General features: G+C 40.8%; 4 protein-coding genes and 2 long non-coding RNA genes across 12 annotated transcripts; 2 read left to right on the top strand and 4 right to left on the bottom strand.

Moving 5' to 3' along the window:
- The first annotated feature begins 6,047 nt into the window (after positions 1–6,047).
- On the top strand, positions 6,048–24,201 carry arntl1b (aryl hydrocarbon receptor nuclear translocator-like 1b). 5 transcript variants are annotated; one of them, XM_035419834.1, is made up of 20 exons: positions 6,048–6,180; positions 9,489–9,630; positions 12,408–12,482; positions 12,879–13,026; positions 13,323–13,343; positions 14,677–14,715; positions 15,222–15,257; positions 15,796–15,953; positions 16,448–16,527; positions 16,707–16,799; positions 16,951–17,068; positions 17,745–17,894; positions 18,587–18,833; positions 20,158–20,264; positions 20,731–20,881; positions 21,715–21,803; positions 22,271–22,379; positions 22,740–22,833; positions 23,314–23,407; positions 23,510–24,201. In XM_035419834.1, the coding sequence occupies exons 4-20, from the start codon at positions 12,887–12,889 to the stop codon at positions 23,665–23,667; spliced, it is 1,884 nt and encodes a 627-aa protein (XP_035275725.1). In that variant the 5' UTR covers positions 6,048–6,180; positions 9,489–9,630; positions 12,408–12,482; positions 12,879–12,886; the 3' UTR covers positions 23,668–24,201. The 5 variants fall into 5 exon arrangements, with proteins under 5 accessions (XP_035275725.1, XP_035275727.1, XP_035275729.1 ...); XM_035419836.1 differs by having other exon boundaries at positions 9,489–9,563; XM_035419835.1 differs by lacking the exon at positions 6,048–6,180 and adding an exon at positions 6,409–6,434.
- Positions 24,202–25,582: 1,381 nt separating this feature from the next.
- btbd10b (BTB (POZ) domain containing 10b) lies at positions 25,583–40,557 on the bottom strand. 3 transcript variants are annotated; one of them, XM_035418887.1, is made up of 9 exons: positions 40,391–40,557; positions 39,472–39,619; positions 33,073–33,269; positions 29,925–30,231; positions 29,679–29,781; positions 28,036–28,156; positions 27,417–27,614; positions 27,112–27,222; positions 25,583–26,646 (listed from the first exon to the last, which is right to left on the bottom strand). In XM_035418887.1, exons 2-9 carry the CDS (start codon positions 39,570–39,572, stop codon positions 26,321–26,323), a joined length of 1,464 nt encoding a protein of 487 aa, XP_035274778.1. In that variant the 5' UTR covers positions 39,573–39,619; positions 40,391–40,557; the 3' UTR covers positions 25,583–26,320. The 3 variants fall into 3 exon arrangements, with proteins under 3 accessions (XP_035274778.1, XP_035274776.1, XP_035274775.1); XM_035418885.1 differs by having other exon boundaries at positions 39,472–39,624; XM_035418884.1 differs by lacking the exons at positions 39,472–39,619; positions 40,391–40,557 and adding an exon at positions 37,696–39,434.
- A 1,015-nt stretch (positions 40,558–41,572) lies between these two features.
- On the bottom strand, positions 41,573–42,785 carry LOC118228419. The gene is made up of 3 exons (XR_004765484.1): positions 42,675–42,785; positions 42,309–42,409; positions 41,573–42,096 (listed from the first exon to the last, which is right to left on the bottom strand). It is a non-coding gene; the product is annotated as an uncharacterized LOC118228419 (long non-coding RNA).
- A 7,099-nt stretch (positions 42,786–49,884) lies between these two features.
- LOC118228440 lies at positions 49,885–51,018 on the top strand. Its single transcript, XR_004765490.1, has 3 exons — positions 49,885–49,963; positions 50,672–50,751; positions 50,920–51,018. It is a non-coding gene; the product is annotated as an uncharacterized LOC118228440 (long non-coding RNA).
- Positions 51,019–53,368: 2,350 nt separating this feature from the next.
- LOC118228439 (phosphatidylinositol N-acetylglucosaminyltransferase subunit Y) lies at positions 53,369–53,873 on the bottom strand. Its single transcript, XM_035419964.1, has one exon. The coding sequence runs from the start codon at positions 53,658–53,660 to the stop codon at positions 53,445–53,447; it is 216 nt and encodes a 71-aa protein (XP_035275855.1). The 5' UTR covers positions 53,661–53,873; the 3' UTR covers positions 53,369–53,444.
- Positions 53,369–54,626, bottom strand: LOC118228438 (protein preY, mitochondrial-like). Its single transcript, XM_035419962.1, has 2 exons — positions 54,278–54,626; positions 53,369–53,877 (listed from the first exon to the last, which is right to left on the bottom strand). Exons 1-2 carry the CDS (start codon positions 54,493–54,495, stop codon positions 53,733–53,735), a joined length of 363 nt encoding a protein of 120 aa, XP_035275853.1. The 5' UTR covers positions 54,496–54,626; the 3' UTR covers positions 53,369–53,732.
- Between the last annotated feature and the right edge of the window lie 56,449 nt (positions 54,627–111,075).

Raw genomic sequence — 111,075 nt, forward strand, 5'->3', positions numbered from 1 at the left:
AATAAAAAGATTATAATCAGCAACAATGAAATTTCTTTCTCAGAAGCCAGGCTGAGTCACAGAGTTGCCCAGATGGCAATCTGGCCAGCACCTAACCTGACTTCTGGCTTCATTCTCCAGGCTAACCTGGGATAGCAACAAGGTGTACCCACTGATTACAGATCACATGGGGTGGGAACAAACTCTGAGTGCCGTTCACTCATATGCTATCGATAGCCTACATAATCTTAGCTCTGCAGCACAGAGGTGATGTCAGATGGGGCGGGGTTTAGGATATGAGGCGGGGTCAAAAGTCATGTTGGACTCATTGTCCAAGAAGAGTTGTTTAATTTCTTTGGAAGAGGGCACCTTTCTTTAATTCCTGCACTGTGGAGTCACGCAGGGTGCTCGCCGGAGCAGAAGGGTCAACAGGGGTGTAATCAGTGAAAGGCAGGACGTCCTCTCATACGGCTTTATATGTGACCCCCGGGGCATGCCCCACAATGGGGGAGCATGGCACTGTTGCCGTAGCAACTTGCTGAGCCCCAAACCACAAAAACACCAGATTGGAAAGCACTTCTTTAACACAAACACAGAGCGACTTTGACACACAGGGACGGTGATGAGAAGAACTCCCCCGTGACTACCATAAACCCTCAAAAATGGCTCTGAAGCATTCAAAACTTTTTCATAAATAAACTTTAAATTACCTCATGAATAACTACAAGAGTGGTGATATAAAAAAAAATGAAAATGGTAAATGAGAATAAAAACAGATTTTTGGGCAATTCTGCATGAGAAAACTCCCTCTATTCCAGTTGGGATGGTAACAGAAATAAATAAAAATTGCCCACTTTGCATCAGACTGACATTGTTTAACTTTACTTACATTATAGTACCCATGTCTGAGGGTGGCTTACAGACAGGTGGACCATTAATCTCTACAGTACAACAGTGTAAAACAAGGGGGTAACCTGATAAGACACTGTCAAACAGTGACAGGACAGTCTGTAATGGTTCTTAGTTGGAACGATTGTGGTGGCATATGACAGACACAACCTCGTGTCAGTAACACATGAGCTGCCTCAGCAAGTGCTGAAATATTTACCACAGTTTTACCGCCACACGTCCTCCTCTGCCCTCAGTTGATCCCCTTAGGGAAGGTGGTGAGCTCATGCTTAGCTTCAATTCAAGTATAAAAAAGGATGGTGAGATTTTAATGAGCCAAAGTGGTTGGCCAGGCTCGGCACACATTGACTGGTTTAGATCCCACCACACACGTTCCAGGCTGCTCTCTTGTACTGTATGTACGTCATTACATGTTTTTGAAGGCATGTTTAATTATCCATCCATCTCCTATGATTATGTGCATGAAGTGGTTTTGTTTCAGACTTTCATGATTCAGAGGGGCTCAGACTGATCTCAGTGCTATTCACTGCACACTGATAACCATATCCATTACTCTGGCTTTTTTCTATTTGACTATGAGTTCATTAAAAAAATTTTTAAAAAAAGATTTAAAAAATGGAAAATAACAAATAAAACTACATGAATGGTACATTGGGAGATTTTTTTCATGTTCCAAAATAACAACAACAACAACAGCAACAATAAAAATAACACATTTTAAAAAACAGACATATATATACTATCATGTTTAAGTGACTCATCTGCCATGAGCCCTAGTGACAGAGGTAGGATTCCCCCAGATGCTGCTGATGATCCTTCCATGGGTCATTTTTCTTGCACCCTATAAGACCACAGTGAGTGGGAAGTCAAACACATAGACCCCACTTAGAGGCACCCCACAAAGAGAGGCCGTCACCCTGCCAGACCCCTGCCTCAATGGGGGGGATGATTGATAGAAAATGGGAGAGCAGTCTATCGGGGTGATTGGCCCACTGGTGTGTGACAGGCCTGTCTTTGGGGCCCATTGTGCTAAAGGTCTGGATCAATAATCTTTTGTTGTAAGACTGTCCTTTCACCAGCACTTCCTGCAGGACCTGTTCTCAAGATGAATGGCATTGGGAACGACCATGGAGCGAGAACGGATACCTCAGTATCTCTAGTACTCCAGCTCCAGGCCACAGGCATCCACTGTGTCCATTTTCCAATTGGAGGCACATAGGTTAGGTTATATGATTAAGTGCCATAATCCCTGGTGGAAATGAATCCTCACCACAAAGAGAGAGGCTAGCCCCACCTGACCCACTTAACCTGCTTAACCCTACCCCTCCCTCCAGTCCTAACCCCAACCCAGCTCCAACCATAACTCTATCCCCTCCCAGATCTAACCTCAGCCACTGACACCGTGTGAAAAAGAGTCTTCCTACATTTCCACTCATCCTGACTTGAGGAAGAAACAGCGTAGCACACAAGTGGTATAAGCACCAGTGTGTGCCGCTTTATTTTTTTAAGTTTCATTTATGTTCGTTTAATTTCATTGTCAGTCAACAACATTCCACCAGTTACTCTACAATGCTTTCATTTCTAACATCTTATGTTAACAAATATGGCACCCATCACTATGCGTGTATGTTCTGTACAATATTACTGCTTTGTTTCTGTAAATCAGCAAACGTTTGGTAGGGACAACTTCCGACTTCCATTGTGGTCAGGGGCACACAGAAGCGCATGTCTGCTCCTCCCTCAGTTTAGAATGTGGAGCGGGTATAGCTGTGGAGGGATGTGGGGAATGCAGGGGGGCAATGCTATGGCAGAATCTTTTATATCTTTTTTCATACCGTGTAGATGTCAGGCTATAGAGATGTAAATATTTTCTTTGTATTTATTTTATATGTTTGGTATTCACATGGAAACTTTGCTATTGATATATCAGCACATTTCCCCTCCTGTCTGAATGGGTTAGCCCAGGTATGGGTGGTGTTGCAGGTATATAAGGACACCAGTTACGTTTAGAAGATCAGATTTATGTGTTTACTTATTTATTTCTTGAGCGAGAGGATAGTCAGTTGCAAGGCCGAAGTTAGATGCAGCTGTTTTTTCCTTTTCCGTTTGATTGCTTGGTGAGCATAGTTTTTGCAAATGAAATCCACCCTTGCTTCGGAACTGCAGGTATCCTGCATGTTTTGGTTTTTTAAATTCACATTTAGATCCTGGATCATGCTAAAATCATACCTGTGGGCCGTCAGCACCTTGCGACAATTTCCTTTTTCCAAAGCGGGTAATAACATGGAACGATGATCAAGATTGAAGCAGGAAATGTGACCATATACGGGTCTGCCAAATAAATCCACCAATCATGCTTCTGTTGCACTGTGTCTATTTCAAACAATTAAATCAAAGCAGTGAAGGTGCTGATCATAATACCTATCAGGGGACATTAACATAGTGAGCATAATCCACTATAGCCTATTTTAGCCAGTGAAGCCTCATGTCAGGGCTCTGCTGAGGGCAGATAAACCATGGTAATACACAATTATGTGCTACAAACAGGGGGGTGGAGTGAGAATACAGCCTCAGACAAGGCCCCATGGGTGGACAACATGCACATTCCTAATGCACGAATCAGGCTCAGAGTGCTGTCTGGGCTAAAGTAGCAATGTCTGTCCAAAGCAGGCACTCTCCAGCTCCTGCAGGTTCTCCTTCCCAGTGCCATAGGTTCCAGTAACAAAGCCTTCACCATCAGTCAAGCCAGGCAATTATCTTTTATACATAAGAGTGCTAAGGAATAGGGAGATAATTATTTTCGAATCAAGGAACAGGTGGGTCTTCTGTATCCATGGGAAGATGGGAGATTGCGTTTCTCTCTTTTTTCAGCTGAGATGTAAGGTAGGATTGCTAAAATTGTTCTAGCCCGCTAGGCTTCTATTACAACTCATGGAAAGTCTAGGTTCAGCAACAGTGTTTGGCTAGTATGATCAGGGAGTGCCTTGAGCCACATCATTGGCTGAAATGCTAAAAGGCATTTTGCAGAACTGTTGGTTAATAAGACCTTAGTTTCTTTGAACTTCTGCACTTGTAACCAGACATATCCACTTAGACTATCCTTTGTCAAGCTGCCCATTAAAAGCAATCACTCCAATAGTTGCAATAATCAGAGGATTATTACTCATTGTATAATGTTCTGGACATGGTTCACTCTGCAGATACCGCTACCACAGGTATGAAACAATATAAGAGGTCACTATAATACAAAAAGGAATTTATCCAATTTCAGGTATCTCAGACTATGATTAAATTACGAACAGCCCAGGGTAAAGCCGAATAGAAAGAAAAAAATTAACCACTGCTGCCCTCTTGTGGTCCCTCTATACACATGTCAAAAATTGGAACGTCCAATTCAACCCTTCATCCACACATGGACAGTAGCGGAGAATAATTTCAATTACCTTTCAAACAATAATTCACTGAATTGTGGCAAATACGACCAGATAAACTTATTGTATGAGCATCACTCCTCTTCTTGAATAAATAAAGCATTTCTTCATTTAAAAAAAAACATTAATTTAAAACATTCTTCTAGTAGATACTTTCCACTGAATTGCATTTATCGGTAGCTGTTTCAGGGTTGCCTGGCATTCACAGTTCAATTTTAAAACACCTTGGAAAATCAATGGCAATTAAATGTGGCTGCAGTTTAATTAGCATAAGATGTAACAGTGGCTGCGTATGTGTCTTGATTATCAATACAGTGATTAATTCAAGAAATACTTAATACCATCAGATATAGCCAATTCTCAATTGGACTGTTCGATGAGTAGATCTAGTAGGTTAAGGCCATTGATCAGTAGGACATTTTTCTACCCCACCAATTTTTAGTTTACCAACTATAGCCTTGTCATAGACTATAACTTTATTTTAACAATACTGTAGTTTTTGATTCGATGAGTAGGCCTAGCCTAGTCGCACACTCAAGAACAAACCTCTTGTTACATCTAAGCCAGCGCTTTTTCTGTGAATAGCTTCTTATGAAGTTATAAGGCCTACCACATTGGCCTACATATAAATACAATTGAATTTGATATTGGTGTGGCTTATAAAACATTAAGAAATGGTCAATGCAATGCTATTTGCCAAAAATAAAATAAAAATGTTGATTTACCTTGGATTTCTACATTGAATCCAATTGGCAGAAAGCTCAGTAGGGACTTGTTCCAATTACTTCCTAGTCTTCTCTGCCTGGCCCCTGCTACCCTCTCCAATTCCTAGGTATACTCTGTGGTCGCTATCTTCATTGTGCCCATTGCTGTGACTGAATTTGTATTGAACTTTGACCGCATCACTGACTCAGTTGTCATGACAATATTTATATAGTCAAGAACATTCTCATCTCCTGCAATTTTGCAGTGAAGTGTATCAACTTGCCTAACCAAGGACTTGGTTGAGAATCAAGGGTGACTGTTCCTTTACAGTCAGGGCCCTGTGGCCCTGACCTTATTATTATTAAGAAGAAGAATCCTAGCAGAAAAAATACAGGTCCTATATTGGACTTTTGGTGAATTATGATTTCATTTTACTTTATTGTGTATTTCAATATTTTGTTTTGGTGTAATTTTACCATCATGTGTTATTTTGGTTTTTGCTATCCTCTTTTTTGTATTTGTTTTGGAAAGCGCTTTGAGCACTATATAAATGAAGTTATTATAATTTTTACTTCGCATACGTAGTGCTTGACCCCCTAACTATACTCAGCACAATATAAAAACCTTTGTACGTCTGATCTTTTCAGGAATGTGAGAAAGGTTTTTGTATAATCATGTTCATTCAACATTCCACTTAAGTCAGTAAAATAAGCATAACCGGGTCACGGTTTCGTAACTAAGATGTCCGTTGAGCTTGGGTGTGCACCGCAGGCTATATAAAGGACTCGTATTTAGTCATAGCGATTCGAGGAGTAGCCTACCGTTGCGCAACCACGAGGGCTTCTTCATTAGTCTTTCTATATTGCCATTGGATGGAGGCGTGTTCAACTACGGAGTCAGCAAGTACGCACACAGTGCAATTCATTGGATTTTTTGTTTTGACCGTCGCTATTTCCACTGGTTACTTGGTTCCGGTGTGTGTGTGTCTGATTGGCTATCAGATTTACGTAGGCTGTTCCAGAGACGCAATTGGCTGAAAAAGTAGGTTAGTGGTGCGATAGACAACACAGAACAGAAAAAAGTAGGTCATAACCTGCAGCTGTAAATCACATTATTTATTAGATAGGGTTTACACGTGGTTTCCCACCTTTCCCGCGTAAGTAGGCTTTTCTGAATTGTGTTTGTCAATGGTAGCCTTTAACTGTAAATTGTTTTAAGATGTTGTGTTATATTTTGTCGTGCTTTCAGTAACTCCCTAGCTACAAACCTTTACTGCCGTCTTTTGCTCGAGAGGAGGGGCAGCCCATGACTGTACTACATAACTTTTAAAGGCGTAGGGCAGGATTTAATGTCAATAAATAATCGGGTTTGGAATTTTATCCCGATCAAGACCACGCACCAGGATAGTCGGTAGGCTACTGTCTTTTTTTTTACAACGATTTGACAGTGTCACTGTAAAGTAATGTTGATGTTCGAAATGGTCTGTGTAAATCGTGTAAAGCGGCTGTTTTCAGCAAGGTTAAGTGTTGCTTAAACAAATAAGGAAGTATTATTCTAATTTCAGTGTAGTCTATATTTAGCTAGATTTCTGTTTCAGTTAATGATATTTTGCTAGTTTACAAATGTCGTAGGTATTTGACAGCTGTCAGTTTAACTGGATGAAACGGTGTATCATGGTGTATTGAAACCTTAATCGATCACAACCTCTTGCCAAGGCAATACGCTGTCCTTGGTGTTACAGCTATTATTCTTCATGGGATGATTTTTTTTTCTTCAAGTGTCTCGTGTAGGCTACAATGAGAATTTCGGAGAACCAGAAATCGCTGGCTATACTAAAATAATCTGTAAGGCAATGCGCAGAAAATTGTATTCCAGTCGTAAATTATATGCACGACACGTTCTGGTGCAGATGTGGGTATACCAGTCTGAGGAACAGAAAACACAGCTGTTATTTAAAGACGAATGTGCCAACATACACAGACTCTTAAATGAAAACAGAAGCCTGAAGTCGGTAGCTTAGTGCTGATTCGCTGCTCTGCATGAAACAAGGATAATAAGAATACAAAGTTCATGGAGATGGACGCATTTTTAAACCATCTTACTAGCGATTCTGACACATGTAACGTAATTTTGTTTTTAAAAAGAGATGCAGGAAATGAAACATCCACATATGTAGCCTACTTTTTGATACCTCTCTAACAAAAGTCAAGGTTTCAAAAATGTAATTGATAATAATCTATACAAAAATGTAAAAGTAGATCTCACTTCATATAAAGGTTAGACTGCATGTTCCAAAGTAGGCCTACAAGACACCAAACATTTTGTCACATTTTCCTGAAATACTGCAATTTTACAACATGCACACTAGACCGTGTTGTGTTTTAATTTTATTTGAAGGGTCTGTAAATGTTGGCTAGTTAACCAGTTGTGGTAAAAGGCCAATGTACACGAACAAGTAGGGTAGAGAAATTAAGAAATGCTTTCCCCTATACGTAATAGTTTCAGTTTTGGTCTGAGATGTTACATGTGTGCCTTTGGGGATTCTTATGCCTTGTACATAGCCTAATTGTCAAAATGGCTTCAGGTAGTTATTTATTTTTGTCCAGGTTAATCTCCCAGAGTAATAGCCTACCTTGTCAGGCTCAGCAGGAAATTTTAGGGCACATATAGGCTACATTTGCTGGCGTGTTAGCCAGCCGGGACCTTGTGCAGATTTCTGCTCCCTCACTGTGTGCGCATCATCATCCCCTTAGCCATTAGTCATTGGAGGAACTGAATCTCTCTCTCCTCTCTCTCTCTCTCTTTTTACATAACGTTTGAATTTTCTGCCCAGAAATGCAGCCCGACGTGCCAAGTGGTTCAAATTTCTTAGAGAAAATCTAAAATGGAGTGGATTTTTTTTGGAAAATTAATTTTGTTCATAGGCTGAAGAGCAATCCTCTCTTGTTCTCTTATGTGCTTGTGGTCAGTTTGTAAAGAAAAATCAAGACATGACATAGTAGAGTGTGTCTCAGCTAAAGCAAATGTGTTGACTAGTTTCCAGTGCACTCATCTATATTTTAATCACACTAAAAGGTGAAACTGCGGAACTCGCTGCAGAATGAGGGTGCTGGCGCCGGAAAGGTTGACCCAGTTTGAAGTTTGGTGTATTGCTGCGCAGTACAAGGCTCTGTTTCTCCCCCGGCACTCCCCTGGTTTTGAGTCCCACTCTCTTAATGAATCGGAAAAAACGAGGTTAGAAATTTTGAGGAATGATTCCAGGCTAGTGGGGAATAGTGTTTCCATACGGAAAGCTTTCATGGAATAACAAAAAGAGAAGGATTGATGTCCATGCACTCAAACCATATTTAAAGATAGAAATGAAGAACGCCACAGAGAAACCTGATCCTGTTATGCGTTTGACATGGAATACGGTGCTTATGTATTGTATGGATTAGGCTACCTGTTTTCCTTGTGACATGTATGGGTGCTGCCTCTCCTCTGTGGTGACTGCAAGTGTAAGTCAGGTTCAGTTGAAGGCCCTTTGCATGCCAACAGAGTGCACCACAAAAGAAGCGGTTTATCAACAGCTCACCGTTTCCAGAGGTTTTCACATTGTGAGCCCTGGTTATCACCAGGCAGGCTGACATTGTGACCACCAGTCCTTCCTGTTGGCCTGCCTTAAACCAACAAATCACCTGCTAATCTTAACTGCTACCCTGCTTCACATCAACATTTAAACTTTCCTGTTAGCCTACTTCAGATCCGCACGTTAACTGCCAATCTCTCGTTAGCCTACCTCAATCCGACCCATCAGCATTTCATCTTTCCTTTTTGCCTACCTTTATTCTTTATAGCTACTTTTTTTTGTTAGCCATGATAGTACAACCCCAAGCAGGCCAGTGACTCTAAATCAGTTGGCTCCAAATTTTTATTAGATTCAAGTTGGCAGTTTTGTCAAGAATGGTCTGTTAAGAACTCTACACAGCAGGATTCCTGAGTCGGGTTGCTGTGCACAAACTGCTCATTACATGTGCATGTTCAGTGAGCATGGTGGTGCAAAGGGCACCTGTAATATACTACCATGCAATGGAGAAATATGATATACAGTGTTGTGAAATTAAATAATAATTTTAAAAATGTGCTTTGTGACAAACGTGCAATAATAGAGGAAAAAAGGAAGGGGCCAATACTTTTGTTGTAGGAATGTAGTCAGATGAATCATCCTTTGCCATGTTATTGACAAAGGGACACTTAGAAATGGCACACACACCTAATGACGCCTACAGTTCTGAATGCTTTGTTGCAATAATCAAGGTGCAGCCAGGTTTGTAATGATGAGAGATATATTTTGCTGACTTGCATTGGGTGCAAGGTCAGTGTTGTTGGTTCAGTGGTGTTAGGGGTGATACTGATGGTGGACACAACAAGGCAGTACTGCTTGTCATTCGAGCTTCACGTGTCCATCACTACTTGTCTCCCCAGATCCCTGCCTGTCTTCTCATCCCAGAAGAAAACTCTGGATCAAAAACAGGAACACTGCCTTTCTGGTTTCTACAGGTGTGTGCCACAAGCCATAAGAACATTCTTCCCACACCCTGCCACTGTTCTGCTACAACTGGGAAAGGTGATGATAAACAGTCTTGTATTCCCTGTGTTTGCACTCTGGAGTGTAAGAGAAAGCCCAGTTGGCTAGTAGGTTGTTTGGTATCTAGGTGAACGTTCTAAAGATTGCACAGTCACATTGTAATTTAAAAAAATAAGTATAAAGAAGCATTTGTGCTTTTTGCTGTCTGCGTAATCTCTCAAGGTATTTGTCTCTTTAAGTAAAATTCAGTAACGGTCATGTACAGGCCTACGCAAAGTTCAAAGCTACTCTCTGTGCTAGTGACATTTACTACTTATCACACACACATTCGCTGGCACACGTTATTGAGGCAAGGGCACTGACATGTTCAAAAAGGAAATCTCAGCTGCACCCTTAAGAAGCGAGCATTTTGCATCCTGTAGGCATAGGGAGAGATTGCCAGGTCTGATCCACAAATGAACACCCTATAGAAGATGCAGTACAGATGTGGTGCAAATCTGTGGCACGAAAGTTTACCACATGAGATAACTTTGAGGCAGAAGGGATAACAGAGCGTTGCGTGTGTTGTGTCTTTGATCAAAGGTGTAGCTTCCTGTAGTCAGAAACACCCTGAGGTTTGTTTGAAGCACCGTTATCTCAAAGCATTGAAGACATTGGTTTCGTACTTCCTGAGTTTAAAGAATAAAAATGAAACGAACAGCATCCAAGCAAACTGTTTTTGGGGTGGCAGAATATTAGGTGCTGTTCAGTGGGCAAGGATTCGGCTGACCTACTTTCACCCTGACCTGAATTCTCTCTCTCTCTCGTTCTCTCTCGCTCTCTCTCTCTCTCTCTCTCTCACACACACACACACAGACACGCACACGAAGTGAGGCTCAAGTGGTGAAGACTGTGGCTGGGTGTGTGACTGTACAGAGAAAGGGAATGAGCAGTGGCATGCTTTTGTATGTGGTATGTGGGCAGAGCCAGTGTTGTGTTGTAGCTGAGTAAGTGGCCTAGTGGTAGGGAAGAGGGGTGGTAGTTGGTGAAATGGGGGTACTCTGGGTAAGTGCAGGTGCTTGCCCTCTACATTACACTGCAGGACTTATTTCCAGCCGGGGGGGGGGGAGGGGGGGGACATGGGCTTGGCATCCTGAAGACCAGAGCACCACTAATTAGCTGATCAGACCGCCCAATTGTTTTGTGTGTGTGTGTGCTTGTGTATATGTATTCTCCTGCTTCTGTGTACCCCACGATATGTATCCCATTGGGAATGTTTATATTCAAGTGGATGTGTGCACAATTAGTATAGTTATGAGAATATCAATAAAAACCAAGAGATATGTCTGCCTGGGTATCTGCATTATGGTTCAGGTTATTACAGTTAATGAACCAAACCACACGGGCACGTAGACTGTGTTTACCGCATTAAGCTTCCATGATTCACCTTTGTTCAGACATGTGATTGCACATGAATGTAGTGATGTCATATAGACCTAAGCAGGGGAGGAAAGAGCAGCATAAAAACAGACCCATGTAGAACCATGGAAGGAATTAGTTCTGGTTTGGTTGGAGAATCGGGGATGCCACCGTCATTTTTAATGGTAGTGGTGATTCTTAAGGGTATTTTTTGAGGTTCAAATAAAGGATAAGAAAGTGACTGTTTACTTTGATTCACTCATCTATTGATTCCTTTTTGAAGAGCACTTTATGGAGCCAGTGTAAATGTGGCATCCAGAAGGACCTCTCGTAATACAGAGAAATTGAGAAGGAAATTGTTTTTGGGCATTTGGTGAAAGGTTTCCGATAGAAACACGATTTTTGAGTAAAATGAGGTTCAGAGAACATGATCTGGAAGCAAGAGACCCTTTCAAAAACAAGGCAACTTGGCCTTATCACTGCAAAACCAGAGTCTTGTTTTTAGTAACAGGACTGAAAATACATGTTTAGCTAAAGCCTTTTTCCTGCTGATTCAGTTTCATTAAATGAAGTAGGTAACCCAATCCTTTGAACATATGGCTTTTCAGCAGCTTTTATCCCATTGCCTTCAGATGGGCAGAAGGCCACACTTATCCTTAGCTTTTGCCTAATAAATAGGCCTATAGCAAATAGTAAATCATTGGTATATTTTTTAAAAACGTGTATGTTCTTCTTTTTTTATCATTGCGGTGTTGTAAAGTTCTTGTGCAGCTACATATTGTAAAAGATTTATAACCCAACGACTAATAAAGTTGACTCAGTCCTCCACACAATTAAACCATAAAGCTGTGTTGGTAAATCAGAAAAACAATTTTCCCTGTTCCTTTTTCCGGTTCCCATTCTTGTGGATTTTTGGAGATGTGAGGTTTTTTTTTGCGACACCAACTTTTAAATTTTAGTTAGAATTTGGGCCCGCTTAACTTGCCAAATTGTGTAAGGTGGAGAAAATAAAAGGCATGTATTTGTATGTTGATGTTAAGTACGAATGTTGGTGGAATCCAGGCCTTCCACGTCTCCTTGATGTGTTTGCTTCCTGTAAATCTTCAGCAAACTGAGCACTGACACATCGAGCTGCAGAAATAATGCATGAGTCACAGCATGACAACCTGATCCACAGTCCTCCCTGCAGCCCCAGCTGGGAGGCCAATATCTCCCATGTAGGTAGAATTGCTTATGCAAGATCCGTTTAGGTAGCTTCTTTATGCAAGACCAGTTAATGTTACCGGTAGATGTATTCTTGGATCATATTGCAGAGTAGGAAATCGGCAGTGTTTGCTGGGTTACGACATGCTGGTTACCTAAGCAGGCCATTAAGGTTCAAGCTAAAAGCCTGACCCGTGCCCTGGCTTCCTTTCCAGACTGGAGAACCTGGGAACAGACGGACTGTTCTCAAAGAGATGCTTTGAGAAGAACCGCCTGAACGAACATTTGTGGTGAGTGTCCAAACCTGCAGGCTCTCAGTTTTGTGATATCTGAAAAGCATAGTGTAGATTTTATTAATTGCATAATTTATGATGATGATGACACTGGTGATTATGGTTATTACGATGGTTTCTGTTAGCATAAACAGTTTGTTTCTACAGTTACTGCTATAGGCAGCACTGCAGCAAATCATTTTGCATTTCAGGGAAAAATACACTAGTTATTATATATGTAAACTATCACATATGTCTACAGTATAGTTACTGTATGCTGTACATAAACTACTATGTAAAGCTACGGTATAGCTACTAGACGCTAATATATGTATGCATACCTAACGGCTTTATATTTTCAGTAACTCAGTGGACCAGGATATATACAGTATTGTCTGTTCCTTGCTGCCGTAGGTGAACTGATGGCAGACCAAAGAATGGACATTTCTTCAACGATGAATGAGTTCATGTCCCCCGGAGCCACCAGCCTGATCAGCAGCTCCATCAGCGCTTCAGGCATCGATTACACGCGCAAGAGGAAGGGCAGCTCCACAGACTATCAGTAAGCCCCCTGCCCTACCAACACAGCCTTTCAGATACCGATCTTCACAGAGGGATGCCACAATGCATGACTTCCTTTAATATGACATCCATCAGTACAGCAAATATTTTCTTACCCTGTATTCTTGAACATAATGCCATAATCAGCTTTTGATTATTGCACAATTATGACCTGAATGGAATCAGTTTGGAATATGTGTTCTATTACATGGCAATTAGGATTTACATTGCTGTTGACACATTGACCTCTACGTGCCTGCTGAAACCATTAACCAGTCAATGTCCTTGCTTTTTCAGAATTGATGGATTTCCTTTTGAGTGAGTATTAAGAAAAGTGTTTATTCATTTTAGAAATTTTTAATGTAAGCAATGTATCACTTTCCAGACTCTAGAGTATTAAAGCAAAAAACATTTCCTTATATCTTTCTTTCCTTACAATAACCAACATGGCCAAAGACTTTGAAAACTCCTTCATTTTTGTGCTTTTACATGCTATAGTACCTTTTTAGTTATGCTGCAGAGAATCTCAGAAGATATTGGAATTAAAGCATCATTCGATTATACCTGCAACTACAATTTTATAAGTCACCTATTCCTTCAATGTAAATAGAATTATGATTCCTACTGAATATTAATTAGGTTTTTGAACTTTATTTTTGACCCCGAGGTCCACAGATCCTGTTTGTTACTGTAAGATAAATTTGTAATTATATGTTTGTTCCTTGCTAATATACCAGTACAAGTGAGTCACTGTGAAAGAGAGCTTTGTCAGTGTTTGATATGAATACACCTACACTAACTGCTGGTCAGGTCCCTGGGTAGCATAGTCAAGTGCCCTAAGGAAATGTATTGTATAAGATAATCTTAAATCAGATTTTTATATTTACTGCAGTAAGCGATGGAATCCCCAGCAGGCATGAACAGGGTCCCACTAAAGTTATATGTTATTCATATATATGAAGCAGGAGGTCTCATTGATGTTATCTCTTTCGCAAGTGAGAGCTGGGGGAAAAATTGACTGAATATTCAGTCTGAAATGAGGTCAATTCCCTTCTGTACCTGTGTTGCTGCTTTGCCTTGTATCCTTTTTAGCTCCCCTGGAGTCTAACACGATATCACATTGCAGTAATTGGCGCAAACCCAGAATGAGCTAGATATCACACACATAAATGCTTTTTTATGTGGGATGCATAGAGCAGAAGCACTTACACAGAAGGGTAACTGACTTAGCTGTTTAATAAGTGCTTGGGTCAAATTAGTTGTTAGTATATTAGTAATGATGGTTTGATCAGCTTACCACCAGCTTAAGATCAGTGTCTGTCTGCTTTGTTACAACATGCTAGCTATTGACTTTCCTCAGAGCAGGTGGAATTGCTTGCCTGGTTCCATTCTTTTCAGGACACTAGCTTATCATTGTCATTGTCAGTTTTATTTGACGGCAGTTTATGGTGTGCCGATTTTTATTTCAAAATGTGCAGGATTTTACATGCTTATAGTGATAGGTAGTGATTGTGCTACTGTAACATGCTTCGTCTTGCCCTGGATATAAATGATTAACTGTAATGTGCGTTAGTTTTAAAAATTGCATGAAATCATTCTGTGTTATCTTTACATTTCTTGCAAGTAACTCGTTATTTTTCTTCTTTTGAAGGGATAGCATGGACACAGATAAGGATAAACAACTTGGAAGGTAAACTCAAAAACTGAATATGGATCAGTGCGATTGCAGTAGATCTGCACATTATAGCTGGCATTAAATACCAGAAATGAGTCTTTAATTCTGATGCCTGGTTGTGTAAGAACTTATTAAACCAACAGTGAAAAACTGATGGCTGCGATGCAATGGGTTGTATAAGGCAGAATTTTCTTTACATAAGACGCGTCCTTATCTTAAATCAGAAACCAGTTTCTGTTGGATGTTTGTGTTTCAGCATTGTTATTTTGCTTCAGGATCAGTGTTCCTGGCTGTTCTGTTCTCATGCCCTTGTTGCTCTTGTTATATCCAGTTCATGTATCTTGTAGTTGCCCTGTTAGGTTTCTTTGGATAAGAACATTCTCTGAATAAATAATATTGCAACAACAAACTACCGTATACAAACCCTGTCTTACTTGAAATATCTCTTTCCTAAAGTCTTATGCACTGTATGGGAAAGACTTTTGCCCCTGAACATCTCTCTCTCTCCCCCCTCTCCACAGGGACTGTGACCAGCCTGGCCGGATTAAGAATGCCAGGTATTGGACACTTTTCTCTCAGGGAATATCGGGTCTCTTCCTCTACTTTTTTATAATTTCTCCCCTTTTTCCCCTTCTTATTTTGGATTTTAAATCATGCTTCTGGAATCAGAGCATGTGCCACAAATCAGTGACTACTGTCCACACCCCAGCCCACACAGTCCTACAGGAGAAAGCTAGCACTGACAGGAGGAGAGACATATCTCTCGCTCATGGCTATTAGCACCTGCTGAGTAGCAGGGGTGCTCATGTAGACTCAAATTCACCATATCCCTATATCTTAAGCGAAATATTTCCATAGTTACAGAATTTGTGTATCTCCTCTACGGATGTGGTACTCTTTCACTATGGGTCACCTACTTGCAGGATTCTTTACTTTGGTCTTTATGGCTGTGAGTTCTCATTCTCAGTAATGGAAGTGTCTTGTTTACACTGGGACTGGGAAACACTTGTTCTTGTGTGCATTCTCTGCAAACGCATCAGCTGCGCATTTGGAGGGTAGGGTTCAGTCCCATTTTCGCTCTTTGTTTTGCGACAGGGAGGCCCACAGCCAGATCGAGAAGCGGAGGCGGGACAAGATGAACAGCTTCATCGATGAGCTGGCGTCGCTGGTGCCCACCTGCAATGCCATGTCCCGCAAGCTGGACAAGCTGACCGTGCTGCGCATGGCTGTACAGCACATGAAGACGCTACGAGGTGAGAGTCGGCCGTCGGTATCCTAGCAACAACCCAGGGTGCCTACGGACAGGAAAATGTATCCGGCAGAAGGCTTACACCTCACTGCGTACGCGTACGGTGGGGGTATAGTGAGTGGGCAGCACAGAGGGTGGGAAGGTAGCCTGTGAGCTATATTAGTCGCTTTCATTTTGTTCTGTAGGAAAACCCACCTACCTCAGGGGACTGGTTAAGCTTGAAGGCTCTGTGGTTTTTCAGCTCGGACTACAGCAACTGGATCTAGCTGTGCTGTGTTCTTATGGTCATCACTGCCATTTGCCATTGAATTGACCCCACTGAAACTCATGATATCTGCTGATCATGAATGTGTCATGAATGTGTCTGTGTGTAGGGTCCCTAAAAACTCATTTCTGTGTTTTTCATTTTTGTGTAGGAAATTAAACATTTTTGAAAGTAATAGGATTGCAGCTGACTTGTTTAAGCTGGAGTAAGAAATGCACAATTAATTTTCTCAGGAGCTGCAAACCCGTACACAGAGGCAAACTACAAACCAGCTTTCCTTTCAGACGATGAGCTGAAGCATTTAATATTAAGGGTAGGTTTGCTCTAATGGCTTTGTGTGCGTGCATGTGCGTGCATGTGTGTGCATGCGTGTGTGTGCGTGTGTGTGTGCATGTGTATTAAGTATATGTGTATATTTAACCCTGCTTCATGGCTTGGCAGGAAGTTAAGATAACGCATGTGTACATGACACCCTCTCTCTTCTCCCAACAGGCTGCTGACGGCTTTCTGTTTGTCGTTGGCTGCGACCGTGGGAAGATTCTCTTCGTGTCGGAGTCGGTCTATAAAATCCTCAACTACAGCCAAGTACGCCCCGTCCCAAGGCTACAAACACCCGTTTTTATGTTCTCATAATTAGTTTCTCAAATATTAGTGAAAACATATAATGTACACAAGTGTGAATTATGTCTTTTTTTTATTATGTTATTTATACTTCTCTCTCACTCTCTCTCTCCAGAATGATTTGATTGGACAGAGTCTGTTTGACTATCTGCATCCGAAAGACATTGCCAAAGTCAAGGAGCAGTTGTCCTCATCAGACACAGCACCACGAGAACGACTCATTGATGCCAAAAGTAAAGGCCCCTTAGAGTAGTAATGCCAGTAATTATGCAACTGTGGTAATAGAGTAAGAGTGTAAGAGTAGTGAGCAATAATGTAACAGTGTAAGAGAAGTAGCGGCAGTGAAGATATAAAGGGTGTAACGGTAATATGGACAATAATTTAACAGTGGTAAAACATATTTTAAAAACTTAATTGTGGATTAGCTTGGTTGAAGAATATCCATAAATGTGTGGTTGAACATTCCAACACAGCACTGTTCCCTTTTCATCAGTTTGTCATCAGTGAGGATTTTTTTCTTAGTTTTCAATGACCATTTAAGTACTGTTATTATGAAAATAAGTGAAGGTGCAGTTTTACTCCTAAATCCTAAATATGGTCAGTAAATGTTCTTTATGTATTAAATTATAACTGATTTAAAAAAACATAAAGAAACACATGTTTTTGCTTTTCGCTTTTCCCTTCTGTCCCCCAAAAAATCCAAAGCTATCAACGGCTTAGAAACGAAGGTTTACACTGAACGATGGATTTGGAGAACTATTACACCCCTAGTAACAATACAACAGTAGTAATGGTGGTAATAATATGAGTGTAGGCATGGCAGTGGCTGTGTAAAGGCGATAGTGGTGTAACAGTGATAATGGAAGCTGCAGTGCATGGTGATAACGGCGTGCTGTGCTTTGTCTGAAGCTGGTCTTCCCGTGAAGACGGACATCGCCCCCAGCCCGTCCAGGCTGTGCTCGGGGGCCCGGCGCTCCTTCTTCTGCAGGATGAAGTGCAACAAGCCCTCCGTGAAGGTGGAGGACAAGGAGTTCCCCTCCACCTGCTCCAAAAAGAAAGGTACCTACCCCTCTCCCCCCCCATGCTGTTTATGCTGCTTGACCCATATCGCAGCTTGGAGATTTTATTACAAGTGTACTACTGGAGACTTATTCCTATAGCAGTACATGCAGTACATATACATAATTCCTAATGTGTGACATGAGTGACACATCTAATATAGCTATGTACACCTGCTATTTACATCATTTATAATGTGACACAAGTGACGCATCTAATATAGCTATGTACACCTGCTATTTACATCATTTATAATGTGACACAAGTGACGCATCAAATATAGCTATGTAATGTACTTCATCCCTAATGTGTGAGACTAGTGACACATTAAATATAAGCCATCTTTTGCATTGAGAATCTGAGCTCAGCAGATCATTAAAAGCAGCAGTTTAAGTCCATTATTGTATGATTTAGCAAGTTCATATGAATTTCAATGCACATTTAAATCATGTGATGGCCTATGACCTATGAAGCTTAGTTTTACTTGAGGACTTGTGAAGTGTGTACATGTTTGTGAAAGGGTTAATAATGAATAATTTTGTTGGGAACAGAACTATTCATCATTAAATAATTTTTACTAGACTGGCAGATGTTAAGTGGTGGCGGACATTTTCTGTGATGCGCAGGCCTTTTGCTGACAGTGGGGGAACGTGTGTGTGTTTTTGTTTTTTTTTTCCCCTCCAAAATGATAGCTGACCGCAAGAGCTTCTGCACCATCCACAGCACAGGATACCTGAAGAGCTGGCCGCCCACCAAGATGGGGCTGGACGAGGACAGCGAGCCCGACAACGAGGGCTGCAACCTCAGCTGCCTGGTGGCCATCGGCCGGCTCCACCCCCACATCCTCCCCCAGCCCACCCACGGCGACATCCGCGTCAAGCCCACCGAGTACGTCTCGCGGCACGCCATCGACGGCAAGTTCGTCTTCGTCGATCAGAGGTGAGGGGACTCGTCGAACAGTGCTTCTCTCTGAATTTATGGGAAGACCCATTTTTGGTGGCTTTCTTGGCACCTTCAGAGATCTGGTGTATTGTTTTGTATATTTTATTTATGTATTGCTTCATATATGTGATTGGAAAGCAGTCTGTTGGTAAAGTATTGGGTAGCCTTATCATATATCAGTTAAGTTTGGAACATACACCCCAATGATGAGTTGCAGTGGAGCATTGGACTAAACAAATGAGGAATGAGCTTTACGCAAGCACAGTCTTAACACCAAAGTTATATATGGATTAGCAAACCGACATTTTGACTGGGGTTGACTGCCAAGGACACGTAAGTTCCAGAAATAACGATTGGGGAGATCATGAGAGCAACATAAACTTAAGCATCGCACCAGCAGGCACATACTGTCTCCCCCTGATGCTCTGTGACCTGGCCCCAGCTAAGGGTGGTTTGAGTCGTGGCCTCTCAGCGGAATTAACAGGCTTAGTTTTGAGACCCGTGGATATAGCGGTGCGAGTGGATGAGCCTGGAACCTGGAGAGAATCTAGGCTTTGGCCTGGGCACCATCCTCAGCCTCCTTAACCGTCTGGCTTTGGAATTAGAGCCGCAGCTTGTGTGTGGGAGAGATCTTCCAATTTTAGCCCTGGCCCAAGCTCCCCGTCGTGGGTCCAAGTGGAGCCCCAGCATGAGATTGAATGGGACACACAGGCTAAAAATATCGCCATCCCTGGGTTACGAAAGCACTCTGCTCCTGTAACACCCCCTCCCCCCCCCCCCCGGGCTGTTCCAGTTAATTCAGCGGGTGGATGTGACACATTTTCGATGAGTCTTTGTAATAACTGTTGATTCAAAGCTTCTAAAAATGAATTATTTTTTTTGAATTCATTCATACCTCTGTGTTTTGGCAAAGCTAAGTCACTTGAATTCCTTGCTCTTGAGTGTTAATCGATTTTTGGTATAGTGGAACTCTTTGGTTCCCCTCCCGACCATCATCTCTCTCTAGCTCAGTGCCAAAACGCCTGATTTCATGATCAGTATAAAAGGACTTGGTTGAAGACCATGATTCATTTAAGGCCTTTTCCTCTAGAGCCAAGTGAAGAATTGGTTGTCTTTTTTGAGGGCACTGAGGCTTAGAGTGCTGAGCTAAGTGTCTCTTGTCAAGGAGCTGTGTTGTGAGGTCACGGAGTACGTGGACTGCACCAGCAAAATCATGGAAAAATGTACAAAAATGGAGCTTGTTACTTTTAATTGTGTCTCATAATGGATTTCCACTCCTCTTGTTTTCTAAAACAACAAATGCTTGTGTCTCCACGTTCAGAGCAACTGCGATCCTGGCCTATTTACCCCAAGAGCTGTTGGGGACGTCGTTCTATGAATATTTCCACCAGGATGACATCGGCCACCTGGCTGAATGCCACAGACAAGGTACAGGACCGGAAGAGATCTGTTGGGCTGTTTATGGCATGTGCCGTTCGATAGGACAGTTCCCTTTCCGTTTAACAGCCTTGAGTGGAATATGTGAAATTAGACTAACACACAGGGATACAGTCGAACAAGAAGTGGTTCAAAACGAGAAGAATATTGTTGATGATATCCAAGTATTTGACACAACTAGTGAGAAAGTTACTGAACCAGAAGAGATCAAGATTGGTCGTTAATGTTTCCCTAATTTCTTAGTGGTAAAGCTGATCACTTATGACCCCGAACAGTTCACCTGAACTTCTTCATTAAGCAGTCCTCTGTAAAAAGTGGAGTTTATAAAAATGTACACTATTTAAGCAGGTGGCCTACCATGAGGGCATTCGTTGGGAAAATTTCATTTTTATTTCACTAAATAAAAGTATGTATACACACATAGATCTTGTGTGAGCTCACAGCCTGAAATTCTCAGTTCTGCAGATGAGGGAGAAGATCAGCACCAGCTGTTACAAGTTCAAGGTGAAGGATGGCTCCTTCATCACCCTCAGGAGTCGCTGGTTCAGCTTCATGAACCCCTGGACCAAAGAGGTGGAGTACATCGTCTCCACCAACACCGTCGTCTCGTAAGTGTCCTTGTTCCCGCCTCCCAGGGTGGTTCATAGACCTGCTTGCTCTTTCTGGACCAAGCTGAAAAAACTGCTGTAGGACAGGCTGTCTTTCACAGGACTATAAACTTGAGCTCCTGACTCTCTGTGGTCATTTCAGGTCCCATAGCACTTAACTTAACTTCCCAGCCTGGCTCTCTCAGTCTGTTCCACCAAATAACTGAGTCAGTAATCGTTCCTCTCCAGCTCTGATGCATGGTGAAGGGCCAGCAGAGGATTTTTACCACCTTTTTTCCTTTTTATTGCAAGTTACAGTTTCTCACAGCTGTATTGCACTGATAAGGGCTATACTTTTCTTAATACAATTTTTCTTCCTCCATAACCTTTTCTTACATTTTTATTTCTCAGTCTTGGTGAGAGTAGCTACCTGTGGCTCACTTGTAGAGCATTGTGCTATCAATTCAAGGGGGACTATATGTACTGAAAAATGTATATATCTATATACCATATGTTGCTTTGGATGAGAGCGTCTGAAGAAGCGTATATGCTGTACATGATGAGTGTCAGGAGAAATACTGCAGACCGTTCACTGTACACAAATCACTGTACCGCGTTGGTGATTATTATATTCTGGCTGCAGCGTTGTAAAATCAGTGTGTATGTGATTTATTGTAGTTCTTTTTTGTTTTGTTTTGGTTCCCCCTGCATTATGCATGGGGGGGCTCCCTGTTAACTGTGGCTACAGGGACATGGCTGAGTGGCTGTGAGCTGAATGCTTATTGAGGTGTGAACTAAAGTACACTTTCCTCTCCCCCTCCCTCCCTCCGTCTCTCTCTCTCTCTCTCCTGCAGAGGCAGTGCGCTTGACGGCACTGAGCCGAGCTATCCTCAGCTGACCGCGTCCCCGCAAAGCATGGACAGCGTGCTGACTGCAGGGGACGGTGAGCCGTCCCCCCAAAATCTGTTTAAAACGACTCTGTGCCTGATATGTGTGTGTTGTGACAGCGCATTAGTGCGCTGGTAGTCATTAATGTTTCATACAAAGATGTGAAAGATGGCTGCAACCTTTACCTCAATGGGCATCTTTCACATCTTCGTATAAAACATTAATGACTACCAGGTGCATTAACCTCAATAGGGCTGTGGGGGTTTTTTGTGCGAACTGTCCAATTAAAAAACACTTTCCCTTGAATTACCGGTCGACAGGAAGTGATGCAAAATGACCCACGGCACCAAGGCTATCAGGAGCATAGCTGATGTCATGTTCTACTAAAAACAGGCAGCTGCATATGCTTTGTTAAACAGCATTTACATAAAAAATGCATTTCATTATAACAGCCAGCTAAATGGCTTCCTAGCTACCTGCAGTTAATTTATGCTCAGGATGACGGGCGTTCTTTTGGCACAGGCACCGGGAAACGGGCTCTCCAGACTGTGCCTGGCATCCCCGGGGGCACACGGGCAGGGGCGGGCAAGATCGGCCGCATGATCGCTGAGGAAGTGATGGAGATCCAGAGGTACGAGAAGCATAGTCCATCCTGCGTCCATCTTAATTACTCTGCTGTCTGTTTATAGTATATTACCTTATTTATCTTTATTTAATCTCAAGATTACCAGTTTAATTCAATATTTAATAACATTTATTATGTTATTGTTGTAAATCTTCTTCACATTATTGTAAATAGTTTAACTTCTTCCTCAGTGATAAGCTGTGTATTCATACTTGGTCAGTAATTCTGCTAGCTAGTAAGTCAACAGTAATCCTGACCTACATTGATATAGTACATACTGATTAAGTTCAATGTAATAATCGAGCCAGGTGTATATTTGTAAAAATGTGAAGCGCAACTGTTTTCAACGGGGTCTCTACCTGGCAGGATTCGGGGTTCATCGCCCTCTAGCTGTGGCTCTAGCCCTCTCAACATCACCAGCACCCCCCCACCAGACACATCCTCCCCAGGGGGCAAGAAGGTGAGGAGCACCTGTCTGTGTGTGTGTGTGTGTGTGTGCGTGTGTAATTGCACACACACAGGGTGCATTCATTATTTGATTAACTGTTTTTGATGTCGCTTGGTTCACAGTAGCACCTCTAATGTAACTATCCATTTCTTATGTAGAAGTCTGGTTAAATCAATTAAATTGGTCAATTAATCTATCAACTCAGTCCAAAATGTGTATTTTCTTCATTGTAATATTGGTTTTATTTTGTATGAAATGTTACGTTATAGTAAGGCTGTCTGGGTGGATTATCATGTACATCACTGTTTTTGCACCAAAAAAAATATTGCTGTTTGTATTTGCAGAGCCTTATGGTTAGTCGCATGGGGGTTTTGAAATGGTTTTAATGAGTTCAGATCGCAGAACTAAATTAAGTTTTTAAATAATTAAGTGAATGACAGATTTCTGTGACGTCAGTGACATACTAACCCACTGCCCTGCTTGACCTCACAGATTCAGAATGGTGGAACTCCAGACCTTCCATCTGCAGGCATGATCCCGGGGCCTGACTCCATCGGCTACCCCTACTCCAACAACTCCCTCACCAGTAAGCCTGCCGCCCCGTTTCCTGTTTATAACACAGCTAATGTCCAGCTTTCTTCCCCGCCTGCAAGTCTGAGTTTAAATGATCGTTTTTCTCACGCTGCAGGCGAGAACTCTCACCTGAGCATCAGCATCATGGACGAGCCCGGGTCCAGCAGCCCCAGTCACGACGAGGCGGCCATGGCGGTCATCATGAGCCTGCTGGAGGCTGACGCGGGGCTGGGGGGCCCCGTGGACTTCAGCGACCTGCCCTGGCCCCTGTGAGAGCCCGCCACGCTCTGCCCTGCCAACAGAGGGCGCGCTGGAGAGACCGGACTCAATGGGCTGGGGTGGGAGTCTTGGGATAGGCCGGAGGAAGGACTGGACGCTCTTATTGTGAGAATGAGCAGGACCTGTCCCGGCCTCACAACGGCACTGCCAGCCAAACGAGGAAACTGATAAGCTCTTTAACAGGACTCGCAAAGGATTCTGGGATGGATCGTTCGGCATTTACAGCCCCCTCACAGGCCGGGAGCAGCCGAGCGTCACCGCTTCCGTTACTGACCCAGTTCTCCAGGCTCTCTGGGCAGTTAACATGCAGCAGGATCACCTGCGCGATGTCATTTTCTTTCACGCGTGCTGTTCTAGTGTTTGAGGTTTTACACACTACACGTCTCCATGTTGAACATTTCCTTCTGAGACTTTTATCATAACACGTTTATTCAATCATGTAAGAAATCTTTTCTCGAAATATATGGTTATTAGTGTATTGTATCGCCACTGAGATATTTTTAAAATAAAATGTACGTTTGTCTCTTATCTACTGTAGTATGTACTTTCAGTGGGTGATTTGGTTTGGCGAAGGGAAGAGCTCAAAAGAGGAATTTTACAGTTGAAGGAGCAGAGCATCATTTAATTAGTTCCGCTCAGTTTCCTCAGCTTGTGTGTGAATCAGGGATTTTGGTGTTCTACTGCCCTCCAGTGGCTGCTTGGTAGACATTTGGAGAGGCAAATGGTAGGCAGTTTCAGTGGCACCAAGAAAATATTTTCAAACATAAGCTAAATGCACCATACTGCCAAATTACATGAAGTATATAGCCTTTTAATGCTTTAGCACCACATATCCGATTTATGATTATTATAAATTTGTATATATATTTTTTGGGGCGGGTGGGGGTGGGGGTGGGGGCAGGAACCCAGCATGACTACAAAGTAAGTTATAAAATCTCAGGCTACATTTGCACTCTTGAACCTAAAGACATCAGTGTAGCCTGCAGCTATAGTGTCTCATTAAAACAGCCTCCAGTAGTGCATTTATATTTGAAGAACCCACAGGGCCAAGTTACTTGAACAGGGCCCTGTTTCACAAAGCAGGATTTAGCTGGATAACTGCACCGAGTAAAACCTGGGACACTCCCAAATCTGGAACAGGAACTGAAGTAAAAAAGAAAGAGCTGTGCTGGGTTTTTCTCAGCCCAGTTAACCAGCAATCTCAGTATTCCTGCTTCGTGACATAACCCCCATGGAAAAGGCTACAATGACTCAAAGACAGTTAAGAGGGGAAGAAAGCCCTCACTGAGCTATACTGGAGGCCATATCCCCTATTCTCCCCACCCCCCTCATTTCAACAAGGACTGTTTTCTAATCTGGCCAATCCCAGGGGACAGAGGTGGCTTCCTGTACAGCGGTTGCTAGGAGACAGCACAGTGGGAACACAGCGTTGTGTCATCTTCAGGGTGAAATCTCTCCACGTACGCAATCTGCCATTGCGTCAGTCCCGCTTGCAAAACAAAAACCGCCTCCACACAGGATGTCCAAACAGGAGAGGCTTGTGTCTCCTTGGTTACCCCCTGAAATCATGTGGTGAGAGGGGCAGCCACAGGTAATGGAAGCCCGGAGTGTCGTTAAAGCTGTGCCTCCATCTAATCCTAACAGCCTGTATTCATGATCAGATCAAAGGCTGCTTCCAAAGCTTTCAGACGGTCGGTCCTGTGGCTGGCATTCCCCGAGGTCATCAGCCGGGCCTGACGACAGCACGTACTCCACACAAAACCACGCCACCACTCAGACAGCCCATGGTGACTGGATCCTTTTACCGAGAAGAAAGGAAGACACAATGAGGAAAACACTGAGCTCTTCCCTGTACAAGCGCTACAACCGGAATGACAATGCGGTGTAAAAAAAAGCTGAACACGGTGGCTGTGATTTGAAAATCTTTATTAAAATAACGGTCCTCGAGCTCCGAGCGGAGCGGGTCGAGACGAGAGGAACTACAGCGGTCCGGTGTGAACGCGGCTCGGCCAGAGAAAGTGCCATCGCCGCAGGCCGGGCGGGGTCGTTTCAGAGTGAGAGCGAAAAAACAACACAGTGCGACAACCCAAACTCATCCAATGAGAAACAATACAATGATAGTAGCAATAATAACAATAACAATAATAATAAGCACGATTTCAAAAAGAAGTGACTTCCCTAAAATTCCTTTTCAAATACCTGATAAAAAATTAATTTCCTTTGGTTAAGTAAAAAAAAAAAAAAAAAAATACAATGTAAAAGGAAAAAGGGGGGGGGGGGGCGTGTCCACCCTTGCCAGTGTCCTGCATCCCCCTTCAGGCCATCAGTAGACCAGGTCCTTCAGAGGCTCACAGTAGACCAGACCATTCACAGGTGGGCACAGAAGACCAGGCTCTTCAGGTGGTGACAGTAGACCAGGTCCTTGAGGCTTTTACAGTAGGCCAGGTCTTTCAGGTGGTTACAGCAGGCCGGGTTCCCCAGGCCGGTGGGAGGAACGGGTCGTTTGAGGCCATCGGTAGACTGGGTCTGTGTGGCTCTAAGGCAAGGAGGAGGGGCCAAGGCAATGCAGTCGCGGTGCCACTCTCGCTCCTGGATGCAGCATGCTGTGTGGGGGGGAGGGGGCGGCGCGTGGGGGCGGGGCCTCGTCTCAGATGGCCGGGGAGGGGGCGTCGGGGTCGGGCTCCTGGTTGCCGCTGTAGCTGTGGCCGGGCGGGGGGTGGTTGGGCAGGATGTCCAGCTCGTCCACCTGGGGGCCCGGGTGCAGCACCACCAGCTGGTCCTGAGGAATGTCGGCGGCGGCGGCCGCCAGGTTGGTGATGGACTTGCTCTTGACGCACTGGAAGTCCACGTGCCGGCTCTTGCCCTCCTCCTTCTCCCAGGACATGCGGATGAAGGGCCGCTGCACGTAGTTATAGATCACCTCCGGCCGGCCGCCCGGACGCTTCTTCACCTTCTCTTTGTACGTGGGGTAGCCTGCAGGGGGCGACGGCGAGAGAGCAAGGTACTTCAAAACACCATTCAGCTCAATGTGTTTTACAAGGTCATTTAAACCGGCCATTCCTAATTCCTAACCCAGCTGAACCATTAGTTTATTAATATAAAATGAATTAAAACTAGACACTGCTGTACCAAATCAATTCATGAATCTGGGTGCCGTTTTTGGTTGAATATCCTGATTTTGGGTTGATAATCCAGTCTCACTTTTATGGCAATTCAACTCTTTACATTTGTAAGAAGGAAATGTTCAGCAATGGGCCAGGATTCTTTTGTTAATGTATACGATTAAAATATAAAAACATACCTTCCATTTAATATATGACTTTTTAGGAACATATATACAAATATTACGTGTCTTTTTAGAAAGGTTTAAAAGAAAATGTTTTTCATACATGCTTTATTGTAAATATGTAAAGAAAAATTTGGTCAAGAATAACTCACCTTCAATACCTAATCTGATTTTCTTCAAACCCCTGTCCTTTAAAACCGATTTGGCAACATCTCGATTTTCTATGTACTTGAAGAAACGGTATAATTTTGTGCTGTAGATAACTGCACAGAAAAGGAAGAAAATGAGTCAGACAATTAAAAAAAAAAAAACGAATAAGAAAATGCCACTTTGAGCAAACCAAAGAATTCATATTCAGTTCCAGTCTATTAAAAGCTGCCCCAGACTCAATGAAGCATGGAGAGAGAAGCTGTCGATGCGTTGGGGCAGGGAAAGGCTGGCGGGTTTTGGCGCTCACTCTGCGAGTACTCCTCTCCCATTTGGGGGGGGTACTCCTCGTCCCAGTCCACCACGTCGTCGTCCGTCAGCACCACGATGTGGCACTCCCTCTCCCCGCTCTGCGCGCTGGCCACCATCAGCGGCAGGATCATCTCCTCCAGGTAGAACTCAAACTGCTGCCGCGCCCCATCGTTGGAGAGCTCGTGCATGAGCGCGCCTGCGGGGGAGAGGGGAGGGGAGAAGGGAGGGCGGCAGAGCAGGGTCAGTGAGCTCCAACGCCACCTACTGGACATGTGTCGTCATTCCACCGGGCACTTATTCATAAGCAATGTCCTGCTCACAAGCAAACAGATTTCTTATTGAGCATTTAAGAGGGCTGCGTTTTTGACTCCACAATCCATGATCAGGAAAACAGAATCAAAGTACCCTCTTTTAAAAAATCTTAAATCATACAAATAATAATAGACAGGCTTACTGTCTATCAAGCAACAAACCTCTCAACATGCAACGTTACAGCCTGAAGATCACAAATACCCAGCAAACGGTAATATGCAGAGCACTGAACCCTGACATTCCCAGCATGCACTCAGCCGGGGCAGCTGCGCGCTGGGCTCAGAGGGAGCGAGGCCCATACTCACTGAGGTCCCTGCACTTGATGGTGCTGTAGTCAAAGGAGATGCAGAGATAGTCGCACGCCTCTCTCAGCTCCGGGATGGAGATGCCGTCAGGGCAGCGGATCATCCCAGATTTGTAGTAATCCTGTCAGTCGATTCAGAGGCACACAGGAGAGAGGGCACCGGCCATTACGGATCTGACCTCAGCCACCGTCCCTGCCTCCACAAGCAAACGGCAGCTCTGCCGAGGATCCGCTGATCCGTCAGCAAACACACGGGGACTGTAGACAGCAGGCTTTTCTTTTAGTCGCCTTTGGAACTTTAGATACAGTGGACGCTGTTTTAAATGGCCGTTCTGTTGTTAAGGCCACACTCATTTGTGACAAACCCTGTGCTTTCCATCTCTTGCACACCCTTTCACATCTGTGACTTCCAGCTGTTCGCTGTGACTCAATCACAGTGGTGCGAGAGGATGGGGCAGCCCATGCCTGTTCTGCTATGTAAAAAGTTGAGCAAGTCGCTCTGGATAAGCACATCTGCTAAATGCCTGTAATGTGATGTAATGTAATGCCTGTGCCTGGTTTCTACCTCAAGGCTACATCATCTTTTTTAACCCACGGGGGTACATTTGAGTCACGTTTTTTTAAAGTATTAATCTACACCTCATTTTCCTACACAACAGCCTACACACAGATGTGTCAATTCCAGACCAATCCTTAAAAGCACAGCCACATTCTCCACAAGAGTGACAAAAATATTTTATAAACTGCAGTGCGCCATGTTCATAAATAGCAGAAACAATATAAAGATTATTACCCAGCTATCCGTTTAGTCTCAATGGAGCGCCATGTCGCACTGGCACACACTGAGGCAGAAATGAAAGCCTGGTCTTACAGTACATTACATTATCTCCCAACAGGCCTGTTACATCGCACAGCACGGGTAATCCACAGCATATCCCCCCGTTTTCACACACAGCCGAACGCCAGCAAGACGCTTATATTGGAATCTTGTCCGCATAAACAAAAACGAAGCATGAAACTTATTAAACGGAGATTTAGAGGATTTATTCACTGGGATTCAGTATCCAACATAATAATTAATACAGGGACTATAAACAGAAGAACACTTGAATCAGGCAGACAGGTGGAGTGAGAAAACACTCATACCCGGGCACTCTCATAATGCTTCTGAGTTTGCACCCCACACATATTTAGCACAGGTGATAAATGCATATTACACAGCTTAGGTGCAAAATGTAAGTCTCCTGGCCAACATCTCAGAAAAGAAGTAGCCATGACTGAATTTTTCACATTTGCACAAGCTTCAAAAACCAACTGGAAAACTGCTAAAATATGACGCAAGTGTGCGTGATTCAATCTTACTACAAATAGCACTTCCATGACAGTTCGTGAACAAAATTTTGCTTCATTTCAAGCAGAAATAATGACAGACTGAAGCATGAAATGCAGTAGACAGACTGAAGCATGAAATGCAGTAGCTAACCCTGCGTAAAATATGTTACATAAAGCAAAGCTCAAGCCGCTATGTAGCAGAAACAAATCCATCTAAAACAGCGCCCGGAGGGCATGGTTAAAGATGCAGGGAGCTCAGTCAGCGTGTGTGGAATGGTATGTTAATGCGGGTAAAACGGATAGCAACATTACCAGGATGGCTCTGAATACTGTAGAGCTGATTCCCTCGGCAACCTCAAATTCTCCTTTCTCATTGGGCCGTGTGAAATTGTGCTCCCTTCCAGACCCAAACATTCTGCAGGAAACCAGAAAACTCTTAATGTCCCATACAAATTAAAATTAAAGTAGCAGTAAACACACACACGTGCACACTAACACGCACACACACACGCGCAGACACGCGCACACACATGCACACACACACACACGGTGCAGTACCTGCCCAGCATGGTGTTGGGCTGTGCGGTGAAGATGGACGGGTCCACTATGAAGCGCGTGTTGTCCACGATGAGCGTCACCCTCTCGGAGGTCCTGAGGCTGCGGGCGCCTTCCTTGGCCCCCTCGTAGACGAACACCATCTCCCCCACGGCCACGCCCTTGCAGGGGCCCTCGCCGCTGGACAGGCTGCTGGTGCGGCTGCTGGACACCCCGCTGCTGCTGCCGGAGCCGCCGAAGCCCATGGGCCACGCCCGCTGGGGCCGGGGGCTGCTGGGCCGGGACGACGAGCTGGGGTCCCGCTCACGGTCTGTGGGGGGGAGGGGGGAAGCGGGAGGGTCATGAGAAGGGACGCACCTGGCAACCCTACGCTATCTCTGCTCTGCTGAGCCGATCTCCCTACAGCAGCATGGCTGTGTGTCTAAGCTCTGGGACAGAGAACACTCTGCTGTGCTGCTGTTCCCTCATCCCTAGACTGAGGAACGCCCAGCCAAGGAGCGTCTGGAGTGCACCCTTAATCCCACTTTGGACACATCTTTTTAAATAGGCTCATAATGATCTGTCATAAATTCATAAATTAATCATTTTAACTTATTTAGCTTCAATTGTATGAGGTTATTGTTTTGGCGTGTATGAACATCTTTCATTTTTATGGTGTCTATATAGCTTTCACAGCAACTTTTAGTAGCGTTTATGATTATGTTTCTTTAATAATTCTGTCCCCCTTCTTCTCTGTGCACAGTGCTGTGGGTATGAGAAAAGCACTTCATAAATAAAATGTACGATTATTATTATGCTAGCTACACTATGCTGGCTATTACTCCAATTCAGAGGCACAAATCTGCCAGGCTTCAGCTCCCAGCTCAGGAAACACAAAGCAACAGCAGTCACAATGCAAATGAGCGGCTTAGCCCGGCTCATGAGCGGAAGCTAAGACGCACGGCAGTCGGCACGGCACGCATAACGGTAGGACAGTGAAGGACAAAGCCCATGCAGTCCTAGCCTAGATGAATAAAAACATGGTCTTTTTTCATTAAATGAGCCTTGTTTAAAATTATTAGTATAAGATGGCACAAAACTGCCCAGGGTTCTCTTTGTTTTAAAAGTTGTTGACAAATGTTCATACTAGCCAGTAACAGCGTGCGTGGAGTCGTGTCTTGAGACATGAGGACCCATCTCATGAGAAGACCCATCCCTAGAGTAGAGGCTCTAAGGTGTATCGTGCTGGAACATTCTGGCACCACACCTGAGCCTGTGCGGTGAATCTGGCAATGCCCTATTGGCCATTTCTAGCCTCAGCTCCTACCCTCTAGAAGCTTCTATATCTCCCCGTACCCTGCGGTCAACCTGCCTGAGCAGGAAAGACAAAACCTGAGCTTACAGCTTCTGCTCATTCTACACATCATCAATACCACTGACAGCAGCTGCTAATGTAAGGAACTGGTCTTGTAACCTAATGGTCATAGGTTCGATTTCTGGCTAGGACACTGCCATTGTACCCTTGAGCAAGGTACTTAACCTGCATTGATTCAGTATATATCCAGCTCTACAAATGGATGCAATGTAAATGCTATGTAAAAACTCTATTTTATTTTTATTTCCTTAAAATTTCTTTGAATCTGTTTGCAAATACTCGTTGTTTTCTCTAGTTCATGCCAGAAATCGAACCCATCCTGGTATTCTCAGGTAGGTGGAGATGTAAAGTGTGCTCATGGCACTGAACACTGCAAAGTGCAGGACTCTAAGATCTTATGCGGTTATTAAGCCGTTATTGACCGGTTTCTACCCATTTAATGTGGAGGTTACATTACCGCGTAATGTAAGACATCATTTACAAACCGGCCCTCGTGCGTAAAATCAAGCAAGACACCGATGAGGGGGGATCATCTGAGGTGCCCTTCAAAGAGTGATCGATACCTTCATCGCAACAAAAGCAGGTGCATTATCATCCAGAACCGGGGGTCGTGTTTCTCCTGGCAGACAGACGGCACAAGACCGACGCATGGGAGTGTCGGCCTGCGAATCCGCTCCTCGCTGGCCCAGCCAGCCGTCAGAATTTATGCATGAGGCCTACTCATTCACGCAATGACACTGCACCAACTTTAGCTACCTACTCGTATGCTGTAGCGCGCGGTATTCCCTCGCGCTCATAAATCAGATATAAATAACAGCGCCCGTTCCAAACCTGCAGTCACCGCATCAGCATGAAATGCAAATGGCTCAGCGCTTACAAAGCATCGCGTCTTATACAGATTAAGTGTGTCAATTAGCTTAATAACAAGTGCCCTTCGCGAGCCATGTTGCGGCGAACGCGAGGCACTCTAAGCCACCGGTGAATGAAGACTGGAACAGCGCCAGTGTGGAAGGAAAAGCAGAACCTGCAGGATATGGACACATCAGGAATGAAGGTCATTCGTCACGTGAAGAACATGCTTGCATCATGCGAGAACTCGCTTTCATTACGGTGGCAATGGGCTGCTCTCATTTGCTATCTTTAGCTTCAGTTAACCCATAATTAAACAAGTAATCATTAGAGCACTGATTCATAATTTTCAATAAGCAGTGACCCTCTTTGGCCTCCAATACAAAACGTTTTATTTTTGTTCCCTATCCTTCTTTAAATCAAACCTTGTTGATCCTCCCACACTGTATTTTTTTAGCATTAGTGCTAAGACCCATCCCTTTGTCTAATTTTGATATTCCAAGTTTTTTATTTATTTATTTTTATCAGTGGAAGGTCTAACTCTTAATATTATGCTCACATTTTTTACTAAGGGATAAGGAGCCAGATAAGGCATAACTGCACATGTTATTTCTGGTCTCACACCCCGTTCAGTTGCAGAGTCAGTCAATCATACTGAGGTTCTCATTTCTGAGGTTCGACAGCAGCAGTTTTCAGCCTTTTCTGATCCAGGGATCCCATCATAAATTAAAATGGGTTTTATGTAATTTTTTTTTAATTTTTTTAAAAAGGTTCTATATATTTTTTTATGTTTTCTTAGATATAGTTATTGCATATCAAGTCTGGCCAGGGAGCCCCTGCTGAAAACCCAGGTAATGCTGTACATACAGTACATGTGGAGGTGTATAAATGTAGCCACACATCGCACATGCATTCAGCACTGCAGTACGTGCGCGTGCGCTCACTCACCGCTGTGCTGCTGGCGGGTGGGGGAGGTGACGTTGCGGATGCAGGGGGTCAGCTGGCCCTCGCCCCGCTCGTGGGAGGAGTCTCGGGAGCGGTCGCTGGAGCGCCGGCGGTCCCGGGACCGGTCGGTCCCCGCGCTCGCGCCGTGCAGGCTCATGGTGACCGGGTTTGCCTCCAGACGAGAGGCGCGGGACTGGGCACTGCAAGGGGGGAAAAGATTTCAAATTAAAAGCACTTCAGATGCAGCGCCACAGCGCATCGCACGGCGAGCCCTTCCAACACATCAGCGCGCGCATCACCACAGCCGAGCTCCTGCAAGGAACTCATCTGACCCCCTCCGGAAAAGAAAAAAAAATAACTACGCAAAAAAATGTATTCAGTGCGCTGCCGAGCGCAGCTCAAAGAATGCCAATAAGAAGCAAGCACTTTCTGGCCTGTGGCTGGAAATGGGAGCAAAAAATCAATCGAGCCCCATGAAAAAGCGGAGCCTCGTGGATTTATGCGCGGTCAGAATCAATGCGTACAACCAAAAGCTGAGACCTTAAAATGGATCATCTGTGAAACAACACTGGCACAGTAAATAATACATGCAAGCAGGAAGCAGCTTTTCCCAGAATAGCACATAGCAGACCTCTATATGCACCAATTCCAGTAAACTTTCTTTCTTTAAGGACATTTGGCCTCTCAGGACTTGTAAAATGGTACACTCGGCAACTGAACTACTTTTAGAAGCGTTAAAAGGTCTTCTTTAACCATGTAAGCGAATACGTTTTTTTTTTTTAAACCAAAAACACCACGGTCAGCCTATGCCCACTGTAGCTGAACATCAGAACCAAAACCCTTTGGTTAACTAGCTCCTCAATGCGCTACCCTGATGATAGTGGGACACATTAATGGCAGTGTGAATGAGCGACAGTGTTTAGTTTTAGTCAGTGTTAACAAAGGGGGAAAACGTTAATGACAGTGAGAAGAGTCAGTGATGGACGTCTGTGTAAAACACAACTGTGTGTGTTCGTGACAGTGGCAGGTGTTAGTGACAGCAGCGAGTGTTAATGGCAGCAGTGTGTGCTAACGACAGCTCAAATGCTAATGACAGCGGTGAGTGTTAATGACAGTGGCGAGTGGTGAGTCTTAATGACAGTGGCAGGAGTTAATGACAGTGGCAAGTGTTAATGACACCGGCGAGTGTTAATGACAGCGGTGGGTGTTAATGAAAGTGGCAGGAGTTAATGACAGTGGCAGGTGTTAATGAGTGTCAGTCGTTAATAACAACACTGGGTATTAGCCTAGATACTTCTTGTTAATGGAAAGGCGGCTGCCTCCCCAGGCAGTGTGATAATGAATGCTAAGGCCAGGGAGGGGTAAGCAGCCCGGGTGTGACAGAGGAAACGAAGCTGTGAGCAAGCTCCTCGGTGGTGCTGCCCCCGGACGATGCCTGCGCTGTTCACGCCCTGCCACTGCCGTCAGCATTATCAGCGGCGTCCCACGGCAACCACTCCCTGCAGAATACATCAGTACCTGTGAGGTCAAGACCTCCGCAGCCATTTCAAACGCATTTTATTTCCAAGCCGGTCTTCTCGTTTGAACACTGCCCGCATAATTCCTTACAGCCTGTGCCTCACAGATTTTTTCGTATGTTGTTAACCATCCCGCATAATTGGCGGCCGTGCAGTGGAGATGGTTGACTGGCTTGTTGGTAATGAACGGTTACGGTGGAGGTTACCACGCACCGTTCTGCTCCGGGCCCACGCTTCATTACCGAGCTGTCCTAAAGCTGCACTCCGTTTGATTACACGCATGCACATCAATTAAGGGCATTTCATGCACCACTGCACTCGCCGGCTGAGGTAAAGGAGGCAGCAATGCTTAGAAATCGCTACCTTTATTGTCCTATAACAAGGAACCAAGAAGGGTGGGGATCTTTATATAAAGGGTAAGGAAGAGATGATGCATCTTTGGTAATCTCGGGGTGAGCCATTGGTCAGGGGTGTGTATGCGGTTCAGCTCTGAAGTTCAAATGCCATCAGTAATAATGTGGTTTGGCTCTGTGGTTCATTCACCATCCCCAAGAGCGGCCACGGTAAAGCCGGATTCTGCTAGTTTTACAGGGAAAAAATACACTGCGTTCTATAAACGCAGATATCCCAAGGTTTTTATTATTATTAAAACAGGCAATGAACCACACCTGAACCACAATAAGTGTTTGGCGTGTGTGGTTTATTGATCATAAAATTTACACAGCTGGTGGTAGCACTGCTAGATTTAAGGAGAATGCTTTAATTGTAAAGGACAGTCAACAAGGTGTCCTTATAGCTACCTTGCTCAACATGGATGAATTAAAACGGAAATTGCTCCAATGGTTTTTTTATTACTATTAGTAGCCTGTGTTGCAAAAAAATTGTTCTGATCAAAACTCCAAAACATTATTTGTAGGTTATTTCATCCTGGTAATCCCACCATTACATCCAGCTTCAGTTAGAAGTGTCACAATAAAACACAGAATAACATACATTTACGGTGTTATTATTTCAAGTCTGCAAAAAAATAGCTATTTCTATCAGAGCGCAAGTGAATTAGTGTAAAAGGCGGATTTTGAAATGTCTTGTGTTCCAAAGACGCAGCATTCCATGAGCTAGCACGGCGAATCATGTGGTCTGGCTCAGTGTTCGCATGTCATCCCCAATCATGTGATTTGGCTCTGCGGTTCATTCCCCATTCCCATTCAGTGGTTAAGCTCTGCGGTTCACACGCCAGCCGCCAGTGTCTGTGGTTCAGCTCAAACTCTTTTCCCCCGGCTGTCATTTCAGCCCGTGGGTCACAGCCTCATGTGCCGCCGAGGTGAAACTCAAGTCCTCCCCTCATCCACCGTAACCAGAGAAAAGCACTGGACCCAGCCGGGAGACCGCAGCCTGGCACAGCATTTCCATCTCAGGCTAATTAACACAGCACAGGACATGCCGATGGCCAGTAGAAACAATTGGGACAGTGGACATGATTCACTTTAAACGTAAACATTATGGTTTCATAAGCTTTTCATATATTTTTTATTCAAATACAGCCAACAGTTGCATTTAAAGCCTGCATTTGGATGAATAAAGAAGTAGCCCTGCTCATTTTCACAGTACAGGTTTGACAAACAAATGCACAAATAACCTGTGAAGGTCAAATATATTCTAGCTGCTAATGATCTGGCCCATAAAGTTAACAGCACTGACAATGGTGCTAGCGAGTGGTTAACAATCAGTGAAAAAAGCTAATAGGTTTAGTCTATTAGGGATGTTGCTGTGTGCACCGAAAGCACTTCATTATGTTAACTAACCTTCACCATGAATTAGTCAGACATTGCAGTGCAGCTGTTAAAATGCTGGCGTGTGTTGGGTTGGAAGTGAAAGTGGCTGGTCTGATTATGTTGCAGGCTGAGAGAAAGAGGGTTAACACCAGTCATCTCTATACAGTCTAACACTGTCGGTTTATATGGTGATAATGATGGAAACATACTGTCTGTTTTAATTCTGCTTTGTTATGAGTGCATAATCTTGAACACATTTTATATCCTATACTATCCAACCATTTGTACAAGGGAAATGCAGGCTTTTCCACAGGCAGCCGCTCCTCACCCCAAACTACACCTGCCGGTGAGGGGCGACGGTGTGCGGTGCACGCGGCGTTCCCGCGTGCGGCCCGGCCGTGAGCCAGGCCGTGTCCTCACACGCTCGGAGCGTGCCGTCGCCCGCGGGGCTGCCAGCCGCGTCTGAGGACGGCGCAGCGGGGAACCGGGAGCTCGCCGGAGCAGACCCGCCGTCTGTCACCCTGACTGACACGGACTCCGGCACCGCCCCCGCCCCGGGCGCACGCCGAAGGAGAGGCGAGATTCCAATTCCACAGACACAAAGGACAGGAAGAGGAACGGAGAGAGAACCGATCCCCACACCGCCACCCGCCCCCGGATTAGAAACCGAGGGACCGCGAAGAGTCGAGCGCAGTACAGGCAGAAGCTGTAAAACCGCAGCCTTTCAGAAAAGCCCATATCCTGCCACTTCTGCAAGCTGCATTTCTTCCTCCTGTTACAGCAGCCCATTCATACAGTCTACAGACAATTCCAGGGCACATGAGACAATCTGCCACCGTACATTTGTTCTAACTCCATAAATATCATGATGCCTGGTTCCATGGTCACACTGCTAAACAAGCTTTAAATATATCCCCCTTTCCCTTTAAATTTAAAACCTGCTGAAGTGCACACAGAAACCAATGACAGAACAAATGTGGCAAAAAAGAGAACACTGCTTCGAGAAAAGATTTCATTAATAATTCATAGTGCTGACACCATTGTTCTGGCATTAAACAATAAGGATAGCAATAGGCTTCAGTTTGATTTCAATTTGTTGGTTCAAATATATACTCCTGCTACAAGAATACCTTTTCCTAAAGCAACCTTTTCCCATACATTTCTCGAACGGCATGGTTACACACTTCTTTAAACTTTCGCATTGCATTAGTCGCAGAAAATAATACAATAAATGGCAATATATCATCCACATATCAACGAAATGGCAAACATCTGCAAATTACGCGGACGGAGACAAATTACTGTAGAACAGATAAGAAAGCACGAGGGGTACCTACCCGCCTGCCTCTTGCGGTAAGTGAAAGACAAAGCAGCACGGGATGAGCCGGAGAAAGAAAGCGAGGAACACTCGTGCTCCTCCGAACAATGAAGCTGTGCCCGTCCGCTTAGCATCATGGTGCATTACTTTCTAAATTCAGCATATTTCGCGGACTCCGCTAATCACATAGGCTGCGTTCACAACCCCAGGTTCCATTGCCAGAAATGTATCACCTCTAATGGAAAAGCAGCATAAGAGGGAGGCGGCGGAAGGGCCATTCAAGTTCAGACAGGGAAACCCCTAGCTGTGAATGCCGCGAACGCGTCTTTATCCACGGCCTAGAGACAGACACGCAGTGCTGCACTGCTGACGCAAGGAAGTCGTTGCTTTTCTCCTCGCGCAACACGTCCGATGATCTGTGACTGGCTCAGACACGTTCCGAGGAGCTTCTAAACCAATCAGATGTGCCCTTTGTCGGCAGTAAGGAAAACAACCGCCTCGCAACCAACACCAAACCGTGTTTGGTGAACAATTAACACTAGACAGAGTGGCTAAAACAAGAGCGTCAAACATTGCCCGAAAAATCGGGATGTGGGTGCGGGTTTTTGTTCTAGCACAGTACTAAAAAACCTTACTGAATTAATAAAGGTCTTGATTGAAAATGCTTACACGCACACTGAAGACTGGACTGAAATAATGCAATGGGGATCCACGACGTGGAAGTTTCTCTACCAGGATTCTGATTGCGCCATGGAGCGAATATTGTCTTTGAATTAAACATTAACGGAGGGCTTCTCTCTCACTAGATTTCGTAGAGTACTTGGAGGACTGAAAGAGCACAAACGCCATTTTGGTTGGCATTCGCGGAAATTAAATAGTGCATCTAGTTAGGCAACCTCACATGCCTCAATTTATTCACAGTGCATATGTTAACAGGGTTACTGTGTAATTTAATGCGCCCCGTAGCTAGGCAGTTGCATTTTTTTACATGCAGGCTAACCAGTAACGTTGTTGAGGAATGCATTCCTGGAAATTATCCGACTGAACGCCGGCCATTTTCCAATTTACCAATAAAAAATAGACCACAGTGCTGGCCACGTGAATTTTACGAATGAATGCTGCCTACACAACGTGGTCTGTAACCCGAAGTGCCGTCATTTCCCAAGACTGACAAGACCTGTCAATCACTGTCAATCAACAGCTCCAGAAATAGTTTGACTTGTTTGAAGTATTCAATAATCAAATATTGATTCCATAAAACTCTAATATTATCTGAAAGTATTCAAAACAAAATTAATGTTATTTGAAAGCAAACGGAATACAAGTTAATTGAACATTTTTTTAAATGAACCATTTTTGAGACTTGCAACTGTTATGAGAGTTGCAATTCTTACATGATGGTTGAGGACATCCAAATTAGGAGCAATAAGGTTAAAAATGAGACAGAACAGTAAACTTCCTATATATTCCGGATAAGTAGCTGTATGCTAAAATAAAAGTTTATAGTAGCCCAATCCAATGTATGACAAGTACATTATAAAATATGAATATCATTTTCAATCAAATTGTTTATTTATTTATTTTATAAATTGAATTATTTGTAGTGTCCCAGAACTGTAGCATACTCAGTTGCGTGAGCGCTTTTCTTGAAGTTTAAATCATTTAAGAATTGCCCACCCAGCTAATGTTCACAGTCTCAGTATGAAGTATCAAAACTTCTATCAAACTATCAACACTCGTTTCTTACTGCAGCAACATAATCTGCCAACACAAAAATAAACTGGCACTCACTCACCTTGAGTGTCTGCAGAGTTTGCGAGGCCGACTGCTGGTCTTCCGTTCCCAGTTCTCTGTATCACTGGAATTGCTGTCGTACGATTGTGGACGTGCTGCCATTACACGTATGCCGATTTCAACACTACTTACTTTTCAGCACCCATAACCTAAACTAGAGCAGACAAAAGAACAGTAAATATTCCGCTTGATTTTGTCCAACAAGTCATCTTCGTCCTAACTTCAATGGACTACGTAAGGTATTTAAAGGTCTACGTTTAGGGACTTGACGGAAAACCTCGTGTCCTAGGGGGTATAGCAAGAGTTTCTACCGAGTCTAAATGAAATAGCCATACACTAACTTTACTAGTGAGTTAAATTATCAGAATCACCTTCATCATCTTTTTGGTGGAGTTCCAGGACGGTTTAAAGATCATAGCTAACACCAACTATCTGAGAGTTAGCCGCGCCATATTTCCATAACATGTTTTATATAGACTAGCTAACGTTGTTAAATTAATACCTGGCTTAACTCAATTCGAGGAAATGTGGTAGCGGTATCTATCCGGGGGAGAAAACATGGCATAAAGTTAACTCAAATGTGTATTTTCATTGAGCACAGCTAGCAAGTTAACTACTTAGGGTTGCTGTCATTACAGTAGACTAGATGTGGCTAGCTCAGCTAACTTAACTGGTGCAAATGTTGATGGCCACCTAACGATAGCCGGCTAATTTTGCTAGCTAGCCAGTATCTGCCTAGCCTTAATGTAAGTAGGGCAAATACACAGCATCTAGCTAGAAAGACTGTACACAATACAAAACTATAAACAGACATAGCTTCACTGATCTAGACTAGCTAGCATTGCAGCTATCAAAATATGTGTCGCTTTTTTCCTAGCTAGACCAAATATCTGATAGCTAGAAAACATAGAAACATTTACCTCTACAACGGTTAGTACATATTCTTGGAGTGTAGTGTAAAGCCACCAAATACACCAGACAATATCTAGAGGCGAATAAAATACATAATTCGGTCCATTTCCTTTTTTACGCTGGGGGAGAAACAGTTCCCCCTCGTTACCAGTTACACTAAAAATGACAGCTTAGGCCTAACTACTCGCGAGATGTGAGAGATGGCGTCGCGAGAACACCAAAGATCATCTATATTAAACAGATTAGGCTCTGCGGCAGATTGTGTAGCTGTAACCTAATTGTTTCACAACACAGCACAAACCCGTTTGTATAATCAGTGAAAATACGCAACTTGTAAGACGCATTGTGTAACTTTAAAACAAGTGCCGCTGGTTTAAAAAGTGGGCTCCAAACTGAAATATGTTATCAGTAGTAGGATAATATAGGCCATGCGTTGCACCAAATATGTCTGGCAGGCTATTGACAAATACGTCGTTTAAATACGAAACAATATTTTAATTGTATCAGCTTTGTTCACACTTACTATTCAGTGAAAGCGTTAAGAATATTAACATTGCTGCTCGGTTACTTCAGATGCGAATTAAAACATCCTCAGGAACATATGACCTACAGAGGCCTACAAATCGGATGCGTGCTTTTTTACAAAACATTGGATTGAGTAAAAACGAAATAGAAAAAGTCGACTCAAATTGGTCTTCATAATTCGTTTATTCTGCGAACTTTGTGACACATCAAATAGAAGTGCCATGTTCATTCCAACGGTGAGTAAAATGTGCGGATTCTATGGATCAATGTTAAAGTGCGCGATGCCGTTATTTAAAAAACAAAATTGATTCAGTTGCCCATGTCCCCCGTAAAAAAGTAGAATAAAACACAATATTCAGTGTGATTTAAATATTTACTGATGTTGTTCTATGAAATATTTTGTGCAGTACTGCATAAAAACATGTAAAATCCATACAGTGGTTTATTAAAATAAAATCCGGCAATGTTGTCACAATTATACACTATTAAACACAAAACAAAAATAGTCAATTCTACTTTTGCTGTGCTTTGTTGTTTGTTTTGTAATAATAATAATAATAATAATAATAATAATAATAATAATAATAATAATAACAATAATAATGATAATAATAACAATAGTAACAACAACAACAACAACAAATGGTAATAATAAATGCATTTTGGTCCTATATTCTTAATACACGTATTTGTTTTGTATTCGGTTTAAAATAAATATTGATAAAAATAAATAATCTAAAATGGTCACATCCGTCATTCAAAATTTCAGGAATAAATAAAGTGCTTTTGCAGGTGCATAAATGGCTTAGCGTTTGTAATGCACACCTTTCTTTGAATACTAAAATATCATCTGCCAACAAAATAAACTAAAATTTAAAAAAATAAGGCCATCGTTTTAGACATTTAGTTTCCTCGTTGCCCTTAGACACACATTCAATTTTGCCGATAATTCAGAAACTTTTCCAGAGAGTTCAATATATATTCGACTTCACTGGGTGTTAACTCGTCCAGTACCGGAAAATCTTCGGGAAGGAGCCTCCTTGCTCTAACTCGTTCTCCCCTGTCAGTATTTCTCAGCGACGCTGTGTGGATGTCTTTCAACTTCATCCGAAGCCAGTGCTGTCTCCCTTGCACATGTTTGTGTTCTCCAAGGTTGTGCATGAACTGTACTTCACTTATGGATCGCTTTCTGATGAAACCAAAATGAATACATTTTAGTGTCCAATAGTCAGTCTATTGAAAAAAAAATGATTTAAATGTAAACGGCTATTTAGAAATGACCGTCTCTTGGAAATACTGAATGTATGCCGGTTTTAATACAGTCATCTTTATTTCAATATAAATACAAAACTCGGTGTATTCATTGCAATGTAAAATCGCACGAAATAAAAATAAACTTACCCCAGTGGTTTTGCTTCAGACTTCAAAGAATAACATAACATGGAAAGGAAAATTATTACAATTAATGTGTCCAAGTTCCTCGTAGAAAACATTTTGATGACCTGTCAAGTAGATGAGGAAAAGTAGTTTAGTACATGCCTCTAAACATGGTGACCGTTGTTAGTTTATTTAAAACTGTAGAAAATCTGTTTTGTCTATAACATGAGAATTCGTACTGTAGACGTCATTTTTCATTTAGTTTAATTTGTTTGTACTGTATTTCACTGTTAAACTCCTGTGTAATAATGTCCATATAAGAATAATCATGGATCACAGTATCCTGATCCATTTAATCAAACAGAACAAGTGTGTCGATAAGTTACTTACCACTTCTTGACTGTCTTGTCTTAGTGAAATTGTGATGTGTTATTTTACTGCGCAGGAGTGTGAACGGAGTTTGTGGATCAGCCTATCAGTTGAGATTAGAGTAACCGTCCAAAACTTCCTTTTATAGTTCTAGTGGTCATTGATGAGCCGCCTTCATTATTGGTGTTGATGTCACCCCCCTCCCCCACCCTCCTCATCCGTCGCCCCCCCCCCCCCCCCCCCCCCATTTCCCTCAACTTGATGGATGCTGGCGTGCGCATGACTGCGCCACTAGGGCTGCCTAATTCAGCTTTCAGCACCTTTGTGAAGCTGCCTGCTAATTGCCCTGTGTGTGAAGTGTGCCAAAATCATTTATAACATAAATTATTTCAACATTTAATTAATTAATTATTTTTATTTATTATTGTAAGCATATGTCATCTGTTCAGTTTAACAACATACATTTCTGTAGTAGGTAGCCATAAGCGTCAATCCAAGAGAGAACGCGTATTTGTTAAAACATTAAATTAAAAAAGATTAATTAAATTAAAAAAGGAGACGATTGAGGACGGTTACAAGGTAAGGCACCTGGAATTGAATACTACCATAAATATCTGTGATACTTAGGTTTTCATTAAATTAAGATACTGATGATAAACGTAGAATCCCCGAAAGTTTCATTCAAGCATTTCTAGTTATTGGTGACGATTGAAAAACTGAGGAATGTGTCTTAAATGCGTAATTGGCAGGTACAAAGAGAGGCTGACACAATGCGACCTATCTAACGAAATTTATGACTCGCTCTGGTTAATTCCGGGTTTCCCCGGAGATCTACAACAATCTTTTACAACAACACGTTCAAATTAAGCTGCGCAACTGTCAGAATAATTCAAACAAAAAAGGCTTCCCCAGACAATGACGTCAAAGCCGTATTCCAACTTCAGGCATAAATGTTGGAGGCGTACCTACATGATTTCGTCACTTTCCGACGCCCATCTTGAGGGTGATGTATTTTTAAGAGAAATTCCCAGTATTTATAACACAGCGGAGTCAACAGGAGGAGGAAATACGGCAGGAATCCATCACTTTTATTTTCACTTGGACCCATGACATTTCACACCATTAAAGGCTCTTTATTCTTGCACATTTCGGTTCCAGTAAAGAAAGTTCAAATTAATGAACGAACCCTTTTTTATATTTTATACATGCGTTTGAAATTTGGAAGTGCAAAGCCTACTTTTTAAATATAAAAGCTAAGATGGTATTAAAATAGGAGTTGCATTAATGGGTCAAAAGTGATATCATGACCATTTGAATGGACACTAATCCGTTGGAAGCCTTTTCATTTAAATAGTTGCTAAGTTTTGCATTGACAGCATGCTACCTTGCAACACCCCTAAAAGGTAAAAAAAAAAAAAAAAAAAAACTCTGCCAAGGTTTAGTTTAGAATAAACATTACTAACCCCCTCAAGTATTTCAGGAGGAGCCCCACCCTCATCCAAAATCAATAATTTATGTGCAGTGACAACCTCTGAAGCCATCTGAACAGAGCAAATACATCCATACTCAGCTGTTGAATAGCACACAGCTCATCATAATCAAACAAACCCATTGGACATGTTGGATTATGACCCAAATTCAACCTTTTTTCTAATGACAGTTGGCCAGTTCTCCAGATGGGTTATACCTGCATCCCTCATAATCCACGGGAGTCAGTCAACTCTGTTCTACTTTTATGGGCCCAAGATGACACATTAGGTAACCATGAGAGACATTTTCTAAATGTGGAAGAGGAATGGCTATGTCATGACACAGGAAAGAAGGTCTGGGAGAGGACCCAAACAGCTCCAGCCTATAGATCTTCCTCCACAGAGCGGTTAGGGTTTCTGTCAGGGCAGTGAGCATGCCCTCTGCCACTCACAGACGGCAAAAAAAAAATCATGACGGCAGGTGGCAGGCAGTCCAGGGCACCGTATGAGGAAACCAGGAACCAGAGCTTGGGGGCGGAGGGTGGAAGAGGCGGGAAGTGTGGGGGGGAGTGGTACAAAATACTGGGGAGAGGGGGAGTCAATGGCCATTTCTTTTTCCAATTGGCTGCACTTCCAGCTGAAGCCATCAACAATTCCATTTGATGCTGAATATGCTCAATGTTGATTTTATTGAAGTTATAACAGTGAGTTTAGTAAGCAGGCAGGCAAAGGCATTCACAGGTTACGTACAGGTACTTTAAAAAACACAAACAAGTGGGGAAGCAATAAAGGCTGTTTACATAGCACATTTATGGGATTTATAAACGCAGCCTGCATTAAGACTGTGCTGCTCCACCTTTCACGTGACAGGGTAACAGTTTTCAGTAGTCGTCGCCTGTTTAGATGACACCCACCAAACACATCAACCTTTGCCCTTTGCTTGAGATCCTAAACCCCATCTGTACAATTCCAAGCAGTTTATAGCAGCATGGGGGGTGGAGGACCTTTCAACCCCAAAACTGTCCTTCACATTACCTCATGGCTGGGCATTGCTAGGCATCTCACCAATGGTATGCAGCAGAGAAAGTGTGCAGAGGAATTCAACAGGGATAAAGGTGACGTGCTGTTTGCAGGCCAGTAGATGAGGTTGCCTCCATTTCACAACTGTACTAGCACAGGGAAAAATAATTGAATATCAAATTCATGCTTCCCCAAATTTATACATGTAGGCTACGAGATTAGTGTAGCCACAATGCGATGACAATATGCACCTGCATGTCATGAGCTTCAGCAATCAGGTTAACAAATGAATAGCATACCATTGTTTTCACAGGTGTAAAACAACTTTTGTTACCATACTGTTTGTACATTTGACATTTATTTTCAAATAAATGATAGAAGTGTACAGAACCCTTGCATGGCTTTCCCAATCAGCTAATGTTGTATGAATGTTTCAGGAGCATTGAGATACACTGGTTTGATTTCTATCACTTTTACTACAAGACTGCTTCTAAAATAGTCTTAGATCAGATTTATTGCTCCAGAAAGGTTCTGTCTAGTTCACAGAAAAAAATGTTACAAATTTCACACATACTTGATGCACTGCAATCATACCTACAGCAGTTCTTGTCAGGTCAATGTCACAAACAAATTTTAAAAAGCAGTGAAGCAGTCTTGAAATAAATTTGTAAATTTACTCAATAAATTTGTAATCATAAATAAAAATAAACATTACAGGGAGATGCAATGCAGGGCGTTTTTCCTTGCCACTGTTGCTATAGGCTTGCTCCTGTGGGGGTTTAGGCCAGGGTTGTCTGTGAAGCATATTGTGACAATTGTTGTGAAATGCGCTATATAAATAAATTTTGATTGATTTATTGATTGAATCATGTGTTCAAACAAACAAAATAGTAATATAAATTGGGTATCATGTTATTAATGAGCATATATCTATTATTAGCCACAGCAGGTAATTACCCCTTTTGCTGCGGTTAGAGCCAAAATTTTCTTTGGCCCCCATATGTTAATCATGCTCTTCACTATGCCTGGCAGTAAATGACCACAATGTGACCTCAGTGCTTTGCTCCAGGCATGGCGTTCTGCATGCAGAGCAGCTCCCAGGGCTCACCTACCACCCATTCATCAATGCATATGTAACAAGCCACTGTTCATGGACCTGATCAGCACTAATAAAGTGCTTCACACTGACCCCAAACATGTCTGGATCATGACCTACCTCTTTTGATTTAGAAACATTTTAATTTCCTCTAGTGGCTGGGTTTGGGAAATAATGGCGCCTGAATTTCAGACTGGTGGCTCCAAGAATAAACAAAAACATGCCATGAAAGTAAATCCTGATTGCTGTGTTACAGAATAGAAATAGAGAACAGAGTCACCTCTTCCATTTAAGATATGAGCCTGTTCCACACCTCAGCCACATCACGCAAAGACCCAAGAAAATGTTCCTTTCTGCACAGCATGAACAATTGGAGAGAAAAAAAAAATCATACGGGAACTGAAATACCGCAGACTTTCCACAATGAAGAGCACAGAAAGGAAAACAGAAGCACGCTGAGCGGATATTGAGATGACGGCGTGTTCTCCATGCTGCTCAGCGTGATTCATGCCTGGGGAGAGAAAGGGAAAATACTGCGCTTACCAGAAAGCCATACAGACCCATTTCCTTTGATTGCAGAGATTTAAGTGCAGAAACTAGAGGGACATAACCGTTCCTCTAGTCACTACATTAAATGCAACCATGCATTTAAGAGCAACCGGAACTGGACACATCTGTCTGCTTGCCAGCATTAAAAATAAGCATCCTCAAATAAGTTATGAATTCAAATTGTGATAGACTCCACTGACAACTTGTCAACTACCTAATTGGACATTATGGTAAATTACATTACATTACATTACAGGCATTTGGCAGACGCTCTTATCCAGAGCGACGTACAACAAAGTGTATAACCATAACCAGGAACAAGTATGACGAAACCCCTAGAGAGAAGTACCGGTCCAAGTACAGGGAACAACCGCATAGTTCAACTTGGACCCTGGTGGTTAAACTGATTAACACTAACAACGAGAACGGCAACAACGCAATCTATGGAAAAATAAAAATAAATAAAAATACAAGTAGTCATTAAGACTGGCGCATCAACTAAGTCACCTATTAAACAGCTGCCTAGTTACACCCCTAAGTTTAGTCATTTACAGGGGGGGAAGGGAGGGATGGGGAGAGGTGCAGCCTGAAGAGGTGGGTCTTCAGTCGTCGTTTGAAAAATAAGTTAAGCAAGAATAAAACTATGCCAATGAACATTAAACTATATTATAAAAACTGTATTAGACAAATGAAGTGATATGTTATCTCAACACAGTTCTTTTTCTAGATTAACACTGATTTTTTTCCCCTGTATGCTTTTAAGTGAACTGGAAGGAAATTATCCAGCTATCTGAAAAAATGTAATATCTGATCTTCCTTTGAGCATTACCCATACAAGAGCATTCAGTTAAAACTTGTTACCATTCTACAGTAGAGTAACTTCAGTGGAGACTTACGCATTTGGAGACTGACGTAATGAGATTTAATGAAAGCCATTTTAAAGCATGACCTTTCTCTGGGTTGATCTTTAAAAGACATGCTTGGTGACACCACCTTAGGAAAGGGGAATGGATGTAATGGAGTGTGAAAGCCTGCTACCCTGAGAACAAGGATTTGTGCTGTTACAGCAGTAACATTTGCAATAGCATTAACAGTAAAGCAGATTATCATGTCCAACCTCCTGCCAGTGTAAAACTATATACACCATAGTCTATGATCGAATCTGTTCCAGCTAATGATCACCTAATTGGTGGCATTTTATTTTCAATTTACATACACAGTGCCGGGAGAGGTATTTGCCCCCTTCCTGATTTCCTCTGTTATTGCATTTTTGTCACACTGAATGGGTTCAAATCATTAGACAAAATGTAATATTAGACAAGGGTAACTGAGTAAACACAAAACACATTTATTTAATGAAAAAAGTTATCAATCACCCATATCATGCATGTGAAAAAGTAACAGACAATCAATCAATTAATCTAATTTAATTGATAATTAGATACAGCTGACTGAACACAGCCAGGTGATGAACCACTGCTAACCAAAATAAATATCTGTGCTTGTTTCACATTTGCAAAAATTCATCTGGATGATCCCCAAGCCTTTTGGGATAATGTTTTATGGACAGATGAGTCAAAAGTATAACTTTTTGGATGACACAGGTCCCATTATGTCTGGCGTGAAGCAAATAAAGCATTTCACAGTAAGAATATCATACCAAGAGTCAAACATGGTGGGTGTTGTGTGATGGTGTGGGGATGCTTTGCTGCATCTGGACCTGGATGACTTGCCATTATTGAACCATGAAGGAAACATTTGCTCTGTACCAGAAGATTATTAAGGAGACCGTTTGGTAATCTGTCTGTGAGCTGAAGCTGAAGCATAATTGGACTATGCAGAAAGACATTTATCCAAAACACAGCAAGTCCACATCTGAATAGCTGAAAAGGAACTAAATTAAAGTTTTGGAGTAACGTAGTCAAAGTCCTGACTTCAATCCAATAGTGATGCTGTGGCAGGTCATGAAATGAGAAGTTCATGCTCAAAAACCTACAAATTTGTCTGAATTAAAGCAGTTCTGCAAAGATGAGTGGGCTGAAATAAAAAATAAAAAATAATTTGTTTTGCCAGTTTTGTCGATTTTATTGTTTTGCCAGTGCTGGAATGAATTTCAGTTACATTATACTGGAGAATGAGAAATCTAGAGATCACACCTACTCCTCCATTCCTCCTCCATCACTCATGGTGTAAGAACAGAAGTTTTTCAAATTAACAAGACAGGCTCTAGATTATTTAACATGTGCTACTCAAAAGGGGAGTTTATTTTCATAGTCCGATATTCCCAGCAAGTCTAGGTTAGCAATGTCTTTGACACATTGCTTTCACTGGCTGTCACAATCCTGCTTCTGGGATATTACAAGAATAGACGTTTTTCCCACAGTAGAAAGAGTGATAAAATGAGATTCTGTCTTTGAAGGGTGAAGAGGCATTTCCTTTGCAGTCAGTTTGACAGCGACTGCAGGAAAAAATAGTCATCACTGCAGTGCAAACTAAACAGATTATTCATAGATTGAATGGGTGCAATGAGGTTACATTCCTGGTCAGGGGCCGGCGGCCGCACAGGCCAATTTGATGGTCAGCACAAAAAAATTTAAACCTTGGAACAGACTAGTCATTTCCCGGTTACAATAAGATATTTTCATTGGTTCTGTCTAGTTGTAAAACAAGCAGATCCCCTACTTAAACCGACTGTGTTGATACTAAATGGAACACAGTAAAAAGTATTTAGACCATGTAAAAAAATGTATTACTTTAATTACAAAAGTTATCTCATTGTCCATAGTTGCGCACGATTAAATAAACACGACTACTTACTGTTAAAAACGTAGCTTATTTATGCTTCCTTTACTGACAAGGTATACCAGCACGAAATGCATGTAGGCTATTCGATATGACACACTGTATTGTGTGAACCAGGGGCTCTGTTCCTGTATGCTCGTATTTCTGATATCTTACTAAAATGGTTGCCGCCTTACTGTTGAGGAACTGTAAGAATCGTTGCAGTTCCTCATCAATGCGGACAAAGGACCACTGTACACCTCCACAACATACGGATTGGTCATCAAAATGGGCATGCGCTTGACATCGGAGGTGATAATTTTGCGCGGTCTGAAAACTGAGTTACGGGAGGCCTTCTTCAGCATAGTTCACAGACAGTGCGAGAACATTTGAAGGTATAAAAATTCATCTTTTAAAATTTGTGATGGTTATATTCGTTGAAAATTTCCACAGCTGGGCACATGCATACAGTAATGAAATTAGCAGTTTGGCCCTGTGGTGATCCACGTTTCCTAACAAACTAGCCTGCTACCTACTAGCCACTGTGTAGCCTCAGCGATAAGAGCCGTTGTATGTTATAGTGATATTTGTTTTAAATACTATTTGTGCCCCTTCCCTCGCTACGATATAATTCATGGAATAAATTCGTTCATTTTTATCTACTGTGCCGATACTTTTTATAAGTAGGCTAGGGATTCCAAGCTTGCTCAGCTAAGGCCTACTTTGTGACAGCTGATGTCAGGCTTTGATCGACTGTCATCTATAATTGAGTTGTTGCCAGTGAACAGGAAAAGACATTTTGTCGTGGCCTAGCTGTGGCGAGTAAAATAGTTACTTTGTTTAAAACAAAGGAGTGTTCTAGTCAAATTGAATACATTGTCATTCTTTAATCTGCAAACGGCTTCTTCTTTTTAGAAGAATACTCAAATTACTTGGTAATACTCAAAATACTCAAATTACTTATAAAGGTCAAATTCCATTATAATGAATTAAGTGGTGACATAGGATTGAATATGAATGAACTTATAAGTAGTGTTTTTGTTTACAGGAAAATAATATTATATTGCTTATAAAATCATTATACAATACATGTTCCTGCTTAGATCACATGGTTTCCAAGAAGATCAAGAAAAAATACTCCTCATCATCTTTGGAGGAACAGCAGGAGTGGGAAGAGTATCTGGTAGGGCTAATGTTTTTCATACCCAAATAATTATTCAGCATAGAAATATATCTAAATTACAGCCAGGAAGTATTGGATTTGTTTGTTTTCTCGTCAGAACTATGCTGTTAGTAACAGAAAATTACAGTAGAAATTATTTCTGTAAGTTTTTTTAAATTATTATTACAGAGGAGAATGTGCACATCTCAGACCATGGAGAAGGAAGTCTGCTGTGCAAGTGAGACACATTATGGGGATTCAGTGAAGGGAAATAAAAATAAATCAAAGAAACTCAAAAGCAAAGAGAGGGAAAAGCATTTGAGCAGGAAAGCAGAGATGCTCTTGTGTAACGACAATGCTTTTGAAGCAAATTTGAGAAGGAAAAAGGCAAAAAAGTTTAAAAAACACAAAGACAAGCATCAGAAACAAAAGAATAAAGACAAATCAAAATTGCAAGACTGTTGTCTCCTGCCGCTGCCTGTGAAACTGAGGAAAGACAAGAAAACTAAGAGTTTGGGTGGTTCAAACCAAAGCAACGTCAGCCTCTTACATCAGCGTGCAGAAGCCTTAGCATCTCAGGAGATCATGTTTCCTGAAAGTGGAAGACATGGATGTGGATTATTCAGGCAACCACATCCAGTTTCTGAGGGTTCTCACCTTCTGAAACAGGAGCCAGCACAAGCCCAAAGTCAGATTCACCCAAAGTCAAAGAATGGTGCCCCACGTAGAAAAAGTGTTGTTTTTGACTCTTTGCCATGTTCTTTTGAATGTGTCTGTAGCCAAGTGAAAAAACAGAAAGGAGGAACAGAACACATTCAAGTACCAGAACCTAGTCCCCCTGGGACCTGTGCTAAAGAAATGCAACCCAGGTCAATTCTTGTGTCCAGAAAGGCACACGTAACCTTTGAAGATGAGGACACAGCTCTTTACCCACTGAGGGAAAGTGACTGTAAAGAGTCTGAGGTGACAGCTGAAAACAACAGCCAGGAGCTTTTCATCACTCAGAAGACCTTCCGGCCTATGGAAAGCTCAAGTGAGGAGAGCAGTAGTGTGATTGCATCTTTCACCAAGCCCAGGGATGGGCAGTGTGGCATACTGTGCCCTCAGCTCTCACAGGACCTCTTCCTCTCCAAGTCAACCACTGAGAAGGCCACGCAAACCGACGATTTCTTTAGTTCTCCAGCACTTACGCCATCTCTCAGATTTCACAAGCTGCGTCAGAAGCATGAGTGCACAGAACGGGCGCTTGACCTGAGCGTGCCCAAGAGACCCCACAGGCAGCCCACCGGATCCACAGACTGGCAGCTCGAACGGCAGCATGAGGAGACCAACTGCTACCCTCTCTATCCCAAGCTCACGAGCACAGGTTCAAATGAGCAAAACAGAACGCATGCTGTGACCAAGGCTGGCAGTGCTCAGCTGAAGGTGGTGCAGACTCGGCTGAATGAGTCCTTTTTCTTCAGGGCGAAGGGGGCTGTCCAGTCCCCCAAGCCCCAGTCTCCCCTTTTGGATCACGGCATGACCAGATCAAAGATGGCGCAGTTGAAAATGTTAATGAAAACCAGACGCCCTTCAGATCTGAACTCCTGGTAGCCTTTCAGGTAGTTAATTAAATAACATGTACATGTTGCAATGACAATTATAAGGGAAGTATAATACACAAAACATGAAACTGCTGAATAATTTATGACAGTGGTTAGTCGTTATGACAACACTGAGGCCATCATAATATTCACAAAAAATAAAATGCATATGTATGTATTTTAAATTTCCCCCTGATGTATAATAGATTGGTATATGTTGCTGAATTTCAGTTTTGGGTTTTGACTCACCTTCTGAAGCATTTATATTCTGCATTTAATGCATTAAACACGCTAAATGTGTATCTTTTTTTCTGATCTTGGAAAATATTCACGGATTTCATAATTTCATTTTTTTTTTTTTTTTTTAATGTGGCATTTTTCTTTGCATTTACAGTAGTTAAAATGTTAGTTTGAAAATAGCAAGTTCAGCTATATTCACTGACCGTCTCAAGTACTGGTGTTATTAATATGCACGTTATATGTTTGAGCTTACTTTTACTCTGCATTGTGTATCTGGTTTAATTTTGAGATCTGTGTTCTGTATTTGTACAGTTCTAGTCAGGTGTCATAACAGCTGCATGTGCTACTCAGGCCTGTCCTCTGTGCCAGTTCCTGGTGCATTACTTGTTCTGCAACTTTTTGCTGTCATTTCCTCCTACACTCCTTTCATTACACACAGAATTCACATAAAAATATCTGGTCTCCTCTGTCACTACTGGCAGACTTAACTTGTGGCCATCATTAGAACTAATCTTTCATTACTTTGTGCCACTGAAATACCCCCTTTAATCACTTTACATTTCGCTCACACCTAGGATCCCCCTGTCACTTGCATGTTCCTCATACCCTAAGGCAACCTGACATTTCCCCCCCATTATTTTTAGTGCCATCAGCTTTATGAATTGAATTTCATTTTCAAATGTTTTCAGAAGTATTTTACATGTATTTGATGTCAATTATATTTGGTTCCTGATATTGTCGAATGTGTTCTGAGTTGCAGTAATGTACTTTTGACAACAGAAATGGAGAATTAAACAGCATACACTTCTCCATACTCACGTGTTGTCATAAACGACTGTCTTTATTTGCCATCCGCACCGTACAACTTTTAGCTTTTCATTCTTAACAGCGCTAATTGTGTCTGAATAATTTAATTCCCATCCACTTCCACAAGTGGAAGAAAACGTAGACTGGGATGGTGACAGGTAATAGCAGACTGTAGAAGCACACACTGCTTGTGCTGGTACACCCCTGCGGAAAACTCTCGTCTACACTCGCAGAATAGAACAGTCCCAAAAGTGAGACGATTGGGACCAGTACAGTCACGGTAGACAGTGAAAACACCATAGTGTTCGATTTTTAGCACGTACAGTTTCGGTCCAATGATACAATATTTTGGAAGTGTGTTCGTTTTCCGGATTATTCCTTCGTCTGGTTTTCCTTTTCTTCTGAATCTTTCCGAATCATTCTGGCGTCTTGTGGTACCATGTTGGGAATTCCACCGATTACAGGATAAGCTATGCCAAGTTCATCGTTTACCAGTTCATTCGTCGTCTCGTCGTACCTAGACAGGTAAACATCCGCATTAGCCAACAGATCGCAATAGACTCCACCAGCTTATGATGTCAGGAGGAAAGCAAGCTATGCGTGTGCAATTACGGATGGATGGCTCATGCTTAACATTCATTTTTGGGTTTCCCAAACGCGTGCAGATTTTTAGCTAATGATGCAAAAGTTCAAGATCAGCTAACAATAGTTATCGATCTCGGTCATGACAAATTGAAAGATACTTCCTTAGTAGCTAGCTAAGTTAGCTAAACATTTTTAAATTACCCTATTTATTTAATTTAGCTAAACAATATAAGTTAAGGACACAGACAATTGCAAGACCTAATGAACTCAGTTTGAAGAAAGATTAAAAACAATCTGCAATTGGCTAGCAAATTAGCAAATGAAAGTCTTACCTCAGTGCTTTTTTGGATAGCGGACAGACGAGAAATTCCAGTAAGGAGATATCAAACTGGGGTTTGTTGTCTGCGTTGATGTCCTTCACGCCGTCAGTGAAAGTCCTGGCAAAAGCTATTTGCAAAGGCCTTGTTGCATGTATCAATGATCCATAAATACTGGCTTTATGAAGATTGCAACTTACTGAACCCAACTTTCTGCAGGCACTCTGGAACATGATCCGAAATAGAGTATACTTTAGTTTGTTGTTTGACGGCTACTACGCCGCCTGACTTAAAGCAATGAGCTTCCTGGCTAAGTGTAGATTACGTCAGAAAGATTTGTACAACATCTAAAAATGTCCCCCTTCCTGGTATGTCTAATGAAGGTAGGTTCCAAGCTCTCACTTGTGATGGGCATTTACAATTATCGATTGTGTTAAGCGCCTACACATATTTTATTTGTTACTGGTTAAGTATATTTTGAAATGGAATGTTCAATAAATGTATTCATATTGTTTAAGCTATTTTCTCTTCATTTTCCAAATGTTACTTTTTTTGGTATAAATTAGCGGTTACGCTACTTGACCCGAAGATGGCACTGTAGTCCTACATCCATCAACCTTTCTTGTAACTTTTTGGTATCACCTAAATTGTTATAAAACCTTTCCAGTGTTGTTGCAAGTTTATTTGAATCATTTCATATTAATCATTTGTCATTTTTGATGGTCTAATACTTAATATTTTCAACCTTTTTTTAAACGTTAGTAATGACTGTTTGTCCTTCTAGATCTCCTTTGAGGTCTTTTGCTGAAAAACAGGACCAAGGCAGTGGCCAATTTTAGTAAACAATACAGTTGAGGCATTTATGATGTTTCCATTTTGATTGGTTTGCTTTTGTATTTCAATGAAAAGTTCATAATTACGCTGCAGGTAATTTGAAGTCAGTTAAATCAATCATCTTGTTCCTCTAAAACATTAATTCTTTTATACTGTTCTGTGAGTTGTACACTGTTTCTGTCGTTGAGCCTGAGAACTGAATGAATAATGCTCGATTATATCTGCAAAAACAAGTCTGTCACTATGGATTTAGGAAATAGAATTCAGTAGCATAGTAATCAACTAAACCAGGTTTCTTCTTTCAGAAGATTTTTAAATACTTGCTCTTTAAATAGCCATTCAGTGCAAATCATGACTGAGTCGAAGCAAAACAACCATAAATGGGTTTCCATAGAAACAAAGTTTTTTGGATTTATGTAGCAGGTTCCTTGTACCAGTTAATTACAATATTGTCCCCAAGATGGAGCAAACAATGGACACATTTATGTTCGCACAGTGGCTTTAATGAATGCACTTGTTATTCACCCACAAGTGAATGTTAAGAATGGTAAGAATGTAACCCTAATTACAAAATGCACAGAATTAGTTATTTTGGAAGAATGACCACACAAATTATTTATGTGCATATCTGCACAAGGAACCAGTGTTGAGCAATTTTTCCTGTAATAGGGTTTTATCTGTTTATTTTGTGATATATGCAATATTTAAAAACAACCAAAATAGAAAAAAGAAAAAAAAAAACAACAGTTGTGTGAGCAAAGGAAGTTTTGAATTATGCTTAATTAACTCTGGTTCTGAGATGACACACAACATGTCAGATACATAGTACAAAATGAGGTTGGGAGTTCGGTAGTAGTTTGTTCTTTATAAGTAATAACATCTATGAAATACTGTAGGCAATCACTATAATACGCATGTAGTAACTATGTAGTCATGACAATAAACAAGTTTGCATTATTTATAAAACAATATGTACACTGGACATACTACCTTGCTTTTCCTTTTGCTTATTCACCCCTATTTTCTCTCTACAAGTGGCTATTGTAAAAAATTTCTTGGAAGATTTACGCATGTAATGCCTTTTGGAAAAATGGAAACGTGATAAAGACGACTTAATCAGTGAGGCACGAGTGTGTAGGAATCTCACAAGTATCAGTACAACTTTGATGAGCTGCTTTTTCAGGTTTGGTGTGATTTGTTTTGTAGAGAAGCAATGCCACTTAATTTTGGTCATGTGTTGGATATTGATGACATTTCTTGGCCTTATTATACATTTAAACAAACTGCATTTTCATAGTACATTGTTTCACAGTAATTTGGATTAACTCCTGTGACTGATGAAACTGTTGTAGCATTTTTTGATTGTTTTGCTAGAAGTTATAATAATAATAATCATAATAATAATACATTTTATTTATCTAGCGCTTTTCATCATACAGAGATGATGATGATTATAACATTTTTGAATCTATTTTTCCAAAGTCAGCAGGGGATTCTGGGATTCAACATCAGCTGTTCTCATGGTTCCTCCATAAATGGCAGAAATGCAGCTCACAGAGCTGCTGGAGTTAGTTTATACTCCACAAAGCACTATTGTACATTTTCCCTTTTTAAGTACTCAGATCTGTAAAGGTGCAATGAATGGTTTATACTCCACAAAGCACTATTATACATTCTCCATTTTATATCATCATGAATTACATTTTTTTGTTCTGTCCTTTATTTTTAATAACACTTAGATCATACACATGTGACCAACACAGAATTCCTCTATAAACACAAAGGGGGGACAATGACATTGATTATTGACATTGATAGATGACTATTCCTGAGGGTTGTGACCAAAATGAGTTGTAATATTGTCCATAGTGCAAAGTCATCTTTGCTTTGTGGTCTGCATGGTGCATGTTGAAGTCAAGCTGTATTAACTGGTTCTTGTGTACTAAGTATGGACCTAATCCAAGATGGATATATGCTGGCCCGTGATTATAATAGACCTGGATTTCAGGATGGTAACCCTAATATATCTGCTTTACAGAGAAATACTTATCAAAGGTATACATTGAGAGATGTGTTTCAGATTAAAGAAAGTACAGTTCTCCACATAGCTGCAGTTTAGTGCATTTTATTTCTGGAGATGTGAAGGAAGTTGCTCTTTTCCAGCTGTCCAACATCCAAACCCCACTCAGAACCTGAGGGGCGAGTTGAATGTTACATGTTATAGGCTTCCTGCTGTAACCTTGAGTTCAGGCTATGTTCCCCAACTTCACCTATTGCTGTCTCCTGGGTACTCCAGGGTAAAATGAGGAGAAATGGGTTTTTTAAATGTCATTTCAAAAATGTCAGTTTCATGTAATCAGATGATTTAAAATCAATTGACAGTCAAATTAAAAAGAGAAGCAATTGAGTCATTAACATTTTAAAGCATCCTGGCCAGGAGTCTGTGGGTGTGAATCATGTCATTTAATTGATGTCATGTGTGTTTTCTACTTTATCTCCCTAGATCTTTCCCTCTGCATTAAGGCACCAACACTCACAGCAAAACATAATGGGAGGCCACTTACAATCAGGTCCTTTCAAGCTTGGAAAAGAAACGCAATCTTCACCACATGGCAGTGTACAGTTCAATTGATGCATAATTCAATTCTATCATGTCCATTCCTGCAGTATCCAACATCTTTTGATGCCTGTATGAAAAACTTTTGCTGAGTATACTAACATTCTAAGGACAGCATCACAGCTGTTGCCTGGGGGCTTGTGTTAAATCATATATATATATTAGCACTGATTCTCACTTGTGGCTTTGTAGTGGCCCATACGTCCTTGTCTCTGTACCATGAAGGTAGAGTGTACCTAGCACTTCATGACTATGAAGGCCAAAGTAGTCCCCTGTAATGGTGTCTGTCACATCACCGGCCGAAACATCAGCTTCTTTTGACCTCAGACCAACTGACTGACTGACTCTCAGAGTCTCTCTCTCTCTCTCTCTCTCTCTCTCCCTCTGCCTATCTCTCTCCCTCCCTCCCTCTCCTCTCTCACTTGTTGATGAAGCATTGAAAGCCTGCATTGCTTTGCTCCCCTTCCCAATTCAATAACATATACTATTCCAGGTGGTATAATATTAAAAATGGCTCCTCCAAATGAGTCCTGGGGAGCCCTCTTTACTTCTACTTCACTTCATTTGCTCAAGCCCAGATTTCTGCTGAAAACTGGTTCCACTGCTGGTTCCACTACTCTCATGAAATACCTATGGGTGTACTATATGGTTGATATCTTTTGTTGCCAAATGAATGATGATTCACTTAAGACAACGGTGCCATCTGTTCTAAAATGATCTTTGTGTCCGGTTAGGGAAGCTTCAGCATGAATCAGTGCTTTCCTTCTCCTGGAGATGACTCGCATTACCTGACAAAGAGAGAAAATAAGCTATCCAACTTGATTCAGTATCTTTATTTTCATTGGTGGAATCAGGGCAGTTGTATAGATAGTCTTGAAATGATATTTTGTTGGTCACATGGTGAATCCGTAGGCCATGGAGATATTCTCTTGGGTTTCGGTGTTGTGTCGGATTGTTGTTGACTGGTCGTGGTTAGCCGAGTAATTCCAGTGCCGCTCAGAGAAGTAAGTTACTGACATTGTGGATATATATGTTCATTCATCACGGGCCCCAGGCCCTGCAATCGAGCAGCAGAATTAGATTGTGTTTCCTCCTGATACTGCCGGTCCTGTGGAACCACACAAGTCTCCAGCAGCCAGGGGTAACAGGATGAGGCGGAGTCTGTTCTCAGATTAAATCTATAAAAATGTTTATGGGTGACTTGAAACTTTATTTATTCATTAACAAAGAGTTTTTGCTTTTTTTTTGTAAATGTTTAGCATTTACAGGTTTCACCCTCCTCCCCTCTGTCGATATTAGTGAGGGAAAAAAAAGACCAGAAACACCAGCTATATTTTAGATTTTAATATATTATTTCAAATGAATGTACCACATATCAAATCTTATTTCAATTAAATATGTATAAAGGGGGCTGTGTATAAAAGTGCTGTAATTTCGTCATGATGAAGCCAAAATGTATAAAAATACCCTTTCATAAAATCTGTACTTTAATCACATGTGAATCGTTCGATTACAAATCAAAAATTGTGGAGCACAGAGCATAGCAACTCTAAATAATAAGATTGTTTCCCAGATACCCAAATACATTAATAATGCAATTTCTTAAAATGTACATTTTTTTATGTTCACTAGAAGTAAAACGTTATGATGAGTGACTGACAAATATCTGTCAAGTCAAAAACACTTCATGACAGATGCAACCCCTGGGCAGCCTGAGAAACCACTTGCATGTAAATGAAGTATTTCTGACTCTACCGACGCTTTTCTCTGATATTCTCCATTATAATGACGTCTCTAAGCCATCAGTGCACTTTTCAGCTTTAAATACCATCGATCTTTAGTGCTGGGAGGCCCTGTCTCACTGCAGACAGTGCTTGCAAAGAGCAGAAGCACACTGCCTTAGAGGCTGGAGGAGACAGTAGATGGGTATGGGCCACTTTTTTAAATGTAAAGGCTGAAAAGGTCATGTCCACCCCTGTTTAATTTGCATTTGTCTATTAGTGTGCAAATGTGTTAGCACTTTAGGGATGTTGCGTATGTACTCGCTGACCCCGGAATGCTGTTAGCCAGGTCTGGCACTTTTATGAAATGGTGATGCAGTTTTTTTTTTCCCCAAGGAGGTCTCTCATCCATGTAATCAGCAAGGTCACACCTACGTGGCTTCAGCTAATTAGAAACAGTAGGGTGCACAGTGGTATAGCCCCTGGCTAACACGTAGCTTTATAAACCATGTTATCAATTAGGCCTATGTAATTTTTTTGTCTAAATACTGGCTGGCAAAAAAAAAAAAATGCATTTAACTGTTTTTCATGAATAGCCTGATGCAATGCTGTTGAGTGTGGACCTAAACCTTTCATACTGCTCTGTGTACATTCCCTGTTAACTTGACTTGCATATTAATGTGAATGCTATTTTTTTTATTTTTAACAGAATCCAGTTGGATCCAGGATTTGAACTATAAATATTGTCCATGAATTTCAGGACCTCAAAGCACTATCAAGATCATCAGGGCTGTCAATTCAGCCCTTTTACCTAAAACAGTGAAACCAATTTTCAGTGATTTGTGCAACCAATACACTTTCAGCATCCTTGTCACTATGGTACGCATACCGTAGATTGTAGATATCCACCACTTCAGCACACTAGTATCAATTATTTCATTTGCGACAGCATTTTACTAATGGGACATTGCTGACGGAGAACTAGTCTCCACTTTTTAGCAGCTCTCAACTGTGCATTCATAAAACATATACTATGGGATAATGTAGCTGAGATTATATATATATATATATATATATATATATATATATATATATATATATATATATATATATATATATATATACACATATGGTTCATTGTTTCAGAGTGAGTTACACTGGATATCTTGAAATCTCAGCTAATCTCTCTGGATGGATAGATAGTTCTCTGGGTAAGTGGAAAAATGCCATTTATTTTTTCATTTTTGGGTGAACTGGCCCTTTAATTTGCCCGAGCAAGGTCCTCCTGTCAAGGCGTTTTTATATGGTCTATTATAATATTAATTCCGTCTTCCATTTATTTTGCCGTTAGAGCACAGCAGTCAGTTTCACACAGTGCTAGCTGTGAAGTAATCCTACATTAAACACATGGGAGGGCTCTAGCTATTATGTGCTCAGCAGTTCCCATCATTTGAGTTCTACACAGCAGAGTCTGCTCAGCGCTGACTCGAGTGAAAAGTTCTGCTGCCATATATCACTGCCTGCCATCAAGTTACTTAGCAGGTACATCTAGTCGTCTTGTTAACCTGTGCATTTAGCCTTATGTCTGTTTTGCTTTACACAATACACCGGCCCCTTCTCTGCTGTGTTGCTGTGTTTTCTACTTAGAAATTATTAGTATAATGACAATGAGTATAGTATACAGTTAATGAGAAATCAAATGTAGTTAGATGTGTAATTTATTCATTTACATTTGCTTTACCTGGTAATATGGTTCATTTTTATGTCAAGGTTCCATTTTTGACCAACAGCAAGCTCAAAGTCTAAGTAAACCAAAACAGGAAGTACTTATTTGTCTGTTGTGCCAGTAAAGCTGAACTGATCATGCATTGTAATGTCAGATTGAAAAAAGAGATCGTATTAGAAGTGTAGTTACTATTATTTTGCAGTGCACAGTGCAACGTTGTGCCATGGTCCAGTAAGACATTCATCCATTTTGGTTTTTAGGCTGAAACTGTCTTCTACCTTTCTGTGCACAGAGGTGCTTTAATCCACTGAAGACAGACTTTCTTTCGGGAGGCTTCTCAAAAATTCTAATCAATGAATGACCAAAAGATGGCAGTGTTTTCTCTCCTGAAAAGGAGATCTGAAAAAATCTGTGATTTAATCTAACACCAAACGTCCACTCTATTTTCAGGAAGCTTCCTTCCTGTTATGTTTGATGGATATTTATGAAAGTTAAGATGCTTCAGAAAAGTGGAAATTCATTTTCTGTCAGAAGTCGTCTAAAGTACTTCCGATACGCCGTAAGATGGCTGCACTGACGAGAGCTCTGAGTCAACTCAGCAAACCTGTGCTGAGCTGACCTGTTTTCTCGTCCAACACATTTCATTGTACCGTCGACCCTGTGTTAACCTACATATGACTAATAAAACTGAGCTGAACTGAACTCATCCTAAGTGGCTTTTGGCTGCCTGATGTGTGCATCAACAGCAGCACACTATATGTTTCAAAGGACCGGCGCTGTCCCAATTGATCTATTAGTGTCAGCTGTTCTTTGGGTGTATTGTGTATTCTCTAGGATGAGCTACTGCTGAGCTTGCTGAGTGTTCAAAAGGAACATAAAAGATACATGAGAGGAACTTGTTGTTTTGCTTCAAGACATGCAAGGCATTATATTTTCCTCCGATATTTCGAAGAACGATATGGCCGCTAATAGGGCATAATTAGCCAGCTAATTAAGGACTCATTATCTCTCTCTCTGTCTGAACATTTAATCTTATGTGTGAAAGTGTGGTGCAAGTGGAGTAGATAATATTGTCATCTATTGTGTTTAAATCCTTTCAGTTAATGAGATTTAATCATCTTAATTATCAATAATGATAAAATAACTAAAGGCATTGTACGTACTTCGCAATGGTAATTCCATCCTGAATGCTTCTGATGATATACCCTGTCTGGGACTTGTGCTGATGTGTTCTCTTTGTAGATAAAGTGTATCCTCATAAAGGTAATAATATCAACCCAGAGTGCAGAATTCTCTGGGAGAAATTTGCTTGTAAAAAAAACAGCTGGACAGTAATGGTTAGTGCAGCATAGTCACTACAGCAATGACTGGGGGCGAAACCCTGATTTAGTGTCTTTGTGTCCCATAGGTCTGATCCATGTTGATGTCATTTCAACAATGTTCTGGAAGAAAAAGCAGAGTACATATTGTATACCGTAATTAGGCCTCAGTCACCTTTGTCAGACATCATTGCTTGAGCTGTCTCCTGTGTGTCTTCGGTTCACCTCAGGTGAGAAGGTGTCACGCCAGGTAAGAATAACATTTATCAGCATAATGACAGCAGCATCGCTCTTAATTTTTCGAGTTGACTGCTCACAGTCATATTATTTCAATCCCTGAAGTGCCATGTACAATGTCTTCAAACTAGAGTAGTTGCAATCTGTCATTTTAATTATTTTTCACGGCTGGAGTTGTTGTGCATTTAAAAAAAAAATCATATTACATTGTCATCCTAGATGTTCAGTAAAAAATAAACCTCAGCTGATTTACATAATTTTCATTCAGAAAATAGGTCCCTGTGGCACAAGCTATATTGCAGCTTTGCTATGACTCAGTGTTTCCAGATGTTAATAAGTATTAAGTGCTGCTCCCCATTTATTGCTTTTCAGTGCAGTGTCACAACTCTCTGGTGAATCAACACCTTTACCTTTGAAAGGAACCTTATGGATAATAAATGATAATTAAAATCATATCATGCAGGTAACCAGTGATTTGTTTTTGTTTTTTTGTTTGAGGACCGTTTTCGGGGACGCGGTATGTCCTGACATGCTGAATAACCCATTTCCATCAGAGGCATATAGCATGCTGTCACATGACATTCAATCCATAATCACAGAAACCTTTTCCTACTCACACCACAAAAGAATTTAGAATGCAGAACGTGGGTCATTTGATCATACAGGCCAGTCTGTGTTTTTTTGTCTGGTTTGTCCTTGTTTTTTTTCTTAATGTTTTAAACATTTCTATTTTAAATGCTTTTTAAAATATTTAATTGCTTTTTGTTTGTGAAGGACCTTGCAGTCTGGAGATATGGTAGGCATAGATACTTAGCCTCACTACTTTTTTTCAAAGAACAGTTTTTGTAGAGGGCATTCACCAAGATATACAGTAGAAGTTGTATCTGATGACATTTAATTCTCAAAAATGTTAGTGGAAGTTTTACTCCAGGTCACCCTTGGCTTTAATATCGTGTGTCCTCATATTACTGCTGTGCCAAATAATCCTGTTCATTCACAGATGTGAACAGATGCACTCTCATATAAACAGCCCTCACCTCAGTTCATTTGATTTAATGACCGTTTACAAATTAGGGCCATATCCACGGCCAGACACCTTTGTTAGGCTGATGATGGGTTTTAGATGGAAGGCTGGGAGTGTAGATTAATAGAGATTCTGTCAGGGGCCGGAGCAGTGTCCTCTAGGGGAAGTGGGCGATGCAAGGGAATGGTGCGTGGAGAATGCCAATGAGCGTTCTGTGTGACAGCACCAATTTTCAGATGGAGAGGACAGGCTCCCTGGAGCTTCCACTGAGCTTTCGTTCTGCAGTGCCCTGGGACTTGTTTCTCAATGTGATTAGCTTGGGTTGAAGTTGGCTCTACTGTTCCGTCTGACTTGCTATGAGTGAAGCCCTGAGGTTGCACTGGAGCCTAATTTCAATTGAACTTCAGTTAAACTTTAATTTTAACTTTTAACGATAAGGTTTCGACCCATATATGAACCCCATTGTGTGGTCAGGGGTTTGATTCCCTACCATGGTATTTTCTGCACTGTGAGCTCCCCTTTATCCTGCTTGAATAGAGTGAAATAACAAATACAAAGGGTAGACTGTCCGGTCTCCTTTTAAAAATTACTTCCCATCATGCTGGTTCAGCTCTTCTACTCCTCACTGGATAAAATGGCTTGTCATTATTCCTTTTCTGCCATGTACAACATAATAAAATGACAAACCAGTTAATCTTTTATAAATCCTGTGCTAGTGTAGTTCATCTTTCTGTAGATGCGCTTTTTTTAAAAACACATTGTGGTTGTGTGCGAGCATTGTCTCCCAGATCTGTGCAGTGGTCTCTGAGGTCAGCTTTTGGAAATAGTTCTTGAGCTGAAACAGTTTAAATTTATTTAAAATTGGTATTATACTGTTAAATAATGATGCCAAACACATATATGGGCAATTGACCTATCAATGGTAATTGGGAAAGCAAGCAGAACGTATTTACAGTGAAATGTTTTACATATCTTTATTTGAAAGATTTGGTCAAAATATGAACAGGCAAAACATTGATGCTCCTGTTGTCCCTATCTTTAAGAGCTCTTTCGTGATGGACCAAAAGAGCAGGTGACTAAGAGAGATCCTGCTGGGAACAGCTGGCCAGGTAAGCGTTTGAAGCTTTCTGTCCTTAATGCTGAAAGATAAATGAAAAGAAAACCGATCTCACAGAGAACGGCAAAGAAATCAAACTGCAAACTTCAACAACATATCACACCTGCACCACATATCAAAGAAAGACTATAAGTGCCAAGTCTCAATACAATACTGTTTTTGGCCAGACGTTTTGGAGGGATATCACCTGATAGCCAAACTATTCCATATCACTAGATTGAAAAAGGAATGCTAATGATTTGCTGCAGGAAGTACTATAATCAAAATAATGGCCTCAATAAAATTACATTTTTCTCTTATTATAGGTTCTGCAATCACATTTTAAATCATTAAAAAGAATCAGGGTAAAGAGGAGACAGTATAGTTTAGGATATAATAATCTCAATCACATATAGAGATAATTAGACTCTTCACTGCAATCCCTCACCTGTCTGCACACACACACACTCACACAGACACGCATGTATGCACAAGGATGCACACACACACACTCACACACACACACACACACAAGCCTTGCATGCACACACGCATGCGCACATGCGTAATCAGAACCGCGTTGTATTGTGGGTAACCGAACCTGTCCTTGTGGAACAATGATAACCGCTCCATTGTGTCTGAATGCAGCCTCTTTCTAGGCTGTTACTGAAAGGAGGGACAATCTGATTGGTCCTGCTCCACTCTTTCCCGCAAATATAAAACTCATCTCCTTGCTCATACCTATAAAAACAGCAGAATATGCATCCTATTCAAGAAAAAGCCATTAGGTCTGAACAATTAAGTGAAGCCTGAAAGGAAACAGGTCTGCTTATAGCATAACTCAGCCATTAAAAATATTGTTGATTAGTGAATTACGCATTCCATTCTGTCAGTAGTTCTACTGTTAAGTATGTGCATTATCTTTCTATCAAATGTGCCCCAATTTGAATTTAAAAGAGGAGTACTTTGCTTGCCAAGCATCTTACCCATGGCCTATGATTTCTCGGGAGACCCTTGAAGTCTTTAATCCTGTATTCTTTATGACCTTAAACTTCTGAAAACATCTCCGTCTTTTCATGCCCCATCTATGAGTGCAATCGGGTTATTCCTGAGTGTAATGTTGCTATCGCAAGTGGTTCTTGGTGCACTTTAAGCTTCAGTGTTGAGTTTTTAAAGTCTTAGTTTTGACTTCAGGAGTTCAATTTTGTCAAAAAAACTTTTCTCATGGTTTTGTACAGTTCAGAAGGCTCGACGTGGCTTGAATATTATCACTGACTTAAACACCTGAAGTTAAAATGATGAGAAGAGCTCTCAGGTCTTTCTCTGGAGGGGGTGACATCTCCTGCCACAAGCCTGTCTGGTTGAAGACATGTTACCTTTAGGTGAGCAGCTGACCTGACATAATCATGTCTGTTTTGACTATATTCTTCAGACCTAACACGAACCAGTAGACTTGACTTGTTGATACTGCAGTAAACTGCAGGTTCTGGCTGTCAGTTCAAACAGAATAACTGATTGTGAGTATGTCCTGGGATCTTCTTATTATTGGTAGGTGCTGCTGTACCGCAAACACAGAATCTGCTGAAGGCGGACGGTTTGTTGACACTTCAGTTCAAATCCAAACAGCAACTTGACAACCTCCGTGCCTCGTAACCATGGTATAACAGGCCTTATAAGGAAGCTGGTTGTCAAATGAAAAGGTTTAATGAAAATGAACCTCATCTATAATCTGTCAAGTCACTGCGACTGTGTGGTTATGATGAAATAACTGTCTCTCCATTGCTTCTCTTTTTTCCCTTTTTGATGATACTTAGTGGCCGTAAGGCATAATTGCCTTTGACCTTGCTGTCAAGTAATCACCATAGAAAATTTGGGGATGCTAAATCAACAAACAGGTTTAATGAATTCTATTGCGGACGCCTGGCTCCTCACAATTATTCGTCCTGCTCCCAGCTCACGTACAGATACCCTCTGAATACCTTATTTAACATTCTGTAAAGATTCATTTTCATTTCTAGCAGAAATAACAGGACTTGTTTAAAGAATTCATTTTCCTTCTGCAGTGGTATTCTAGACAAGCCACATTTAGCTTTCTCTTTACATCTCTGACTCTACTGGAAAATGTTTCTGCAATTATTCAAATCTCTGACACTTGAGAATTTGATAGTTCTGATTTGCATGTTATTTACATATTTGTTTCATTTGGTGTTTTGAGGATGTTGTGGACATACGCAGAGCAACATGTGGGAAAAGTGTAATTTTATAGGCAATGGAAAAATTCAAAAATGAGTAGTAGGCAATGTTTCCAGTATGGTGAGTGAAACTGCTGAAACTTAAATTAATGACTCGGCTCATAAAGACTGACGTGGACGGTTTGGATCTTTACTGTCAATACAGCCCCTTAAAATTAAAATTATTTACTGTCCTTTCACTTCTGCCTAATGGTGGAGAAGCTTGCCTGATCTAGTGCAGAAAACACGGAAAGACTGTATATATTGTCACCGATGGCAGTATAGATATTGTCCCACTAGTTCCCACTGAGGGAAATAAGTATTTAATGTTCTTCTGCATTTTCTATGTTATACAACCAAGCCACATTCACTGCAACATCCTTACTGTGCTAAGGCACCATTGCTAAATCAGAGGTCCAGGCTTAGATGCTGTGGTTATTATATTGAGGTGTCTGAGGTAAACACGCCCTCCCTCCGCTATATGGAAATTGTATTAGTGAGATAGGTTAAAGGTGGATAATACCATTTTCTATGGGCCAAGAATTAAATGCAGAGAGAATGGGTGTGTGTGTGTGTGTGTGTGAGAGAGAGATAGATAGAAAGAGAGAGAGAGAGAGAGAGAAACAGAAAGAGAGAGAGAGAGAGAGAGAGAGAGAGAGAGAGAGAGAGAGACAGAGAGAGACAGAGAGAGTATGCTTCTCTATTACTTTTGGTAGCAGCTTCTAAATTGATTTCCTATAATTGAATGAATCATGGCTAATGAATCATGGTGTGATGTGAACAGCATGTGAACAGAAATAAAGAAACACTTAACAATCAAGCCCCCACCTTTAAATTCTGGGTTTGTTACCTTCTTTCTGGTAGGGTTTTTGTTACCAGCTATTGATGGGGATGTAGGCTCGCGAGGGATATTTAAGATATCTTCACTTTCATAGAATGTCTGTGACTTCAAAGCAAATTACGGTTTCGCTGACAAGTGACTTCCTCCCAAAGACAGGAAAGAGGTAGAAATCAGCCCCTGAAGAGACAAACATGGCACTCAGTTGTGCCTATTGATATTTATTGTATATAAATAAATCACAGGAGAACAGATGAAATTTAAAAGCAGCAAAAAAAAGTGTGAAGATTGATTTTTTTTTTTTTTGACCAAGTAAAATGAATGCTTCTGGAGGAGGCTGAGCAATCACCCTTTCTGAAATAGCAATTCATAACAGCCCATCATAACAGTGCTCTTTCTTGTCTGTCTCTCCTTTGAGCGAATTCCTGCTGTGATGAGGGCTTCTTCAGGTCAAGCCTATTTGTAAAGACTGAACCCGAAATGCGTTTCCTGTGCATACTTGAGCTTAAGGTGCTCCTCGCATGCTGAGTGGAAAATAAGTGGTTGTCGGGTGGTCTGCGCTCTGAAAGAAAAGTCTTTTGTTGTCATTTTTCTGATGCTCGTTGTCATTTTTCTGAAGAAATGGGCACTTTTTTCAGCTGATTCCAGCCCTGAGCTAAAGTGACCAGGGGATGTCTTCCTCTGACTGTGTCTTTGTGAATGTAACTAATGGGTTGGGGTGTGAAAAGAAGCCAATGTGATATCACCTGTTTCGCAGAACATCTTTTTGTCTCCTTTCTCCAAACTGATACAGCTCAGTGATACAGTAATGAACACAGACACATGAATTACATTGGACACACAAAATAGACATAAAATATCTGTGGAATTAAATAAATATACATTAATATGTGTCAGGAAATGCACATATACACTACAAATTGTGGATCTCAGGTGTGATAATTCTGTTTGAAATTAAAAAATATAGCAATTAAGGATTTCATGTATTGGTTTCACAAGGTCAATTACTGCCAAAGGAATATCATGCATAGCTACACATCATACTGGCTAAGAATATTTCAAATCTTCAAAAACTTCCAAACCCTCATTGCACAATCATTAGTTAATGCTATTGTATCAACAAAGCAAATGAGTACATTGTTCACAATTTCCAGCCCAGAACCTGACAGTTGAGTTTGATTCAGTGCCTCACAGTGAGTCTCTGTGTAACCAGACTGTAAACCCGTGCCTGGATGAAGGACCTCTGCATTGTGTACCAACACACATACAAGAGATTTGTATCCAAGCAAAGCGCTGCCTTTGCAATGCGCGCCTTGGCTTTCGGGGGCTGTCTGCATTGCATCCTGAGAAAAATGTCCTTTCGCACTTCATGCAGAATTAAAGCACTAAAGAATGGCTGTGAATGTTTCTGTGTTCTCCCTAGGGGGGGAGCAGTGCTGTGATGTTCTGGGCCAATGTGGAGCCATAGTCAGGCAGTGGGTGTCCCCTCCTTCGGTGAAAATAACCCTGCTTTTTGATCAGCGATCAGCATGCACGACATGCTGCAAGAATGTGCAGAAATTGCGCCTGCATGTCTAATAATGACCACAGAGAGATGCCATTGTCTGGACGTGTCGAAGCATTACCCTTTTTACGAGGCCCAATAAATCGACAGCAATGGTTTTGGGGGAGGTGGGCAAGGAATGTAATTTTGTCCATATTTTATATTTTTAAATTGCACAGTTTCTTGATGGACAACAGTAATTCATGAATTGCTCAGACTGTAATTGCAATGAAGAATGAAGGGGTACTGCAGTTGTTGAAAAAAGACACATTTTTATGTATTTTAAAAAAAGACAGCAGTTTAAAGTCATGTCTGTGATGGCTTCACTTAGGTGCCTGTATCTTCTTTTTCTTTGAGTCTTACACCCCTAATGCTTCTTAATACTGGTAACTAGATCAAACTCCTTATAAGATGAAACTTCATTTTCTATTTTTAGGGGCTATGGTTCTGTACTCTTGTTTGTGTAGCAAAATTTGTGTTGTTATTTGTATAACTTTCATATAGTTAGTGCAGCGTTGACTAAGCTAGCTACACTTTCCCCATAATTTCCATAGGGAAGTACTGTACTTCGATCCCTGATCTTTTCACTTGTGTTTGCAATGTAAGTCACTGGATAAGACACTCTACTAATGTGTAATATAATGCACATGTGTATGATAGACCCATTGCCTGGGAAGCTGATGTTCCCTTTTGGATGGCTACCAATTACTCTGCTGGGGACCCATTAAAATATGAAAATAGGAAATGCCCTGCATATTGAATGAAGTTATCTTTGAAATAGAAAGAACATAAATACAATCGTATGTGGAGCCATTTTGAAATTATGCTGCATTAATTTTATTATTCAAACAGGAAGACTCTTTCCTGTGAGAGATTTCCATCATTTAAATTATAGCCTAATTCATACATTGCATTTATGTATATTATGCTATGTAGCATCACAGCACTGAAATTAGAGCTTTAACTGAATGCTCCACCGGTTTTCATTTTGTAAACTAGGCAAAGATTTCAAAATTGTCCCTTTCTCCATCCTTAGCACTGCTGTGCTCTGCATGCCTTATTGATTTTGCTTCCAAATGATGAACAATGATTGGCACCACGGCTAGACTCGGATGAAATTCAAATGAAGAAGTGTGGAAAGTTTGCCGGCCTGGTCCCCCTGAGAGCCCTGCCTTTCTCATTCCGCGTGCCTCTGTGCAGTCACTGTATAATTAATTTCACCCAGCCCGCTTGCCTTAGGAAACAATTTGCTGTGGCTCAGATTTTCTTTCCCCCCCAAACTATAGTAACCATCCCCGAGTTATCAAGACCATAATGGAAACTATGCTGAAGAGCTTCTGAAAAGAAGGAATGTATCCATAATATGGAATCCATTTGTTTGGGTAGAAATTGGACAAAAACAAATTACCCCACATATGAGTGGTGGGAATAAGAATGAGCTTGTCATTCACACAGTGGGGATGAAAGGGTTTTAGCGTGTGAGGGAGGTATTGGTTCAGTCTGGCGGTTTTGTTCCAATGAGCACAATTAAAAATTGGATACTGAGTGAGTTAATATGATTTCACAGTACAATGGCTCTGACTTGCGAGGACATCAGCAAGACTGGGCTCCCAAAAGGCTCAGTCAGTAAAGGCTCTTGCTAAAACCACAGGCTGGGTAGTTAGGTAGGTAAAAGCTCTCAGTGTGAGTTTTGACATTTTGTTCTGCACATTGAGTCTGAGTCTGAGTCTCACCTTTCCAGGAGTACATTGGGTTAGCTCACCAGGCTTCCTAGGATTACTATTGCATTCACAGTTCAAATGTTCAGCATTAATTTAACAGTTTTTATGAGTCCAATTACTCATGAAAACTGTTAAAAGACAAGTGGGTCCAAATATACTACTCAGAGTAGAATCTGCTTTATCAGAGTTTATTTCAGACTAAACATTGTATTATGCTTGTTCCTTCCAACAGAGGGCTAGACTCCCATAGAATACCAGATGTCATCAGTGAGAGATTCCCTGTGTGCCACTCCTTCAGTCAGCATTGGCTTTGCTGTCATGTTGTGTGAATTTCACTCCATCAAAAAGTTTTTGGCTTACATGTTTTGTGTGTGTGTGTGTGTGTGTGTGTGTGCGAATGCGTGCATGAGTGTGCGTGTGTGTGTGTGTATGTGTGTGTATGTGTGTGTGTGCGAATGCGTGCGTGAGTGTGCGTGTGTGTGTTTGTGTGTGTGCTGGGTGGCAGCAGTCACTTAATTGCTGCTTTCAAATTGAATTATTTTTCTCATGAAATGTGATCCACAGCCTCTGATACGTCCTTTTTGCAAGCAGGTGAATTACACAATCATACTGAATTTATTCATTTTTATAGGTAATGGTAAAATGTCTCTATGGTACATTGCTGGATACAAAATGATGTTTACCTCTGCAGTCAAACACAATAGACAGGAGCAGTGATTACAAAGAATTGTGTAAAATACCCTTTGCTTATTAAACCAAATTGAATGAATTCCCAAGCAGACTCTGACACCTTTACTTTCACATTCTGTTTTCAGTTGTTATGCATATCCCCTCTCCAGCCCTTTCTTTCCAGTTTTTTTTTTGTCCTTATTGTCCACAGGGGGTCCCTAACAGGGATAAAGGGGTTGAAGTTATAACAGCAAAAACATCTAAGATAAATACAGATCTAGTCCATGGTTGGATTGTTTGTGCTCCAGTACAGTGGAAAATGTCTCGGTATGTTCAGGCAGAGGTGCATCGGTGTAATCTGAAGGTAGGGGGCGCAGTGTGCCTGCAGTTTAGCCTTTTCTAGGCATATAAATCTGACAGCAGGTTGTCTCTAGGATGTGTGTGTGTGTATGCGTGTCTGTGTGTGTATAGTTATTCAAAAATGCAGTAAGTACTACCAAAGAGGGATTTATGTGATATCTAGTGCTGACAACTGAATCAACCCAAATTGAACAGTCCCATTACCAGTAGAAAAAAATCTCCTTTCATTTGGTAAGACTTGATATTCACATATTGCATCCTGAAGATGCAGAGATGTTTAATTTGGTAATGGTTTTTGTGATGGGGCTTTGATACTGAAATGAAATTGATTTTTGTCTGCGCTCTCCAGGGTTAGTTAAATAAGATTTTCATCTTGAGTGTCAATTTTTGAGGCTGCGAGACCCTGCAGCATTCAGAGATACAGAGGCAGGTGCTGAGCTGGAGGAAAGGAGCACTCACTGATTGATATATCCACAGATCGATTCAGACTCTTAACCCCAAACCTCTATAGCAGCGGAGAGACCAGGGTTCAGGAAGTCTCCATCACATTTCAGGCTCTTGTATTTCCTGTCAGGCAGAAGCAGAAGTGGCATGGATTGCAAAGTAATCCATTTATGGTAAGTCAGTCTTATCGGAAAGCTAATCAATGCTCCAAGCACAATACATGGATATGGATATGATGATGTTGACTATGATGAGGAAGACCACAATGATTACTATCATTCTTATTGTTATCTTTGTTTCTCATTAAATAATGTACGAGCAGGCCATAGAGCATGTGGAGTAAGCTCAGTGTAACATCTGCTGTTTTAAAATTCTGCACAGGGCAAGCAGGAAAGTTAAATCAAATCAGCTTTAAAAGTGGCAAAGGTGAATCCCAGAGCTCAGGCGCTAGCTTTACATAACAGAACACATTTCAGAGCAGGCTCTTCCCTGCCCCTGTCCCAGTGTGACCCAGTCTGGGGTCCTCTCCTGGAGGCTCACTGTTTACCCCTCACTGGTCTACCAAGCACTCTTTCAGCCACAGCATAATATTCCCAGGAGATGTCCCGTCCGAGCACTGTCCAAGCCCGGCTCTGCTTCGCATCAGCTGTTTGTTGTGAGAAGGCTAAAGGCCAGTATGGCTACTGACGAATAATCTGACATGGGTAATTTACATAAATTATAGCATGTTTCATTCTAACGCAATGATGATGTCAAATTTGTCCTTTTTTAAGGACAGCTTAAAATATTGAGTTGGAATATTAAACAGTGACAGTGTAGGTCAAAATGCCTTGTGAGAAATGGTTTGCTTTTATAAGATTATAATAAACAGACATACAGTAAGACACTAATGAACTTTGAAGTCTGACATTAGCTATTTGCGGTGTAGCCCATATTCATTAATTTTTTTGTCATCTGGAGTGGTTGCTTCAACCTTATTATATAGATTTTGAAAGAGCATCATACTCGACAGAAACAATGGAGATGATTATCTGTTTATTCCTAATGGAAATAAAATGCTAACATACACCTCTTTTGGGACAGATGGCCTTTTTCAGTATCTCTCTGTCTCCTGTTTTTGTCTGTAGAAAACAGGAGTGAACTATAAATGTATAGACATGGTACATAGTTAAAGATGTCAAAGGGAAGAATCATACTGTAGATGTGTCAGCTGTCAGGGACTGAGTTGCATCATGGTAATCCACCAAAGAGCCTTAACATTATGACTACTGTGCATTGTCATACAACAGCTGCTGTACTTTTATTTGCATAATTAAGTGAATGATGAAGGTCATATTTCACTGTGAGTAGTGTTTTGGCAATGCGAAAAAATAGTCTAAGCTGCTTCATATTGACTCATAAATTTAAAAAATAGTGTATATATTTGTATACAGCTACAACTGAGCACAGATAGCAATATTTCTATGGTCTGTTCTATGTATTAGATGGTAGCCCCCACTTCTGAGTTCCAAGCAAGCTGTCTAACTTGGTTTTTGACATTGGAAATTTGGTAGAAGGCTTGATGACAAAGTCAGTTAGCAGATACCAATAGTTTGTTATTCTGGGCAGCTTGCTATCAAAGACAGCTGGCTACCCTGAGAGCGAACATTAGTCACCATTCTGATTGACAGCCTCAGATCTTTTTCCCGAGGCGGAAGCAGCGATATGCCTATCGCTGGAATTGACTATTGGCTCATATGATTCAGTTTTCAGTTGTCATCAATGTCAGAGTCAGTGTCATTTTCTACATAGTTCTCCATGTTCTGCTAGCTAGCTTATTATGGCTAGTGTAAACCCATTTAGTTGGCTGTCTATCAAAACTTGTGGATAGGCTATTCATTAACCTACAGAAGGATCATCAGTCCTCTAGATCTGCTGTTCAGAAATATTTGACTTCCAAAAGATTTTTTAAAATGATTTTCTAATTTATAATTATGCATTTATACATTGTACACATTTTCTCATGGCTTAATGAACAATTTAAATACATTATTAATTACGTTAATGAAATGAAAAGTGTCTGCTTGTGGTCTTTAAGTCATTTAGGCAGATAAAAGAACAAAAAGGAGAAGAAACAGAAACGTGGCCCTAGTTTGCCCTTTCTCTCTCTCTGTCTTACCGAGGTGCTGTTGAAACAGAGCAGCGCTGTCTGCTGCAGCAGTATTGATCAGAGAAGCACAGGCAACATTTGGGTTTGATAAATCCCACAGCATTGTGAGCGGACCTGAGAATCATCTTCCTCAGCACCTGAGTGCTTCGGCTTTTTGTCACTTTTGTCAATAACCACTCCCCTCGGGTAAACACTTGAAATGCCAGACATTATTGCATGTCTGTTGGCTTTTTATTACAAAAGTTAGCCTCAGGTTTTTGATTTTCTTTTTTGACTATTTCGATTTTTGCCTCTTGATTCAATCATGTTTCATGTTAAGTCTATTAAATGTATGCATGTATCCATGCTAAGTTTAATTTAAAAATGAAATGTAATTTGAATACCTTGTTTGCTGAGATAATTATGAGTATGATAACCCAACAGTCTAGACTTAAGCTCAACAAAATGGATTACTTCTTAAAGCAATTTTTTTATAACATTTAGGCAACTTCTCTCTAAAAAGATTGCACAAATAAACTAGGGCTCAAGAACACACAGTTAAAAAAGAAAAATATTTTCAAATGTTCTCCAGCAGCACAGTGTGTCTGCATAGACCTTGCATTTCTGTGCACTTTCACTGTGTTTGAAATAGCCTTGTTTTTCTCTGCAGTTGCACAGCAGTCTGAATGGTCTCGTATTTCTCTGTCCTGCCCAGGATACCCTTTTAAAAGTAAAGCAGTATTTCTCCTGCAGTTAGGAGGTAACCAAGCAACTGGTGGACTGCAGCAGTTGGCGTCATACATTTACCTGTGCTAGTTTGTTGTATTCTTCCAAATTGATGGAGGACATTGCAGTGATGGTACAGCTACCTTTTGATCGTCCGAATTAGGGGGGAAAATAATTCAATTGAATAAAAAAGTTGTTTTTAAAAAACATAAGGCAAAAAGTTATTTATCGAAGCGGCAAAATGTAGTTTGATCCAGGCAGAAATAATGACCTGCCTGACTGCGTGATAGTGTTACTCATGCTGCATCTTGTTTGTCAGATTGTTTCAGGCGAGCTGTGAAAGTAGGGCGCTTAATGTCGTCCACTTCATTACCCATAATACTGCCTTGTGGACATTCTGCCAGGGAGTGAAATTGCTGCTTTAATTTAAACTCAGTCTCTTATCGGTGAGGCTTTTGTTTCATCAAACAAGGACCATACTTTTTTAATATCTATTCACAAAGTCAAAGATGACAGGAGGGATTCTGATCTTGCTGTTCAGATGAGATGTGCTGACTGTATGTCCTACTGTGCTCCATTTCAAGAGGTAGTCTGCATCATCATGTAATTATAAATGACTCTCATTTAGAGGCACTTGGGATCACCTCTGCCATCTGCAAAGAAGGAAGAGAGGTGGGGCATGAGGAATAAGGGAGATTGATGGTTGATGCTGATCTTCACCTGGTATGTTATTTTTACCAATCAAATATAATTATGAAACAACTTTATTTACTGTGGAGCAGCAAGTTCATGGGGACAAACTATGTAAAGAAAGAGGTTTCCCGTTCCCATGGTGTACACTAGCACACTGTTTGTTTTGCTCATGTAGCTGCAGGGCGTCTGTGTATGAATGGGCCTTGTTCAACTGCACTAACATGGTCCGACCTTCATTTTCTGTATTAGCTTATTTAGTATGTTGAGATTTGCTGAACTGTACAAGCGTGTAGAGTACTGCCAAGTAAGAGTGAGAAATGTTTGGGCTGTAGTCAACCGCCAAATGCCGTGAGGGAGAGCAAACAAATTTGGACAGAGACGTGTGTGTAGAAAATGTCTCGTGTTTGCCAAAGCTTCATGTTCCCAGCTCTCACGGAAACATCTAGAGCAAGCTGGCTCAGTGCAGGTGGAACAAGCAGTTTCCATATTAAATTGAATGTGGGGCGGGTTGGTGGGGTGGGGGGCTTCAGAGGGCCCTTCAGACCAAATGTCTGTTTTGGTGCCGTGCAGTTTTAGGAGGATCGGAGCGTGATTATGCTGAAAGAGTCATTGAGGGGTAAAGAGTGATTCTGTGTTTACATCCACAGAGTACACTGGCCACACCAAAGAAAGCTGACATTTGGGGAGAAGTGATTTTTCTGTTAATTAAATTTATGATTCCTTATGTGGTGTGTTAAAAATCCCCAAAGCAAACAACAACAAAAACTACTGAATAAATAGCTGAATTGATCCATTTTGCCAAGCTCCAATTTTTCTCATTAGGTTTTTCTGTCTGTCTCAGATCACAGCATGAGCAAATGTTTATGTGTAAATATAATTATTCTAACGAAGTGCGTCTTACTTTATGAGAAAGGTTATGAATTATTTTTCAAAAAAATTGAATCTCTCTCCAAATAATGAAAAGCTCATTCTGGAAATGAAAAGCTTAATTTGAAACATTTAATTTTCTGTTGCAGGACTATACACATAATTAAGGAAAGACCAGTGTGAGTTTAATTATGTTTAATTAACTGTTTCACTTCTTTTTGCTCTATGCAAACTTCAAGAGCAGTTGAAAACATAATTGGAACCTACCCTTCAGTATTAACCTTCAGGAATAAATAAATAAGCCATTTTTACACAAGAAAGCATATATTTTAAATAGAAACCTTCTGTTCTGTCAAGCTGTGCCAATTTAACATGAGCTCAGTGGCCCATTTGAAAAGGAGGGGAGAACGCAGGGGCGAAGTCTGATGTGAAAGCCTTTATATTTAAAAAGCAGCAGTTGGGCATCAACTTCAAGCTTTACAAAAATGTTTTGTAGCAACTGCATGTGTGCCAGTGTGGCAAGTGTCACAGACGGCCATGACATTACACAATACAATCATTGGCAGATGCTCTTATCAGTAGTGGGGGACATATCAAAGTTACTCCCAGGAATACAAAAATGTGGTATCAATCAGTCATCAGATGAAAACAGCCGTGTTTGAGCCTTTTCAGTCTGTGGTGATTACAGTTTGAACACTGGCTCCATTGGTCTGAAAGATACCAAAGAGAATGGCATGTATGAAATAACTGCAAAAACAGTTACTGAATAAATTTCATTAGGATGCCAGGGCCCGACAGTAATAAATGCAGATTTATGGTGTGCAGAATGGTAATGAGAGAATAGAGGGAGCTCAGGGGAAGCACGCAGCTCAAGGCTGACCAGTTACTGAGGCAAACAAAATGCTAAAATAATTACAATTAGAAAGAAAAAATAGGACAAGCATGATATAAGCATAAAATACAATGGGCACAGTCTGCTGTCACTGCATTTCCTGTGTTTATTGAGTCACAGCATCAAAAGATGAATAACACCTCATAGAGGTTCAATGCATTAGATTGTATTCACGGTCATATTGAATGTGTTATTTTACTGTTAGGAGGCAATTTTATTATTTTTATGCTTTAGATGGATTGGTTAATTTTGGGGAGCAGAATAAAATAAATAAGCAGTGGCATGATGGGTAAACCTGTAAGTGGCCAGGTGATTTAGCAGCTGTTTTTAAGGAACCTACCCTACAGGACACTGGCCACAAAACAAGGTGCGGGATTCATCTTCTCCATCCATGATGGTGCAGAATCATAAACATTTTTTTTGTTAAATATTTAAGCTTGCTTCTCTGTCTGCTGGTGAGAAAGAGAAGGTAACCCAATAGACCGGCCTGCTGAATATGATCTGTCATCCTCCTCAAACTGATGAACCTGCTGCATGCACTCCATTGGAATAAGAATGCATGCCGAAGAGCTGCTGGGACTTCAAATGAAAGGGCTTGTAGTATCAAGGCTTCAAGGAATTATGTTTTTGTGTCTGTGCTCATACATGCCAGGTGGATAACTGAAACCTGTTAATTCAATAGCAGTTTACATTACGTTATTTAATTATATTCAGATGTATTTCCTTTTAATGTCTTTAGTAGTAAAGTGCCTGTCTCTTGAGATTATGTGGACCTGTTGGCACAATGCAAGGCAAATTTCTGAGCAATCAGACAATGAAGTATCATCGTATCCTCGTATTGCATCGTATTGTACATGCTATTGCTTCCCTTGCTATTGCTATTGTTTCGTCCACATGTAGGGCTCCCCAGCAATTTATCACAACTTCAAAGGCTAATTGGTCTGAAACTGAGTTAAGTATTGATTCTAGAGCCTTTTTAATTCTCATAGGAGTGTGGGCATATGCAGATGTGTAAGTATGTGTGTGTGTGTGTGTGTGTTTGTGTATTAGGTGTGGTGATGTAGGTGTGTAACTGTGTGGGTATTTGAATGTGTTGGTGTTGTAGGTTCATTGTTACAGATATGTTGCTGTTTCTGAGTTTTAGTGTGTTGCCGTTGTAGGTGTATTGTTGGTGCGTAGGTGTTGTGGGTGTGTAGTAGTGTCTGTGTTTTAATGTGTTGGTGTTGTAGGTGCATTGTTGTTGTAGGTGTGTGGTTGTTTTTGTGTTCAAGTGTGTTACTGTTGTAGGTGTGTTGGTGTTGTAGGTGTGTAGATGTTGTGGGTGTGTAGTAGTGTCTGTGTTTTAATGTGTCGGTGTTGTAGGTGCATAGATGTTGTGGGTGTGTAGTAGTGTCTGTGTTTTAATGTGTCAGTGTTGTAGGTGCGTAGATGTTGTGGGTGTGTAGCTATTGATGTTGTGCTTGCTGAGTTTGTCCTAGAGATAGCAGTGAACATGCAGAACTGGTGCTGAAATGAGACAGAGGAGGAGACAGTGGTGAGTCACACATCTGCTCTGTGTCTGTCTCCTCAGAGCCGCGAGCACAGGCAGAGTGTGGTGTGTCTGCACCTGCATGAGCTCAGCTGGATGCTGTTCAATAAGTGATTTACTGAGATGGATGGAGTTCAATAACTGATTTACTGGGGAACCTTTTGAGAAATGAGTTCTGTCAGGGATTAAAACTGACCTGAGATCAGATTCCCATTTTGGGGTCCCTGTTACTGCTCACATCCAGGAGGAGTGCAGTTTCTTTCTCTCTTCATGCAGTTGTATTCTCTCTACAAAGGAAAACTGATTGTAGGCAGAGAATAACTTCCACAGCCAGGCTGAAATGGACATTTGGGCCTGGAGGCTGGACGACTGAGCCTGCCTGAAATATTAATAGGAGGGGTAAATGCCCATGTTCCTCTTCTGTGCACGCACCCACACTTCCCACAATCCCCCTGCACCAACCGCCAGCACACGCTCACACTTCCCACAATCCCTCAGAACCAACTACCAGCACACACTCACACTTCCCACAATTCCTCGGAACCAACTACCAGCACACACTCACACTTCCCACAATCCCTCTGAACCAACAACCAATACACACACTCACACTTCCCACAATCTCTCAGAACCAACCACCAATACACACATTCAGCCTTTCCACAATCCCTCAATACAATACCCAACTGCAGATATATATACTTTCATAGGTTTCAATGGCCAATATATCCATTACTCTGAATAATCACGAAGGGGCCAGGAACAGAGATGGAAGCTCACTCTTTGCACAGAATCATAAATGTTGTAACATTAGTATATGATTCAGGACTCAGGATGAGGTTTTATGTGCAAAGCCCAGACAGCCATATTGTACTATTTTACACTGTATATATTAGGAGTCTGCTCTGCGTGCAGCTTCAGTGCTCCTGCCTGTGATATAGGAAGGTCAGGAATTAATCTGTCATCAAATGGAAATCAGTTTTGGCAGACTGGTTGAGATATTCCTTTGAAGTCCCAGAAATCATTGTAACTCCCTGATGGAATGTACCCATGGAAATGTCTGGGCCCACCTCTCCCGTTCGTAAGAGCTTAGATTAGTGTATCATATGCCACGGTTGCTGTCACAGAGCAGTGAGCACAACCTACAGCCTGCCTAAAGGTTTATTTCTATACCAGACTGTTTCACCTTCAACTCAGGGAATAGTATCTGTCAGTGGTTTTAGTGGCCTTGTAAAGTCAATTTGTAATTACATAATTTAAATAACTGTAATTGTCTAATGTATGACAAAGGTTTATTTTAGTGGCATTCGTAGTAAATCTTGAAGTTGCAGCGATACTTGAGTTAACACTATCACTATAGAGTTTAAGCCTTTTTTTTTTCTTTTTTTTAACCCCTCTAGACTATATGTTCCCTCAGTAGATGGGTAGGCTGCTGAAGCGGTCACATGGTTATGCTGTTTGAAGGGAAGAGGTGGAATGAGGCTGCCTGTTTCAATATACTGATGATTAAAGTAAAAAGAAACAGGATAATTCAGTAAATTCTACTGTTCATTTATTCCTCATCTGTAAGTTAGTCTAGCATGCATATCTGTGCTTATTAAACAATATATAATAACATATGAAGACACGCACACAGAGAAATTCATTCCTGTCTTTTGGAGTTGGCAGGCAGAATTATGTGCTCCTTGACAGGCTGGTGCGATCTGTCTAATGAATGTCTTCTTCTTGAAATGTTATGAAATATGACACTCAAGAACAGCTTTGCCAGAAAGGTCATGCTGACATTACAATATTAGAATATAATCTGTTTCACAGCCTTATGAATACAGACAGCAGCTACATTTAGCATACAAACAAAGCTCTACAATAATCTCACTATAATTTAGCCGTGGTAAATATATCCGCTTGGATGCACAGAATGTAGTAGAACAATATTAAACCCAACCACTCATGTTTTTAGTGAGATGTGGAGTGAAAAAGTGCAGTTTGTACAGTACAGTCGTAAGTATTTGGGCACTGACACAATTTTTGTTGTTTTGGCTCTGTATTTCATTACGTAGAATTTGAAATGAAACATAGAATATGAGGTTAAAGTGCAGACTATCAACATTAACCTGTGGGTCTTTACATCTATATTGGGTGAACCCAACCCAACTCATCTGTGAAACATGATGGCAATAATGTTATGGCTTGCGAATGTACGGCTGCTGCTGGAACTGGCTCACTTGTCCTTATAGAAAAAAACTGGAATGTTCTTGGCTGGCTAAGCCAATCACTCAACCTGACTCCAACTGAACATGTGTTTTCCTTGCCGAAGACAAAACTGCAGGTGAAAATCCCTTAAAACAAACTAGAAGTGAAGATGGCTACAGTACAGGCCTGGCAGAACATCACCAGGGAAGATTGAGAACATCACCAGCGTATGGTGATGTATATGGATGTATATACTTCATGTAGCCATTGAATTCAAAGGATATTCAACCAAGTACTAAATATTATGACTTCAAAATTATGTTGATTTCTTTTGTTCCCCTAAAATGGTTGGACTATGTACAAAAGGGGCTATAATTCCAACATGGTAACTGGATATGGATGTAAGTACCCTTAAATTAGGCTGACAGTCTGCACTTTAACCTCATATTCATTGTTTCATTTCAAATCCGATGTGCTGGAGTGCAGAACCAGAACCGCATACAAATTGTGTCACTGTCACAGTACTTACAGAATTCACTGTAAAGGTCTTGGCACGAATAGAGATATGTTTCATTGGGAGCTTCTCGCTTGGTGATGAGCTAGGGGAGACACAGGAAGGAAAGATTTGTTTCATTCCGTGGCTGTTATTGCCAGCTTCCTGTACAGCTACTTTCTGAAGTCTGTTGTCCTCTGATCACATTTAGAATCTTTCCCATGCCTAACTGACCACGTAAAGAGCATTTAATGTCAAAATGCATTTGCTTTTGGTCATGTATTTTACTTCATTTTTAAGGGCATAAGACCTGAAATAGGGCACAGTATGAGCACTGTCAAACTAAGGAAGTAGCTTATATTTACATAATTTCCATATTTCTTTCCCCCTTTGATGTAGCTGATACATTATGTTGCCAGTCCCCAGAGGTATGTTAATCTGGATGTTTTTACCTGGTTCTTCCACAAGTTGATTCTTGATCTTATTTTTATTCCACTGTCTTCAGAGCTGCACGGAGAGAGTGGCAGCTGAACATTGATGTTCATAAACATATCAAATACAGCGCCTGCCTTTTCCCCTGTGATGCTCAGTAACTCAGCACGCACACCATGAACTGCCAATCTAACACAGGAATTTCAGTCTGAAAGATATGCTTTGTGTCTCTGAGTTAACATTTCTAGGTCAGGCTTTGGTCTTTTTATATTAATTATCAGCAGCTAGAAAAAGGTCATTGATAACCCTTACAGATTAATTAACATAATTCAGTTAAGGCAGTTTAAAAGGTAAATAACAGTATTTTTACTAAATGTATTTGACTTAAAGCATACTATGTTAGTGAGATTACAGCACTTTCAACAAGATGTGACAATTTACATTAGGTTACTTGCACATTTAAACTGCCTAAACAGTGTAGTAACTATCTTATAATTTCAGGTACAATATACTTTTCATTTTTCCTGGACATAATATATTTTGAAATAACACCATAAATTATGCCACTTGAAAATATGCTATAAACCATTGCACTTAAACATACAGTATATTACAAGTTCACAGGCACAATGATTTTCAATTTTTTTAACAGCAGCTAAAGTCAGAAACATGCCTGTATTAAAGAGGCAATTCTCTTTAAAAATGTTCATATTCCAGAGGGACTGGGCAAGCAATAGAGAGGTGCTTTTCAAACAGAGGGATTGTGGTGCAGTATTGGTGAGATTCCTGTTGCAATCAAATGGAGGGATTTCGGTGAATTATGGGAGAAATGTTTGATGGGGAACCTAATGGATTATGGGAGAGATTCCTGCTGCTACCTGATAGAGGGAAATGCAGTTGATGCAGCACACAGGTGAAAGGACAGTGAATTTTCCTGAGCAAATAGAACAGCAAGTTAGACTAGGCATGTTTGAAATGGTAAACTGTTTATTTTTTCCATAAAAAAATATTTTAGTTCCCTGTAACTTTTCTGTGCCAGGCAGGTAAAGATAAACAGGAAGGGGTGTTGCTAGTTTAGGGTTGTCGGACTGTGAGGAGCAATCGTTTCTGCTAGAAGTAGCACTGGGTATCCAGTAGGGGCCACTGTTTCCTTCAAATTGCAGTTTAGTGACTTGCAAAGAATCCACAAAAAGTTTTCTCAACGTTTTGTTGTCCATTTTGTGTGGTTTATTTCAATTTTAATATGAATGCATTTGCTTTTATGCTCCTAATAATTAATTTTTTTTTTTTTGTGATCCAGCATTTGAAATTCAAATGAGTTCCAAATTGTCCATGGCCACTGCTCTCTATTAAGAGGGCTAGTCTTGTTAGCCTAATTACATCAATGCCCGAGGTTTCACAACACAATACAATTCAAATATCATGGAAATTATTATGGACAATGCTGGTTAAAACAAATGTTTTTTTTTCTTTTACTGAATAACCAAAAGCATAAACTGAATCTGCCAACTCCTTATGTTTCAGGTAAAAGAAGGAGCAAAGCAAACAGTGTCTGTTTTGGGTGAATCATATTTCCTTTTCCCCTTTTTGGTTTATGAGTGCCAGCATGTTCCACATTCTTTTATAGACTCACGCACAGCTCAGCTTACATCCTCTGTCACGTATAATTTCATCTGTATGCATAATGTACAAATGAATGTTCCACCACCTATGCACAGAGCTTAGCAGCTGGACCATTACATATTTTCATAGGGTTTCTAAGAGATCTAGGAGAAGATCATTGTGATAAACAACATTCACTGCAGTGCTTTCTTGAATAAATTCAGCTGAAAGGCATGATGTTGTCACATGTTAGACTGTATGGACAGAAAGAACAAAGGATGCTTATAGTCAAGGTTTCTACCAGATATAGTACCAATGATTTGATTATGAGGAAAAGGTGAGAGAGGCTGTTTGATACAGAGAGCAAACAGGCACTCAAGCTCTCCATAAATCTGAATAGTCAGTGTAGGAAATTCCTCAAGGCCAGAATGTTCAGATTTGCTCTCATGCTCTCAAAGTATTTACTGGATCCTTCACCTAAAATAACAGTCAATATGCCCTCTGCCGTGACTATTGGACACATTAATTAAATGGAAATCAGTTATATGTTACATAATGAGAACAACAGGCCATTCAACTCATCTAGGCCTGACATTCACCAACACAACTGGAGATTAGTCAGTACTGTGACAAGTCTTGTGGGGACATACCACGAGAGTCTCTGCTACATGACCATGGCAAGCTCATTTATGTATTGAAAACGTGGTATTAATACTTTTCTTTCCCCCAGTTGGTAATACCGAATAGGTAGGTTGTAGAAAGTTATGGAAATTATGTGTACTTGTGATTTGTCACAAACATGTCCTTAAAATATTTTTGTGCGGAAAAAAGTATAACTGTGATCTTGACCCATTTACAATGCAGCCAGAGCTATACATAAGCAATAATTTATCTGACATCCGTTGAATTGTCCTACAAACTATATTCACTGTGTTCCTGTAGTCATGTTTTAATCCAGTTTCTTGGATGTCTTGAATGTTATCTTTAAGTCACATGGAACCCTACAGGAATGGCATAAGAACATGATTCAGTTTTGTTATGCTAGATAAATATTTGAATTGTAGATTTATGTTAATCGGGAATGTTGGCAAAGTTATGAAATCTGCAGCTTCAATGCTTTCACATTTAGAACATTCCTGAAATGCATTTGATGGGTATCCACCATTTTATGTTTTTTTCATGACTGTATGATAACCACCAGCGGATGTGGCCAGTTAGTTTGCATACAACATGCCTGGAATGGTTTTCTGAGACTAAATCCATGCAGCTGATACCGAATGCAGCCGACTTGTCGACAATCTTGTCATCTTCTCGACTCAATTCATTGGCTGCTTGTTACTTACTGGTCTCATAAAGTTTGAGACCTTGGTACAAGCCTACAGGAACAGCTCCACCATACTGGCAGTCAATCTTAAAAACCTACACGCTGGCCAGACCTCTCTCTGCGCAGCATCCTTAGGGCTATGCCATCCCTCCATCGTCGCTCCTCCTGGTCACAATACCTGTCTGTAATCACCCTCCAATCCCACCCCCTGTCACTTTTCTCATTTTTTATTTGAGTTATTGATGTTTTTCTTGTTATTGATGTAAGCTGTTTATATTCTGGGTTTGTATTTTGGTTCTTGCTTTGTATAGTTATTTTTGCATTAGGGCTTAATGATATTAAATATATACTTACTTGCCTGGGTATGTTGTTAGACAGGCCTGGCACTATGACTGATGTAAATCAGGTGAATCCATTTGCGCTTTTCATTGTAAGTTGCTGTGGATAAAAGTTCCTACTAAATTATTAATGTAATGGAACGTAACGTAGGAAAGGCAATAGAATCTGCACACCACATTAGGAGGTCTTAAATAACCAATAATTTAAAAGTTAATTCTTGGTTATTAAAATAAGAAATGCTACAGAACTGCAGGATGAGGACACTGGTCATTATTTTCTAGTTCCATGTTTCCTCTTGGGCCCCCATTTCACCTACTTTTGATACCTGCCCTGAGTAACTCCTCCCTCAGAAACGGGCATGAAACTGCATCAAAGCCTCTGCAATTGTGCAAACATTCTTTGGTGTGACACCAATTAGGGGAGTAACATACACCCATTTTCTCTGACAATTTCAGTGGAGAGAACCTTTTTTTGGCCTGAGATTCTGTAAATGCTTACTGTGACTGTGAAAGGTCTTTGACATTTGTATGCTGGCTTCTCAGCCCAGTGCTGTGCATCACTGCTGAAGTAGGGCGCTCTGTGCTGTATAACTGTAATTATCAGTATACATATAATTTTAATGTGTGACAGGCTGGTTTTAGAGTTGCTCTCACTGAGGATCCTTATATTGTGTTGTTATGGTAACAGTAACTTTCTGGATGTTTTAAACTGTGTTCCAAATGGAATTGTCTATCCTAGAGGTTTGAAAACCTAAAACAGGTGAAATGGAAAACAAACATTAATGTGATTTGACAGGAAAAGGGTGTTTGGAATATAGCTCTCCATTTCCGTTTCCTTTTCACAGCTTTGCCATAATAATTAACTGAAGTGTTCAGCATAAAAACTGTCAGCAAATAAACCATATGCATTTTCACAAGGAAGTCTCACTGAGGTCATTTGTGTGAATATGTACAGTATGTGCACTATTGTCCGATAAAATAAACAATCATTAAAAATATAGTTACAGGATGTGAAGTCGCTTTAAAATAATTTTTAAATGAGCTTTGGATTTGGACTGTAGAAAATGTGAGAATATAGGAGTTAATTCTGAGAACATTTTCATTTCAGTCTTACACGATACTGAGCAGTATAAATTTGGTATAAATGAGTGGTATAAATTCAAATTTCATGACATGCAACCCGTAACCATGCATAGATTAGACACTAATGTGATCTGATGTGTGGAAAACTGATTCTGTTGCGTGCTTCAAACCCCAGGATTCTCCCAGGTGGAAAATATTAAAAGTGTTTTTCTGTCAGGCACAAAGACAAATACGTCCTCTGGTTTTTGGCCTTGAGAGAGGAACATTGGCTGTGTGTCCATCTGTGCACCTGTGCCTGTATGTGTGTGGGTGTGTGTGTGTCTGCATGCCTTGTGGGTAAGTCCATGCATGTGTTTGTATTTATGCACACAAACTTGTGCATGTGTCAGTGTTTGCTGATGCTTGTGTGTGTTCATGCACACGTGTGTGTGTTTACATGCATGCAATAATGTGCACGTGTCTGTGTGTGCATGAGTATGTGCGTGCATACACGTGTGTGTGTGTGTGTGTGTGTGTGTGTGTGTACAAGATTGTATCCCCATATATTCTGGTTTTTGTTGAAGTGGTGATTGCATTTTCCTATCTGTGGCAAATTGTTGAGAAACTGGTCACAATTTAAAATTGATTAACTAACTGACTGAAATCAGTGGCAGAGGCTTATACCATGGATGTAATTCCTGTGACCACACAGACCAAGCATGTTCAAACAAATTCAATAGTGGGATGAGTTATGGAGCTCCAATGCTGATTTGCTTTTTGACATTTCAGTGTCTCCAAGCATCTTCTAGTTATTAGAACAGACTACATGTGCTCCAGATAATATCAATTGGTGCTCACATTGAAGAGTTGCTACACTGGCAAAGTTCAGACTTCCAATATATTCCTGCCTGAAAGGTCACATGATAAAAATTAAACAACCCTATGGTGTGAAAAATATATCTTTTTAATTTGTTTGTTTGTTTTGTTTTCTTTGAAGAATTCCGATTTTTTAAAATTTCAGAATATTGAGTATTTCTTTCCAGAATATTGCGCTGTGATTCAAAAACACATCACCATGCATTGTAAAGCTCAGTGCATTCCAGTGTATTACTGTACATCGACAGTCACTGGTTACATGTGGGGATCCCACTGAAAGAGATACGGCAAATTCCTCTATTGATGTCAGAACCTGGCCATTCTATATTCATGTGAAAATGAGCCTCTGGCAGCAGTCACTTTCGGAAGTAAATAGATCATTAAAATTAATAGCAGATTGCTAATTCTGAGCTAATAGGCAAAAATTAGCTGGTGATGAATGGAAATGGAGCAAATCTGGGGAAATCCATGGCTTGTCCTTCTCTCATTAGCGAGTGTCATGCGGAATTTCACCCAGATATTAAGAAATCATGATTCACCGGACTCTCTCGTTAAATATTCTCCATTCATCAAACACATTTAGATTTGACTGATGAACACACGCTAATGATTTCTCTGTCTCCATTACTGCAGACTGTCACAGCAGATTTTGGTTTAATTTGAGCAGTGCACTACACAAATGCAGGGACAAATGGATGGCGCAGTTTTCTCTCACAAGTGTTTTATTTATTTTTTTTAAGTATAATTAAATCAGTTCCCAACCATTTCTGCTGCATGGACAGCTGTGCACAAATAGCTCGGCAGCGAGTACAAAAACAGAGACACCCAAAAGGACTTTAGTGCCATGAATAAGATATGATTGAATGTGTCTGCCCAGACTGATGTTCATGGACAGTGTTCTTGGCTTTGGCTATCACAGGCAGAACAAAACTGAATGCTTTTTGTCTCTTACTGCATGCTTGTGATTTGTGATTTGACGTAGAATTCTTTACGAGATGCATTGTCTCAATTTTTGGTAAAACAGCTCATTATAAACCAGGCTAAATTATCTTATGAAGAGGACAAGGGTGTGAAAATGTAATTTCAGACTGGTGCAGAAAGGCTATGTTCTGTTACACCTTTGTTATCGCACATGGGTTGGGCAGTAATAAACAAAAAGTGACATCACACAACTGCAATTACCACAATAAACTACATGCTATGACTGCAGTGTATATGATGCAATAAACTACACACTGCATGGTGCATTATACAACAGGCACTTGCAGTCAGGACTAGTGTTTTCCCACTTAGCGACTAACATTGTTTTCTAGCCACATTGAGGGTTTTCACGCATAGAAGCTTACAGCATTTTCACACTTAGGAACTGGTAATATTTTCAAATATAGTGTTTGCATGTCCGCCTGGAGCATTTTCACACATAGCAACTGCAGCACACACTCCCTTGGATTTTTCCCAATTCTCAAGTTTTACTATTAAAGCTTGTGTGCCAGAGAGGCTATTGCTAGAATCCATTAAAGTACACTCTTGATTTTACCTTTTTATTATTTTTCAACAATTAGTGGAAAATACAAAAGGATTTTAAGGGGACTTCATTGAGCTTATATTTTCCTGTTCTATTCCAGTAATGAATGCAAAGTGATTTGACATTTTAAAAATATAAACCCGTTAATGAAGATTTATTCAAAGATCTTTTTTAGGATCTATTTATAATTATAATTCTATACATATGTAACATGTGTTTTCACCTATAGAAGATATAATTATACAAATCCAATTATACAAAAATGCTCACATCCCAGCATCTGCTACAGGCTGCAATGCCTATTTACCACAAGTTTACATAAAAGCAAATATAAATTCCCCTGGTATTATTTCATAGATCTATATGACATCCTGTTTTTTATTTTTAAATAAATATTTTCACCTCATCGTAATTACCAAGGGTGCACATGGATATGGGAACCTTACTGTAGTGTGAAATTATCTATAGAATGAAATCACTTATGGAATATGGAAATATTACCTAAATATTATTTGAGACAAATCCCATTTCCCGAGGACCCACTGGACTCATTCAAGAGGCCCCCAGGAGCCCGAGTGTTGGACTCTTTGTTCTAACAGGGGGTTATAACTTTGAATGCTGGGTAACACTATGCCATTGTAGCCTTGAGTACAGACAGTACTTACTGGATTGCTCCAGTAAAGGCCAAACCATATGAATGGCGAATGAGCACACAACAAATTACAGCATCAGTCTAGGATAAGAGTTCCTGATTAGCTCACAGATAACATCACGACTTGATGTAGGGAAAGGAAATTGGGGTTTAACCTTTGCAACGAAGCTAGGAGCTCTGAATTTTAGATAACGGATCTTTTGGAGAGATTAAATGTAGTTGACTGCGATGGAAAGAATGTGTTGATAAAACAAAAAGGGCTGGAATTTAACGCATGCAGATCCAGGGGTAAATCTTCCTGCTATTATTTAAGCATTCTTAATTATTCAGTCATCTTTAATTTAGTGAAATCTGAAAGCACAAGATTTTGCCAATGGCATCATCACAATAATTACATCTTGTAAATGACACCTCCACTCCAAAACTGTTCAACTGAAACTGTTAAATACAACTGTTAGCTGATTCCAACTAACTTGGCACATCTCTCAATACTAGCTAATCTCCAAGCACATCTGGAGATTTGAGAGAGACCTTTCTTTCTCTTCAAATTTAGCTGCGTTTAAATTGCAGCACACATTTTCCTGTGACATACACACACACACACACACACACACACACACACACACACACACACCATCTTACTGTGATGGAGGGTAGTGGTAATAACTGGAGAAACACTCAGGAGATACCTTTCCAGACAGGCTTTTTTGGTAATACCTCATCCTGCTAAAGCCACTGGGACACAGATGGATTTGGCGGGTGGGTTCTAGTGGGAGACTTTAAAGGTTCATTGAAAGAGTGCAATCTCCTCAAGATGAAAGGAAAAGAACAGCAAGCAAATAGGTGACACCGGGAGCAAATTGTGTTTGCTGTAGATATGAGGCCATTGACCTTCTGAAGTCTCCTTCTGGAGTTCACGAGTGTGTCCTCAGTGCAGTTCTTGTGTGCACAGGCAACATTATTAGGTGATTATTTTCAGATGTGTCGTAAAGTTTTGGTATAAATATATAAATAAAGTATATCTGCATAATATATATATATATATATATATATATATATATATATATATATAATATATATAGAGAGAGAGAGAGTGAGAGAGAGAGAGAGAGAGAGAGAGCCACGCAGGCAGAGAGACAGAACAGACTATAGTCTTCAGCCAGCCATACTATTCACTGCAGCATGAGCTCATTGTCTCACATCTTGGTACCATTTAGGCCCTGTATGGCGCCATAATTACTGCACCTTGGTGCTCCTGCTGGGAAGAACATTAAATTTAATGGCTGGTGAATTGTTGTTTTATGCTAAGTTTACAGGCCCTTCTCTGTCGGCGTAGCCGGGAGCTCACCTGCCGGAGTGTAAGTTCATTAGGAGAGCAGAGGAGAGCACAGCAGCTGCATCTTGTTACGCCATTAACCTCTGCGCATTTGAGATGCTCCTCCATTACAGAGGAGAGCTGGGGCTCAGACTTACAGTAGCACATTTCCCTCTCCCCCTGCTCATCTAATCCCATTGCAGCACACCCACAAAGGAAGATAGGCTCTTACTTCAATATTCATTGAGCAAGGCTGATATTCAGTGGGGAGAGATAGTGTGTTGAAAAAGGAAATATCATCTAACATTATATAGTGCCTCAGTGATGAGGGGAAAAGAAGGACACAGAGAGATAGAGAGGAAAAGAAAATGTAATCAAATTTTTAACATAACCTTTTTGAACAACCTTCCATTTCCTTAGCAATGACAATGCAGGAACCTTGTATTTGGCATCAAAAGTGTAAGTTCCGTATGGCCACTCACAAGTATGTTAATGGCACTTAGCAGATGCTCTTATCCAGAATGGCTGGATAAGCTTTTTTCATTTCTTGCATACTATCCATTTATATAGCTGGAGATATATACTGAAACAATTCAGGTTATGGATGTACTTTGCATAAAGGTACAACAGCAATGTCCTACCTGGGAATAGAACCTGCAAATTGTCTGGTGCTTTATTTAAATGACTCAAACACTGAGTTGCGTGAATGGAGTGCTCTTTCGTGTTAATGATAGTTAAACACATTTTGTGACATATGAATGTTTTGTCTTGTAGGGAGGTTCCATCCAGAACAGGAAGTCAAAGCGATGCCTTTAGTTGGTGGAGAGCAGTGAAGGTGAGTTTGGGTACCAGTTGTCTCTGCCGAAGTGCTCTTATCAGACAACAAAAATCACCTGCTGTCTGGCACCTCTTTATGATCAGATCTGAACACCTGCCCATGTATTGCATTGGAACAGATGAAGCCGTCAGACTGGAGAGGCACTTTTAACATTCTATTTTTATTTTTTCAAGAAGCACAAAACATCAATGGCAATACTTCAAGTGTTTTCTTTTCAACATTTTTTTAATTATTTTTTTTACCAGATTACTTCAACTGACAAATGTGGGGATTTTTATAGTACTTATGAATCAATTAGTTGACTCACGGTATTTTATGTAAAATTTGATTGAGTTCACTTTGGGTAGCAGTGGTCTGTTCCTGTGAACCATGTGTTAGCACAAACATTGTGTCCTGAAGTGACTGTTTTCTATTCTCAGGTCTTTGTTAAATTTATGATGGAATCGTGCTGCACAGCTTTTGTGTATTTTAGAAAATATCAGACTGAAGATGTCAAGGTACATTCTAAACTTAAATGGTGAAAATGAAATTTCCTGAACTGACAATGACTCTGACACATCAGAACATGCTGTGCTGTACCTGAAGAAAATTGCTGAAAAAGTCTTCAGCAAGCTGTAGCAATGTTGTGCAGTGATAATGCATCAGTTTACAGTTTCAATTGTTAATGTACCATATCCCTCACAAGGATGATTGCCTTTTTATTAAGAGTGGGAGAGCATATCATGAAAGGATATGCAAGCCATTCTAGCAGGAGAACATATTTGTTATTTGATTATAAATTTTTCTGAATGCTTAGCCTCTACAGGGAATGCTTATGTTTGTTCCATTTTACAACTGGGAGAAGGAGGACTTCTTTTTTTGTGTTTGACAACTGCAAAGAATAATTGAGCAATTAAGTGCAAATGCTGTTGTGCTCTCTACTTGGAGAAGTGTCAATTTCATGCGGATGCTTATAACGTAGTTTTTTTTTTCTTCTAATTTAATGCGCTCTCATTGTAATCGCCACAAAATCCCTTCCCTAATCCTGCCATGTGCGCATTAATCTTTAACACATAGAGACACTTATTTTGCGGCGGCCTCGCTCCCTTTGGTGTTTGTCGCCTCGGAAACAGACCGCCGATCCGTGCCATAAATCACCGGGCCTCGGAAGCCAGGAGATCCGGAGAGGCCTGGTGACGGCGCTTACTCCGGCAGCGATAGGCATTCCGGAGATGTGCCAGCCCAGACCAGGGTCAGATTCTTAAAAGGGTTGTCAGTGGAGGTGTGACATATGCAACACATGCCTGCTCACGTTCGGCCACTTCCCTGTGTCTCGCGGTTCACGTTTGACTGACCGGTTTGAATTGTCACCTTCACCTTAGACCTGTTTTTATTGAGTTGATATGTGTGTTTAGCAACCATTGGTGTGTTGAAAATGGGTGAGCGTATTGTGAATTGCACGGCCTTCCCCGTGCTTAAAGTGGAGAGGTATGAGGAAGGCACAAAGGACAGAGGTCAAGGTTTAATATCTCAACCGATTGATTGAAGGTGCTATATCAGGGCTTTCGCTGAAATTCATGGGCCTCCCTGTGTGTTCGGTTTTGCTCCAGTCAATCATATGCTCAATAAAAATAACTGAAAACGAATGTTAAAGGGCTTCTGCAATATTTTCCTTAAATTGATTATATCGTAATCCAAATTTTGTTAATTGCCATTTTCTTTCCCTTTTGACTTCTTTTTACTGTATTTCTTTTTAATTCCTTATTTTATCCCATTTTTCACAATCCAGAACTGAACCAAACTGTTGGTCTTCCACCTGCAGCCCATCCTGCCGATGTCAGGAGGAGACTGCAGACATGTGACTCCTCTGATTCACGTGATGACCATTCTCGCTACTTTCCACACCGCGGACGTACCACCAATCATATACTGCCCGTGTCATCGGAGGATAACGAGGTCAGCATATTCTCGGTTTGTGTGTCCGCAGGCCGCTAGCCAGCGATGAGACCAGTGGAATTACCCCCAATCATTCAATGGCAAGGAATGCTATTTCTGTACTTCTGAACGTTGTCTACGTCTGTTGCACACACCAATTTTCTTCCTTGAATTTTCCCAAAATTAACATATTGCTGTCCATTTTAACAGCCAAACCAGAACATTTTCACACTTTTGTACACACTTCATGTTCTTTTATATCACACTTCCGGAGAGAATGTTTTGAATGTTGAATGAGAAAATGTTTGTCTCACACCTCCAATATAGCTACATGGCCACAAGGAAAAGTTTGTATCTAGGGAGCTTGCATAGAGATGAGAACATTTACATGGCAAGTTCTGGGTTTATAAGCGACAACATTGATGTGAAACTCAGCATTCTCGCAATTTATGATTAAATCTGTGAATGCAAACATTTTATAAATGCACTCCATGGTTGGCACTGTATATCTCCCAGCCTGTTCTCCTGGATCTGCCTTTACAGGCTGAGTCACTCCTCCTCTTGGTGCCACAATTCTTTAAAAATATTCATTTTTTATTATTATTTTCGATCAGGAAAATTCGTACATACACATTCCAAACAGCTAATTTTTTGTGTGCTCGTCTGGTTTGTGTCTTATGTGGAGTTTGAATTAATGTTTTCTTTAACATATTGTTAGCAATGTGCTAATAGATCAACAGGCTCACAGTGAATTCGGGGTGATGGAGACACAGGGGCAAAGTGAGATGTAAGTAATGTGGTGGGCTGCAGCCGAAGATGAAGATGCAGAGAAATATCAATATTTCAGTAAAAACATTGCATCTGGCCTCAGAGAAAGGGAATTTAGTGCATTGATATCAGAGCATGGCGTTCTTGTGGAAGGAAATGGGGGGTTAACTACTTCTTTGTCTTGTCAGTAAGCATGTGGCAAGGGAGAACTCATTAAATTGAGATCTTTTGGATAAGATACCTTCAAAGGGTATTCATGTTAAATGCATTAAATTGCTTATATGAACTTTCAGCTGGATCACCCTGACAAAGGTGCTCTAGTTATTTAGAATGAATCTTCAGATAAGATCTGCCCCGCAGGCCTAGTTCCCCACCTTATATATCGACCAGTGATAAATGATGAATGTGTGTGACAGGGTAAAGCCTGACTTTCCCAGTGCTGTTCAGAAAGCTCAGTGTTCCATGTAGACCAAATCATTTCTGAGATCCATCTGAATGTGTGTGTGAGACAGCCAGCGTTATGACTGAGACAACCTTGACAGCTTGACTACAATGGCCCTCATAACACTCCATTACACAAGCCTCCACAAACCAAACTATAATAACAGCCACAAATTTTTCAGATTCTAAACAACGGGTCAATCTGCCAGAAGGTCATTCAACATTTACGATGTCGTTGAGTTCATAAAGAGGTTTTTAACATTGATTTTTTTTTTTTGTGTGAGCGTGAGCGCACTTCACCTGCATCTTATAGACATCATAAACGGTGCCCTTGAAATGAACGATGGAAGCATGATCCAATTCTAAAAGATAGGGGCATCATATTGACATACCAAATTGCTTGCAGCGGACAAGTACCACACATGGACAAATTGCTTATTTTGAAATCGTAAAGTTAAAGGCACTGCCAAGAGCATGGATGCCATTGTGCACATACTTTTCATAAAGGAACATAAAGTTTATCCAAGTAATGACGGATCTAGAAATGAGTTGTGCAGGGAAAAAAACAAAAGGAAATGGGTTTGCCTGTGCATGCACATTGCATGCACACGTACACACACCTCTGGGGGTCCCCTGGACCCGTGAATGCCCCCGGAAAGCTTTCTGTTATACCCCCTTAGCTCCATCCTTGCTTCCAACTTCTGTCGTCAAGTTCTTTTAGGAAAACCGTTTTCGAACAGGATATTGTGTTAGCATTATTTTCTGCAGATAATAGAAATCCATTTTTTATGTTCTTGAAATTTTTCCTTTAATGCTGAGGCTCTAGGGCTGAGAGGCATTTAAAAAAATCTGCTTTTACATCCACTGTATCTACCACAACAGGAACACAAAGGGGGGAAAAAAATTTACCGCTGTTAATATAATATCCCCTTCCTTCTCAGTGACCTTTTAAGCACATATTTAATACCTCATACACTTATAAACTCATAAAATGAATCAATACATAGATAAGGATGATGTGTTACAATCTCCTGGATCAAGCCCATCTATAAATATCTTTGTAAAATAATTAGGAATCTCCTTTATTTGGCACTTTTTATCACACGATTGCTTTATTATCACAAATTGCTTTACAGAGAAGAGGGAAAACTCATCTTCACCAACTCACTTACCACCACTTGGCTGATGCAAGGCAGTGGTTTTACACCGGACCTGTCACCACACATTAGCTGAGCAGAGAGAGAACGAAGCATCCAGCCAGCTAAACTCTGATTAGGTGGCAAGCTGAAAGAACCAGGATGGAAAACTATTCCAGACATCGCAAAACCCCATACACTTTCAAAGTGTTGTATTACATTTATTCTTGGCAGGTTTAATCATCCATAGTGCTATGATTCTAATGTCGCTATTATTGAAACTAAGTATGAACAAATTATAATTATAAGGTATCACCCTTAATAAAATCGGAGGTTTGACATGCTTTCTGGATGCATTGAATGAATATTTCTGTTCTATGAAGTTGATTAAAAATGATTTGTCTTCAGGTATTACAAGATAGTATGATCTTTCCTTATTTCAGAAAATATTACTTTAGTTGTACACACTGTGCTGGAACGTTCCATGGGTGAAGCAACCAATCAGAGAACAAGCTTGTATATAAATAACCACTTGGTGCAACTGTGCTCAAGTGGTATTAATAAAATATATACTTGAGCTGATTCAGGTAACCAAAAATGTGGTGATTTGTAATTCTTACACAAAAAGGTGTCCAAATGAAATACCTGCATTAGCATCTCGCTGTTAGAGAATAGTAAAAAAGAAAAGGGGAAAAAAAGGTTGCAGAAATGGCACCGCCTTTTAAAATGCTATAAGCAAATGGGTGAGGTCTACATAAATGTCATGCGAAGTGATTGGCTTTCCCTATCCTGCTGAACTGTCCCGTTCCCCTCAAGTGAGTTCCGAATGAAAGCCTGGATTCTGCTGCTGACATTAAAGGCACAATACCTCCTCCTCTTACATTTCAGAACCTCTGATCTCACACGTCCGAGCGCAATCTCCGCTCCCCCTGTCCCAGTTCATCCAACCATCCCATGGCATGCACCGCACACAACTCAAATACAACACAGGGCTTTCTCCAGCACTGAGCTCAATTTCCCTGGATATCACAAATGCCAGTTCCTGTGACCCGGTTTTACAATTTCATTTGTAGCACACATTTGCTCCAAGTTTTACATGACCCTATTTTCGAAGGTTTTAATAGCTACATTTATATGGTAATGCAACTGCAATTATTAAAATGTACTGGACATACGTATGTGAAAAGCTGTCTTACATATTCCTCCTGTAGACTGCATTTTGCAAATTAAATATTATGATAATCATTCTATCGATACTGGTAGTGACAATTATGATGATGAGGATGATGAGGATGATGATGATGAAAAAAATTACAATGATTATGGTGGTGAGCATTGGTATTGTAATGTTATATATTAGAATAATAAGCCATATGCCGCGGATTTCATTCTTGTTATTAATTTATCATTTAATTATTGGTATAATCTGGCATCCCAGAGGATCATTTAAAATGTAATTGAGTTTCTACAGGTCATTCTCATTTGGAAATGAAAATTTTCTAGAAAGAGGGAAAGAAGCAGAATTTATTTTCTGTAATTTGGGGCCACTAATAGAAGAATATGGCGAGCCACAAAGACATAGTATGACCCCTGTCTCAGGTGATAATGGAGTCAGAATGATCCGTGACTTGAACATTCTGAAAGCATTTTTGATGTCCCCGTTCATCAGGAGACACCGCCTAGTGTGTTTCACATTCCACATAGAGGCAGCCTCTCTCTCTGCTCTGATTCCCAGGGGCAGGGAGAGAGGTGCTGTGGTGATTAGCAGCTGCTGGCGTTAGGTGTGGCACCTGTCTCCACTCATTAGTTACATTGTCTGTCTGCCTGAGAGTGCTCCCAAGAAAAAGTGATTAAGAGTTCAGAATATCAATGACACAGTCGCAAAAACCCACTCAGGCAGTTCCTTTATTAACTGGTACAGATATTATATGAGACACAGAAATATGGCAGGCAACATTCATGCATTGTGCCAAGTAATAACACACAAGAGAGCGTAGGTGACTGAATTAAAGGCAAATTTCACATTGATCAGTATGAAGTATTTTCTCACAGACTTGTTAAAGCACATAATAGCTTACCAGGCATTCCAATGGAAGCCTTTGACCCTAGGGTCTATTAAAGATCAGGCTCAACACAATTCTGGGTCCTGGAGAGAGCTGAATTGCCTCTTTGTGCAACAAAATATTTCACTAATAAACCGTTAAGTTTTTCATCTGTTATTATTCGAATTTGATATGGGTTCAGTGTTGCTCCATTTAAGAAATATATCTGTATTTTTACCACACAGAATGTCTTCTCGGAGTGAAGAGCAGTTGAACTGTGTGATCGGGACATTTGCTGTTAAATGTTGTATGCAATGAAAAATGTAAGATGCTTCAAATCCCTTTAGTGGGTTGCAAGAGTAGAGATGCTCAGATTTTCCTGCCAAGGTTAGAATGAGGAAATGTTCAAAGCAACTAAAATGAAGACAACTCCAGGGACACGGTTGCAGAAAAGAACAAGAAAAACTCTCTAAAACCTAACAGTATTGCTGTAACCGTACATTTTTGCTAATCTTTAGCTGTTAACCATTTATTGGTATGCTTCACAATTTTGAAAAAATAAAATAAAAACAACCATGTGTGCTATAAAAATCGCAAATGTAATTAAATATACAACATAGACAATCAACCATATGACAAGGCTTTTGTTTAATATTTGGGCACTGTTCATATTAAATGACTCAATCAAACAGAATCTGTGCATTGTTTTCCATTGTAGACTTACATCTCAATATATTAACAGCTTTCCCAAAAAATACTGACCAAAACCACAACAACACTCCTACACTGATCATCACTACACAGAATAACAGCATTGCTCAGTGAGCTTTCTCCCGAAACACACCGATGCACCTAAGCTGGCTGCTCCATGAAGCGGCTCTGATCGTGGCTTAGATCACCTCGCACTAACTCCCGCCCTTCCCGCAGTCGCAGCTCCCCCGCAGTGCAGGAGATCCGGCCTCCCTAGCGCTGTCGGCCCTGTTTACACCTTCTCCGCTGAGTCTCTTATTCTGCAGCTCCCCAGACTTTAAATTTCACAGAGCGTCCACATTATGTCGGCGTGGAAGCGCTGTATGAACGTGGGGCGTTGTTGCATCAGCCTGTTCATGACGACGGGCTGGATCTGGATTTGTGGCTGCTCATTCATTAATGCACCATCCACTCCTTCAGAATTATCAGCTCACGAAGCATAAATGGATGTCAGTGGCATGATTAATTTAACAGCACGGTATGTGTACCGTATAGTTTCTGTATTTTGATGTAACAGCATTTTCCACCCAACACCCCCCTCCCCTGGAACATTAGGTATATGTATTATTTAATATTTCAGCATTAAATTAGTTGACTGCAAGTGCGGATGAAGGTTTTGGAGTGGTGTATAATAGATTATAGATGGTACAGGGACTTAAAGTACAAAAAAAGAAATAAATTTTTCTGTCTCTGTTAGTTTTTGTGTAAAGTACTGTTGGTGTTTCTGTAAACCAGGGAAAGGCTGAGAGGGGCTCTCAGCTGTTATTTGTCTGTGTGCCATTCTCTTAATAAGTTCAGACCTGCAGTGTCTGTAACACGATTAATAGAGACTGACTCTCCTTGGTGAGTCAGTGATCCCTCTTCCTCTGACTGCATATTGCCATGGCAGGCACGTCTAACCGATTAGCAACCGCAACACCACAATTTACGTATTTATGCCTTGTGATTTGCCGCAAAGGTGAGCCTCATATGAGTGCATCCACCGACTTATATATGAGTAAGGCATTTTTATGAATTGTAGATATTTTTTAAAATAAATAAATACACTGTTTCCTAATGGTTTCATGGCTTTGTTAAAACTGGGAGTTTGTTATTCATAAATTATTGAAAAATGTCTGTCTGTGTGTCTCTGCATTTATTAATATTTATCTCACATTTAACCAAACAATTTTTTTTCACATTAAAAGACTTCATGATCACCAGCAATGCCTTCTCTCCATCCCTTCAGCATTTCCAAAGCAAATGTATTGCTGCAAACATGTGGGATGCTTTTGTATTAATGGCAGGTGGCAGCCATTTGTAGTGTTGTTAGATGTGCTAGATGATGAGCGGTGTGTGTTTCAACTTTGGAACTGCCAGGAAATTGTAGCAATTACCCATAGTGATAGTGCGGCTTGTTTGTTTGTTTATGCATTCTGATGAGGCATAGATAATAATACAGATAATACAGATACACATTTATTAGGTGATTATGAATTATTCTGTTTGTTTAATGCCACAAAACTTCTGAACATTAAAATTAAATAAACAAATAAGCAAACAAGTTACATTTGCATAAATACCTTGTAGTCTATGCTATAGTGATCCTATTCAGTTCAATACAGTTCTGTTGAAAGTCCCTGAAAGCAATGCTGCAGAACATGATTCTTGCTCCCATCCCCACAGTAGACAGGATGGAAAGCCCTTGTTTGTAATTCATTGTTGCTCACATATGGGACCTTGATGTACTACTCATCTCTGGCATAGCCGCCTAATTTACATTTAAACCTGCTGCCCCAAATTATTTTTTCCATGACTTATATAAACATGGCCAGCAGTTTATTTTTCTTTTACATTGAAACTGAAATCTGAATCATGTTGGCAGAAGAGTTTTTGTTTATTTTTGCTAACAATTATGACAATTATGTTGTATGATTTGAAAAAAAAGTAATTAAAAGTACACAGGTCAACGTGAATATTTAATTTCTTACACAAAGAGTAAAAATGTGTAACTCGGGTAAATCTTCCTGATGAAATGATGTTAGGAAAAGGAAAATCCCCTCCTGCTGTACAGACTGGTGTCCCTGTAGGTGTCACACTGGTGCCAGCAGTGGTATAGTGGGAAACAGATGCAGACTGCATGGAGACTGCATGGAGACTCCAGCTCCTGTGAGCGCTACGCTGGTGTCCGTGCTGGTGAGAGGGGCTCTCTTTGAGTGCAGAGCAGCTGCAGCTCTGGAGCTGGTGCCAGGGTCTCTGCGACCTCTCATCTCACAGCACTGCCATCTGTTAGGAGCCCCATCACAGCCCACAGCCAGAATATAAGCACTGCAGACACGGCCAAATCAACCTACACAACGAGGGGCCAGTTCCTCTATAACAATTGTTGTCCAATTGTGTGCCAATGGGGGGGGGGGGCTGAGAATATGCAGGTTTTCATCTCAACCAATCACTAAACCTGCTGATTTCACTAATTAACACACCTTCAACCTGAGAGGAGAAACTAATTAGTGAAATCAGCAGGTGAAGCGAGTAGTTGAAATGAAAATGCTGCATACTGTTGGCCCTCCCTGGCACATGATTGGGTACCACTGCTCTATAACAAACTTTCTGTCTCAAGCCAGCAATCAAACCAAATCTTACATTCTGTCCAAGATTTAAACAAAACCCTGTCTCAAGTTTAAGCCAATCAATTGAACAAGCATGGGTCCCCTTTCTCAAACTCCATGTCTCAACCCAGTTTCAAGTTCACCTTATCCGCCAGGCCATACGGAATCGTGCTCAGCGAGACCAAGATATTTGTCTTTATTTGGAGACATTAGAAACAGTCTGACTGGCTTCGCAAGGCGCATGTATCAGATCAAGTAGGGAGACTCTAGTTTCCCTTTCCTATTGTGAGCTTGATTATGACCTGTATAGTTGTTGGATGAGGCACACATCCACATTCCACATACATTAAAAACCTTTCAGACTGCCAACTCTCTGCCAGCACTGTACCAGGGGGTGGGGGTATGGTGGGGGCGGGGAAGGGGGGGGGGGGCAGTTGGGCAGTAGTTGAGCAGTAAGAGTTAATTACTGTATGGTTAGTATCTGCACCATAAAGTGCACAGTACAAGAGTGTTTTTAGCAGCTTTCTCCAGAGAGAACCATGTTGTTTCGGCACATTCTAGTGCCCATCTGTTCCACTGATACTGTAGGTTTGCCTACACGATACAGTAGAGTAGAACAGAAAATAGCACAATTATTCAATGCAATTACACCTATTTGCTGCCTAGCTCAGGATCACTAAAGTAAATGTTATTGTTCATATTCAAACAATCGACTTACTGTCAACAGGTGCACAAACGTCCACACTGCTGCCCTGTATCACATGAACTATAGTACACTGCTGCCCTGTAATACAAACTACCACACTGTTGTCCAGCAACATAGAAACTATACCACTTTGCCACTCTGTCACACCTAATTTATGCTACGCTGCTGCTTTGTAGCGCATAAACTATACCACACTGTCACCGTTTAACACATATACTATACCACATTGCCACACTGTGACATATAAACTATACCACATTGCCACTCTGTGACATATACACTATAGCACATTGCCATTTATAACACAAGGAGCAGAGTTCTAATTATCACCAAGCGATTGCATGTTTGGGGCTTTTGCACACATCAGCAAAAAAGTGCACAACCATCATTGGTTAGATGAAAGCCATACATTTTCCATTCCTCTGTGTTTTTCAAGACTTTCCAAGTGATCTATTTCTTTACTTTTATTTTTTAAAAGATTTGCACTCGCATTTTTGTGCATTTTTGTTTTGAAAAATTGCTTTTTGGCAAAGTTCCTGGCCATGCATCAGAGGCACTGTGTTTGCCAGCTGTGTGAAGGCATTTAAATTAAAATTAGGCCTAATGACTACCTTAGGGAGCCAAATAATACAAAAAAGGCAGTACAAATTGGTGGGTCCAAAAAACCAAGAACTGTGAATCTGGGGCAGGATTCACTGCAACCTATGAACCATGCATTTGGTACAGACAAAGATGCTATAAATGACATCATTGGTGTAGGTAAAGGCGCTATACTGTATGTCTTGCCTCTTGTACTCTGAGCACCAAATGCTTTGAAATAAGCTGCAGGGGATTTGAAGGAGAGCCTGTGCATCATACCATAGTCCACACTCTCTCTCCCCACAAGATGACAGAAGACATTTGAAGACGTAATGAGATAAAGGACACTAAACATCTGCCAAAGAAGAAAAAAAAACAGCAGTAATCTCTCCTCTGGTTTATGTTGTCTTTATGGCTCCAGGGGCAGAGCCATTAAGTCTTTTACTGACTTTACTTAAGTCTCTCTTCTATTAGTAGAACCTCTTTGGGCTCTTTAGACAGCAATTGATTCAAAGATAAATCAACATTGTTCTGAAATGGAGAACTTACCAATGTAACTACAATATGATGATAACTTTGAAAAAGGTTTGAAAAAACATGTCACCCTGTGCACAGAATCAGGAATCTGTTAAAGAATCTGTAACTAAATTAAACTTCCAGACATGTGGTAAATTAGCTCAAAATAGACTTGCAAATGTCAGATGAAAATTAAATACAGCATACAGTCTGAGATAACAAATGTGAGCCTGGTATGAATAATTGGTGCATAATTTAAATATTGCACACTATATATACATTTTTTATTATTTTGCAGGCGCCGCTATCCAGTATGACTGACATCCTCTCAATTATTAATTTATATAGCTGCTTAATTAACTAAGCATTTCAGTTAAAGTAAAAACAGGTTTTTTTGTTGGGTAAAATTGAAGTCCCAACTTGAGATTCAACACTGCAACCTCCAGCTCCAGCTAAGCACTTTGCACCAGTGGAACCCCATCATATCATCAGTGCAGTTGTTTCTGGCGGCAAGGGAAAAAAATACCCCCAGAGGCACAGTTTGGCCCTTTCTGAGATAATGGAGCTGATTTTCATCTAGAGGAAGATAAATCACATTGTCTTGAGAACCACGCAACTCACTAATCATTGATATATACATTAAACCTCAATGGTCAATTTGCTGGATAAGTGAAATGTTAAGCACAGTGTTGTGATGAATACAAAAGGAAGCCCGCCCTCTCATATACCGAAGAATGGTAATCACTGGGTCATTCAGAAGTGCCATCCACTGCAAATATTTTGTCAAAGTGTTTTTCCATACAGATACTGAATCCCTTTTTTTACTTTCTGAGAAATGAGATGTTTTTTTTTTCCTGCAATCTCCAGGTGATTAATGAACATACACCTTTTCATTCTCTTGGTAAAAAATAGTATGTATACATAGAGTAGTTTCAGCTTTCTGCTGTTAATGCCAACATTGAAACATTCGGGGCCTGTTTAAATAAGATGCAAAGGATGCAATCTCAAGGAGTTATCGGTCGTCTTGACAACAATATTAATGGGGGTTATGGGGGGGTTGTCGGCGACAGCGGTCCAGGGAACCTGCGTGAGAACAATAGCATCGAAAAAGCTATTCGCACCCTGTGAATACTGCACAATTAAAATGCCTTTCAGAAAAGGAAAAAATAAAAGAAATTTTTAAAACCTGAATTGTGTGGCCCATGGATAGCTGTGGCCCTAAATGACCTCATAGACTGCTTATGCCAGCAGCTGGCTCTGACAACACAACTAATGCCCCACTGTGAAGGGGGTCCAGTCCTCCGGCAGGAAAGAGACTCCCCTTATCTTGTCAAGCATAACAACTTTTATTCCTTTTGGAGCTCTAAAGATATGTTGTGAATGTGTATAGTGTTTGCCTGTGTGTGTTATGCATAATACATTAGCTGATGTGATAATGTAGCAAACCCTTAATGCAAATTTATGTCACAGGGGGAGCAGAGGGTGGCTACTCCTATTTGGCTGCTACCTCTATTAAAGTTTGGGAGGCCCTCAGGACCGCAGACAGCAGCATTTTCTCCAACAGGTGCTACAGGCAAGCTCAGCTGAAGCAGGCCAGTAATGAGCCTAGCTGTAGCTCATTACCTTTGCCAGAGTTGCATTGGTAAAGAGGAGAGACGCCGTGGTTGTGTGTTCTGGCACTGAAGGTAGGTAGGCCACCAGTGGAGCACTCACCTAAACTGTGGCCCTGCTGTGTTTTTTTTCTCTCTCTCTCTCTTTTGCATTTTACCTTATTTTTATTTTGCTTAAAATCCCATATGTGAGAAAATAAAGCAGCCTCTGAACTACTGAACTGTATGTTCTTGTTCTTGTTCTTGTTGAGCCACAGTCCTGAACAGTGTCTGCTGACATTGTGCCACAGATGTATAGCGATAAAATCATTTTAAAAGCTTCTTAAATTGCAAATGACTTCCTGGAGTGATGGGCCCACTGTTCCCAGCTGAAAGGCAACTGTTCACCTGTGTTGCCTTTCTGTGGTCAGGGTGTCTTTCTATTCTCTCTGCCTTTGGAGGAAAAAAACCACATTAAAATATTGACCTGAATTGTTGAAATAAAAGACTTCTCCCTGCATTTATTTTTATAATTCACAAACAGGAAAAAAGTATTTATTTAATAAAAACCACACTGCTTTTGCACCTTAACCAACATACTTTTTAAACTTTGTGGATTTATATTTTGTATAAAAATGTAAGTAAAGTACATCCCTTCTAGACCACCCTCTAAGAAAATATCCAATGGATGAAGAGCAGTTTGAAATTAATATACTGTGGAAAATGACCTGGGAAAGCAGGTCACTGTGAAGGTCTTTGGCAAGAGAGATGAAAAGAAAGAGAGTTAAATCATAAATTTTCCATAACTTGCAGAGAACATTTTCCTCTCGTGTGCTGTTGACTCAGGCTCAGTTCACCTTACGTTCATCCCAAATTCATTTATGGCTTTTGATGAAGCCTCCTTGGGCCTCATTAATCAACAGCACGCACACAAAATACTGCTGGAGCTCTGTGGGCAGTCAGTGTTTTATTGAAATGTGGTGCCAACGTGGGGCTGAACTGTGAGCCCAAAGTCTCACTGAGGCTTTCCTTGATGTGATATGATGTTACATGATGTTATATGATGCAATATGATATCATTTTGTTTCCTGCCTGATAGTTTTGCCAATATTTGCAATGCCGCTGCCTGAACTGCTAGAGAGCCAGTCACACAAGTATTTCCGTATGAGATGCAGAAAGACTCATCTTATTTTCTTTTTACTGTCATACCCCATATTTAATTGAAGAAGAGCTAAAGAGCAATTAGCTCTTTTTAATGGATAAATTACTATCCTACATGAGGCTAATTGAGGGGGTTTTAGTTTTATGATTTTCGAACAATCAATTGGAAGGAACCTGAACATGTGTAGTGAGTTCTTCTGTCCTCGTGAGCATTCTTTGTACTATGCAACTCATGAATGCCAAATTAGTATACCTCAGTTGCATGATATGACTGATATGTCAGGCGCCAGCATTTACATCCGCCAGCTGTTACTGGGGTCTCGCCAGGCAGCATCATTGACGGTAAGTGGTTTCATTACTTCCCCAAAGCCTCATCTGACATCTGTTTGTTTTCCAATCGACAAACAGTCACGGTCGTTTGCCACCATTTTTGACCAGATGGGAGGAATTCCGGGAAGGGACGTGCGAGGCACTGATTTTGCACGTTATCTTTTCGCTGCAGCTGGGGGAACAAACAAACAAAAGACAAAGTTGAAGGGGAAAAAAACAATCACTGATTACACTGCATGCTACACCCTAGAGAATCCTCCCCTATACCCCGGGGCACTAAGGTTCTCATTCACTCACACAGCTTCATGGTGATTTGTCACTCCCAGCCTCTGTGGGAGAATGTGAGCTTTTCAGAAGGGACAAGCTCAGTTTATGCCCCATGCTGAAAACTAGCACCAAATTTCATGGCTTTTTCACTTCAAACTGGCCTAATGTCATAGTTCATAGACTCCACCACCAAAGCTGGCAGAAGATTTAGTTTGTTCATTTTTATTTATTTCTATTTTATAAGTGAAAGAAGCTGCTAGCAACATTATCGGTATGATAATACCAGTTTCTTTCAGATGTTGCACACTGTAGCATGTGATGCTTCCATGGGTGTGGTGCTTTTGTCATACCACATACCACTTTTCACAGTGGTGTGGCAGACAGCTTAAGCAGGTAGCTGATAACCAATGACCTGAAGCTAGCTATTGGTCTGTCACTATTATGGGGTACTTGGCAAGTTTGCTAGCTCGCATAGCGCCCAGTTAGGTAATTAGTGCTGGCTACTTAGCAGGAGGATTTAATCTTGTCCTTTATTTATACTTTAAGTTGAGATAAACAGGATATCCTTACTGTGGAGTGCCTCTCATGTGTAAAAAAAAAAAAAAAAAAAACCCTGGAAACAAACAAGATATCCTGTGCAATCCTGATCATTTCTCTGTTATTTCCCGTTAGTTAATACCACTTCCTGATTTTAGGAAGAGCCCTCATTGTTTAGCAGTTCGCACCAGTGACTACAAGTCATGTGTTCATACCCACAGCTCCACAGACTTTGATTAAGTGCATCTACTGTAGTCAACAATTTAGACCAAAAAAATCCTAACCTTACTCTAATCCTGTTGGTGTGGCCCCTAGAGATAATGGTTCCTGCATTGGATGAATAAAAGATAGTAATTATATATAAAAGTTAGAGTCATGATGAATGTCTTCTATATGTATATACACCTGGGCCGTCCTGGAGAGTTCTCTCCTTTCAAAGTTTTATTACTTTATTACTCAAAGACACAGCACGCCAGAATTATGTTCCTTTTGATTTTAAGATTGAATGCAATCTTTGACATTTAATTGAAATCATTGGTTGAAAATCTTTATGTCTATACAGATAATCAACCTTTATTTTTTAAAATCTGCATTTTTAGAAGTAGTTCTGATTTCAAGCGGAAACCAATGTGATTTGGTTTCGTTACTTAACTTCCTTTCCCATTTCATGTTAGAGCACCCACTTGTGGTACCTGTAAACTACAGCACTTTAAAACATAAAATGTGATTATATTCACAGCATGTTTCTGTAATCAGTCCAGGACACATGGGGATAAGATTTGCCCGTGACTAAAAGGCATCTCTCACTGATCATTGAGAATTTTACATTGTACATCTAAACTAGAATACCAGTGCAGTACTGATGAGAAATAGCAGTACACGGTACTGGCTATCCACAGATTACATTAATATACCCATATAAATCCTTTGACGAGCTTTGTGATTAGATTTTGAGTGGCAAAATTGAGTTAGTGCTATGATTGATGAGTTGGTTAAAATCTAAAACCCAATGCTTAGAAATGTATAATCCTGCCAGAGCCTTAAATTTGATTCATTTCTCCCAAATACAGTTGATACTGTATGGATACACGCTGATGAATGTCCATGGCTTATGTTTGTTTAAAGGTTTTATGTAATTTCTAATCAGATTGTTCAGATGAATGAGTATTGATTGGGGACAAAAATGATGAATGACAACAGGCAACAATGAATCACAGTGCCCCTTTAGTGTAACAGGTCTATTAATGCCAAGGGGATAAATCTTTAAAGAACATTGACCCAGACTACACAATTGAGGAACAAATGAAAAAAGCAAACATGAATAATAATTACTATGATATTGATATTTGTTGTGATTTAGAGCAATGTTCAGTTCATAAAATCCAAAAACATTAAATAATCAGTGGCAAGGAAAGAGTTGAATGGTTCGGAGGTGAGGGAAATGTTAGACATTGAGGAATCTGATGAATGTGCTGGATTTATAACTCTTCAGAAAGTATCTTCAGGCTCAGAAGCAAAACTCAGTTTCATGCATAAGCCTTGCATCTCCAAACTATGTAATTCTTAGGAGAATTCTTATGAAGAAAAGGCGTATCTCTCACTGATGGCAACTGGTAGCCTGCAGTAACTAATAACCCAGGGAACCATGGTTGATTTAAATCCACCATATCACTGGTGATATGAGACCAACTGTGTCCCTCCACAAGCAATTTCCAGTCACAATCGGCTGATCACATAGCCCAGGTAGAGACTCATACATGTGATAACAGGATCCTCTACTAATCACAGGAGTGAACTGTAGATCCAGGCACTCAAAAAAGTAAACGAAGGAGATGAATTAAAAAGCCTTTATTACATCACGGCTGTACGAACTCATAAAGACCAGGTGTTTCTGGTCAAAACATGTTGGCGTTTGTGGCGCTTGTGTTCGTACAGCCGTGATGGAATAAAGGCTTTTTAATTCATCTTCTCTGTTTACTTTTTTGAGTGCCTGGATCTACATTTCTCTTCAAGATTACTTTGATTCCCTGGGATTCAAGAGCACCTAGTACTCGTGTTTGATACTGTTGCTCCCATGTGAGCGCTTGGTTGTCCTCTCCATTGTCTAGAATCCTCTACTACTTGAGCCACATGGAGGAGGGAAGGTGCATCCACTATGAGAATAATGATTTTTATTCTGCTTTACAGCTGACTATGAAGTCGGTAATAGTACAGTAGCAATGCTAGCTTGCAATTATCAGACTTTTTTTTTTTTTTTTGGATTCTGCTTGGATTGTTCAGTCAGTCAGCCAGTAAATTCTTACTAATTTAATTTGCTTCTGTCATGGTTAATGAACTATGGGACTAATTTTCAGAATGGCAGACACCTGCAGTAGTCAACCTGTATAGAATGCTAATGCATCAGGTTACTGCATTTCGCAACATCGAGCTGAGCTGAAATGTGTGTTTATATGCATACCATAAGTACCTTTTTGCATGTAGATGGCTTTGTGATGATGAAAGCAGAGTGTTCTTGTTTTCATACAGCAATGTGTAGCGAATAATTCTGTGGTAAGTTTCTTGCTCAGGGATACAATGGTAGTGTCCTACTTTCCATGACTTGAACTCGTAAAATTCTGGTAACTAACTAAATTCCCAGAGCAGCATGCCACACTAGCAGCAGTGCTGAGAAACAATAGGAAAAAATATGATCCATATTTACATAATTGTGAAAAAAATAATATATATAGAGTGGTTTTTAACTATTGCATTCCTAAACAGGGTGTTGATCTAATTAAAATTTTTATCTGTATTTATTATGTCACATTGTTAATAAAGGACAACCAGAACTGTGTGGGACAGTGGCAGGGAAGGGGAAGACCTCATTGTGAAACGTATCAAAGTGGCTACTGGTTCTCTCAACAAGACACACTTCAAAATGTCTCTCTAAATCTTCCTGTTCTGTGCAGAGTTGCCTGTTTTAAATGTCTGTCTTTACTTCAGTTTTCCCACGATATACCTCTCCCTAAGTCACTTGTGTCAGCCCTATTAAACAGAGGTGGCCAGGTCATTATGACATCACCTGACCACTGACAATAAGACATGACCAACATATTGAGGACAAGAGGTGCCAATTAAAACCATGAATATTATCTGCCTTGTTAAAGAAGCACATCGCTCATCTGTGCTTAACAAGGATCCTAGCTAAAAAAAAAATTGATTTCACTCCTGCTCTCTTACTTGAGATGCTTTCTTTGGCTAAAAAAAAAACTTAATTAGACCTTGAACATGCACCGTCAAAGATATTCCCATGGAAACCAAAAAAGAGACTTACATGAGAAGAAACAGCTACAATATGCTCTGCATTTGTGCTTGCCCTATGATTTTTTAACATTCATTGTGCATACTGGAAGATGACAGTTGAGCAGTTTCATTTCCTTGTTATTAGGCCTTGTCCCTGTGCTTGCGAGAACTTGTATTGTACTGAGGTTATATTTGCCCTGAATCAGAAGTCAAAAAAATTTTACTTGCTACATTCGGGGCTCACAGCTATAATGCTACAAGCATGATATAAAAACTTCCATTAACAACATGAATTGTTGGTATTTTCACAATTATTCATATTCAGTAAGTTTCAGTGAGTTTA

This window comes from Anguilla anguilla, chromosome 5, assembly GCF_013347855.1.
Source record: "Anguilla anguilla isolate fAngAng1 chromosome 5, fAngAng1.pri, whole genome shotgun sequence".
In the NCBI taxonomy this organism is placed as follows: Eukaryota; Metazoa; Chordata; class Actinopteri; order Anguilliformes; family Anguillidae; genus Anguilla; species Anguilla anguilla.

Bases quoted from the DNA above. Each gene is read 5' to 3' on its own strand.
- arntl1b (XM_035419834.1), top strand. From the start codon at position 12,887: ATGGCAGACCAAAGAATGGACATTTCTTCAACGATGAATGAGTTCATG. The intron at 13,027-13,322 runs GTAAGCCCCCTG...TTGCTTTTTCAG, and splicing joins GGCAGCTCCACAGACTATCA to AATTGATGGATTTCCTTTTG. The intron at 20,882-21,714 runs GTAAGTGTCCTT...TCTCTCCTGCAG, and splicing joins TCCACCAACACCGTCGTCTC to AGGCAGTGCGCTTGACGGCA.
- btbd10b (XM_035418884.1), bottom strand. From the start codon at position 37,820: ATGCACCATGATGCTAAGCGGACGGGCACAGCTTCATTGTTCGGAGGA. The intron at 33,270-37,695 runs GTAGGTACCCCT...CCCCCCTTGCAG, and splicing joins TTACCGCAAGAGGCAGGCGG to TGCCCAGTCCCGCGCCTCTC. The intron at 28,157-29,678 runs GTAATGTTGCTA...ATCGACTGACAG, and splicing joins CAGTATTCAGAGCCATCCTG to GATTACTACAAATCTGGGAT.
- LOC118228438 (XM_035419962.1), bottom strand. From the start codon at position 54,495: ATGTTCCAGAGTGCCTGCAGAAAGTTGGGTTCAGTAAGTTGCAATCTT. The intron at 53,878-54,277 runs GTAAGACTTTCA...TTACCTGTCTAG, and splicing joins CTATCCAAAAAAGCACTGAG to GTACGACGAGACGACGAATG.
- LOC118228439 (XM_035419964.1), bottom strand. From the start codon at position 53,660: ATGGTGTTTTCACTGTCTACCGTGACTGTACTGGTCCCAATCGTCTCA.